Below are 136,954 nucleotides of genomic sequence, written 5' to 3'. Positions count from 1 at the left end.
TGTGACTGTTAGGGAGCCAGGTGGCGGGGATTTACGAGAGGTTGAGAAGGAGGTCCCACAGACACTGGTCCTGTCCAACAACGACCCCAATATTAATTGGACAGAAGAGATAGGTAAAGGGGATAAGGGAATGGAGTTCCTACAATGTCTACAGGACTCCTTTCTAACACAATATGTAAAAAGCCTAACAAGGGACGATTCATTATTGGATCTCATAATGGGGAATGAACCAGAGCAGGTAAGAGAAATAAAAGTAAGGGAACATATAGGCAATAGTGACCATAATATAATACGCTTTAAGATGATAAATAGAGAAGGACATAAGTATGACAAAAAACAGGTGAATAGATTGGAGAAAAGCTGATTTTGAGGGGCTGAGAATAGAACTTGGGAAGATAAAATGGGCAACAATATTGGCAAACAACGATGTAGAACGACAATGGGAAACATTTAAAATGGTGTTCAACAGAGTGCAGGAAAAATATATTCCGCTAAAAGGAAGGAACAAACTAAACACGAATGAGAGTCCATGGATGAATAAAGACATAAGGGAACAATTAAGCATAAGGAAAGAGGCATCCATTAAGTACATAGACAGCAGAGGAGTGCATGATAAGAGAGAATACAAAGGGATTAGGAGAGAAATCAAAAATCAATTAGGAAGGCAGAGAGGAACTATGAAATTAAATTATCAAGGAACATAAAATGAAACAGTAAAATATTTTACAGGCACATCAATAAAAAAGAAAGGTTGGAATGGGAATAGGGCCATTAAGGGATAGACAGGACAATACCACAGGTAACGCTAGGGAGATGGCAGAAATATGAAATCATTATTTCGCTTAAGTATTTACCAGGGAGATAGAACAGGTGGACGTGACATTGGATGATGAGATGAGTAATGAGATAAGTGCATTTTAAATTTTAAAAAGGGGATTTTTAAATTAACTAATCAAACTCAAAGAGGATAAAACCAGATGGTCCAGATGGATTGCATCCACGCATTTTAAAAGAACCTAGGGAAGAGATAGCAGAGGCAGTACTACACATATTTAATAATTTGTTAGAAAAAGGTGTAGTGCCAGAGGACTGGCGGACAGCTAACGTAATACTGATATTTAAGAAGGGTGATAGAACATATCCAGGGAATTATAGACCAGTCAGCATAACATCGGTGGTAGGTAAAATAATGGAATCCCTACTAAAGGAGAAAATAGAAGAACATCTAGAAATGAAAAGTATAATAATGAATAGTCAGCATGGATTGCAAAAGGGAAAATCTTGCTTGACCAACCTTATTGAATTTTTTGAGGAGGTAACAGAGAGAGTAGACAATGGTAATGCAGTAGATATAATTTATCTAGATTTTCAAAAAGCCTTCGATAAGATACCCCATAATAGAATAATGAATAAGGTCAGAGAATGTGGAGTCGGGGACAAGTAGCAGAATGGATTGTTAGCTGGCTTCAAGACAGAAAGCAGAGAGTGGGAGTTAAGGGTAGCTATTCACAGTGGCAGAAGGTGGGTAGTGGTGTTCCACAAGGATCAGTGCTGGGACCACTGCTGTTCACAATTTACATTAATGATTTAGGCTTTGGAATCAAAAACACAAATTTCTAAATTTGTGGATGATACCAAATTGGGGGGGATAGTCAATGCCGAGGAGGATTGCAACAAATTACAGGAGGACATTAATAAACTTGCAAAATGGGCAATTAATTGGCAAATGAAGTTCAACACAGATAAATGTGAGGTATTACATTTTGGTAGGAAGAATAGGAAGGTCACTTATTACTTGGAGGGTGCGAGTCTAGGTGGGGTAGAAGAACAAAGGGATCTTGGAGTACAAATACACAGATCACTAAAAGTTGCGCCACAGGTTAGCAAGGCCATAAAAAAGCAAACCAAGCACTAGGGTTTATTTCTAGAGGGATAGAATTGAAAAGTAGGGAGGTTATGCTAAACCTGTATCGAACCTTGGTTAGACCACACTTAGAGTACCATATTATAAAAAGGATATAGAGGCACTGGAGAGGGTGCAGAGAAGATTTACAAGGATGATACCAGAAATGCGAGGTTATACATATCAGGAAAGGATGAACAGGCTGGGTCTCTTTTCTCTTGAAAAAAGGCTGAGGGGTGACCTAATAGAGGTCTTTAAAATTATGAAAGGTTTTGATAGAGTGGATACAGAGAGAATGTTTCCACTTGTAGGGAAGAGCTTAACTAGAGGCCATCAATATAAGATAGTCACCAAGAAATCCAATAGGGGATTCAGAAGAAACTTCTTTACCCAGAGAGTGGTGAGAATGTGGAACTTGCTACCACAGGGAGTGGTTGAAGCGAATAGTATCGATGTGTTTAAGGGGAGGCTGGACAAGCACATGTGGGAGAAGGGAATAGAGGGTTACGCTGATAGAGTTAGATGAGGAAAGACGGGAGGAGGCTTGAGTGGAGCATAAACGTCGGCATGGACTGGTTGGGCCAAATGGCCTGTTTCTGTGCCGTATATCCTATGTAATCCTGTGAACCAACAACCTCTGACTCTGAGGAGAGAGTGCTACCCACTGAGTCATGGCTGAAACATCAGGATTTGGCTTCAGAAAGAGTTCTTGGAAACATGTATAGATCGCACAAAGTTAGGTGCATTCCTATTATAAGAAAAAAATGCATTTATTATTAAACATTTGCAGTTGCATTAAGTCAGACTCCTGGATGGCCTAACCACTATTTCATCTAGATACGCTGGGCACAGTTAACAGTATGTTTCTCACTTCTATAAATACAATGAAGCGATTTTCAATAGTTTGGGGTTTTGTGCATTAGTTCAAAATATGTGAGAAAAGGAATGGCAATAGGTGTTTAGAGGCATATCTACAGCAGATGCAAAGTATATATAATTTTTATACTAAATAACTGCTGCCATGTTCTTACATCAAAGATCTAAGTTAATTACAGTGATGTCTTACCCACAACCATGCCTGTTGTCTTCCCACAGCTCATGATTTTGCACTGCCGAACTTCTGCCAAATGTCAAAGAAAGTTCAAAATGGGTGAAGAATAGATGGAATGTAGGATAGCAGTGAATTAATGGCACTGCCAGGCCACTAGTCATTAATCAGGAGGACAGTCATGCAATTGTCCACATGGCAACAACCCAAACTTAGCTAAGCCACAGAGACGAGTGTGTCATCACCAGGACTGCTGAATTAGAGAATGGTGGTGGTGGGGGGGCGGGCGGTGAAGGCTAAAAAAATAGTAGAATGAAATACAACATCGACAATGACAAGTTCAGAACACTTGTGTGGCTAATTATCTTAAGTACTATGCAAAGTTACCCTCTTCCCACAATGGAAAACTTCTCAAGAAACAACGGAGAAAGGGAATCTCCTTTATCTCAATTGGTCAAATTAGTCTTCCTAAGGAAGACAGGTATCAGTATGGTTTCAGTTAGTTACAGATTAATATACAGATCGGGCACTTTTGGAATTCAGTCTTAGCTGTGCAGCAGAATATTTGACTACCACTGCTGAGTTTTTGCCATTATGTCAAACCGTAGCCATGAATTCTGATGGTGAATCTTTTGGATTAAAGGAATTGGCGAGCTATTGCTTTGGCCCTCTCCATCCCCCCAAAAAGAAAGCTACAGGCAGCAGACTTTGTCAGCAACCACTTCCCAGGAAGCGAGGGGAATTGTGCAGAGTCCTGCAGGGGCCACAGGAGCAGTGAAGAATAGATGAGAGAGCAAGAAACTGGGGGTAAGGAGAGAGGGAAGGAAAAATAAGCAGCAAGTTACAAAATGTTCCAAGTACATAACGAGTAAAAAAGGTAGTCAAAAAGGGATGGAACCACTTCAAAACAAAAGGGTCCACTTTGTACTTGAGAGTGAAGAAATAGCACAGATGCTTAATAAGTATTTTCTTTCAGTTTTTACAGAGGAAGGTGAAAGCATGGTTGTAGGAATACTTAAGAATGATGTGGATAAATATTTAAAAGGAAGTGGTAGTTAAAAAAATGTTTATGGGACTGAAAGTAAAAAGAAAAGATCCAGGCCTCAGATAGTATGCACCCTCGAAGGAGGAGATAAAGCTGACATTAACCATCATTTTTTAATGTTACACCCCATTTAATGAAGGGGAAGGGATAATACAGGACCAGGTAATCCTACCTTGGTTGTGGATAAACTTCTAAAGCCCATAATATGAATGAAAACAGTGAACATTTAGAGAGCGAATGCAACTACATGGTGAATCGGTAACAAAGGGGCATAAACTCCAGATTATCATTAAAGGAATGAAGGGGGAAAGTGAGAAAAATGTCCTTCTCGGTTATTAGAACATGGAATAGTTTACAAGTAGCTACTGAGACAGCGACTAGATCATTTAAAACAGAATTGGGTAAGTATTTGAAAAAAATGTATAAAAAGGATACGGATAAAAGGGCAGGAAAATTGAATTAAAAGTAGAAAGCCCCAGCTCAAAAGCTAACACCAGCACAGAAGTTATGGGCTGAATGGCCGCCTTCTGTGCTGTAATTTCTACGATTCTATATCAACTGTACCTAAAGAGTTGCAATCCCATTATATAAACCTATAGTTTGCAAAGACATCGGACACTAGAATTACAATCAGTAGCAACAACCCCAAATAATTTACAGTGGAAAGGATCCCAGACCTATAAGCGCCTCCTCCATCTGCACTCTATCAGGGGGAGTAGTGGAAACCTGGTCAATAGAACATGGGAGGCAAATTGCTCAAGTTTGTCAATACGACTGCAGTGCCCTTTATGATGAATTTAACAGCACAGAAACAGGCCACTCGGTTCAAAATGTCTATGCCGGTGTTTATGCTCCACACGAGCCTCCTCCCACCTTACTTCATCTAACCCTATCAACATGTTCTTCTATTCCTTTCTCCCTCGTGTACTTGTTTAGCCACCCCTTAAATGCACCTATGTTACTCACCTCAACTACTCTGTGTGGTAGTGGGTTCCACATTCTCACCACTCTGAGTAAAGAAGTTTCTCCTGAATTCCTTATTGGATTTTTAGTTCACCAAGGAAAAGTAGCTTACTGGCTTCTAATGCCATTACCCCTCTGGAACAGAACAATAAGTTACAGGACAAGAATATACAAGCAGACATCAGCAGTATATATATTTTTTAATGTATACAGTCACACCAGAAGATTTGGACATCTCCATTTACCACTCCACAGCTTAAATCAGGATTTTATATCAAATCTAGGTCAGACTGAAAAGACTTAAGAAACTATCCCAAAACCAAGTCTTCTTATCTCCCCCCTCCCACAATCTGCCTGGATACGCAGAGTTAATAATACATACTGTGAGACAAGTGACTTATGCAGAAAATAACCTCAAAGTCAGAATTTCACCGTACTAGATACAATGGACTAGATATACTGGGCAAAATGTTTTCAGTGAACTGCTTAAAACAGGACATTTTTATAAAAGAAATGAATACTTGGTAGTTTGTATAAAACTGTCAATATACCACTCACTAAGTGAGATTATGATATATCTTAGTAATTTCCCTGATAAACCCACTGATACTACGCAATTTCTATATTATGCATGGATATCAAGGGGAGTAAAACACAAATATATAAATATTCAGCGTAACTACATTCACGTTTTGCCACTAAAAATACAAACACCTTTAAGTGTCAAAAAAAATCACAAAATAATTTATTCACAAAAACTGATCACAGTTCATGTAATACTGTATCGTTAAAAAGCAACATAAAAAGCACCCATCTTTAAAACTGGTTATGAATGAAAACTTGCCATTTACTTAATGGCAGTATGGTGGCATAGTGGTTAGCACTGTTGCCTCACAGTGCCAGGGACCCGGGTTCGAATCCGGCCTCGGGCGACTGTCTGTGTGGAGTTTGCACATTCTCCGTGTTTGCGTGGGTTTTCTCCGGGTGCTCCGGTTTCCTCCCACAGTCCAAAGATGTGCGGGTTAGGTTGATTGGCTATGATAAATTGACCCTTAGTGTTAGGGGGATTAAATACGTGGGGTTACGGGGATAGGGTGGGATATGTGTTGGTGTAGGGGATCAGGTGGGATATGTGTCGGTACAGGCTCGATGGGCCGAAATGGCCTCTATCTGCACTGTGGGGTTTCTGTGAAAATCTGTGAAAGTAATATAAAAATGAACTGTACTGCAAACATATTGTCCACGTACAGAGGGATCACAGACAAAATATACAAGACCCAAAATGCTACATTTACATATAATACATATATGTTGTGCTCTTGTACACTTGCTACATTATGCAAAGCTCTTGGTTACATTTCCTATTTGGCAGATCTATTTTGTTTGTTCTCACACTGTAGTTTCAGCAAAATGTAAACTTAATAAAAGTTTAACAGTTTTAAAGACATCTAATTTTCAAAAATGTGTTGTGAAAGGAAAGGCAATTTTGAAAACCAAAGCTTCATTGCCGTGTCCTCAGCCCACCTCGGTCTCTTGGCAGCCTTGAGCAGCACACTAGCACGGTGGTAAAGCACAAATGTAATGGCTGTACATTTTAATCACATTCAAGTCTCAACGACGTTATTTTTCGCTCTTCCGCATCCTCAAAGCTGTCAAACGCTGACAATTCATCTGTCAAAAATTTTTTGACTGATGAAGCGTCATACGCTGACGTCATCTGTCACCGGCTTTCCCTTGATTGGCCGGAAAGCCCGCAGGGCGGGCTTAACAAGGTCAATCAAGGGAAAATAGCGTGGGTTGGTCAGACGTCGCTGGGGATGGGACTAAAACCCGAAAACCAGCAGTCCCACCCCCAACACACCTTCATTGACAAAATCCAGCCCATTGTACTTGGGATGTGGCAACTGGAATGTAATGAGCCAACGGTAAAACAAAAAATACTCAATCTGGAGACTATGCAGCTCTGAGCAAACATTATCCCGATAGGGTGAGTGTGCATGAAGATTTGTTTGACTGCTTTGTCACTATCGGCTTATACTCTACTTGAAATGTGGTTCCAATCTTTCTTGTATGGTACCATGATAATGACAGTGTGGCAATATTGCACTCAAAGGGTCAGATCCCTCCATCTCTCCACTTTATAAAGGAAAATGGAAAAGGAAAGTTTCATAAACATCGTTCGGCATTAAATCCTATAGGCAGATATCTGAAATATCTACAAGATGCTATCCAGAGAGTTTAGCAGGTGATTGAAAGATTTTCCCTGCATTTCAGCAAAACGGGTAGTCCAAGTCAGGTTAAGAAAAGGCTATATAACCAGAGAAGGATCACATTAATTTGAGCTTCAGTCTCAATTTTCTAATAGAGATATTTGTTGCCTCAACTGAGCTTCAGCATTCAGTATATTAAGAATGGCAGTGTTGGTGTTTTTAAACTTAGTACAAAGTTTTTCAGACTGTAGGCGGGGCAGGGGGTCACGTGCCTGCTATTTCTCCTTCTCTTCCCAAATGGGAAAGAGCTTGACATTACCCTTTACACCATGGATAATGTTGGAAACTTACTCAGCGAAATTGTAGAGTGTTACCGAGCTCTAGCAACAAGACAAGATGCAGTTTGCAAGTATTCTTAGCTATAGGACTGCATATATTTACTGTCTGTCCCTCGGCAGAGAATATCGTTCACCAGTAACATGCCAGTCACAACTTGCTTTTTTCCTTTTCAAAGATAGCATCTAACTTTCAATTGGATAACATGGATATACTGGCAAGTTTCAAACTCTCCCAGCATTTTTGTGGGTTTTTTTAAAAAAAGAGAATTTTTCTCATTTTTGTTACGCACAAAACATTACAGAATTTCACAGAATCGGTTCCAGACTGGGCTTAGTTTTTCCTGCTCAGACGGACTGCCATTGGGCCATCTTCCCTAACCAAAATTTGTTCAATGTTCCTTGAATCGGAGAGTTCTGTGGTGACAGTTGCAACATGCCCATCAGTGTTAACTTCGTCTATCACCACCCTACTCAGTGCCTGTTTTTCAAATGATGGAGGTTCTTCTTGAAACACATTGTGACTCTCAGCTTGTTCTTCTGCTCCTACTTCAGGCACTGGAATACCATTACATTGATGAAAATCGAAGCCTGTTGAAAAAAGGGCACAGTCTTCTATTGGTGCTCCATATTGGATCTGTGAACGACTATGTCCATCTTCAGTGACTGTGTGAATTTCTATTACTGTTCCTCCTGTTTCCGCTGCCTCACGATTCCGAGCAGCCAAGCTCTGAATAACCAAAGATCTATTCAAAGACCCCGAGACTGAATCAACATGTTGCACCCCTTCATCCAATGCAAACGCCACATGCTGCTCGAGTATATGAGCACTGACTATATGTCGTCCAGCTATAGTTAAGCCATTCCAAATGTTTTAAAGATCTGTAGGCCTGCAGAACAGTGGTTAGTCCTTGAAAGTCTTCTTTTGTACCTTTTATTCCATTTTGAATGTTCTTTGTTTGTGGAACAGAAGACTCCATTTCTCTCAAGCCCTCAGAATCCTGTTGTACTACACAAAAAAGAAAGACATGCATATATATAGCGTCTTTCACGACCACTAGACGCCTCAAAGTGCTTTACAGCCAATTAAGTACTTTTGGCTTGTAGTCACTGTTCTAATGTAGAAATCTCATTCATGAACTCCATCTCATTAGACAGGCCTTCAACCACCTGAACAAGCTGTTGAATTCCAGAGGTATGAGGTATAATTGTGCTATTGGAAGGTAGCAAATGTAACCCCACTATTTAAGAAAGGAGGAAGAGAGAAAACAGGGAACTACAGACCAATACTAAGATGGGAGGGAAAGTAGTGAGTGAGGAGGACATAAAAAACCTGCAAGGGGACATAGACAGGCTAAGTAAATGGGCAGAGATTTGGCAGATGGAATACAATACTGGAAAGTGTGAGGTTATGCACTTTGGCAGGAAAAATCGTAGAGCAAGTTATTATCTTAATGGCAAGAAACTGGAAAGTGCTGAAGTACAAAGGGATCTGGGGGTCCTGGTGCACGAAACTCAAAAGGTTAGTATGCAGGTGCAGCAAGTGATTAAGAAGGCCAATGGAATGTTGGCTTTCATTGCTAGGGGGATAGAATATAAAAATAGGGAGGTATTGCTTCAGTTGTACAAGGTATTGGTGAGACCGCACCTGGAATACTGTGTACAGTTTTGGTGTCCATACTTAAGAAAGGACATACTTACTCTCAAGTCAGTACAAAGAAGGTTCACTCGGTTAATCCCGGGGATGAGGGGATGGACATATGAGGAGAGGTTGAGTAGATTGGGACTCTACTCATTGGAGTTCAGAAGAATGAGAGGCAAGCTTATTGAAACATATAAGATTGTGAAGGGGTTGGATCGGGTGGATGCGGGGAGGATGTTCCCGATGATGGGTGAAACTAGAACTAGGGGGCATAGTCTTAGAATAAGGGGCTGCTCTTTCAAAACTGAGATGAGGAGGAACTACTTCACTCAGAGGGTGGTAGGTCCATGGAATATGCTGCCCCAAAAAGCTGTAGAAGCTACATCATTACATAAATTTAAAACAGAAATAGACAGTTTCCTAGAAGTAAAGGGAATTAAGGGTTACGGGGAGCAGGCAGGAATTTGGACATGAGTCTAGGTTCGGATCGGTCATGGCCCTGTGGGTAGCGGAGCGGGCCCAGGGACCATGTAGCCTGATCCTGCTCCTATTTCGTGTGTCTAATTCTGTTAGATTCAGGAGATGGTTCTGTGATAGTTGATTGGCGGTTAGGATCAGATCAGCCATGATCTTATTGAATGGCGGAGCAGGCTCGAGGGGCCGATTGGCCTACTCCTGCTCCTATTTCTTATGTTCTTATGTTCTTACATCAGTAGTAGGGAAAATGTTAGAATCTATTATTAAGGACGTGGTAACATGGCACTTAGAAAATAATAATAGGATAGGGCAGAGTGAAAAGGAAATCATGTTTGATGAATCTGTTAGCGTTTTTTGAGGTTGTAACTAGCAGAATAGATTAGGTGGAACCAGTGGATGTGGTGTATTTGGATTTTCAGAAGGCATTTGATAAGGTGCCACACAAGAGGTTATTAAACAAAATTAGGGCTCATTGGATTGGGGGTAATATACTAGCATGGATTGAGGATTGGTTAACAGACAGAAAACAGAGAGTAGGAACAAACAGGTCATTTTCAGGTTGGCAGGCTGTAACTAGTGGGATACCGCAAGGATCAGTGCTTGGGCCTCAGCTATTCACAATCTATCAATGATTTGGATGAGGGGACCAAATGTAATACATCCAAGTTTGCTGATAATACAAAGCTGGGTGGGAATATAAGTTGTGAGGAGGATGCAAAGAGGCTTCATGGGGATATAGACAGGCTAAGTGAGTGGGCAAGAACATGGCAAATTAAATATAATGTGGAGAAATGTGAAGTTATCCACTTTGGTAGGAAAAATAGAAAAGCAGAGTATTTTTTAAATGGTGAGAGATTGGGAAATGTTGGTGTTCAGAGGGACCTGGGTGTCCTTGTACACAAATCACTGAAAGTAAACATGCAGGTACAGCAAGCAATTAGGAAAGCAAATGTTATGTTGGCCTTTATTACAAGAGGATTTGAGTATAAGCGTAAAGACGTCTTACTGCAATTATATAGGGCCCTGGTGAGACTACACCTGGAGTATTGTGAACAGTTTTGATCTCCTTACCTGAGGAAGGATATACTTGCTATAGAGGGAGTGCAACAAAGGTTCACCAGACTGATTCCTGGGATGGGGGGATTGTACTGCAAGGAGAGATTGAGTAGACTAGGTCTATATTCTCTAGAGTTTAGAAGAATGAGAGGTGATCTCATTAAAACATACAACATTTTTACAGGGCTTGACAGGGTAGATGCAGGATGTTTCCCCTGGCTGGGGAGTCTAGAACCAGGGGTCACAGTCTCAGAATAAGAGGTCGGCTATTTAGGACTGAGATGAGGAGAAATTTCTTCACTCAGAGGGTGGTGAATCTTTGGAATTCTCTACCCCAGAGGGCTGTGGAGGCTCAGTCGTTGAGTATATTCAAGACAGAAATCGATAGATTTTTGGATATTAAGTGAATCAAGGGATATGGGGATAATGCAGGAGAGTGGAGTTGAGGTCGAAGATCAGCCATGATCTTATTGAATGGCGGAGCAGGCTCGAGGGGCCGAATGGCCTACTCCTGCTCCTACTTCTTATATTCTTATGTTATGTTCTTATTCCCTTCTCTGTTCTGCTCTATAATCTGTCATTTCTTAGAAGTTCTGGAATTCCAATAATCTGGCATAATTCGTTTAGGCGCTGCTCTATGGCTTCTCACCATGTGTTTCCGGAGCTGGCCAGTGTCAATAAAACATTCCTGACAGCTGGGGCTTTTCTCCTGTCTGAGTTCTCATGTGCCGTGTCAGGGTGCGCTGGTCAGCGACCTTGACTCCACAACACTCACAAGTAAAAGGTTTTTCTCCTTATGCAAAATAATAAACACATTATTAGTATTTGTTCTTCCCTATCTGACCTCCCATTCTCCTCCTCAAATTGTCCCTTGTAATCAATAGATTAGGTTTGCATGTTAATACAGCGGAGGAATTTTCAACTTCTGATTTCAACCCAAACAAAATCTATTGTACTTAAAAGCATGTGCAGAGAACAAGACCATAACTTTCAATTTGGTTAGATTCCATTGCTTGTGTTTGATCATATGTCTGTTCAAATCTCTTCGGTCCCTGAATTTCTTTCCTCACTGCTCACAGACATATTCTGTGTTGAGTGGAGTTTGCCCCCTTTTCCCATGCTTGGCTCTCCTTATATGCTGCCTCCACAATACAGGCTCAAATAATTATTTACCGCAAATATTACACCTTTGAAAGCAAAAATTGAACTATTGAGTTAGGATGTGATTATTTACAGCCAAGTCCAGATGAACAGATCCTTGATTCAGGCACAGATTTTAAATGCACCAAACCGCTTCAATCCCGAGTCCACCAATATGGGATTGGTGCTGTGAAGAGAAGCTTCTTATGCTGCTCTGTGACAAAATCAGCATAATAGCAATCGTGCCAACTACTCGGTCTCTCAGTATCAAGGCTATCCAGGGGAGACTGGCAGACTGGCCCTGGAGTCTGTCAATCACACCTGGAGACCGTACTGCTGTAAGTGACTGGGTTTGATTTTATAATCAAAAATCGAAAGGAGAAACAAGGTGCACAAAGGACTGGGAGAGACAGATAGCAGCAGAGTAAGAAATAGCACGGTATTAGGTGGGGTCAGACTAAGAAAGAATACAAGAAGTTCTAAGACAGGTTTACATTGCATGTGTGTGAATGCATGGAGTGTGGTACATAAGAACATAATAACATAAGAAATAGGAGCAGGAGTAGGCCAATCGGCCCCTCGAGCCTGCTCCACCATTCAATAAGATCATGGCTGATCTGATCCTAACCTCAAATCTACTGTCACTCTACATCCCTCCCGAACCCATGTGATCTCCCGGGAGAGGCGAAAAATCAGATAAAAAACCCAATGGCCAATTTGGGAGAAAGAAATCTGGGAAATTCCTCTCCGACCCATCTAGGCGATCGAAACTCGTCCAGGAGACAACTGTCCCTATATTTTCTACAGTACTTACCTTCTGTAAAAGGTGATCTCCACCCCAGCCAGGAACAGGAATAGAACCATCTCCTGAAATCTAACACATAATTAGAACACAAGAAGTAGGAGCAGAACCAGGCTACACGGCCCCTGGGCCCGCTCCATTACCCACAGGGCCATGACCGTTCCGAACCTAGATTCATGTCCAATTTCCTGCCCACTCCCGTAACCCCTAATTCCCTTTACTGCTAAGAAACTGTCTATTTCTGTTTTAAATTTATTTAATGATGTAGCTGCCACAGCTTTCTGGGGCAGCAAATTCCACAGACCTACTATCCTCTGAGTGAAGAAGTTTCTCCTCATCTCAGTTTTGAAAGAGCAGCCCCTTATTCTAAGATTATGCCCCCTAGTTCTAGTTTCACCCATCATTGGGAACATCCTCACCACATCCACCCAATCAAGCCCCTTCACAATCTTATATGTTTCAATAAGATCGCCTCTCATTCTTCTGAACTCCAATGAGTAGAGTCCCAATCTACTCAACCTCTCCTCATATGTCCACCCCCTCATCCCCGGGATTAACCGAGTGAACCTTCTTTGTACTGACTCGAGAGCAAGTATGTCTTTTCTTAAGTATGGACACCAAAACTGTATGCAGTATTCCAGGTGCGGTCTCACCAATACCTTGTACAACTGCAACAATACCTCCCTGTTTTTATATTCTATCGCCCTAGCAATAAAAGCCAACATTCCATTGGCCTTCTTGATCACTTGCTGCACCTGCATACTAACTTTTTGAGTTTCGTGCACCAGGACCCCCAGATCCCTTTGTACTTCAGTACTTTCCAGTTTCTTGCCATTAAAATAAGGTTGGTGAGCTGCAGGCGCAAATAGACACATGGGAATATGATGTCATGGCGATAACGGAGACCTGGCTCAAAAAAGGGCAGGATTGGGTACTAAATATTCCTGGATATAAGGTGTTCAGGAAAGATAGGGAAGGAAAGAAAGGAGGAGGGGTGGCAGTATAAGGAGAATATTACAATGCTGGAGAGAGAGGACGTCCTGGAGGGGGTCAAGGACAGAATCTATTTAGTTAGAGTTGAGAAACAATAGAGGTGCCATTACACTACTCGGTGTATTCTACAGGCCACCTACTAGTGGGAAAGATAGAGGAACAAATTTGCAGGCAAATTACAGAGAGGTGCAAGAACTATAGAGTAGTGATAATGGGGGACTTCAACTATCCTAATATAGACTGGGATAGTAATAGTGTAAAGGGCAGAGAGGGGGAAGAATTTCTGAAGTGTGTTCAGGAGAACTTTCTTGATCAGTATGTTTCCGGTCCAATGAGGAAGGAGGCATTGCTAGATCTGGTTCTGGGGAATAAGGTGGGTTAAGTAGAGCAAGTGCCAGTAGGGAAACATTTAAGAAACAGTGATCACAGTATCATAAGGTTTAGACTAGCTGTGGAAAAGGACAGGGAGCAATCTAGAGTAAAAATACTTAATTGGAGGAAGGCCAATTTCAGTGGGTTGAGAATGGATCTGGCCCGGGTAAACTGGAATCAAAGATTGGCAGGCAAAACTGTAATCGAACAATGGGCTGCCTTTAAAGGGGAGATGGTTTGGGTACAGTCGAGGTACATTCCCACAAGGGGGAAAAGTAGGGCAACCAAAACCAGAGCTTCCTGGGTGATGAAAGAGATAGAAAGATGAAGCAGAAAAAGTGGGCATATGACAGATGTCAGGTTGAGAATACAAGTGAGAACCAGGCTGAATATAGAAAGTTCAGAGGGGAAGTGAAAAAGGAAATAAGAGGGGCAAAGAGAGAGTATGAGAATAGACTGGCAGCTAACATAAAAGGGAATCCAAAAGTCTTCTATAAGCATATAAATAGTAAATGAGTAGTAACCAGAGGCGTGGGCCAATTAGGGACCAAACTGGAAACCTACGCATGGAGGCAGAGGGTATGGCTGAGGTATTAAATGAGTACTTTGCATCTGTCTTTACCAAGGAGATGCTGCCAAAATCATAGTGAAAGAGGAGGTAGTTGAGATACTGGATGGGATAAAAATTGCTAAGGAGGAAGTACTAGAAAGGCTGGTTGTACTTAAAGTAGATAAGTCACCAGGACCAGATGGGATGCATCCTAGGATGCTGAGGGAAGTAAAGATGGAAATTGCAGAGATACTGGCCATAATCTTCCAATCCTCCTTGGATACGGGGCTGGTGCCAGAGGACTGGATAATTGCAAATGTCACACCCTTGTTCAAAAATGGATGCAAGGATAAACCCAGCAACTACAGGCCCGTCAGTTTAACCTCGGTAGTGGGGAAGCTTTTAGAAACGATAATCCAGGACAAAATTAACAGTCACTTGGACAAGTATGGATTAATTAAGGAAAGACAGCACGGATTTGTTAAAGGCAAATCGTATTTAACTAACTTGATTGAGTTTTTTGATGAGGGCAATGCAGTTGATGTGGTATACTTCGATTTCCAAAAGGCATTTGATAAAATGCCACATAATAGGCTTACCAGCAAAGTTGAAGCCCATGGAATAAAAGGGACAGTGGCAGCATGGATACGAAATTGGCTAAGTGACAGGAAACAGAGTAGTGGTGAACGGTTGTTTTTTGGACTGGGGGAAGGTACACAGTGGTGTTCCCCAGGGGTTGGTACTAGGACCACTGCTTTTCTTGATATATATTAATGACTTAGACTTGGGTGTACAGGGCAGAATTTCAAATTTTGCAGATGACATAAAACTTGGAAGGATGGTGAACAGTGAGGAGGATAGCGATAGACTTCAAGACATAGACAGGCTGGTGGAATGGGCGGACACGTGGCAGATGAAATTTAATGCAGAAAAGTGCGAAGTGATACATTTTGGTAGGAATAATGAGGAGAAGTAATATAAACTAAAGGCTACAATTCTAAAGGGGGTGCATGAACAGAGACCTGGGGGTGTATGTGCACAAATCGCAAGGTGGCAGGGCAGGTTGAGAAAGCAGTTAAAAAAGCATAGGGGATCCTGGGCTTCATAACAAATCCATGCTGTCTTTCCTTAATTAATCCATACTTGTCCAAGTGACTGTTAATTTTGTCCTGGATTATGGTTTCTAAAAGCTTCCCCACTACCGAGGTTAAACTGATTGGCCTGTAGTTGCTGGGTTTATCCTTACATCCTTTTTTGAACAAAGGTGTTACATTTGCAGTTTTCTGGTCCTCTGGCACCAGCCCCGTATCCAAGGAGGATTGGAAGATTATGGCCAGTACCTAGATAGAGTACAAAAGCAAGGAAGTTATGATGAACCTTTATAAAACACTGGATCAGTCTCAACTGGAGTAGTGTGTCCAATTCTGGGCACCACACTTTCAGAAGGATCTGAAGGCCTTAGAGAGGGCTCAGAAAAGATTTACAAGAATGGTTCCAGGGATGAGGGACTTCAGTTACATGGTAGACTGGAGAAGCTGGGGTTGTTCTCCTTAGAGCAGAGAAGATTGAGAGGAGATTTGATAGAGGTGTTCAAAATCATGAGGCGTCTAGACAGAGTAGATAGAGAGAAACTGTTCCCATTGGCGAAAGGGTCGAGGACACAGATTTAAGGTGATTGGCAGAAGAAGCAAAGGCGACATAAGGAAAAGCATTTTTATGCAGCGGGTGGTTAGGATCTGTAATGCAATGCCTGAAAGGGTGGTGGAGGTAGATTCAATTGTGGCTTTCAAATGGAATTGGATAAGTACCTAAAAGAAAAACATTTGCAGGGAAATGGGCGGCGGAGTGTGACTAACTGAAGTGTTCTTGCAGAGAGCCGGCACGGGCTCGATGGGCCGAATGGCCACCTTCTGTGCTGTATCCATTCTATGATTCTACACACATGAGTTCTGTTTAAAACTGCAACAAACAGATTTTGTAAATAGTTTTTATTTGCTTTGCTGTTTGCTATTAAATACACTGGCCATAAGTCCCGCCCCGCCTCCAACACATTGGCATATTATTAGTGTTGTATCGTACATGTATTGACTCCTATCCCAGCCCACCTGTATTGACTCCTCCCCCCCAGCCCACCTGTATTGACTCCTCTCCCTCCCAGCCCACCTGTATTGACTCCTCCCTCCCCCCAGCCCACCTGTACTGACTCCTCTCCCCCAGCCCACCTGTACTGACTCCTCTCCCCCCCAGCCCCTGTATTGACTCCTCTCTCCCCCAGCCCACCTGGATTGACTCCTCTCTCCCCCAGCCCACCTGTACTGACTCCTCTCTCCCGCAGCCCACCTGTATTGACTCCTCTCTCCCCCAGCCCCTGTATTGACTCCTCTCTCCCCCAGCCCTCCTGTATTGACTCCTCTCTCCCCCAGCCCACCTGTAATGACTCCTCTCCCCCAGCCCACCTGTATTGACTCCTCTCTCCCCCCAGCCCTCCTGTATTGACTCCTCTCTTCCCCCGAGCCCTCCTGCATTGACTCCTCTCTCCCCCCCAGCCCTCCTGTATTGACTCCTCTCCCCTAGCCCACCTGTATTGACTCCTCTCTCCCCCCCAGCCCTCCTGTATTGACTCCTCTCTCCCCCCAGCCCTCCTGTATTGACTCCTCTCTTCCCCCGAGCCCTCCTGTATTGATTCCTCTCTCCCCCCCAGCCCTCCTGTATTGACTCTCTCCCCCCCAGCCCTCCTGTATTGACTCTCTCCCCCCAGCCCTCCTGTATTGACTCCTCTCTCCCTCCCAGCCCTCCTGTATTGACTCCTCTCCCCCCAGCTCTCCTGTATTGACTCCTCTTCCCCCCCAGCCCTCCTATATTGACTCCTCTCTCCCCCCCAGCCCTCCTGTATTGACTCCTCTCTCCCCCCCAGCCCTCCTGTATTGACTCCTCTCCCCCCCAGCCCACCTGTATTGACTCCTCTCGCCCCACAGCCCACCTGTATTGACTCCTCTCCCCCAGCCCACCTGTATTGACTCCTCTCTCCCCCCCAGCCCTCCTCTATTGACTCCTCTCCCCCCCAGCCCACCTGTATTGACTCCTCTCCCCCCCCAGCCCACCTGTATTGACTCCTCTCCCCCCCAGCCCACCTGTATTGACTCCTCCCCCCCAGCCCACCTGTATTGACTCCTCCCCCCAGCCCACCTGTATTGACTCCTCTCCCCCCCCAGCCCACCTGTATTGACTCCTCTCTCCCCCCCAGCCCTCCTGTATTGACTCCTCTCTCCCCCCAGCCCTCCTGTATTGACTCCTCTCTTCCCCCGAGCCCTCCTGTATTGACTCCTCTCTCCCCCCCAGCCCTCCTGTATTGACTCTCTCCCCCCCAGCCCTCCTGTATTGACTCTCTCCCCCAGCCCTCCTGTATTGACTCCTCTCTCCCTCCCAGCCCTCCTGTATTGACTCCTCTCCCCCCAGCTCTCCTGTATTGACTCCTCTTCCCCCCCAGCCCTCCTGTATTGACTCCTCTCTCCCCCCCAGCCCTCCTGTATTGACTCCTCTCCCCCCCAGCCCACCTGTATTGACTCCTCTCGCCCCACAGCCCACCTGTATTGACTCCTCTCCCCCTAGCCCACCTGTATTGACTCCTCCTCCCCCAGCCCACCTGTATTGACTCCTCTCTCCCCCCTAGCCCTCCTCTATTGACTCCTCTCCCCCCCAGCCCACCTGTATTGACTCCTCTCCCCCCCAGCCCACCTGTATTGACTCCTCTCCCCCCCAGCCCACCTGTATTGACTCCTCCCCCCCAGCCCACCTGTATTGACTCCTCCCCCCCAGCCCACCTGTATTGACTCCTCTCCCCCCCCAGCCCACCTGTATTGACTCCTCCCCCCCAGCCCACCTGTATTGACTCCTCCCCCCCAGCCCACCTGTATTGACTCCTCTCCCCCAGCCCACCTGTATTGACTCCTCCCCCCAGCCCACCTGTATTGACTCCTCCCCCCCAGCCCAACTGTATTGACTCCTCCCCCCCAGCCCACCTGTATTGACTCCTCCCCCCCAGCCCACCTGTATTGACTCCTCTCCCCCTCAGCCCACCTGTATTGACTCCTCCCCCCAGCCCACCTGTATTGACTCCTCCCCCAGCCCACCTGTATTGACTCCTCCCCCCAGCCCACCTGTATTGACTCCTCCCCCCAGCCCACCTGTATTGACTCCTCCCCAGCCCACCTGTATTGACTCCTCCCCCCCAGCCCACCTGTATTGACTCCTCCCCCCAGCCCACCTGTATTGACTCCTCCCCCCAGCCCACCTGTATTGACTCCTCCCCCCAGCCCACCTGTATTGACTCCTCTCTCCCCCCAGCCCTCCTGTATTGACTCCTCTCTTCCCCCGAGCCCTCCTGTATTGACTCCTCTCTCCCCCCCAGCCCTCCTGTATTGACTCCTCTCCCCTAGCCCACCTGTATTGACTCCTCTCTCCCCCCCGCCCTCCTGTATTGACTCCTCTCTCCCCCCAGCCCTCCTGTATTGACTCCTCTCTTCCCCCGAGCCCTCCTGTATTGACTCCTCTCTCCCCCCCAGCCCTCCTGTATTGACTCTCTCCCCCCCAGCCCTCCTGTATTGACTCTCTCCCCCCAGCCCTCCTGTATTGACTCCTCTCTCCCTCCCAGCCCTCCTGTATTGACTCCTCTCCCCAAAGCTCTCCTGTATTGACTCCTCTTCCCCCCCAGCCCTCCTGCATTGACTCCTCTCTTCCCCCCAGCCCTCCTGTATTGACTCCTCTCCCCCCCAGCCCACCTGTATTGACTCCTCTCACCCCACAGCCCACCTGTATTGACTCCTCTCCCCCTAGCCCACCTGTATTGACTCCTCCTCCCCCAGCCCACCTGTATTGACTCCTCTCTCCCCCCCAGCCCTCCTCTATTGACTCCTCTCCCCCCCAGCCCACCTGTATTGACTCCTCTCCCCCCCCAGCCCACCTGTATTGACTCCTCTCCCCCCCAGCCCACCTGTATTGACTCCTCCCCCCCAGCCCACCTGTATTGACTCCTCCCCCCAGCCCACCTGTATTGACTCCTCTCCCCCCCAGCCCACCTGTATTGACTCCTCTCCCCCCCAGCCCACCTGTATTGACTCCTCTCTCCCCCCCAGCCCACCTGTATTGACTCCTCTCTCCCCCCCCAGCCCACCTGTATGACTCCTCTCCCCCCCAGCCCACCTGTATTGACTCCTCCCCCCCAGCCACCTGTATTGACTCCTCTCCCCCAGCCCACCTGTATTGACTCCTCCCCCCCAGCCCACCTGTATTGACTCCTCCCCCCCAGCCCAACTGTATTGACTCCTCCCCCCAGCCCACCTGTATTGACTCCTCTCCCCCCCAGCCCACCTGTATTGACTCCTCTCTCCCCCCTAGCCCTCCTCTATTGACTCCTCTCCCCCCAGCCCACCTGTATTGACTCCTCTCCCCCCCCAGCCCACCTGTATTGACTCCTCTCCCCCCCAGCCCACCTGTATTGACTCCTCCCCCCAGCCCACCTGTATTGACTCCTCCCCCCCAGCCCACCTGTATTGACTCCTCTGCCCCCCCAGCCCACCTGTATTGACTCCTCTCCCCCCCAGCCCACCTGTATTGACTCCTCCCCCCCAGCCCACCTGTATTGACTCCTCCCCCCCAGCCCACCTGTATTGACTCCTCTCCCCCAGCCCACCTGTATTGACTCCTCCCCCCAGCCCACCTGTATTGACTCCTCCCCCCAGCCCAACTGTATTGACTCCTCCCCCCCAGCCCACCTGTATTGACTCCTCCCCCCCAGCCCACCTGTATTGACTCCTCTCCCCCCCAGCCCACCTGTATTGACTCCTCCCCCCAGCCCACCTGTAGACTCCTCCCCCCAGCCCACCTGTATTGACTCCTCCCCCCAGCCCACCTGTATTGACTCCTCCCCCAGCCCACCTGTATTGACTCCTCCCCCCCAGCCCACCTGTATTGACTCCTCCCCCCAGCCCACCTGTATTGACTCTCCCCCCAGCCCACCTGTATTGACTCCTCCCCCAGCCCACCTGTATTGACTCCTCCCCCCCAGCCCACCTGTATTGACTCCTCCCCCCAGCCCACCTGTATTGACTCCTCCCCCCCAGCCCACCTGTATTGACTCCTCCCCCCAGCCCACCTGTATTGACTCCTCCCCCCAGCCCACCTGTATTGACTCCTCCCCCCAGCCCACCTGTATTGACTCCTCCCCCCAGCCCACCTGTATTGACTCCTCTCTCCCCCCAGCCCTCCTGTATTGACTCCTCTCTTCCCCCGAGCCCTCCTGTATTGACTCCTCTCTCCCCCCCAGCCCTCCTGTATTGACTCCTCTCCCCTAGCCCACCTGTATTGACTCCTCTCTCCCCCCCGCCCTCCTGTATTGACTCCTCTCTCCCCCCAGCCCTCCTGTATTGACTCCTCTCTTCCCCCGAGCCCTCCTGTATTGACTCCTCTCTCCCCCCCAGCCCTCCTGTATTGACTCTCTCCCCCCCAGCCCTCCTGTATTGACTCTCTCCCCCCAGCCCTCCTGTATTGACTCCTCTCTCCCCCCCAGCCCACCTGTATGACTCCTCTCCCCCCCACCCCACCTGTATTGACTCCTCCCCCCCAGCCACCTGTATTGACTCCTCTCCCCCAGCCCACCTGTATTGACTCCTCCCCCCCAGCCCACCTGTATTGACTCCTCCCCCCCAGCCCAACTGTATTGACTCCTCCCCCCCAGCTCACCTGTATTGACTCCTCCCCCCAGCCCACCTGTATTGACTCCTCTCCCCCCCAGCCCACCTGTATTGACTCCTCTCCCCCCCCAGCCCTCCTCTATTGACTCCTCTCCCCCCCAGCCCACCTGTATTGACTCCTCCCCCCCAGCCCACCTGTATTGACTCCTCCCCCCCAGCCCTCCTCTATTGACTCCTCTCCCCCCCAGCCCACCTGTATTGACTCCTCTCCCCCCCCAGCCCACCTGTATTGACTCCTCCCCCCCAGCCCACCTGTATTGACTCCTCCCCCCCCAGCCCACCTGTATTGACTCCTCTCCCCCCCAGCCCACCTGTATTGACTCCTCTCTCCCCCCCAGCCCACCTGTATTGACTCCTCTCTCCCCCCCCAGCCCACCTGTATGACTCCTCTCCCCCCCAGCCCACCTGTATTGACTCCTCTCCCCCCCAGCCCACCTGTATTGACTCCTCTCCCCCCCCAGCCCTCCTCTATTGACTCCTCTCCCCCCCAGCCCACCTGTATTGACTCCTCTCCCCCCCAGCCCACCTGTATTGACTCCTCTCCCCCCAGCCCACCTGTATTGACTCCTCCCCCCCAGCCCACCTGTATTGACTCCTCCCCCCCAGCCCACCTGTATTGACTCCTCTCCCCCCCAGCCCACCTGTATTGACTCCTCTCTCCCCCCCAGCCCACCTGTATTGACTCCTCTCTCCCCCCCCAGCCCACCTGTATGACTCCTCTCCCCCCAGCCCACCTGTATTGACTCCTCCCCCCCAGCCACCTGTATTGACTCCTCCCCCCCAGCCCACCTGTATTGACTCCTCCCCCCCAGCCCACCTGTATTGACTCCTCCCCCCCAGCCCAACTGTATTGACTCCTCCCCCCAGCCCACCTGTATTGACTCCTCCCCCCAGCCCACCTGTATTGACTCCTCTCCCCCCAGCCCACCTGTATTGACTCCTCCCCCAGCCCACCTGTATTGACTCCTCCCCCCAGCCCACCTGTATTGACTCCTCCCCCCCAGCCCACCTGTATTGACTCCTCCCCCCCAGCCCAACTGTATTGACTCCTCCCCCCCAGCCCACCTGTATTGACTCCTCCCCCCAGCCCACCTGTATTGACTCCTCTCCCCCCCAGCCCACCTGTATTGACTCCTCCCCCAGCCCACCTGTATTGACTCCTCCCCCCCAGCCCACCTGTATTGACTCCTCCCCCCCAGCCCACCTGTATTGACTCCTCCGCCCAGCCCACCTGTATTGACTCCTCCCCCCAGCCCACCTGTATTGACTCCTCCCCCAGCCCACCTGTATTGACTCCTCCCCCCAGCCCACCTGTATTGACTCCTCCCCCAGCCCACCTGTATTGACTCCTCCCCCAGCCCACCTGTATTGACTCCTCCCCCAGCCCACCTGTATTGACTCCTCCCCCCAGCCCTCCTGTATTGACTCCTCCACCCAGCCCTCCTGTATTGACTCCTCCCCCCAGCCCACCTGTATTGACTCCTCCCCCCAGCCCACCTGTATTGACTCCTCCCCCCAGCCCACCTGTATTGACTCCTCCCCCAGCCCACCTGTATTGACTCCTCCCCCCAGCCCTCCTGTATTGACTCCTCTCTCCCCCCCAGCCCTCCTGTATTGACTCCTCTCCCCTAGCCCACCTGTATTGACTCCTCTCTCCCCCCCGCCCTCCTGTATTGACTCCTCTCTCCCCCCAGCCCTCCTGTATTGACTCCTCTCTTCCCCCGAGCCCTCCTGTATTGACTCCTCTCTCCCCCCCAGCCCTCCTGTATTGACTCTCTCCCCCCCAGCCCTCCTGTATTGACTCTCTCCCCCCAGCCCTCCTGTATTGACTCCTCTCTCCCTCCCAGCCCTCCTGTATTGACTCCTCTCCCCAAAGCTCTCCTGTATTGACTCCTCTTCCCCCCCAGCCCTCCTATATTGACTCCTCTCTCCCCCCCAGCCCTCCTGCATTGACTCCTCTCTTCCCCCCAGCCCTCCTGTATTGACTCCTCTCCCCCCCAGCCCACCTGTATTGACTCCTCTCACCCCACAGCCCACCTGTATTGACTCCTCTCCCCCTAGCCCACCTGTATTGACTCCTCCTCCCCCAGCCCACCTGTATTGACTCCTCTCCCCCCCCAGCCCACCTGTATTGACTCCTCTCCCCCCCCAGCCCACCTGTATTGACTCCTCTCCCCCCCAGCCCACCTGTATTGACTCCTCCCCCCCAGCCCACCTGTATTGACTCCTCCCCCCCAGCCCACCTGTATTGACTCCTCTCCCCCCCAGCCCACCTGTATTGACTCCTCTCTCCCCCCCAGCCCACCTGTATTGACTCCTCTCTCCCCCCCCAGCCCACCTGTATGACTCCTCTCCCCCCCAGCCCACCTGTATTGACTCCTCCCCCCCAGCCACCTGTATTGACTCCTCTCCCCCAGCCCACCTGTATTGACTCCTCCCCCCAGCCCACCTGTATTGACTCCTCCCCCCCAGCCCAACTGTATTGACTCCTCCCCCCAGCCCACCTGTATTGACTCCTCTCCCCCCCAGCCCACCTGTATTGACTCCTCTCTCCCCCCTAGCCCTCCTCTATTGACTCCTCTCCCCCCCAGCCCACCTGTATTGACTCCTCTCCCCCCCCAGCCCACCTGTATTGACTCCTCTCCCCCCCAGCCCACCTGTATTGACTCCTCCCCCCAGCCCACCTGTATTGACTCCTCCCCCCCAGCCCACCTGTATTGACTCCTCTGCCCCCCCAGCCCACCTGTATTGACTCCTCTCCCCCCCAGCCCACCTGTATTGACTCCTCCCCCCCAGCCCACCTGTATTGACTCCTCCCCCCCAGCCCACCTGTATTGACTCCTCTCCCCCAGCCCACCTGTATTGACTCCTCCCCCCAGCCCACCTGTATTGACTCCTCCCCCCAGCCCAACTGTATTGACTCCTCCCCCCCAGCCCACCTGTATTGACTCCTCCCCCCCAGCCCACCTGTATTGACTCCTCTCCCCCCCAGCCCACCTGTATTGACTCCTCCCCCCAGCCCACCTGTAGACTCCTCCCCCCAGCCCACCTGTATTGACTCCTCCCCCCAGCCCACCTGTATTGACTCCTCCCCCAGCCCACCTGTATTGACTCCTCCCCCCCAGCCCACCTGTATTGACTCCTCCCCCCAGCCCACCTGTATTGACTCTCCCCCCAGCCCACCTGTATTGACTCCTCCCCCAGCCCACCTGTATTGACTCCTCCCCCCCAGCCCACCTGTATTGACTCCTCCCCCCAGCCCACCTGTATTGACTCCTCCCCCCCAGCCCACCTGTATTGACTCCTCCCCCCAGCCCACCTGTATTGACTCCTCCCCCCAGCCCACCTGTATTGACTCCTCCCCCCAGCCCACCTGTATTGACTCCTCCCCCCAGCCCACCTGTATTGACTCCTCTCTCCCCCCAGCCCTCCTGTATTGACTCCTCTCTTCCCCCGAGCCCTCCTGTATTGACTCCTCTCTCCCCCCCAGCCCTCCTGTATTGACTCCTCTCCCCTAGCCCACCTGTATTGACTCCTCTCTCCCCCCCGCCCTCCTGTATTGACTCCTCTCTCCCCCCAGCCCTCCTGTATTGACTCCTCTCTTCCCCCGAGCCCTCCTGTATTGACTCCTCTCTCCCCCCCAGCCCTCCTGTATTGACTCTCTCCCCCCCAGCCCTCCTGTATTGACTCTCTCCCCCCAGCCCTCCTGTATTGACTCCTCTCTCCCCCCCAGCCCACCTGTATGACTCCTCTCCCCCCCAGCCCACCTGTATTGACTCCTCCCCCCCAGCCACCTGTATTGACTCCTCTCCCCCAGCCCACCTGTATTGACTCCTCCCCCCCAGCCCACCTGTATTGACTCCTCCCCCCCAGCCCAACTGTATTGACTCCTCCCCCCCAGCCCACCTGTATTGACTCCTCCCCCCAGCCCACCTGTATTGACTCCTCTCCCCCCCAGCCCACCTGTATTGACTCCTCTCCCCCCCCAGCCCTCCTCTATTGACTCCTCTCCCCCCCAGCCCACCTGTATTGACTCCTCCCCCCCAGCCCACCTGTATTGACTCCTCCCCCCCAGCCCTCCTCTATTGACTCCTCTCCCCCCCAGCCCACCTGTATTGACTCCTCTCCCCCCCCAGCCCACCTGTATTGACTCCTCCCCCCCAGCCCACCTGTATTGACTCCTCCCCCCCCAGCCCACCTGTATTGACTCCTCTCCCCCCCAGCCCACCTGTATTGACTCCTCTCTCCCCCCCAGCCCACCTGTATTGACTCCTCTCTCCCCCCCCAGCCCACCTGTATGACTCCTCTCCCCCCCAGCCCACCTGTATTGACTCCTCTCCCCCCCAGCCCACCTGTATTGACTCCTCTCCCCCCCCAGCCCTCCTCTATTGACTCCTCTCCCCCCCAGCCCACCTGTATTGACTCCTCTCCCCCCCAGCCCACCTGTATTGACTCCTCTCCCCCCAGCCCACCTGTATTGACTCCTCCCCCCCAGCCCACCTGTATTGACTCCTCCCCCCCAGCCCACCTGTATTGACTCCTCTCCCCCCCAGCCCACCTGTATTGACTCCTCTCTCCCCCCCAGCCCACCTGTATTGACTCCTCTCTCCCCCCCCAGCCCACCTGTATGACTCCTCTCCCCCCAGCCCACCTGTATTGACTCCTCCCCCCGAGCCACCTGTATTGACTCCTCCCCCCCAGCCCACCTGTATTGACTCCTCCCCCCCAGCCCACCTGTATTGACTCCTCCCCCCCAGCCCAACTGTATTGACTCCTCCCCCCAGCCCACCTGTATTGACTCCTCCCCCCAGCCCACCTGTATTGACTCCTCTCCCCCCCAGCCCACCTGTATTGACTCCTCCCCCAGCCCACCTGTATTGACTCCTCCCCCCAGCCCACCTGTATTGACTCCTCCCCCCCAGCCCACCTGTATTGACTCCTCCCCCCCAGCCCAACTGTATTGACTCCTCCCCCCCAGCCCACCTGTATTGACTCCTCCCCCCAGCCCACCTGTATTGACTCCTCTCCCCCCCAGCCCACCTGTATTGACTCCTCCCCCAGCCCACCTGTATTGACTCCTCCCCCCCAGCCCACCTGTATTGACTCCTCCCCCCCAGCCCACCTGTATTGACTCCTCCGCCCAGCCCACCTGTATTGACTCCTCCCCCCAGCCCACCTGTATTGACTCCTCCCCCCCAGCCCACCTGTATTGACTCTCCCCCCCAGCCCACCTGTATTGACTCCTCCCCCCAGCCCACCTGTATTGACTCCTCCCCCAGCCCACCTGTATTGACTCCTCCCCCAGCCCACCTGTATTGACTCCTCCCCCAGCCCACCTGTATTGACTCCTCCCCCCAGCCCACCTGTATTGACTCCTCCCCCAGCCCACCTGTATTGACTCCTCCACCCAGCCCTCCTGTATTGACTCCTCCACCCAGCCCTCCTGTATTGACTCCTCCCCCCAGCCCACCTGTATTGACTCCTCCCCCCAGCCCACCTGTATTGACTCCTCCCCCAGCCCACCTGTATTGACTCCTCCACCCAGCCCTCCTGTATTGACTCCTCCACCCAGCCCTCCTGTATTGACTCCTCCCCCCAGCCCACCTGTATTGACTCCTCCCCCCAGCCCACCTGTATTGACTCCTCCCCCCAGCCCACCTGTATTGACTCCTCCCCCAGCCCACCTGTATTGACTCCTCCCCCCAGCCCTCCTGTATTGACTCCTCCCCCAGCCCACCTGTATTGACTCCTCCCCCAGCCCACCTGTATTGACTCCTCCACCCAGCCCTCCTGTATTGACTCCTCCCCCCAGCCCACCTGTATTGACTCCTCCCCCCAGCCCACCTGTATTGACTCCTCCCCCCAGCCCACCTGTATTGACTCCTCCCCCCAGCCCACCTGTATTGACTCCTCCCCCCCCAGCCCACCTGTATTGACTCCTCTCCTCCCCCCCCCCAGAGCCCTCTCCACCAGTAGCCGCTGCTGACATTGGAGCCGGTGATCTCCCTGGAGTGGCGGCTGTTGTGGCAGCGCCGGAAGATGTCCCGACGCCTGCGCGGCCGTTGCCCCGAGTAACGGCGTTACCCTGAAATCGGGACGCCACACAAAAAGTTCCGGACTGGCCGGCGTCCCGTCCCGTTTGGTTTCGCTGGCGGGTTAATGCCCGGGTCTGTGACACCCACCGCCCTTCCAGTTCTCACTGCGCCTGCGCCACGAACTCTTCTCATTGTTCAGGGAACTAAAAAAGTGATTTGACCTGTGGTGCAGTGTCACACTCTTAAATGTGTTTTGTGGGTTCAAGTCCCACTCCAGGGACCTGAGCACATAAATCCAGGCTGACACTCCAGTGCAGTGCTGAGGCAGTGCCGCACTATCAGAGGTGCCGTCTTTCGGACAAGACATTAAAGCGAGGCCCCGTCTGCCCTCTCAGGTGGATGTAAAACATCCCATGGCACTATTTTGAAGAAGAGCAGGGATGTTATCCTGGTCAATATTTATCCCTCAAATCAACATCTAAAACAGATTATTTGGCCATTATCATATTGCTGTTTGTGGGAGGTTGCTGTGCGCAAATTGGCTGCCGCGTTTCCTACATTACAGTGACTACACTTCAAGAAAAAACACTTCATTGGCTGTAAAGCGCTTTGGGACGTTCAGTGGTTGCAAAAGCCGCTATATAAATGCAAGTTTCTTTTTTTCCTTAACTATGCTCATTTATTGGTCCCAGTAATTGGACTTCCCTCGACAACTTTAAAAAAAAGTCCAATTTTTTCACTAAAGTTGCAATATTAACCATCTAATTTTAGGATTAAATCCAACTCAATCCAGCAATTACCCCCATAAAGTGAATTCCAAGTTAAGGGTTCAACCCAATTAAAGCTGGAAATGTTAATATCAGTATACTACAGTATAGTTGCAAAGCACACAGCTGCTTTCCCTGTTTGGCACTGTATCCGTGTATATAAGTCACAGCACAGCTGACTCTCAAGATATGAACCAGAGTTCACAGAATAGGTTAGAGACATTTATTTTAGAAAGTAACATTTTTTTTAAGAGTCCAGTGCATTTTGACACATACCAACTTACTGCAAATAAAGATGTACCTTGTTTCACATCCCTCCATGGCCTCGCCCCTCCCTATCTCTGTAATCTCCTTCAGCCCCACAACCACCACCACCGAGATATCTGCGCTCCTCTAATTCTGCCCTCTTGAGCATCCCTGATTATAATAGCTCAACCATTGGTGGCCGTGCCTTCTGTTGCCTAGGCCCTAAGCTCTGGAATTCCCTGCCTAAACCTCTCCGTCTCTCTACCTCTTTCCTCCTTCAAGACGCTCCTTAAAACCTACCAATTTGACCACGCCCTGCCCTAATTTCTCCTTATGTGGCTCGGTGTCAAATTTTTCTAACTTTTAATACTCCTGTGAAGTGTCTCGGGATGTTTTACTACATTAAAGGCGCTGTATAAATACAAGTTGTTGTGTGAATTATTTAGAGTCATACAGACATCACATCAATCATTTAAGAACATAGCAAGAGTTATTGTGCATAGAATTTAGATTAGCCATAAGACATGATTTACAAATGATCAACCAGTTACTCCAAAACAACTAGGAGAGGAAGCATGTTTTTTATTGAAGCACTCAAATTAGAAAACTCTATTGTAGTGCAAAAATGGACATATACCAAATGTACTGAAGTATCAGATAAAACCTTCCTATTGAGCATGAAGGAATATGTGGGCAGTTAGTGCCAGTGGTCCAAGTTTCATTTTGCTTTTTTTGGCCTATCAACCTTTATTTTGCTTTTTTCTGGTCCAGTAGAAGGTTCTGTCAGGAAATAAGCATCCAAGATAATTCTCTTATATGGCTGCAGTACTGGAGACTGACCATTCAATGGTGCTGTAACAGACTTCAACCCTGAATTACACAGTAATTCCAGTTGTCGCGTCAGATTCCAGCCATGTTGTAACGCTGTGCAGACACAAAGCAACCAAAATGAAAGAAATTTCAGCAAAAAATTAATGTCAAAAAGAAAACACAGAACTGCGAGGTTTAAACAGAAAATAAATGGAAACTGAAGGAGAGATCACAAAAGATGAAAATATGTCAATTAGAGATTTAAAAGTGATATACACACATATACACATGGGTCAATTGCAGTTCTTTGCTGAATTAGCTGATTGTAGCCAAAGTGCTGGTGGAGCATTATAATTTGGCTACAATCTCCCTGGACTGGAGAGGCAAAGGGGAATTAAACAAAAAAAAAACAGGATTTTCATCTGTTGTCACTACGCAGTGACCTTGCTGAAAAGAAGCAGGTGGGGTTACAGAGTGAGGACTGAATTGGACTCAGTAATCTGCTATCATATCCTTACAAAAGAATGGCCACTTTGACAAGGTATGAAGGATCACTGTTTCCGCTGAACCACGCCACTGCACCTTCAGAAGAGGGAGAAATAGATAGTCGGGGAAATAAATATCTGCATCTGCTATTCAGGTAGCCACAAGATAAAGAACCACAATTTTTCTGGATCAAGTAATCTCTCAGAAGTCAAAATTGACAACTTTTACTGTACACTGATCCTGGGCACTAACCCAGAAAATATATTTCATCTATGTATCAGTGCTGCACTGGTCCTATTGATCTCCATCTGTCAAACTCTACTGAGAGGTGGAATAGAAAGTGAAATAGTTCACTGTTCCTGTATCGAATCAAGAGTTAAAGAAATGTGATTCATTTCTATTGGGTCTTTTGGAGTGCCTTTACTGAAGAGTTAGTCTAAAATCCATTTTTCTATCTGGTTTGTCAGAATGTCTTTTGGTGGAGTTTGTAGTTTTTAACCTTAAAGGGAAAGGGTCGTCTAAGGGAAGAGTACATTATGTTCCAAGTAGTTTGAACAAAAACAACCCTCTAAGATTTACTTTCCCCTTTAACTGTTCCTATCAGTTCTTTATTCGTTACTGCAATTTGGAAGACCCTGTACAAAAAGTGAAAAAAAAGCTTCTCTGCTGTAAATGTTGGCAGAACGTTTTCACACATAAATTGGTGAAAATGCTCACAGGCCTTTACAAATAAACTGACATTCTTCGAACGACTTTCTTCACGAGTTATTGGCTGCAGAGTCCAGCCATCCTTTCACTGGCTTCCCAGAGTTTTCTGGCCACCGCATCATCTCGTGCATGAGGCAGGACCTGCTGCACCTTGCAGTCGGCAAAGTACCTGCCACTGAACTTCTCAATACCTTCTTGCACGGCACAGTAGATGGATGTCTGAGCCCCATCAGCTGGGGTGCGAAAGAAAAGGGTAGCGATAGGGACAAAAAACACTTTCTGCCAGCATTTCAAATTACGAAACGCGTCAGTGTTCACAATACCTGCAAAAGGGAAAGAAAAAAAAATGATTTTGAACACAGATTTTGTGATAAAAAATATTTAACTTGTCAATCAATGAATGTGTAGGAAAACCAGATTCTTTTAATTGTTAACCATTTTACAAGTTTTAAATTCCACCCAATTATACTATCTATATATTATTAGAAGTCTTGTGTCGGGCACGCGCTTCCTGGCCACAAATCTTACTTCCCTTGGTCACGATTGGCCTGAGGACGGTTACTGGCAAGACCAAAACCATTGTCTTTGGTCCCCGCCACAAACTCTGTTCCCTGACCACCGTCTCCCTGGTAACTGTCTGAAGCTGAGCCAGACTGTTCGCAACCTCGGTGTTGTGTTTGGCTCAGAGATGAGCTTCCAACCACAGACCCGCTCCATCACCAAGACTGCCTACTTCCACCTCCGTAACATCGCCCAACACCGACCCTGCCTCAGCTCATCCATGCCTTTGTTACCTCTGGACTTGATTATTCCAATGCTCTCTTGGCCGGCCTCCCATCTTCCACCCTACGCAAACTTGCCCTCATCTAAAACTCTGCTGCCCGTATCTTAACTCGCACCAAGTCCTGTTGACCCATCAACCTTTGCTTGCTGACCTGCCCTGGCTCCCAGTCCGACAATGCCTAAATTTTAAAATCCTCATCCTGGTTTTCAAATCCCTCCATGGCCTCATCCCTCCCTATCTATGCAACCTCCTCCAGTCCTACAACCCTCGGAGATCTCTGCGCTCCTCTAATTCTGGCATCTTGCGCATCCCCAATTTTATTACTCCACCATTGGTGGCCGTGCTTTCAGCTGCCTTGGCCCCAAGCTCTGGAATTCCCTCCCTAAACCTCTCCGCCTCTCGACCCCTCTCTCTTCCTTTAAGATGCTCCTTAAAACCTACTTCTTTGACCACGCTTTTGGTCATCTGTCTTGATATGTCCTTCTGTGGCTTGGTGTCAAAATTTTTATTGCTAACTCTCTTATTAAGTGCCTTGGGACATTCTGCTACATTAAAGGGAAGTTGTTCTTGTTATGATCTGATTTGCATTACCTGAAAGGGTGGTGGAATCAGATTCCAGAGGAACTTTCAAAAGGCATTCGGACATGTATCTGAAGAGAACTAATTTGCAGGGCTATGAGGAGAAAGCGGAGTGTGGGACAGCTCTTTCAAAGGCCCATCACAGGCACGATGGGCCGAATGGCCACCTTCTGTGCAGTAATATTCTATGATTCTACCCTGTGCTAGAGAAAGGGAACAATAGCTATTGAATGGTCCTTGTTGGAAAGAGCATGTGTGTCAAGGGACAACAGGAGCAGGCTCAGTTGTGCTACCCTAGATGATAAAGTAGCCCACTGTCACTATTGAGGCTCCCATGTGAAGAATGACCATTTGCGTGGAGGCACCAGAGGTCTGCTACTTGTGTATGTCTCATCAAAGGAGAAGAAATCAGGGGGGAAAATCAGGAGCCAATAAGTGGTAACCAGGGATGTAAGCAAGTTTTAAAAAATCTCATTACATATGTCTTATCCTCAAACTTAGGTCTCCCACCTCCACAAGAACGTTCCAACGCATAAGCAGACTCAGACTGATAGAAAAAGACCCAAGCCCGGTTAATTAATTTATCTTTTTGTTTTCATTAACCTGCCACATGCTATCTCCATCTGAGCGAATGGCTGCTCTCACGGCCACTCTGCAGCCAGTTGTTAGGAGGTGTCCATGAGTGGTGCAAGGTGATTGGGGAACAAGCTCAATGTCTATTCTCAACTACAAGAAATTATCCATATATGGTAAAGAGCTGCAGCGACCTGCACTTGTTTACACAGACACACCATTTTGAAAACAAAATGGTGGCCTTTTAAAGTTGACCAATGTGCTGCTCTTTTACGGGTTTTTAAATTGTTTAAACCGAAAAAAAAGCATTTCAGCCCCACCCAATGAAAACCATATCTATTGTATTTCTAGATTCACACTGAAGAAAACAGGGGTTGTAGTATGTAAAATATATCTGTGAAATAATTCGCTGCTCACCTGGATGAACAGAATAGCAGCTAACGTTAGTTCCCTCCAAACAATTGGCAAGTTCTCTGGCAAAAAGTACGTTGCATAGTTTGCTGCAGCTGTAGTTCCTAATCAAACGGATTGAGCCTTCACCAGGAGGGTTCAGGTTACTGAAATCTACTTTGCCAATACGGTAAGCTGCAGAAGTGACAACAACAACGCGGCTCGGGGCACACTGCTTCAGCCGATCCAAGAGGAGCAGAGTGAGAAGAAAGTGGCCCAAGTGGTTTACTTCCCAAGCCGTGTTGAATCCATCAGCCGTCCTGCTATCTTCTGCAGTACCTGCAGAATAAAGAAATCTTGTTACTTCTCAACCCGCTTTAGCGTCGATGCCGGCGGTGTCAGCCTTTGGATGAGACGTTAAACTGAGGCCGTGCTGGCCTGTTTAGCTGAATGCTAAAGATCTCATGGAATTAGTCAAAGACGAGCAGAGACTTCTCGGACTTTCCTTGCCAACATTCTTCCTGTAAACAATACTGCCAAAAACAGATCAATTGTTTATTCAACTCGCTGCTCTTTGTGCAAAATGGCAGCTATGTTTGCTCACACGACAGTCACTATACTTCAGAGGAATCCCTTGCATGTGAAGCACTCAGACATTTCTGAGAGACTTGACATACAAATGCAAGTTTTCGTTAATCCGAATAAATACACAGACTTTACTTTTATTTCTTTAAAAATTCAACGTTGGATTGCAATTGCTATGTGCATGAAATACTGCAATTCTAAATATTCAGCAGCAGTGTTCCCTGATGGCTCGGTGAGGAAATGTATCGTGTGGTGTGGAATGAGCCGTGCCGATCTGGAGAGTCCCAGAGGTGTGATCCTTAGCCTGTGGTGAGTTAGCTGATCGCAGCGGAAAAAAGTGGAGATGCTACAATTAGCCTGAGTATCTCTGGGATACTGAAAGGGGAAAAATATGAATCAGACAGAGTTCCTGATGGAAAGAGCGCGCGTGTGGCTGTCAGGCGAAGACATGGTTGCCATGGTTGAATATCCTGTCATCATTCACTCTCCACGGTCACATAGAAGAATAGCTACTTAAGTGAGGTAGCAGAGAGCTGTTATTACCCACAGAACTGTACCCCAGCAAGAATCAGCAATTTCAGGAGGAGAGGGTAGAAAATTAGGAAATAAAACAAAAGAATGTATGCGCAAAAGAAAAGGTCAAGATTAAGAGGCCATTCAGCCCATCAAGCTCATACTCCAGTACGATCGCAAAATACTGCAGATGCTGGAAATCCGAAATAACAACAGAAAACGCTGGAAAAACTTAGCAGGCCCGGGCAACATCCGTGGAGAGAGAAACAGAGTTAACGTTTCAGGTCGAAGACCCTTCTTCAGAACTGAGAAAGGTTCTGAAGAAGGGTTTCGACCTGAAACGTTGACTTTGTTTCTCTCTCCACGGATGTTGCCTGGCCTGCTGAGATTTTCCAGCGTTTTCTGTTTTTTTATTTCATACTCCAGTATTTCAATTCAACCAGCCAAATCAATCATTCACCTGCATCTTAAACTTCCCCAGTGTCTTTGATTCCTCGACCTTTCCCAATAGAGCATTCCAGACATTTGTCACCCGTTGCAATAATGAAATATTTTCTAAGCTGTTTTCACTGATTTAAATTTATGTCCCTCTGTTCGCCTGGCCTGACTGACAAAAGTAGTATTCAGCTTATCTATGCCAGTTAATACTTTATATATATCCCAATGAAGCTGCCCCTTAAACGTCTCTCTGAGCCGTAGGGGTTACACTCTCTTTCTTCATAGCTCATCCCCTTTACACTTGTGGAATCGCTCTTCTTGCTCTTTGCTGCACCCTTTCTATTACATGTATGTCTATTTTGAAGTGTGGCAGCAGGATTGCATAGTATTTCAAATGAGGTCTGAGCAGTGCATTGATAAAGCCTCAGCATAACCTCTGTAGATTTATACTCCACTCTTCTATGTATAATTTCATTCTATTTGTTTCTCCACATTGTCTTGGCATTGAAAGGGAGGAGCCTATTATCATTTCAATCCCTTTGCAAAGTTTCCCAGTAATAATCCTATTCCCTTCACTGTATACCGATGTTGCCCATTCTTACTTCCACTGTGCAATATTTCATGTGAATTTGTCAATATTAAATTTAATTTACCATTCTTCCACCAATGTGAATAACAGATCTGAATCCTTTTGCCAAACCTAAACTGTATCTTCCGCCCCTACTGCACTCTTACTATCATCTGTAAATTTAACAAGCTTGACATGAATCTTGCCATTCATGTAGAAATGACTTATGAAATATACTGGGTGGCCTGCTGGTGGCGCTGTCCAGGGAGAGTATAAATACTCGGGCACGGGCCCATCTTGCTCAGGGACAATTTGTAAACAGGAACTAGTGAAGGACACAACTAGACTTCCATGTTGTAAAACAGTCGATTAAAGCCTTGTTTAATACTCTGACCAAGTGCCTAGTAGTTTTCTTACGTCAAAGCTTATGGTTGGTTTCTGCATTCAGATCATTTAATTAGATAGGAAATAACAAAGGTGAAAGCACTGAGCCCTCCCACCAAGATACCAATCAGCAACCCCCCAACCGCGTCCCCCACCCCCCATGACAAGTACTATCTGCTGCAGATTTTTTTTTTGTTAAATCCAGTTTATTATCCAATCCCACGTTCTACTATGGATTCTGATTTTTGTTTCATTCGTAGTCTTTCATGTGCGTCTTTGATCTACATCATTTCATGGGATATTCCTTTCTATTAAGCAATTTTTTTTGAGGTGGGGATATTGCATCCAAATTTTACCTTTGCAAATATGCCAGTCATAGATTGCTTATTATTGTTGCTGGGAAAGAGAGAATTGGGTTTCTCTACCTATCCTGGGAACCCACACATGAAAGTTGTACGATTCATCACCATTAGAATGCAGTAGATGCATTATGGAGAGTTTCACTTTTATATTCTGGCACAGCGGTTACTTATTTCTGACCTAACCAACAAGTCCCCTCTCTTAACCATGTTTGTAAATGTTTGTAATCTGCTTCTAGTTGTGTACAATCCCTGTGGGTGAACCATGGCATGTTACTTTCAGAGTGTGGTAAACCACTGTTTGTATTCCTGTTTGTCCTGTTTGTATTCCACTGTGTACATGCCTGGACATGCCTCGGCTGACTCCTCCCACAGGTCCTAGTATAAAGGTGACTGCTCCCCAGCCCTTGGTATCCTGGACCGGTCGACCACTCGAGGCAGACCTCCATTCTGTTGTTAATAAAAGCCTTTAGTTACTCTTCTAACTCTCAGTCTTTTATGAGTAATTGATAGCGCATCACAGAGAAAGTGGTAAATGAAAAGCTCTGCTATGCTATGTTTTTATCTGCTGCAATGACCAACATACCAGACAATCATCAAGCTTGAACTCGTGATGCTGTTTGTTATCAATGAGATGAACTTTTGTATGGAAGCAGAAGTCACGAATGTACGTTAACCCTCCGAGTGCTAAATGGAGGTTAAAAATGTGATGCTTTGCCTGTGCTCTATTGTCTGCATGTTTGAGACAGAAAATAGTTGTAATATTGAAACTAAACAAGTGTACATTTATTGAAGTGTTACACCTTCAAATATATATTAATCAATCTGTCATGGCATTGGGAGTGAAGACCAAGCTTACTCTTCAGGTAAAAGTGAGGGGGATTATTTAAACCAGGCACACAGACATCATTTAGTGCCTATTTTAAAGTCATACATTCTGTCCTTAAGTTTATATTGCCATTATTGCTGGGAAAGAGAGAATTGGGTTTCTCTACATACCCCGAGAACCCACACATGAAAGTTGCATTTATAGTATAAATTGCGTAAGTAATTTGCCCCACGATAATTGCACCCTGATGTCAGTGGTGACACTGCAGTGCCCCCACTGGGGAGAGGTTCTAATTACACCATGAGAAGTTTACATAGACAGTTTCCATTATAATTGTGGACACAGGAATTTATAATGGGGGGGAAAAAAAAAAAGACGAAGTGCGTGCAGATGTAAGATTTTCAATATACTAATGGACTTAAGTAAAATACTGGGTTCATGAAATCATATTTAGTCTCTTGCTGTAGAAAAAGTTTAGTGAGGAAATCTCACACACAAAAAAGAACAATCTGTTTCAAAGGAGTATGGTTAATTTTAAAATCTCCAGGGACTCCCAGCCATGAAAAAATCAGCTCACACTCCACATTTTGATATAAACCTTAATTTTTTAGAAAAAGAACTATTCCGATGTTTGCAAGTAATGTTATGTCAGCAAATAAAAATGTCAATACATTTAAAGATTTTAAAAACTTCTGCTTGTTATCTCTTACCCCCTCCCCCAATTATCTAAAACAATTTTACCAAATTATTTATTCAGTGCCATCCATTCCCGTCAGGATCCATGTTGTTCAAAACTGGCCTATAATTGGCTGAAATCCAATTGAGTCAAGACATGAAATATTGACACTGATTTTTGACCTTTTTTTGCCAGTCGAATTGATAAGGTATCTCATCAATAGTTCTGTTACAGCTATTGTGCTCTGATGAAATAATTTGGTGGCACTCTAAGGGTTAAAAAAAATACATGCACCTGCTGCCCTTGTCCTTCTAGGTGGTAGAGGCCACGGGTTTGGGAGGTGCTGTCAAAGAAACCTTGGCGAGTTGCTGCAGTTTATCTTGTACATCTTGCAGTATGTACCATCTAGAAGATGCACTGCAGCAACTCACCAAGGTTTCTTCAACAGCCCTTCCCAAACCCGCGACCTCTACAGCCTAGAAGGACAAGGGCAGCAGGCGCGTGAGCACACCACCACCTCCAAGTTCCCCTCCAAGTCACACATAATCCTGACTTGGAAATATATCGCCGTTCCTTCATTGTCACTGGGTCAAAATCCTGGAAGTCCCTCCCTAACAGCACTGCAGTGGTTCCAGAAGACGGCTCACCACCACCTTCTCAAGGGCAATTAGGGATGGGCAATAAATGCTGGCATTGCCAGCGACGCCCATACCCCGTGAATGAATTTAAAAAAAAGGTTAACCGGAGGCCCTGTCTGGCTGTTCCAGTGGTTCATTGGACATAAATGATTTCAGAGTTTTCCCGTAATCCTGAATATCATTTCTCCCTCAACCAACACCACTAAAAACAGATTATCTGCCCATTCACTCATTCGTGGGCTGTTTATCGGACTTTGGCTGCTACATTTGCCCACATTTCAGTGATTACATTTCAAAAATGTATCTAATGGTTCTAAACTCCTGTTTGTTACCGTGATAATGTGAAAGGGGCATACAAATAGTAGTTCTTTCATTTGATACCTTTATTTTAAACTTAAAAAAAATTAGGTCAGAGATTGATACTTACAGTTTCCTTAAACCATTAATATTTAAAAAAATGCTACCTTAAAAATCAGCCAGTGCAAATAAATGCTCAAAAACATTGTGATGGATTTATCCCGTTACAAGTTAGAAGAAATTCTGTATTTTATATCTTTCTATTTAATTTGTAGCTATCTTTCATAGAATTACACAGAATGTACAGCACAGAAACAGGCCATTCAACCCAACTGGTCCATGCTGGTGTTTATGCCACCTTACTTCATCTCACCCTATCAACATATCTTTCTATTCCTTTCTCTCTCATGTGTTTATCTTGCTTCTGCTTAAATGCACCTATGTTATTCACCTCAACTACTCCCTGTGGTAGCGAGTTTTACATTCTAACCACTCTCTGGGTAAAGAAGTTTCTCCTGAATTCCCTAATGGATTTATTCGTGACTATCTTATATTTATGACCCCTAGTTCTAGTCTACCCCACTAGTGGAAACATTTTCTCTACGTCTACCCTATCAAACCCCTTCATAATTTTAAAAACCTCCATCAGGTCACCCCTCAGTCTTCTCTTTTCTAGAGAAAAGAGCCCCAGCCTGTTCAAACTTTCCTGATAGTTATAACCTCTTAGTTCTGGTAATAATTTCTCTTTGCAAATTGGCTGCCGTGTTTCCTACATTACAACAGTGACTACACTTGGAAAAAGTACTTCTTTGGTGTAAAACGCTTTCGGACGTCCGGTGGTCGTGAAAGGCGCTATATAAATGCAAGTTCTTCCGTCTTTCTTTGAAATTATGCATCGAGAGTACACACTTCTCACCCTTTCTCTATGAGGCTTGAAAAGGCTCTGTGCTCGTGTGCTGTCCCCACATGATCTGTGATTCTTCAGAGGTTGGCATGCCTGTTTCAGGAGCGTTTACATCGAATTAACAGCACAGAAACAGGTCATTCGGCCCAACTGGTCTATGTCGCCGATTATGCTCCACCCGAACCTCCTCCCACCCTACTTCACCTGACCCTATCTACATGTCCTTCCATCTCATTCTCCCTCATGTACTTGTCTTGTGAACACACACATAGAGCAGATATCGAGCCCCGTACCCCCCCACCACACACTGAATGCGACTGTATCTCTCACTTCAGGTGAGGCTCGGCTCCTTTCCGCAAATTACAGATTCCTGTTTGTGTCTGTCGCTGAGCAACAGACACAATTATAGAATCTGTTGCATGGAAATAAATTCACAATCTGGTCAGAGCCCGGCCAACACACACCAACTGAGAGACTCAGGAAATAACACACGCCTCAAACAAAGCTCCCCCTCAGTAACCGGGCCAACCGCGGGCCGGGCCAACTGCAGGAAATCAGCTCCCTGTCGTGTTGTAATAATTTTAAATGGCTCTCCTTACTGCTTTGTGGAAGAGATTATTACTGTCTTCATATTTCTTTAAGTGGTGAGATAGTTGAGCGAACACTCATGTTGTCTGGTTTGGGACTCCAGTAATCTTTGAACACTAGCTAATAAAAGTGTATCTTTTGAAAGAATATAAGAACATCATAAGATGTAGGAGCAGGAGTAGGCCATTCAGCCCCTCGAGCCTGCTCCGCCATTCAATAAGATGATGGCTGATCTGATCTTGGCCTCAACTCCACTTCCCTGCCCGCTCCCCATAACCCTTGACCCCCTTATCGTTCAAAAATCTGTCTATCTCCACCTTGAATATACTCAACGACTGAGCCTCCACAGCTCTCTGGGGTAGAGAATTCCAAAGATTCACCTCCCTCTGAGAGAAGAAATTCCTCCTCATTTCCATTTGGCAGCACAGAGAATCCAATGCAAACCCTGATAAGTGAATTTAATGTCTGCGTACCAGTGAGTGTTAACTGGTTTACTAATATGGGCTGTCCCCAAGGTTAAACATTGGTTGTGAGAGAATGTTGAATTTCTTGCCTGCGTTATTGATGAGCACATGCAGCTGGGGCTCTGATTTCAGGAAAGTCTCTGCAAAAGCCCTCACTGATTTAAGACTCGCAAGATCAAGTTGCATAAAGATCACTTTGCTGTTGCCGCTCTTCTGTGGATGACAAATATACGTCTGCATTAAAGCATCCTGAAAATCACGAGTATACAGTACTTACTAAAAAAAAATCTTCCTCAAACCCTCTGGGTGTGACTTGCAGCTTTCGAGACTCTGCACTTTGTATCCGAGAGATATTTAGAAGTTGCTGTTTCACATTCCCGGTACGGGCTTAAAACCTGGTTATGAAGCAAGCTGAATACTTTTAAGCAAAACTTATTCTCCGTATAACTTGCCCCTCCGCCATCATTTTTGGTGTCTTTTCATGCTCCTCTCCTGACAGTGCTGACTTGTGTTGGATTACTGTTCCACGGGCGCAGCAGCACTCGCCACCCCGTATCTAGCCCAGGAGGCCATTCTTCACATGCAGGAGTCAATGAGTGTCAGCAGGCTATTTGACTGAAGAAGACAACATAGCCAATTGTAATCCTGTCGTTTGCAGTTATCAAAATACTACAATCATTAATGAAGCTGAAACACTGTCTGATTTTTCTTCTCCCTAGTCCAGGGCTGAGACCACAGCTAACTCGAGGCAATTTCGTTTTGGTATATTCACAGTTCTTTCCCTACCTCTGCTGAACTTGCTAACTCATTGTTTGGATATCGGGGCAGGGGATGGTGGGAAACAACTCTCTAGTACCTCGTCCAAGTAGCCACTCGTCGCTTAGGAGCATGGACAATGAGAATCAGCAGATTATTCAACCATGTGAGCTGTCAGAGCCACCTCCAACCCTGCTCTCACTAGAAGTGTACAAAGCACTTTTTCCACCAGCAGTCACTGGAAGCAAACAGACATAGAAACACTGGCTGATTTTCCCCTCCCTAGACTCGGGCATCAGGCCAATTGTATTGCCACCCTACTTGAGACCAGCTAATTGTCTCCTCTGGTATGCATGGTCTGGTCAGTATGAGTTAGATACAGATTACCTTTATCAACTGAGTCACTGAAGGAGCCACAATGAGCATCTTTTTACTACTTTGTTTTCTCCCAGGGTCCACTATTGGCCACAAATAAATCCCTTTCTCAAAAGCTCTTCCTTCCTAGCAGATCATTAAACAGCATCCCTCAATCAAAAGGTAACCATTAACGGTGAGTGGAGGAAGGGGCACATCACATCTTTCGATACGGTGCTAATATATGGACACGTTGCTTGGTGCTCTCGGCTACAGTAAGTGTCACCTTGGCTCAGTTGGTAGTAATCTCCACTCCAGTCAGGTTTTGGGTTCCACCCTAACTCCAGGCCAGTATAAGAGGCTGAGGGATGATGGGTGTGTTTTTTGAGGGAGTGAAAGCAGCAGTTTTACAAAGGAGGGGCATTAGTGCCTGAGCAAAGGGCAACATTGATGATGTCAGCAAGCACTGCGGCAAGGAGCGGCGATTGAGTCTTCGAATTGGGTGGGGAAGTGATCAAGACGTAGGAGAGGTTGAGAGAGCTGGAGGTATCAGAGAAGATGAGCCTGGTGAGGGCTCTGGGAGAAATTGCAGTGGTATGGGGTTAGGATTGGGATGGGAGAGAGGCTAGGAATGGACAGGGGTGGCAGAGGAAGAGATGGCAGCTGAGGCAACTATGTGAATGGTCTTGAACTTTAAGGCTACGTAATTCATTACATTAAGTGCTTTGAGGTTGTTTCTATGTAAATGCAAGTTTCGTATTTTCTTTCTACTGGACTTAAGCCAGGGATCCAGACCCTTAAATTCTACCCTAGCTCACCTGCATGTCTCGAGCACACTTGGAGTGTTGCTAGAAATCGAACATTCTGATTTTTAAAAAATTCATTCACGGGTTGTGGGTGGCGCTGGCAAGGCCAGCAATTATTGCCAATCCCTAATGTTGAGAGTCTAGTGAAGTAGGGGTGTCCAATCTATGGCCCATGAGCCATCTACACATGCCCTTTCCATCTAGCCCACAAAACCCCAGTGAAACAGTTTTGATTTGGGCTTGTATTTCTTAATCTGCCGGGATCACCGCAGATTAAGACAGTTCAGAAGGCTCAGTTCTCAGGACTGTTGCCTGATTGGTGAAGAACTCCATCCACAATTTAGCTTGAGGGAGGTTTTTAACGTTATTTTAAATTAAAAGAAAATTAACTTTGAGTTTGGCAGTCACGGTTGGTGGGTCACTGTAATTATTTATATGTGGCCCTCACAACTCCCTGGTACACAACTAAACGGCCCACAAAGACAAACATTTGGACACCAACAGAGGAATATAAATCATGGTTAATGTATAAAACTGCTGGCAAATATTAATCAAGGTTTTCTATTTTAAAGAAAAACAGATAGAATTTTAGAATGTGATCCCCAAAACACCAGTAAAAATTCTAGAATCCCATATAATAGCAACAGAATTTGACTTTAATTCAAACACAGTAAACCAGCAGCCAACAGAGGGAGGCAATCAGATGGTTAAGGCGGTCTGGGAGCTGAGTTGGCAGCACTCTCACCTCTGAATCAGAAGGTTGTGGAACGGAACTTGAACACAAAACACTAGGCTGACACTCCAGCGCAGTGCTGAGGGAGTGCTGCACTGTCGGAGGTGCCGTCTTTCTGATGAGACGTTAAACCGAGGCCCCGTGTGACCTCTCAGGTGGACGTAAAAGATCCCGCGGCACAATTTTGAATAACGGGAGCTCTCTCCAGTATCCTAGCCAACATTTATCCCTCACCCAACACCTAAAAAAGACGCATTGCTGTTTGTGGGACCTTGCTGTGCGCAAATTGGCTGCTGTGTTTCCTACATTACAAGTGACTACACCTCAAAAGTACTTCATTGGCTTTAAAGTGCCTTGGGACATCCTGAGGTTGTGAAAGCTACGATATAAATGCAAGTATTTCTTTACTTAGAAGAACCGGAAGGCAAAATATTAAGAACTATCCCCGAGAATCCAGGGTTTAGCTAATAAAAAATCCACTGAAACCAGTCTCAAATCAAAACCCCCCCACTAAAATATAAAAAATAAATCCATTGAAAACCGTCTCAATTCAAAAGCCCCGCTGCAATGTAAAGGACTAAAGGTTGCACTGGAGCTCTTGCACAGGCAGTTCTTGCTTTAGTAAGTGTTGACGGTACAACGATCACCTTCCTGATGTCGAAGACCGCCGCTTCGGCGCGCTGCTTGCTCCTGCAAGCCAGGATCACCCGGGCTCCCCGCCGGGCCATGTCCAGCGCCGTCTCCTTCCCGAGCCCCGTGTTTGCACCTGACACACACACCATGCAATGCAATTACAATTTGGACTTAATGCAACATTACAACCGGATCGGAAGGGTTAAACTGCAAAAAGTAAACAAACAACGCTCCCCATTAGGGGATTGTGAACCACTTACAGTCGCATGGCGACTAGATTTATATTGAGAGTTTGCACTAAATTTAAGCAACTAAAAGTTTCAGTTGTGAAAAGTGTAAGGGTTGCATTCCACAGGCCGGGAAGCCTGGCATTCATGCACTCAATGGCTATTCACAGTTGTGCGTCATTCAGAGCCACAAGATAGATGTACCTGTGACGATCACCGTCTTCCCTCTCAGCGAAGTGTCACTCCTGCATTGCGCGCCTTTCAGGAAGTTGTAATAAATTAACACGTACAAGGCGACCAGTATTACAGAAGCTGCTATCCAGGCCACCATGGCTGCTGCAGTGATACACACTGGTTACACGCCCCGTTATCTTCGGAGTAAAGACTGCCCCTTAAATACTCCCCGCAGCCCGATCCCCTGGATTTAAGTTGGTGTGTGAATGAAACTATGAATGGCTGTCCCCTTCAAGTTGCTGTCAGAGACTGAGCTTCCTTGACATTTTTTTAATAGTCAATAAAGATCAACAACAATAATTATAATAGTTCCCATAATTTATTTTGGCACAAAGCCTTTCCACTATCTACAAGGCACAAGTAAGGAGTGGGATGGAATACTCTCCACTTACCTGGATGAGTGCAGCTCCAACAACACTCAAGAAGCTCGACACCATCCAGGACAAAGCAGCCTGCTTGATTGGCACCCCATCCACCAACTTATATAATATGCTTTTTACTTTTAACCCATTTCAGCTTTGTTTTGGGAAAGCTGGCACGTTAAAGGAGGCGGAAAGGCCGAATTCATAAGGTAAGTGCATTGGCAGCACTACCTGCAAGCCAGGAAGGGCAGGAGTGTTTCTGTAATGTATATACCTTTAAGGGGGGGGGGGGGGAAACTATGTTTTACAGCTCATGTATACTGCAGTACCAGCAGTGACCACACCTGTATATAGCACTGAGTAGTAATCTGTACAGATCAGTTGCAGTGTGAGCCACGTTGAGTAAACACCTGTTGTACCGTTCTCCGCAGTCTGTGTCTTATTATACACGGACGCAACAGTTCCCCCCCGGCCCAAGAAGCTTACCAGCTTCACAATCCCCGACTCCCCCCCCCGCCACCTCACCCTACCCACAATCTCTCCCCCTGACCATGATCTCTTCCCCTTGTAATCTCTGCCCCCCACCACGAGCTCGCCTGGCCTGCGGCCTTGTGCCACAGGCTTTCCCGCCCGACAGGCAGCCAGCATATCAATCAGGCTGGCTGTCGGGCGGGAAACCTGCAAAAGCAAATTAAAAGACATCCTGCAGTTAACATCTGTATAGTGTCCGGGTTACCCAGTCCCAAACGCCTCCTCTCCCCCACACCGAACACGTCTCCCTGTTACTATCGGGGTCATAATCTCAGAATCAGCAGCACATGACCAATATAATGTACAGTATGTGAATTGCAAGAAAGTGGCTGCCAAGATTCTCTTGGATAAAGTGCGATTGTCTATAATCAAATATCACTTTGGCAGTTAACTGGGACTGATAGCCTGTGGGTTAGGGTTACAGTAAAATGCAGGTTGCTTGGCTAATAGCTTCTGCAACAGTGATCGCCTTGTACATTTTATTATAATGTTCTGAAAAGAGTTAAATGCAAGAGTAACACTTCGAGAGAGGGAAGATGCTGATAGTCAGAGGTGCATCTCCTTGTGGCTCTGAATAACACAACCGTTGGATAGCTGCTATGAATGCCGAGCTTCTAGGCCTAAAAAAACATAGACATTGCACTTTTAATGTTTTAGTTGTTAATTTGTGAAATTCCAATGCACATCTCAGTTGTGCAGTTGGAAACAGTTCACATTTTCAGAGGGGGGGGGGGGGGGGGGGGGAAAGTAAAATTCCAATCATGCCAAAAGCCAAATAGCCATTAGATCAGACCCTCATTTCAATGTCAAAATGTTACCAGTTCAACAAAAATATTTAAACTACTGAAGACACCAAAGCAGCAGTATATAAATGTTGCTCAGGCTAATGCTTACTGATAAGTTATTACCAACCCTATTACAACCGTCAAACACAAGGATTGCAATTATCAGTAAGAAAATTAACTAAAAATGAATAAATAAATGTGACAAACTGTCCATCTCACCAGTATTTTGGATTTGTAAGATCTCAGGGGAAGTAAAAGCAACCAAAAGAAACCACCTCATTGTTACACTCCAAATCTGTTGTACCTATTGTTCAGTGGGGTGTAGCACAGGCTGTCGGGTCTTTTTTGACCTCCAGCACCAAAGCCCATCTGATTGTTAATTTTGCATTCATCAGGGAGGCAATATTTGGCATTCCTATTCTGATCTACAGATTCCCTAATCCATCTGAAGCAGCAGATGGGGAAGCAAGGACAAGATCGCATCTAAGCTCACATATACCACTTTGGGGGATGGTTCGTGGTGACTAATGCCCATGGAACTGAACATGGATCAGCACCACCAGAAAGGAGGGAAAAAACGTTTAAAAGTGTTTAATGACTTAATTACATCATACTTATTACTAGTAACCATCAACCAAAACCTTAAGGTATTTGTGGCTTTTGCAAGTAGTTATGTACATTTGAGGTTTATACCATACAATAATCTCCACCTCGGTGCTTAGTGATGACATTGACTCATCATCTTTTACTTTTTGAAGTGGTGGCTTAATTTTCTTAAGTCTTCAGGATTCTGCTCAGTCACAGGCTAAGAATAACAGTAACAGATAAAAGCAACACCATTCCTGGTCTGGAAGCACCTCCTTAGCTTGGGAGTGTAATAAGACACCTTCTATCTTAGCTCAATTTGTTTCAGACAACTGAGGCAATAAGCATTTTTTTTTAGTCTGGTGTCCAAGAAGTCTGGGGGTCTGCAAGTTCATAACTATTCATATTTGTTGACTTACATTACTTTTATTGTATATGATTAAAAAAACATATTCTACCTGCCGGCACGGTTGTCCTTCAAATAGCTATTGTTTGGAATTTAGGACAGAGGGTGCCCAATGTTTTCAGGGGATCTGCCACACAGAAATGTTTCAAAACCACTGCTCCAGTCTACAGCTTAAATTGAACTTCATCTCTAAAGATCATTAAAGGGTTGAATGGTCATCACATTCTCCCACCCCCCCACAACCACCGAAATATTCAAGGATGGGCATCTTAATGTTAAACCCATTCACTGTCCATTCCTTTTCATACAATTCTGTTGAAAACAGCATGGGATTCTTCCTTTTTCCGAAGAACTGGGAAATACTCCACCTTCCTCTCCATCAGACTTTTATTTGAGATTGGGTGGGTATCTCAGAGTAGTCGAGAATGAGGCAAGTGAACAAATTGGGCCCATTCTACTGTTCATGCTGAAAGTGGACAAGTCACTCACTGATCCTGCCAATGAACAGAAGGCTAGCAAGTCAAATTGACCTAAATATTCACTTATCTTGTAGCCTGAGGTATATCAGCAGCACTTTTGGCCATCTTTCCCAACTGTTCTCGATCCTATTGCTTCTGAGGAACAAGTTGATAGTCAATTATCAATTCTATTATTTCAAACTAGTGAGCTTGAGCTCTTCAGCTGTTTGTTGGTAAGTTGTAGCCTATCGCTTCAAGCCTGCTGTTGCTGCCTATTGACAGGAGGGCAGGACTTTGTGCAGTCAACATTTTCTATGATTCCTGCCTTAGAACCAGTCCAATTGGCTGGTGTGGTATTGTCAATCTGCATTGAGAATCGGACTTCATTCCGCATTTCTAACTCTGGGATAGTTTTTCCCAATGTGGTTCCAACACAACCTAAATTCTCATCTGGAAAGAGGAGCAGTGGAGTAAGTGAGTACTTTATCGCCAAAAGCACGTCAGGCATCACTACTAAGGCTCTAATTTTAGGATCTCTTCCAACCTTATAAATAGCTTTTTGACTGCCATGAAAGCTGAATTACTGTAATGCGCAATCACAATGGACTGACAGACAGAGACCAGCAGTCATTATATTTAATGACAAGATCTTCCTGTTTATTAAAAAAAAACCTTTTTGTCTGAAATGACTGGAAATTAGAAATAATTTTCAAACTCAGATTTAGAAAGTTAATGTGGTACAAACAAGGGATATCAAACTGTAACAACATTGACCAGGAAGAAAAACTGAAGACAGTACAAGGCTATGTGTACTGTATATGGAATTGCACATTTTAGATCACGTGATCAGTTTATAATGTGTGGTTTTAAAGCAATAGGAATCCTGAAAAAATTGTCCATCTCATTTTATATCATTACCTACCAATGTGGAAGAGAATGGGTGAAGAATGATGATCGCACTCGGTGTTAAAATATTCAACTGCAACAAGGAGTTTTTCTTTAAAAAATCTGATGTATTTACAGTCATAATAGACAGGCAGAGACAGGAACTTGGAGTCAATTTTTTATATACAGAATACATGAAAGTGTCTGTTGTAAAATCTGAAACAATACATTAACTATTTACATTTGAACTACTGTGTGAAAAAGGACCTTAACAAGCTTACGACAAACTTTTACACTACAATACAACACAACGGCAGCTGGTGCCATACCACAAGTTTTTAGCATGTTACACATTTAAAAACCACTGACACCATTAAAGGTGCAATAACACAGACTCTACTTTAACACTTCTCCTTTCTCAGTCAAATAAAATACCATTGATATTGGAAAGGTTTTTTTTTTCCTCTTTAATCAGTACACAGCAGCTACTTGTAGTGCAAAAGTAGCAGAAAACATCTGGGTCATAGGATTCCAGATACATTAAATAAAACAATGATCAGAGTAGATAAACATATCCTTTTATGAAAACTTTGCACATATTTATAAAAACTATTGTCACTGGCACAAAATATAACAAGTCTTTGATTATTTGTACATGTTTAGGGATGCAGTCTGAATGTATCCTCGGCTTTTCCAGTTCGTTCTGCAAAGGGCTTTATACCATGACCTTCAGATAGGACCTTGCTTCTTTTTCCTCATTCAGTCAACATTTACAACTATGACAAGTTACATATTTAAAAGAGAAGTCATTATACAAATTCTATGTGCAACTGCCCACAAAATCTGAGCAAAAAAAAGAAAAAATGCTGAAGATACTTCATTCCATGCAATATAAAGACAGCTTCTTCGGTTCATGGCTCCCCGTTTAGTCCTATGTACATTTCAGAAACCTCATGGAACAGAGTTGGATCGTAACACTGGCACCTGATGAAGTTTCATCAAATGCTTCTGTTCTAAGTCAGCATCGTGTACTAGGGTTTCCTCCTCTTTCGGCTGCTTCATTGCAAACTCTGTGATGCTGAACACAAACTGCAGGCAACCAAGCTTGATGTAACTCCCATGATGCAGCAATGCTGTCCCTTCCCAGCCGGCTCCACTGCCACCTATTAGACTAGAGCTGCTGGCCTTGCAGTTACAGGTTTTACCATGCAGTCCCTGGCCTTGGGAACTCATGACCGTCTCTTCCTGTTCCTCCTCTTCCTTTCTGCTCTTACAATGTTCTGCAAACAAAATATCAAAAATATTTACCCTACAGGTCACAGTACAGGAAACTTCCGATTAACCGGCCCCTAAATAACCGGAAATCTCGGTTAACTGGCAAAATTCAGGAGTAGGTTCAGGTAACTTTTATTACTTTTTTTTACTCCATTTGTTGCTGTGCAAGGGTGTAGCTGCAGCTGTTGCTAAGCTACAGAGACGCTTGCAACTTGTGCCGATTGTTCTGAAGCCGAGGGTTTGTTGCTTTATACGGCGCTCTGAGCTCCGTATCTCTTACTATAATGTTCGGTTATCCGGAATTGTTGATGAACCGGCACCACGTCGGTCCCGTCTGTGCCGGATAACAGAAAGTTTCCTGTAAATGGAATGTTGCCCAGTGTTTCCAAACTGTGTTAGAATATTTAACCGTCTACAAGAAAATTCCACTTAAAATCAGCTTTAATTTATTAGAAAATGATTATGGCACAAGATACCCAAGTGGGTTCCATTTTATGAACTTGAATTGTCCACTGAAAATGTTTGCACGTCGCCAAGTGCTGTGGTCAATTGGATGTTGGCAACTTTAATAGTGGACAATCCCGTTGTTTATGCTCTGCTACTAAAGTTTACTGGGGAAGAACAACACAGTGGTAGATGCCAATCACTCTTTAGGAGGGTTCCTGTGTCTTTGTTGTTGTTTCCTTCAACATGAGCTCCCAATAAACAAGAATGGGCTACTCTCCATCCTAACAGTTTGAACTCAGAGTCTTACTTCTGTTAGTAAGGCTGTTTACCAAAATAATTAAGCTTCTGTTGCCCAGATCACAGTAGTTTTATTGTACTGTATACTTGCTTTTCTTAATCATTTTCACTGTTTAAAATGCTTAATTATATTGCAAAATGGCTTAGAGGATTAATGGCTGGATGGTATCTTTGTATACTATTACAGTACTAAGTGGTAACAGTTACTGTTCATCCATTCAGTTTAAATTAACTTTGGAAATTGTAAAAAGTGCTTACTTATTACGCTTTGAACTTTGGCAACAATACTGCTTGGTGGAGTGGGAGAAGTTTTCTCAGAGAAGTCACACGAATAGAGAACGTTGTCAACAGTTGTCCCATGTTCACTGTAGTTTAGCAATTCATAGTGTTTTGTGTTCTAAAAACAAAGAGAAGATAATTTACTAAAAATTTAAGACCGACAACATGCACAGCAAAAGCTTTTTACACTACATGGCTCAGTTTATTGGCAATGAAAGCATTCCACAGTTCAGGAGTTACGTATCCAAAGTCTCAGGTTTAATGTGGACAAATCCAAAAAAGGCAAGCATAAGCTGTTTATCTGGCTCAGCTCAGGAAAAGCAAATGGAAAGATAGCAGGTAAACTTGTGCAAACAAGATGTGGTAAACCACGTTCACTATCGTATCACTGTTAGTAGTTAGCACTGTTCACCACTGTTCGTTATAACTGTATCACTGACCACTATTGTATCACGGTACGAGGTCGCCTCTTGCCACACTGCTATACCTGGGATGACCACTGCCGACTCCGCCTTGGCTCCACCCACCAGGCCAGGTATAAAGGTGAGCGACTGACTGGTATTCCTCCTGCTTGGATCGGATCACCCACGAGAGTGGGCTCTGTTATTTAGTCAATAAAAACCTTTAGTCACCTTCGTAACTCTTCGCCTTTTATTGGAGGAATTGATAGGTATATCAATTTTATTGACTAAATTTAATGATGTCCGACAACGAGTCACAACCGGCGGAGGAGCCACCAGCGCAGCTCCCAGGAGCACAGCCACACCAGCCAGCTTGGCTGCGAGCCCTCAGACCGCCGTACCTGGACCTGAACCCACGAGCAGCAAACTCAGCCGCAGACTTTAAACACTGGCTGGTCTGCTTCGAATCATACCTGAGAGAATCCAGCGTCCCTCAGGCATCCAAACTAAGTGTCCTGCAGGCGCAACTGAGCCCGAGAGTATACACTCTCATCGAGGACATGACTACCTACGAGACCGCCATCAACCTGCTGAAACAGAAGTACCGGACCCCGGTAAACTACATGTACGCTAGGCACCTCCTAAGATCACGGCCGCAACAGCCAGGAGAATCAGTAGCCGAATTCTCACAGGCGCTATATGCACTCGCCAGGAACTGTGACTTTAAATCGGTGTCGGCAGCCGAAAATACTGAAGATAATATCCGCGACGCATTCCTGAAAGGCCTACGGTCCGAGTACTCACGGCAAAGACTGCTGGAAGCTAAAGACCTCAGCATGGAAAAAGCTGAAGCCCTCGCTATCTCCCTGGAAGTGGCCCACCAAGATCAGGAAGCATTCACCAGGTACTGCTCGCGACCCTGGGACTCGGGCCCGACCCCTACCACAGCACCCTTCCCAGCACCGCCCCCGGGACCTACCTCTGCGTCGGCATCCCGGACCCGACCGGCCCCGCCACCCCCGGCACCGGCCCCGACATCGGGCATCCGCGATCGGGCCGCCGGCTGTTTTTTTTGTGGCCAGGAGAAGCACCCGAGGTCGCGCTGCCCAGCCAAGAACTCCATATGCAGAACCTGCCTGAAGAAAGGCCACTTCTCCAAGGCCTGCAGGAGCGGATCCTCAGAGGCCAGCAGTGCCGCATGCGAACTATGGGGGCGGCCATCTTCGTTTAGGGCAACTGAGGCCAGCATCCCCACACATGAGTCATGGGGGCGGCCATCTTTGTTTAGGGCAACTGAGGCCAGCATCCCCACACATGAGTCATGGGGGCGGCCATCTTTGATTAAGGCAACCGACCCCAATAGTGCCTCATGTGAGCTACGGGGGCAGCCATCTTCTCCGTCATTTTGCCCTACCTCGTGGGAGACGCCATTTTACTCACCACGCCCGACCGCCTCGCCCGCAGATGACAACGACTCGCTCAGCTACACACTAGCTTCCGTCACCCTGGACCAAGCCCGCCCGCACCATCTGTCCAAGTCAATGATGGACATCAAAGTGAACGGCCACGCCACGACCTGCCTGTTCGACAGCGGAAGCACGGAGAGCTTCATCCACCCAGACACGGTGAGCCACTACTCCCTCTCTGTCCTACCAACGCGCAGCCGAATCTCGATGGCATCGAGGTCCCATGCCACGGACATCAGCGGCTACTGTGTCGTGACCCTGTCGGTTAAGGGCACGGAGTATAAAAACTTTAAACTCCTCGTCCTCCCCCATCTCTGCGCTGCCGTCCTACTAGGGCTGGACTTCCAATCCCACCTCCAAAGCGTAACCCTAGCATACGGTGGACCCCTCCCCCCACTCACAGTCAACAACCAGCAAACGTTAAACCGCCCACCGCGTAACACCTGCAGCCTCTCCACCCTCAAGGTCCCGCCACCCTCTCTGTTTGCTAACCTTACCCCTGACTGCAAACCCGTCGCTACCAAGAGCAGGCGGTATAGCGCCGGGGACAGAGCCTTCATTAGCTCTGAGGTGCGGCGCCTCCTGAAAGAGGGCATTATCGAGGGGAGCAGCAGCCCCTGGCGTGCCCAGGTCGTAGTCGTAAAGACCGGCGATAAAAACCGCCTGGTCATCGACTACAGCCAGACCATAAACAGATATACCCAGCTGGACGCATACCCCCTCCCCCGCATATCTGACATGGTCAATCAGATTGCACAGTATAAAGTATTCTCGACCATCGACCTGAAGTCGGCCTACCACCAACTCCCTATCCACCCTGAGGACCGCCAGTATACCGCCTTCGAGGCGAATGGGCGCCTATACCACTTCCTTAGGGTCCCCTTCGGTGTCACTAATGGGGTCTCGGTCTTCCAAAGGGAGATGGACCAGATGGTTGACCAGAACGAACTGCAGGCTACATTCCCCTACCTAGATAACGTCACTATCTGCGGCCGCGACCGGCAGGAACATGACGCGAATCTGGAGAAATTCCTCCGTACGGCCCAACGGCTGAACCTCACCTACAATAAGGAGAAATGCGTGTTTAACACCACGCGCCTTGCCATCCTCGGCTGCGTAGTGGAGAACGGAATCATCGGCCCCGACCCAGAAAGAATGCGCCCCCTCATGGAGCTACCCCTCCCCCACTGCCCTAAAGCACTTAGGAGAACCCTGGGGCTTTTCGCCTACTATGCCCAATGGGTACCCAATTACGCGGACAAAGCCAGACCCCTCCTGAAAGCCACTTCCTTCCCCCTCACGGAGGAGGCGTGCACGGCCTTCTCCCTCATTAAGGGAGACATAGCCAAGGCCACGATGCACGCAGTGGACGAGTCCATCCCCTTCCAGGTGGAGAGCGACGCATCCGACTTCGCCTTAGCCGCCACCCTAAACCAGGAGGGGAGGCCAGTGGCCTTCTTCTCAAGGACCCTACAGGGCCCCGAGATCCGACATTCGTCGGTCGAGAAAGAGGCCCAGGCGATCGTGGAGGCAGTACGGCGCTGGAGGCACTACCTGGCAGGCAAACGATTTACCCTCCTCACCGACCAGCGTTCGGTGGCTTTCATGTTTAATAACAAGCTGAAGGGCAAAATCAAGAATGACAAGATTTTGAGATGGAGAATCGAGCTCTCCACCTACGATTATGAGATCTTGTACCGGCCAGGCAAGCTGAACGAATCCCCTGATGCCCTTTCACGAATGACATGCGCCAGCGCGCATATCGATAGGCTTCAGACCCTCCACGACCAGCTCTGCCACCCCGGAGTCACCAGACTCTACCATTTCATTAAGGCCCGCAACCTGACCTACTCCATCGAGGAGGTCAGGACCATGACCAGGAACTGCCAGACCTGTGCGGAGTGCAAACCGCACTTCTATAGGCCGGACCGAGCAAGCCTGATCAAGGCCACCCGCCCCTTCGAGCGCCTGAGCATCGACTTTAAGGGGCCCCTCCCGTCCTCTGACCGTAATGTGTACTTCCTCAACATCGTTGATGAGTACTCCCGTTTCCCCTTTGCCTTCCCCTGCCCCGACATGACCAGTAGCACGGTCATTAAGTGCCTGAATGCCCTCTTCGCCTTGTTCGGGTTCCCGAACTATATACACAGCGACCGGGGCTCCTCCTTCATGAGCGAGGAACTCCGGCAATTCCTCCTAGAGAGAGGTATTGCAGCAAGCAGGACCACCAGCTACAACCCCAGAGGTAACGGTCAGGTGGAAAGAGAGAACGCGACGGTATGGAAGGCCGTCCTCTTAGCCTTAAAGTCTAAGGGCCTCCCAACCTCCCGCTGGCAAGAAGTCCTCCCGACAGCGCTGCACTCCATCCGGTCATTACTTTGCACGGCCACTAACACCACCCCCCATGAACGAATGTTCGTTTTCCCCAGGAAGTCGACTACGGGAACCACTCTACCAACCTGGCTGACCGCCCCAGGGCCGGTCTGGCTGCGGAAACACGTGAGGGCCCATAAAACGGACCCCCTGGTCGAGAGGGTGAACCTCCTGCACGCCAACCCCCAGTACGCCTACGTGGCGTACCCAGACGGGCGGGAGGACACTGTCTCCCTACGAGACCTCGCACCCTCAGCCGATCCGGAAACACCGCCACCACCCCCCCCAACCCCAGCCCAGGTAGACGGCATGCCGGAACCCCACGAGCCCTCGCCGACCACGCAAACACCAGCATCAACACCGGATAAGGCACCAGCACCGGATAAGGCAACACCACCGCTGCGGCGATCGGAGAGGCTTACGAAGCCTCCGGACAGACTGACCTACCAGAATTGGTAGTACACTTCACCCTGCCGGACTTAATTCTAAACAAGGGGTGAATGTGGTAAACCACGTTCACTATCGTATCACTGTTAGTAGTTAGCACTGTTCACCACTGTTCGTTATAACTGTATCACTGACCACTATTGTATCACGGTACGAGGTCGCCTCTTGCCACACTGCTATACCTGGGATGACCACTGCCGACTCCGCCTTGGCTCCACCCACCAGGCCAGGTATAAAGGTGAGCGACTGACTGGTATTCCTCCTGCTTGGATCGGATCACCCACGAGAGTGGGCTCTGTTATTTAGTCAATAAAAACCTTTAGTCACCTTCGTAACTCTTCGCCTTTTATTGGAGGAATTGATAGGTATATCACAAGAACTGCTTTACTTATCTACATCCCAGATGTAATGCACTATAAATGGTATATTATGAGCTTTAATTTCCTCCGCTCGAACAAAACGAGTAATTCTACACTGCTGGCTACAAGGTGAACGACACTTTCAAGTCAGACATCAGTCCTGATTGTTATTACTCTTTCATTTGCAACTTTATTTAACAGTTAAAGTGCGACACCAGGAAAAAGACTCATCAACACTGACAGTAAATTTTTACATTTTATCCCCACTGAATGCTTAATTCAAATTTGTTCTCCATGAAGTGTTCCTGTTCATATCCAGTCTTTCCGCTTACTTTTATTTTTTTTAAACGAAGTATTCTCATTGCACTTACACACATAGGCTGCCATGCAAACAGCTAGTCACTGGGAAGCAAGTTAAAGTAGCTTTAGCAGAAAATATTCTGACGAAATTCAAGACAAAGATCACTGGCAGACACAGGGCAACTATAGTGATATTAGAACATCACCCGAATCCCTGGATTCCACTAACCTTGTGTCTTTTGTCTATTTAAAAGAAAAAAAAGTCAAGCTACTACAGGAATGGGATCTTATAAGCTGCGCATTTACAGTAGCGAACTACATCAGTTCATCAGCTCATATTTACCTTACTTGAACTTTGGTGGAACATTGTAAATTGGATATTTACTGAGCGTAATAACCATACATCTCTACTCAAACAAAATGATAACCAGCAATTAAGTAAGTAGAGGGTCTGGAGATTTAATGTGTCATCAATACTGCATTTTTGCATCGCAGACCAGTCTTCATTGGACGTCCCCCATGACCCCTCCCCCACCAAAAAACAGAAAACAATTTTGGAGCTTGGGTCAACCTCAGAAATGGCCAACACGTGTTCCCCAAGACTGACACTCTCATTTACACACTAGGATATGATAAAAATTTCAGCATAGGAGGCCATTTTGTCCCTCATACCTGTGCCAGTGCTAGCTCCCCACTGGAGTAATCTACTCTAATCTCGTTTCCCTCCCCTTTCCCTGTAACTTAATATTTTTCTTCAACTATTTATAATATCTTAATTGATTTGGCTTCAATAGCCATTTGGGTGAAATACACGCCATATTCTAATAACCCTTTGCCCAAAACTTATGGGCCCGGAAGACGGCAAACTGGCAGCGTTCGCCGGCATGCCGCCTTTGAAACTGACCACAACTTCAGGATTTCCGCCTGCGCCAAATCCCGAAGTTGCAGTCTGTCATTCACTGCTCCACCACAGGCTGCACTGTGCCCCACCCACCACAACGCCGGCAATCAGTGTCATTTCTCAAATCAGGGAAACCAAAGAAAACTTTGGCTCTTCCGCAGTAATACCGCCGTTAAAATCCTCACTAAAAGTTAGACCCAGAGAGATTAGGTGTAACTGGGGTTTCAACAGCGTCTTGACTGCTAAACAAAGGTTATGGCCCTGAAAAACGAATTTTAATTTTGTGCAGTGTCAAATTTAACCATTTTTATCAAAATTTAAATTTAAGAAACTTAAAGAAAAAAATCTTAATTAAAAAAAATTCTCATCTTTATTCCAGGTTTGCCTTTTCCCATGTGAGAGCTCCAATCTTTGTTTTGCTCTCTAACATTTTTAAAAAATTAGAATTTTAAGAACTTACGTCCTTGTTCGCTGTCTGCGAGAATTCTGCATTTAGATTGGCTGCTTAGATAGCTTGTTGCCATCACAGCAGCTCGCACAAGGGGATCCCCATTTGATTTGAACTACGCATCAGAAAACCTGAACTTTGACACAGAGATCGCGAGATCTTTGTGCGAAGCTTACTTCGGGGCCAGCGGCAAATGCCTTTGTTTTACCGCTGACCACAAATTCTGGGCCATAATTTCTCCCTTTATGATTCGAAGACAAATTCTAACTTTATGCCCCTTGTTACTGATTTACGGATCTTTCACTAATTACACTCTCAAAATACTGAACTCTACTTGCTCAAATCTATCATAACTATATGCTCTTATTACAGGTATGGTTAATGAGCTATCAATTACCACCTGGTCTGCTGCACAGTGCAAGAGACCACAGCAAATACTTGGAGTTAATTACATGTCCCTTAAACAGAAACATCACCTCTATCAATAACAATTTACAAAAATCAAAAGATACAAACAAGTTCTTCACCTCCAAAAACTCATATGTATATATTATATATACACACTATAAACTATTTAGTTTTTTGAAAGTCAAAAAATCTCCTTTCTTCCATTAATTATATGGAGTCCATTCTGGTGAGTGTAGAATAAAAGTAACTTTATAAAACGGATATGATTGCAATCTACAATGAGCACTTTTATTTTCTTCTGTGCTATGAAATACACAAGACAGACAATAATTTGTTGCACTCCCCAAGTGTCTTTGTGATTCTTCCCATGACAGTTACACTCCAGTATCTTAAAGGATAATTATGGGTTTCCCTTTGTCCCATTTGGTTGCAAATTTCTTGCTCAGTGTGACAGGTTGTGCAATTTCATTCTATTGGTGAGTCTCTATCACTAATATATTCCTTGACAGTATTTTACCACTGAGCACTTAGCCAATTCTTTTGGCCTGGTATTACTTACATTTTGCTGCCAGTTAATCCTGTTTTCCCCTAAGACATCGATTACCAAATATATCCGGCTCTTTTCAACCGCCTTGGAAGTAGCCAAATTGCAGATCCTAATCAGTTAGGGTTTAGCACATCAGTATTATACTTAAGTTAATTATGCTCTCCAAAGTTTCCTGTACGTGCAACTTTGAAACCGCATTTTCTACATTAAATTTTGTAACCCATTATACTTCAAATGTTATCCTGTTGCATCAAGGTGAATTGTTATTCTGAAGCAAATAGCTGGCTTAGATTTAGATTGCTAAAACAGCAGCACCGAGTGTAGAGGTTGAGCAATTAGCTGTACCTTCATGAGTATACAGCACCAGTCATCGAGATAGCTGGAGTGCATTCCTCAGCCAGCAAAGGTTCTTCTAAATACAGTTCTTTTAATTTGCAACCAGAACCTCTGATTTTTCCTCGATAATATAAAGAACTGTAGATGTAAGGCAGCCGTTAGGTATATATAAGGGAATCAAGGGAACTGGGATAGTGCGGGAAAGTGGAGTTGAGGCAGAAGATCAGCCATGATCTCATTGAATGGCAGAGCAGGCTCGAGGGGCCGAATGGCCTACTCCTGCTCCTATTTTTTGTGTTTATAACTAAACTGTGGAAACCCAATTATATTAAATAGCATTAGCATGAAATCAGGTAGCATATATAGAGCTTGCTGCCAACTCAGCAAGCACTACAATCACACAACGTTTTCAAGCAATTTGCAATGTTGTCCCATTTGTATCCCCATCCTGTATACTCATGAAGGTACATCCCCGATGTAAACTGCACATTTACCAATTTTTCCCCCCCCCCACCCCCCCCAATCAGAGAGAGGATAGCATTCAGACTCATGAACCTTACCTCATCATAGAATATGCAGGCATGTTTGCCTGAAACATAATTACAATGTCCATAATTTGTAAGGCACACATCCATGTCAGCACCTGAAAAAAAAACCAAGAAAATAAATCTGAGTTACAATAGTCAGTGTGCAATTTACTGTATGCCCTCAAATTACTTGGAACATTAAGGAATACCAGTACCATGAACAAAGCTGCAGATTCAGTGACCAATGTGGTTACTTTAAAAAAAAATAAACACACCATGGAACCATTTGCACCCAATCTATCCATGTTAAAAAGTTTGCATCTCAATGTATTGTATGATTAGAGTGCCTCCAACATTACTAATTTGTCCCTTCCAATGTGTAGTCATCACAGTCAATGCGAACACAGTGCGTTTTTTTTTTTTGCAACTGTCCATACTTCTCACTAGTTTTACCCTATTTTCCTACTTTTTGATTAGTTTCTGCACTTCTATCTTTTTTTCCCTCCCACATGGCCAGCTCCCGATTGGCTCAGCCTGTCTGCTCTTCCCGACACAAATCTCACAACCAATACGACTCCACATCAAGGTCTCTCGGCCTCGCTCCGCAGCCCAAGCTAAACCTTTCCTCCCATCCTAGCGTGACTGAACACCGAAGTTCGGAATCACTTCCCCCTCAGCTCTACCAGGGCTGCAAAATTAAATAAAAGGGGGAACATTTAAACAGCAAATTAGAAGCAGCGAATTTACAAGTTACAGAATGAGCAGTAACGGAAAAATTGAAGTTCAGAACAAAAAACGGTAGTTCAAGAAGCTTAACAACAAGAAAGAGTGGAGAATGTATGTAATATGTCCAAAGACTGGCAGATCAATTAGTTATTAAAAGCATATCCCACTTATATTGGATATGCTTAATTTGGGTAAATTAGGTAAACCAGATGAACTGCATCTGCTCAAACCAAAGTGTTGCAAAGGTAAAGCACATTTCATTGATTTTTCTGACACGATTATCAGTTTCTCCAGGCACTTTCTTACTTAATTTGACTGTAGTTCACCTGAGCCAAATGGTATCAAGTTAAGGTGTGCCTCCGAACACTGCAGACATTTTCTGAGACTCATTAGTTTGGTCTTTACAGTTGGGAGTAACCTACTATTCACAGACTTTGTTTTGAACATCCAATAAAACAGCATGATTTTGGGTTTGGTAGACTATTGCCTTAAAACATATTTATTTGTCAAACGTTTGTCTCTTCATATTAAACCAGATAAACTTTTTTTTTTGGTGGGGGTGGGAATAGCAACAGTAAGTTTCCTCTCCACATTTTGAGTGCACTTATTAACCAACGGACTTCAGATAATGTTACAAAGGGCACCTGGTAAAATGGAGAAGTCAGGTCAACATCCCGACTTGGAAATATATCGCCGTTCCTTCATCGTCGCTGGGTCAAAATCCTGGAACTCCCTAACGGCACTGTGGGAGTACCTTCACCACACAGATTGCAGCGATTCAAGGGGGCGGCTCACCACCACCTTCTCAAGGGTAATTAGGGATGGGCAATACACACTGGCCTTGCCAGTGACGCCCACATCTCGTGAATGAATTAAAGAAAAAAAGCACAGATCAGTCTGTACTGCAATTATCAGCCACTAGCAAGGCATGCCACTTTCCGGTAACTATTTCAGGCAATTCATTTCTTACCTGTTCCTATGTAAAGTGTTCTGTAGCACATACTAACAGCTTGGCCTTTACCCGTAAGGGGATAAAACACCGCTCGTGCCTGAACCTCTTTCGCTGGGACTAGAAAGAAAAAAAGAAAAGGAAATTATTCATAGAGAAAATGCAGTTTTGGCCTTTGTGCTGGATCATGAAACACTTGCCAAATTCAAAGATATTCATTTGAAAACTCTCAATTTTATTATAATTAGTAACTGACGATACTTAGCAAGCACAGCAAATGTAGGTAAATTTGCATCTGCTCCGTGGGTGATGCTGGCAAGGTTACATTTATTGCTTACTCCTGTTTTCACTGATGGGTATTGTACCAATCAATCAGTGACTGGCCAGGCCACTTCAGGAGGGCACCAAGAGTCAACCATGTACAGGAAACTTTGGTTTATCCGGAGGTTGTATGTCCGGAAACCTCGATCTACCGGCAGAAATCAGGAGCCATTTGGTTAGGTTTTTTTTCTTCTCGTGGCTTTGTTTTCAACAGTCGGGCTCTGGAAAGTCTCTCTGAAGCTGTTGCTAAGCTACAGAGACGCTTCCAAGGTACGGGGCCGACTGTTTACAAGCTGTTGCTAAGCAACAGTGTTTGTTGTCAGATACGGAGATGAAAACCTCCGTATGCTTCAACATTAACTTTGTATGTCCGGCAGTTTTGATAGATCAGCAACAGCTCGGTCCCATCGGTGCCGGATATAACAAAGTTTCCTGTAGTCTTAACTAGAGTCACATGTAGGCCAGACCAGGTTGGAAGGAGAGTGTTCCCATTTGGGTTTCTATTGCAAGTCAGCAGCTTGGTCATTTTTCCCTGCAGCCAGCCCATAAATGACCAGATTCATTGACAATCAAGTTCACAACTTCCCAGGGTGGGATTTGAATTCAACCTCTGGGTTACTAATCCCATACCTGAATAATATCTATTGGAATATTTTACAGAGGAGAACAGAATGCACCTGAAAGACGAGCGTCATTTCAGGATTCTCCAGAGATTTGAGGTGGTGTTGGGTGGAGGAAGAAGAAAAAATGTGGCACCAAATTACTCATGAGCTACTCAGGAAAGCATATTGAAACTGGTGTGTAATTTACTAAACATTGACACAATTCTATCCCATCTCTTAGGGGTGGAGTGGGGGAGAAATAAGGGAACACTTAATCTAATTGAATGCTGTATAGTACTGAATGACAACAACTACTACTACAAGAACAACGTGCAGTTATATAGCACTTTAACGTAGAAAAACTTCCAAGGCGCTTCACAGAAGTTTAATTTTTATAAAAGAATGCCGTGCCAAGGAAGGAAATATTAGGAGGAATGAACAAAACCATGGTCAAAGAGGTGGGTGTAAAGGAGGCTCTTAAAAGGTGGCGATGCAGGGGTATTTAAGGAGGTAATTCGAGAGCGTGGAGTGTAGGCAGCTGAAAACATGGTCACCAATGATGGGGCGGACAGAGCGCAGGGATGCACACGTGAGGTAGAGAGAGTGGGGTAGGGTCAGAGGGCTGGAGAAGATTAGAAATAGGGAGCGGTGGGACCATGAAGGGATTTAAACACATGGATGAGAATTTTAAGTTTGAGGTGTCGGGGACTGTGAGCCATTGTAGCTCAGTGAGGACAGGGGAGATTGGTGAGTGGGAATTGGTGCTGGATAGGATACGAGCAGCAGAGTTTTGGATGAGCAGGAGTTTACAGAGGGTGGAGGGATAGCATGCTGGCCAGAAGAGCATTGTTGAGTCCGAAGGTGACAAAGGCATGGCTAAGAGTTTTAGCAACAGCTGGGCTGAAGGAGTAGCAGAAGTGGGAGATGTTACAGAGGTGGCAAAATAAATGCATACCTTCAGTCTGCGTTGTAGCAGTAGTCGTCTGGGTTTTTGAGGTGCTGAGCACAGATGGTAAAGAGGATGCTTTGGGAGGAAACAGTTGCTGAATTCTCTGCCAAGCCAGTACCTGGATCAACTTTTCATCAAGCTTACTCAATTCAATCTCTACAAAAGGAAAAGAAATAAACCAATCTGAAGTTTCTCTAACAGCTCTCCAACACATGATAGATATCTCTCTCTCTCTCGATCTGTATATAAAATTTAGGCTAAAGGTGCTGCCATTGCGAAGGACCAAACTAAGTTATTGAGGTAATCTAAATTGTAAGCACACATCGTTAATTGTGAATGTTTTTGATGGAGATTGCAGTTCTCCCCTCCCCTCCCAACCTGCAGTGCAATGACAGATGAGTGTGCTCCCATGTCATTTTAATTGATAATTACCAACCCTGAATACAAAAAAGAATAGAATGGGTCACTTACTAAACAACGTTCTCTCTTTCATTCCCCCACCCACCAAATTAACCATTCGTAAGCTGCAACATGAAATTTGGTTTTGGTACCGTATTTGGCGTACTATTTTATTTTAAAACGTGAACATGGAGGACAGGCAACTCTACATAAGCATTGGCAGATATTTCCCATAGAATTCCTCAGTTTAAAATGCGAGTTTAGTTTCTTTGTGGAGCTAATTAATGACTCAGACTCTTGGTACAGGTACAACTAAATTCATCTATCGTTTGAATTAAAACAGAAAAACAAAACAAGCCAGTTGAGTACAAGACCACACTGAGGTTAGTAGAACAATGTCGTGACTTCCCATAGGCAGAACTTGAAAACAAGCAGAATGTGCCTGCAGATATTTTTGTAATCACTAATGACATATTCTTAAATATTAGAAACCTTATTAAAATAACGGCAGCCTAGCAGCTGCACGAAAATCAAACGATCAAAAATACAAAATCCAAGTTTAAATATAAATTTTAACAGCCAACGTTACTCAGGTATCTCCTAGATGAGTTTAATTAAGTGGCAACAGATCACCCAGGCATACAGCAACTAGTGTCTGGAATCAGACTCGAGGTTAGCAGGGGCACTAACAGAACTGGAAGGGCACCTGAACCCTAAATTCAGTTTAAAGAAATTAAAAGCCAGTCACTATTTATCATGATTTACAGTAAATTAACTGTATAAGTCTCCACCTTCTCCCTCGATAGAGCAGGCATCGGAGAGTCAAGGAGCTGATCTCTTACCTTCCATCTGCTTCCAACATTCAAACATACCTTGTTATGCCTCCATTGCTATCAATCAATGTGGGCGGGGGGGCAGCAGGGAAGTAAATTTATACCAGGCTGATGTTTCAGACCATAGTACTGGAAACTTTCGATTAACCGGCCCCTAAATAACCGGAACGCTCTATCCACCGGCAAAATTCAGGAGTTGGTTCAGGTAACTTTTATTACTTTTTTACTCCATTTGTTGCTGTGCAAGGGTGTAGCTGAAGCTGTTGCTAAGCTAGAGACGCTTGCAACTTGTGCCGATTGTTTTGAAGCTGTAAGCAACAGGGTTTGCTGCTTTATACGGAGCTCTGAGCTCCGTATCTTTTACTATAGCGTTCGGTTATCCGGAATTGTTGATGAACCGGCACCACGTCGGTCCCGTCCGTGCTGGATACCAGAACGTTTCCTGTAGTGTTTTATACTAAAAATAATTTCTCTGTAGTTCAGTGGTGGCAGAGGGGACTCGCATAGGTACTTTGAAACCCGAAAATGATCCGCGCACAACGTACCAAGTTGTGTGTGTCTGGTGGCACCTTAAGGAGATTACTCTATACGGTACGTCACCAAAGTGTGCCCATTACACCAGCTGCTCCCTTAAATGAAGGCTTCCAAGGAGAAACCTGGTCAGTCAAAATTAAAAAGAAAATGTGCACTGTACATTTCTGCAACAAGTTTTGGGCCTATTGGTAGGAATGATGTGTAATGCATTTGTAACCCAAAGCTCAAATCTTTCCATCTACTAAATGGTAAGTCAACTGGAGAAAATAAGCTCACAGAGGAATTTTCAAACATTTACCTCCACTTCCTTCCATAGCTGCCTGCAGAGAGTTGGCAAGGTCAAACATAACTGAAGTGTTTGATGGAGAAGTTAAGGGAATTGGTTTGTTTCCCACGGACACACCGGTGGACACCACAGTTGGACTCACTTTACCTTTCATGAAAAAAAGTACATATTAGTTACAACCAGTTTTGGAACAGAAGCCGTTCAAGTTCAGTGCCTATCTTCAACACAACATAACCCGTCAAGAAACTGGCCCCGCACGCCATGATTCTGCAGGTGAGATTCAAGGATGAGAAAAGGCCATTTAGCCCATCGAAGGTCAGTCATCCGGTATTCTAACTTTCCAACCTAATGTTATTTTGAACACTCCAGTGTCTGACTCTATCTTACTTGTGCAGGTGAAAGACATCATGTAACACTATGAGAGTGCAATGTCCTTGAATTACAGACAACATTCAAATAGACCACAAAGAAACATTTTATTTGACTTTTTTTTTTTAAATCACAAGTTCTGTTAGTGCTAAAGAACTCAAACAATGATAATGACAACTGCTAGGATTGCCAAACTATTTATTTGGGAAAACTCATGTGTTTGTTCTACAATCTTCTCCATGCCAAGTTTAACAACTCCCAAATATAATGCTAGTGTGCTGAGAAAATGTGCTTGAATCTGGATTCCAAAAACTACTTGCACAAAGATTTAACCAACCTATAAAGCTAGTCTATTCAACCGTTTTCTTTATAATCTGAAAACTTGAATCAAGTTTGAAGTAGCCTGACTTCTTATCGTTCTAAAGTGCAATTCCCATATTTATTAATAGGATTTTTAGCTACAGGAAACTGTGCGCTATCCGGCACCGACGGGACCGAGCTGTTACTGTTCCCTCAAAACTGCCGGACACACCAGCGCTGATGTTGAAACATAGAGATTTTCAGCTCCGTGTGAATCAACAAACCCTGTTGCTTAGCAACAGCTTCTAAACAGTCGGCAAGCGTCTCTGTAGCGTCTCTAGCCGAAGCTGTTGCTTAGCTACAGACCTTGCAGAGCTTGACTGTTGAGAAAAAAGCAACGAAAAGAAAAAAACCTAACGAAACGGCTCCTGATTTTTGCCGGTGGCTCGAGCTTGCCGGACATTTAGCCTCCGGATAACACAAAGTTTCCTGTACATTGTGCTCACAATCTAGTCTCACGGTAAACCTACATTGGGAGTCGAGAAGCATCTTTTCCTGCAACCAAATCTAAAATTTGAAACATCAAGCACATCAATTAAACTGGAAAACCACAATACTACCACATATTCTGCCAGGAGTGTGTTTTTCTGGGGTCGGACAACTCCAGATTAGCTCCCACACCTGTCTGAGAAGAGGTTGGAGCTGCTTCGAGATGCAAGCAGCCTGTCACTGTAACTGATGACAGGAGTGTCTGGGGAGGGTCCCGTGCACTGGAAAATTAATATTGTCAGGTAGATATATTCATGCATGTGTTGCTCAATCATAGACGGGATGGGTATCATGAACAGTAATTGCCCTAGATTTTTCAAAGGTTTAGCTTGACTCAAGTCTCCCGTATCAAGGGATACGGGGAGAAGGCAGGGACAGGGTACTGAGTTTGGACGATCAGCCATGATCTCATCGAATGGCGGAGCAGGCTCGAGGGGCCGAATGGCCTACTCCTGCTCCTATCTTCTATGTTTCTATATTTCTTGATAGACAACACTACCCAAATGTCATGAAATTAATTGAACTACATGTTTTTAAAATAACTTTTTTGTGCGATTGAAACTTAGACAAGTTTTTGTTCACAAAATATAAGATTTTGCTGGTTAACAAAAAACAAGACACCCACCTGTAGCTGCTGATGAAATCAGGTTTCTTGGAGGCCCCAACACTGTTGAAACACTATCTACCGCTGCTCTTGGTGGAGTAATAGCCCTGCATATAGCAGAGGATGTCGTAACAACCTTTGCCATAAACGTGGTCGGTCGCCCAGCAATCTGCATTGAGGCGGTGCTCTTAAGCTGTGAGCTGCTGGTGATCTCAGAACTGGCACACAAAGTAGATAAAGAAGCGGGCACACTCGTCACACTGACAGGAATTCGCTGCAAGCATGAAACAGGTCCTCCTGCATTCTCCGATTTAACAAGCGCTCCCACAAAATGATTTTGGAGGTTGCTGGCTGCCGGTGGCGTAGCTGGTCTCAGCTGAGAATGCAGCCATGCTTGTCCAGATATCTGGCTTGGCACCTGTGTCAATGGTCCCTTTGGTCTCTGTGAATCTGCCAGCTGCCTGGACGGTTCTGATGAAATGGTGCATGGGAAAGGCCCATTTACTTTTACCTCTGCTGACAAAGGTCCATTAGAAGTTCCACTACTTGATGTCTTGCACAAGGTCTCTGGATATAAACTACGGGCATTTTCTTCCTGTGCAATGGCAGCGCCGGGCTGCTGAGATACAGAGGAACCTGAAGAATTCTGGCTATTGGTCCCTGAGGTGCATGTAACATTGCATGATGTCGGAGAAGGGGAGGACGATGGTTTCTTTCCAGCTGTCTGATGCGCGCTGCTTAAAGAGCTGTCTGCTGAACACTGGGCTGTGACGCACGGCTTAATATCAGCCTTTTCAGTGTGTTCAGTGTCCCAAAATAATGGCATCTGCTTAGCAGATAAATGTTTGAATATGCTGCATTGAAGTGCAACAACACTACGAAGCCACTAGAGGAAAAGAAAAAACACTTGTTAAAAGGAAGGGATTTTATGTTCAAGAAAAACCACAGTACTTGGTACTTCACAGGTAGGCAATGAGTGTTGCACAGCAGACATCATTTTCTATTCTATTGTAACTCCTTTTATTTATATAGGGTATAATTTCAGTTGCGTGTAGCAGTTAGTTGAAAACTCTTCAGGGTTTCATAGAAGAAAACCTGGCGGTATATTCATAACATACTGAACTGATTTAATTTGTAAATCACCAACAACTCGTATTTATATAGCGCCTTTAACGTAGTAAAACGTCCCAAGATGCTTCACAGGAATATTATAAGACAAAAAATTTGACACCGAGCCACATAAGGATAAATTAGGGCAGGTGACCAAAAGTTTGGTCAAAGAGGTAGGTTTTAAGGAGCGTCTTAAAGGAGGAAAGAGAGGTAGCGAGGCGGAGAGGTTTAGGCAGGGAATTCCAGAGCTTAGGGCCCAGGCAACAGAAGGCACGGCCACCAATGGTTGAGTGATTATAATCAGGGATGCTCAAGAGGGCAGAATTAGAGGAGCGCAGATATCTCAGGGGGCTGTGGGGCTGAAGGAGATTACAGAGATAGGGAGGGGCGAGGCCACGGAGGGATTTGAAAACAAGGATGAGAATTTTGAAATCGAGGCGCTGCTTAACCAGGAGCCAATGTAGGTCAGCGAGCACAGGGGTGATGGGTGAACGGGACTTGGTGCGAGTTAGGACACGGGCAGCCGAGTTTTGGATGACCTCAAGTTTACTTAGAGTGGAATGTGGGAGGCCAGCCAGGAGTGCGTTGGAATAGTCAAGTCTAGAGGTAACAAAGGCATGGATGAGGGTTTCAGCAGCGGATGAGGTGAGGTAAGGGCGGAGACGGGCGACGTTACGGAGGTGGAAATAGACGGTCTTGTTATGCTGCGGATATGTGGTCGGAAGCTCATTTCAGGGTCAAATATGACACTAAGGTTGCGAACAGTGTGGTTCAGCCTCAGACAGATGTTAGGGAGAGGGATGGAGTCAGTGGCTAGGGAACGGAGTTTGTGGCGGGGACCGAAAACAATGGCTTCAGTCTTCCCCAATATTTAATTGGAGAAAATTTTTGCTCATCCAGAACTGTATGTCGGACAAGTAGTCTGACAATTTAGACACAGTGGAGGGGTCGAGAGAATTGGTAATGAGGTAGAGCTGGGTGTCGTCAGCGTACATGTGGAAACTGACGCTGTGTTTTCGGATGATGTCACCAAGGGGCAAGATGTAGATGAGAAATAGGAGGGGCCAAGGATAGATCCTTGGGGGACACCAGAGGTAACGATGCGGGAGCAGGAAGAGAAGTCATTGCAGGTGATTCTCTGATTACGATTAGATAGATAAGAATGGAACCAGCAGTCCCACCCAGATGGACGACGGTGGAGAGGCGTTGGGAGAAGGATGGAGTGGTCAACCGTGTCAAAGGCTGCAGACAAGTCAAAAAGGACGAGGAGGGATAGTTTACCTTTGTCACAGTCACAAAGGATGTCATTTGTGAGTTTGATGAGAGCCGTTTCAGTACTGTGGCAAGGACGGAAACCTGATTGGAGGGATTCAAACATGGAATTACGGGAAAGATGGGCACAGATTTGGGAGGCAACAACACGTTCAAGGACTTGAGAGGAAAGGGAGGTTGGAGATGGGGCAATAGTTTGCAAGGATGGAGGGATCAAGGTTTGTTTTTTTGAGGAGAGAGAACAGTTAACAATATCAGCTAACATGGGAGCCAGAAAAAGAAGTGGGGTGGTCAGCAGTTTGGTGGGAATAGGGCCGAGGGAGCAGGAGGTGGGTCTCAGACAAGATGAGCGCAAGAGAGATCATGAGGGGAGATCGGAGAGAAACTGGTGCAGCAAAACTTTGCAAGGCGCTTAAACAAGAGCATTATCAATAAAAATTTATCAATAAAAATCAATGTTCCAGCAAAGCTTTTCAGGATGGAGAATCTCGTTAATTTCAGCATTAATTGGAAACAAAAACTTTTTTTGAATAGGTTTCCTAACATCTTTCACTCTCGGTCTGGTCTCCTTCACCGCATTAATTACCTCCTGTTGTTCTTCTTCAGTAGCAAAGTGCTCATAGTTGGAAAGGTGCTTTTGTGACTCAGTAGGAGTCTCGTTACATATCAGCTCTCCATCACGGATTCCTGCCGGTGGAAGGAGAGGAGGTGGATACTGGTACTGGGCCTTAATTGCTTCAGGAACCTTAAAGAAAAGGTAAATGAAACCGAAATCAGTCACCCATAGAATTGAGTTTAAAGGGCAACCAAACTGAGCTGTAAAACATACAGACTTAAAAGTCATTTGCTGCAATACATCTTTTGTTTTAGTCTAGCCACGAACAGCTGTTGATATTGGAAGCTATATGCAAGCCACTCAGGTATTTCTAAAATAGTTATTGCAATTTTTCAGTCCTGGTAAGAAAAAGATAGAGCCTAAGTCAGGAGGTTCCCGATTCAAGCGCTTCCTACCGTAAACACCAAGTTTACTACAGGTAGACTACCCTTTATCCGGACTTCCGAAAACCGAAACCCTCTAAAAACTGAAGGTTTTTTCGTTCAGCGTAAGTCGTGCGTACGAACGAAAAAACCTTCGGTTTTTAGAGGGTTCCGGTTTCGGAAGTTCGGATAAAGGGTAAGTCGTGCGCACGACCCCCCGCCCCCCCGCGGACCCCGCCGGCCCCGACAACCGCGTCCCCCCCGCGGACCCCGCCGGCCCCGACAACCGCGTCCCCCCCCGCGGACCCCGCCGGCTACGACAACCGCCGACCCCGCCAGCCCCGACAACCGCCGTCCCCCCCCACGGACCCCGCCGGCCCCGACAACCGCCGACCCCGCCAGCCCCGACAACCGCCGACCCCCCCGCGGACCCCGCCGGCCCCGACAACCGCCGACCCCCCCGGCCCCGAGAACCGCCGATCCCCCCCGCGGACCCCGCCGGCCCCGACCCCGCCAGCCCCGAGAACCGCCGACCCCCCCGGCCCCGACCCCCGCCGACTTACGCTGAGCGTCAGCGTAAGTCGTGCGCACGACCCCCCGCCGACCCCTGCCGACCCACCTTCCGAAATCCGAAATTCTCCTTTATCCGAAACTCGGCTGGTCCCGAGGTTTTCGGATAAAGGATAGTCTACCTGTATAATCTGCCCGTCCTCCCAAAGATATTTACATTTATGCAGCCGTACGGAAAACAATGGAAGGTACACTGAACACTCCTGGATAGCTTAGAAATATCATATCCCCCAATCTTTACCTAAAAATACCATATAGATCTCTTCTCTACGAGTGGGAAGGGGAGAAGGCAGTTTCTGATACCACCTTACTCACCCAAACACACAATTTTGGTCTCATTGGTAATTTTTCAGTCCAGCCAAGGTTACAGTTTGGGTCTGGTGAACCTACCCAGAGACAATTTTCACTTCAGTGTATCTGCAGATTAACAACCTCCCGTCAAAATCATGATACTTGATATGTTTTCATTGATTCGGGATGATTGAGGAATCTTCAGAGGGAACTGAATCTCACTCATTCTTCGTTATATAATTACTTTTGTTCTGCATTTAAAGTGGCAGCGATTCAATTATTTCCCACACATATTTTACCAATATTTGGCATAAAGACAAACTAGTGAAAGATTTAAGACTATTACAAATACTCAAATTTCATAAGAAACTTTAACAGCTCCATATAAAACAGAAGTTGATATATTTATAAATTCCAATGAAGTCAAATCGAGTCGTTAGGAGTTAAAATTATACAAATGATGAATTAGGAAGTCAGAGATGTGCCACTTTTCAGAGAAACTTCCTCAGCCATTTTTCATTCCTCTGGTAAAAGCACTCACTTGGTTAGGCAACCTGACTTGGGATATCTACCCATGCTAAGAATCATTGCTAGACATATCACAACCAACCCACGATTAATGTGTAAATTCTTCCTCGTGACTACCATTCTAATCTAATTAAACTATTTGTCATTTGTGGGGGGAGGAAGAGAAGGGAAGGGGACTTGCACAGGACTGTGGGTCCTTGATCACTTACCCATAATTCTTAGCAGGAAAAATGTCATGGCAACCCAGGTAGCCTAAATAAATGATCATAGAGTGCTTAGATCAGAGGAATAACAATTTAACATTCACAGTAACTGAATGGAGAAAATATTAACTGCAACAAAAGGAATTCCACTCAGGCATTTAGTTCCTCTGCAATTGTTAGGACCCTTAAAAGGGTAAAACCATACTAAAGAATCTAGTACTTGTTTATTGTCATCAGTAGTTTCTAGCTACATCAGGTGGCAAGCCATCTGCGCTATCTTACTTGAAATGAATTAAAAAGTGATTTTTGACAATGAATTGCTGAAACTATTTTATATAAAGACAAAAGTATTTGCTTAATTTTTTTTTATTTTAAAAAAGGTTCCTAACATTCAGCAGGCGTAGGCGTAGAATATTAATTGCGAAAAGTGAGACAGTATCTCAACACAAATAAAATTAAAGCTAAGGAGCGTAAACAATGAATGCTAAATCTGAATGAAAACCCAAGTTTCAAAAGCTGAGCACATGGTTGGTAGGCCACCAGTCAAGTTTCCAATCTTTACTTGGTTGGTTTTAGGTTCACTAAGGAAATTAGCCAGCTCACATTATATCTTACTTCTGGCCACTCAGGAAAGGATGAAGAGGCTGGGTCTCTATTCTTTTGCAAAGAGAAGGCTGAGGGGTGACCTAATATAGGTCTTTAAAATTATGAAAGGTTTTGATAGAGTGGATACAGAGAGAGTGTGTTTCCACGTGTGGGGAAGAGCAAAACTAGAGGCCATCAATATAAGATAGTCACCAAGAAAACAAGTAGGGAATTCAGAAGAAACTTCTTTACCCAGAGCGTGGTGAGAATGTGGAACTCGTTACCACAGGGAGTGGTTGAAGCGAATAGTATAGATGCATTTAAGGGGAGGCTGGACAAGCATCTGAGGGAGAAGGGAATAGAGGGTTATGCAGTTAGGTGAGGAGTGACAGGAGGAAGCTAGAGTGGAGCATAAACACCGGCATAGAATGGTTGGGCTGAATGGCCTGTAAACTCATGTAAGCTCATAGGGCAGCATGGGAACAGTATGAATGGAGGCCAACCAACAAAACATGTCCACCATCAAGAATACTGTGAAGATTGTGGTTCAAACTAGGAAGTCTACACAAGTTTTAATTTTTGTTTGTTTTAAATAAGTACTCTAATTTTAAAAATAAACAAAGCCATATAGAGAATGCTGTCAAACAGCACCATTAATCTATCGTGGCATACGTTATTTATATACCAAAAAGGAAATAAGATTTTAATACTCAGCTCCAAGATGGTTCAAGTTAGTAAAGTCTGTGTGTAACTGAGCCATACAGACTAGAAAGTCCAGGTTAAATTGCTGGGTAGTGCTGAGTAAGCAGAACTCAGCAGGGATGAGTTTACATGACTGCATGATTTTTTCCAGAAAGGAATATTAGATATTCAATTTTCAGAGCTCAATACGTACATGTACTATTCTGCAACCACTGCACTTCGAGTACATATATAGAAAAATGTTTTTCACATATTCTTCGAATGTTTCAGGGGCTTAATCACTGGCGTTTTCAGATGGCACCAACAGTGCTGAAATTTTGGAAACCCTCCCAAAAATGGATAGAAAAGCAATGGCTGACCTCATAACTTTATTCTCTACATGAAACTCGAGGCAATCCAACCTATATGGGTATCAATACAGCATCCCAAGTAGATTTTTTAATATTCTTATGCCAAATTGCAAAATACACCATAAGCGATTCCTATCAGAATATTACTTACCTTCACATTTTTCCTCTTCACTGGCTTCATAAGTCTGCGATTGGGTGGATGCTTCCTGTGGATCTTATTTAGAAAGTCTATCTTGATTGCGTGCTGTGATATTCGATCTTGAAACTTGTCAAATATCCTGCACCTATTGCTCAACGTCATGTTCTTCTGATTAAGCTGAATGGAAATTAATTTTAAATAAGATTCTATAGATATTTTGATTCAAACAATTAACATTTTACATGTTACATGAATTGTATTTCTCATCTCTGATTAAAGCATGTACAATGGGTACAGAAAAAGAGAAAGCATGTTATCATGGCAACCTGAGATTGGAACAATATTTTCAGCAGTTAAGGAAATTAAAAACCACTCTTTCCAGACATGTTAGGAAGGACACGCCGTTGAAAATCAGATCTTCCCTCCTTCAACTTTACTTCATTAGCTCCCTACTCCTAAAATGCCAGGATGTCAAGATTGTGAACTGAAACTTTCTCTGGTGCATTTACAGTAAATGATTTAATTTATTTACAATACCCACTGGATGGTAAACCCCCTCAGGTTTCAGGTAGACACACACAATGTATTGCACCAACTGGGGATACATTTTTAATCCTTATTGTCACTGAATTGTTGATTTAATTCATAGTGCTATGGTGCTAAGTGGAGGTTGAGGTTGAACAAGTCAGAGTAAGAGTCATTCTGACTCATTCTCCCATACCTCTATGATCAGTTCAGTGCAGAGGCCCAAGACTAGGTGACGGGGAGAAAAATTAGCACCTGCAAAAACATTGAACAAGAATCCTTTGGGTTTTAAAACCAAGTTTTAAGTTGGTTCCATGAAGAATTTTTGAAATGTACATGTAGTACTATCATGGATGCTGATCCTAACAATACATAAGTCAGGACAAGCTACTTTCACTACTGACTTTTTCTGCATTGGCATATAGATCAGCATCAGGCTAGTTCAAAGCACTAATTTGCAGGTTTCTCTGTGAAATTATTGCCGATTTTCATGTAACTCGACAGGGTATCTCTATGTAATGCCTCTACAATTGCGGGGCTTGGGGTGGGAAGCTGGTGGTAAGGCGAAGAAGAGATGAAGATTGAAAGTGAGGATAAATTTCTACAAGGTACGACATTTAAGCTTTTGAAAAAATATACTGAAAGTGCTCCCTATGCACCATCTTAAAAAATGTTACTAGGTGTTAATACCCGTCTCCCCAAACATTCCCCAAAATAACTTGGGCACGCCACCCTAGGAAACATTAGCAAACTTGTGCAATGCCTACGCAAATCATTCAGCAATTTAAAAATATATTGTACAAATGGTAATCATCACATTCAGTTCAACATTGTAAAATATTTTAAAAAGGCAATTTTGGTGCAGATATTTGGCAGGAGTGCAAGATTGCTTACCACCACGTGTTCGATGTGATTGGGGCACATCCATCTCCTTGTTGGCATTGCAGTAAGAGGTGGGTCCAGGCAGTCCATGTGAAACAATAATGGGCAGTAATCACACTGGACAAGGGGCGCCACTCTACAACTCCTAGAAAGTAAATATCACATTACTATAGTCATCATCATTAGTAAGCAGAAACAAATAACAGGCAGCAGAAACAGATTTTCCCTCACCAATGCCATGTCCTTTAAATTTAGTTGGCAACTTCCACGTATTCTTTCTATAAATAAAATTGTGTAAGACAAAAAGTAGGAGATGAAGAAAATGCTTGGGGCAAATTTTCCTCCACTTGCAGTGAGGCATAGAGGGTCGCCCGGGCGCAGCGCACAGAGGAAAATTGGATGGAGAGGACAGCACACTTATAACAGAGCCTGCTCAATTTTGTGCCCATTAATCTGTTAACTGAAACTTTGGTGCATTTACGGTAAATGATTTAATTTATATACAATACCCACTGGATGTTAAGCCCCCTCAGGTTTCAGGTAGACACACACAACGCATTGCACCCCCAATTGGGGATACATTTTTAATCCTTACCGTCACTGAATTGTTGATTTAATCCAGTGCTATGGTGCTAAGTGGAGGTTGAACAAATCAGAGCCCATAATGGGCAGAAAATCAAGCAGGTTGTGTTACTGGCATACGATCTTCCCTGCCCGATTTTCTTTTTTTTTTTTTTTTTTATAAAATGTGCTTTACCCAGATGATCTTCTATAACCAAGAGGAGGAACATCTGACTCCATATGTCAATTAAAATGAAACAATCATCTAGATACCATGGATAGACTTATTAATACAAAGATCATAGATTGCTGTCCTTTCATGACCAAAACCTTACCCATAAGCAAATGAATAAAGTGAATTCCTATGCGGTAAGTGGTGTGGCACTTGTGGAGTTCTGGTACAGAACATTAAAAAAAGGTGGATCTGAAGCTATCCCGCTTTCCAATACAGAGCACCTCTCTTCGAAGTCTACTAACAGGATATGAACCCATGTTCAGGATACATATCACCAAATTCTCTGTACTTGTCAAGTACTGAATAATTAACAGTACTCAACTCTTCTGCTCCAGTATCTGATCTCTGGGGAATCTCCCCAAAGAGCACTTTCGCTTTTTCCCTCCATGCATTATTTAGATACATGGAGAAAGCCCCATAAAGCTAATGACAAAATGCCTCTGAAATTTGATAGCTCTTTTAGACAGACAGTATAGATCACAAGGTAGGGTTGGATGAAGACGACTCTTTGGTGCATTTGATTTCATTTTTCCAGGATATTGATTCTGTCTTCTGGTTATAGTATCCAGCTGTTTCGTTATCGGTCCAAGTCTCGAATGTTCTTCCAGGCATCACATAGTAGCTGTTGATCATGCTTCTCTATGAAAAAATATTTTCTGTCCGCTGTCCTAAACTTGCCCTTTATAACCCTGAAGTTGTCCCCTCTTGGCCTGCTGCTTTGATGCACCAATCTGGGTTTACTTTGTCTATATTCTTGTATACCTCCAAGGTACTCTGTGATGTCTTTTGTTGAGGTTGAACAGTCTCTGAAGCCGAACTCCAGTTGTTGCCACCGTTCTACATAAGACCATCTACACTCAAACATCTGTATATCTGAATCCCACTGATCTTAGGAAATCTACTAATCTATCTAGTCAAGGCAGTTGGGGTCACTGGGAGAGTTAACAGTAGAGATATCAGCAGCCTTTATTTTATTATTGCAAACCAATGAAATGGTATGGATTCAGTCTTTCAATAAGCCAAGATCTTGTCCCTGGAGTTAATCCAATGTATCTGAACTTGGTGAGCACTTTCTTTACCTTAAGAGTTGGAAGGAACATATTTTATATTGGTGCTACTGCTCAACAAACATCAAGCGGTCTGTATTATGTATGCCACTTAACGTCTGCATCCAATACCATTTAACTTTTCAAGATTTTGTATTATGGGAACTACGTCCCTTCTATGCTGGTACAGGCTGACCACAGTAAACACACTCCAAATAAAAAACTGAGGTAGTGTTTAGGATGATGAATTCAAATGTCTCAGCAGACTGGACCAAATGCTGAGCCAAGGGAGCCCTTTTAAAGGCCAATGCTTACCTTTTTCCTTCTCCAAGTTGAGAGATTTGAAGATGATGGCCCTGCCATTACTAGTGTTCCAACAGGCAAGGGTCGAGCACCAAGATCAATTCCTCCAAAACCGCTGATGAGCAAGCAACAAATTGGTCTTTTAAACAAATGCTGAATTAAGAGCAGCGCAGGTCACTTCACTTCAATGGGGGCACAGCATAAAGGTTTGGTTCAGAGGAAATACTTCGGAGGCAGGTTAGTATCTTGTTCCTCAAGAAATTGCTTGATAATTACATTAAACAGCAGTCAGCAGAACAGTCAGAGCTGCAGCATCAGGAATATGGATCACTGAAGCTGCACTGCTAAAAAGCACAAATGTCTCATTAAGCCACAGTCTAAACAACACGTTAGATGAACTGGGCACGATTCTTCAAGATGCTGACTGCTTGTGTATTGATCCGATGCAGTCTGCAGAGATACATCAAATCTAAAAGGTAAATTGTTTCCGTTTTTTGGGCAACTTCTGCATGTTCTCAGTTGTGGGATGGCAAATGGAAATTGAAAGATTTGTGGTCCAATTTATGTTTCTTGCATTTGGTAGCTTCAGTTACTATCAGATTCAGTCTATTTGAGACACTGGACCATTGTTATCAAGATCTAAAAAGCATCAACAGATTTTGCTAGTAGTCCAAAGGCATTAAAGTCACCGTGTCTACTGCCAATTGCATGAAAGAAAGACTTGCATTTATATAGCGCCTTTCACGACCACCGGACGTCTCAAAGCGCTTTACAGCCAATAAAGTACTTTTGAAATGGAGTCACTGCTGTAATGTAAAAAAAGGTGGCAGCCAATTTGCACACAGCAAGCTCCCACAAACAGCAATGTGACAATGACCAAATAATCTGTTTTAGCGATGATAGCAGAGTGATAAATATTGGCCAGGATACCGGGAGAACTCCCCTGCTCTTCTACGAAATAGTGCCATGGGATCTTTTACATCCACCCGCGAGAGCATACTTTGAAATTACTGTTATGCAAGCAAATATGAAAACTATTTTGCACACAAGATCCCACAAACTGCAATAAGGTGAATGACAAATGAATCAACTTTTTGGCAGTGCTGGTTAAGGGAGAAATATTGTCCAGAGCAGCAGGAGAACTCCCCATTCTTCTTCAAATAATCCGATGAGAACTTGAACATCCATCTGAGCCAATCTAACAGGCAGATAGGGTCTCCACTTAATGTTTTACATTTTATTTGGGAAGAGACACCCAGATAAGAAAAAGGGAACTAAATATTCAAGCAAACAGCAGTCAGAGGTGCTATTTGACATACAGTGCTCCTCCAAGTACTGTACTGAAATATAAACCTAGATTATGTGTCCACGTCCTGCAGTAGTGGCTCAAATCTACAACTTTCTGATCCAGAGGCAAGAGTGCCACCAACTCAGCTAAGCTTACTCATCCCATGTGGATACCATCGAAGCATCCGGGAAGGCGCCGAACACCTCGAGTCTCTTCACCGGGAGCAAGCGGAAGCCAAGCGCAGGCAGCACAAGGAGCGCATGTCAACCCAAGCACCCCACCCACCCGCCCCTTCAACCACCGTCTGTCCCACCTGTGGCAGAGACTGTAGGTCCCGCATTGGACTCATCAGTCACCTGCAAACTCATTTTTAATGTGGAAGCAAGTCATCCTCGGTTCCGAGGGACTGCCTGAGAGAGAGAAAATACCATCGAAAGGAAAAATGGGGAAATGCAAATGTTAGTGACACTTGTGTCTAAGCAAAAACTGGATTTGTTTCATTTCAGAGCTTTCTATCGTAGCAGTTTAATGCATTTACCGAGAGAACATTGACATTTGTTAAATGAGCAAAACTTCAATAAAAATGGTGCACAACACTATATATCTGGAGACCTGGGTTAGCAAGCCAATCTCTCCGGAGGACGAGATGCTGGACCAAATGGAAAAGTAGGAAACAAAACACCTTAGAAGTAACACCACAAGCACTTTCTAGTGGTTTAATTCAGAGGGGGGTGGGAAAAAAAGAGATGGACAATTCACTGGGAAGAGGCGAAAATAATTTTAAAAACTATACAAAGTTAATAAAGCTTTGAGAGGATGACCTGCTGTTCTGCGTGAAACTGGCAAAGCCACCTGTTTTCTGAATGCAGAAAAAGAACTAAAGCATACTGATTCTGACCAAAATTGCTCCCTGTAAGATTTAAAAATATACAAATGAAGCTACTTCAGAAGTCAAATTAAAATCTCAGGAACATTACATTCTCAAGGTAACAACTCAGAGAAATTAATAGTGCAAAGCACTTTATTATTAGTAAGAGGAATAAGGTATTCAAAATAAAAGACAAACTGAGCAAATACTCAAAAATCCTGCGCTGAAATTTATTGCGGATATGAAAAATTATTTAAAAGCATCACCAGAAGTTTCACATTTCCTTATCTGTAATGTACAAAAGAGCCTAAATGCAAAGTTTTGCAATAGTATTTTCTTGAAGCTCAAATGTTAGTGTGCGCACTTCCAATTTTTACTCATACTATTTTCTCACATTGCCCCTTTACTACTGTGATCTCAGCTCGGACAGCTGGAAGAGCACTAAAACTACCCTCGGTATCCCCCAAGCTAGTGAGGACCAAAAAAAGTTAGGATCCAAAAGTTCCCACATTATTTTTAATTGCATGTTTTGTACAATGCTAAGTGTTTGAGCACTTCGGCTTTATGCCAATTTAGCAGAGATATGTGGGAGGGCGAGTCAACAGTCAAGCAGAGTACTAATGCGAGTTTATATCTTTTAATTTTAAAAAAATACGGTGTCTGTGGAAGATCCTTAAGTTCAGCAAGGACCAGTCTTGCATAATTCAAATAAATATGTCTGCATGCATGAAAGTGTTATGCGACCTGACCTGTGTAATATTAGAAAGCCAAAAGGGCATGTCAAATTTGCTGCAAGATAATCAAAATATCTTAAAACTGAGATGACACTTTCCTCTTTCACCACAGAATAGTTACCAAGAACGATAGGATATGCAGACTGATGCCGACAAGGAACTCATGATAGGAAGGACTGGATTTGCCTAGTTTTTGAAATATTATACTTTGCTTGAGCAAACTAGTTTCTTCCTTCAGATTTGGAGCATGGCAAATGCATACATTAACCCAGCCGAGATGACAACTATCAAGTTTACCTTAAATCTCTGTGAATTTCAACTAATGTGGTGTTATCATTAAAAATTAAAACTAATTGATTAAAATGAAAAACACTTATTTAATACATCAGAGAAGTACTTACAACATCCAATATGCTCTGTCCAGGAGGAGAGAGATCTATAGGGTCTTTTAATCCACTTGTTAGTGATTATAATGCGTCATATCTATCATAATATACTGGGACATGTGCAATTTGTTTTCAAATTCAATGCCTCAAAAGGAATTATTATTCAGGTTTGTGCCTGGGTCAAAGGTTAGCAACTGCACTACTTAATCATCTCTTACAGATTAAAGAAAAATATAAAAAATTGATATATTTTACACTTACATGCAGTAGATGCGCAGCCTAACCCGCCAAGTGCACACATCAGGAAATTTGCATTTGCACAGCCCAAATTTCCCATGATACATTCCCGGCAGGTGAGGCTCCATGCCGGGAGTGTTCACACAGAAAATCTGCTCCCTTTCGACTCCTAAAGGTATAAACTTATGTTGGGGTATGGTTCACGATCAGAGGGCCTACAGCACCTTCCAAAGTGGCCACTGTTTTAATGTGACCATAGGCAGCGAGCGTAGAAGGGTTATTTGGCTGTGATGTCATACACGAGCCCAACCTTCGGCTTACCACATATACGCACTTTCCAGAAACAACTTATTGGATTACAATCAGGAATGGAAACCGGGGCTGATTTTTCCAGTCTCTTGCCTAAAAAGCTCTCATGCCAACTGTATATATATTTCTGAGACTACAGGAGTTAATACAAATTGGGAATTAAAACTGGGAACTTCCCATTTGCGCTTTACTTCACCTGGTCTTGCATTCACTGAAACTTGAGGAGCCTGTCCGTTTCTGGTAATGCAGTGACAAAAATATTCCTACATCATTGGAACTTCTGCACTTGGCAAGATCTACTCAAGGACTCTGATCAAAGTCATTTGGTAAAGCACGATCATACTACAAATTGCTACGTGGCGAGATTATGCCCAAGAAGTCCCAATCGCAGATCTGCTCTGAGAAACAAAAAAAACCCTATTTTCCTAACTGTTACTGCCCCAATATCCCTCATTCTGTCTTGTAAATCCAAACATCACCTACAGCAGGCAATAGTAGCACATCAGCATCAAAACCCTCCACTACAAAATCTCAGAGGTACCATATATTAAACAAAATAACAGTTGCTCTGACATGAGTCACAAGTACAGTCTGCTCCAGTTAAAAGCTGCTTAATTCGAATTATCTATTAACTTGAATTGAAATAAAGCAGAAGTTGCTCTTTGCTGTTTTATTTGAATTACTGGTTAATTCAACATTTTTTTTTTTTTTTTTAAATAAAGCAGTAGACTATTGTATCATAATTGGAGTGTGAATGATCTAGCCAAACAGTTGCTGTGATTTATTGGCACACTTTCACTAGTTTACTGCCTTGCAATATTCCAATCAACAGACAGCAAATTATAAAGTGCTACAATTCTTTTTACAAAACCCTTCAAAATCTCAAATTGCTGTGTTTTTAAAATTCAGATGTTTTACTTCCAAAAGATGAAACTTTTCCTAAACTCTTCACAGGCCTATTATATTTACAGAAAAACAGGGAACATGTTTTGAATTTCTGGCTGATGAAATGGTTAGGCTGGACTTTCATTTACAGTACTGTATGTGCTCATTTCTTCCACACTACACAGACCTTTCAGCTTTTGTCCAGAATTAAACTATAGTCGTATCACTGCTTGGGAGGGGCATGTGGATCACATTGGCTGCTGTTAAGTGTCAATGAAAAAACATCTTCCAGGCTCCATGGAGGACCCCTTCAACTCCAGATTTCTTGGGAAACAATTATAAATAACATATAATACATTAAAGTGTTGGTGCCTGGCAGTCAAAGTCATTTCTAATAGTTATTCTAGGCAGTCCTGAATGTACTAGTCAAGTTTATATACAGTGAATCTTTATCACAACAATACTATTCTCCATGTTCTCAAAGATGATTCTTACAAGACACCATGGTTATCCAAAGTAATTTTGCTCTTCAATTAAAAAAAGCCAAAACGCAGTTTAAACAAACATTATTTATTAATAATCTAAAGAAAGGCGTTGAAACATTACAGTGCTAAAGCACATTTACTAAAAAGACCATACTGCATACTATATAAAGGGTACGGACAAGGGATAGAATAGAAAACGTGTTGATCCAATTTAAAAGGAGCTAAAAGAAAGTGTACGTACTGCTATAGAGCTCAAAATAAAAGGACTTAAAATTGCCCAATATAAGATGTAGAAAGGTTGCTCGATCATGAAAACTGTGGTCTATTAAAGTAATGGCATTTTGTAGCTACAAAGACAATTTATTTAAGTCTATAAGTCTACAAGGTTCTCAAATTAAAAAAAACCAAATGCTTGATGAAGGAGCAACACATCAAAAATATCATAACTTGACTTTTCTCTTTACAGAAGCCAAGTGACCTGCTGTGCATTTCCCATTTTTATTTATTTTATAAAGATGTGCTAACAGCAGGTAAAGGGTTCTTGCATGTTAACAGTACACTATACGATGTAAATTACAGGTGCATTAACATCTGAAAAGGAGTAAAACAGATTAACGCTTCAGGCTGCGACAGAAGATCCCAACCGCAAACGTCATTCTGTCTTTTCCTTTTCAGATGCGATTTGGTTTGCTGTGCATTTTCAGACAGTTTCTTCTAATTTCATATTTCCAACATACAGTTCTATTTTTGCCTGTTCTCACAAGGTAAATGTTCTGACAGAGTGGGCTAGATTGTACCCTGTAACAATAACTTGCAATTATATTGCTTTTAATGTAGAAAAACACCCAAACGGCACTTCACAGATCAGTGAGGAAAATGGACACCAAGCCAAAGGAGGAACGATTAGTAGGGTCGATCAAAAGCTTTGACAAAGAGGTAGATTTTAAGAGGAGAGGCTTAGGAAAGGAATTCCAGAGAGTGGGACCTAGGCAGCTGAAGGAACAATGGTGGGACGAAGACGAATTGATGCATTCGTGGCTGGAGTCAGAGGAATGGGTATTCAGGGGGCAGGGTTGTAAGATTGGAGGTGGTTACAGAGATAGTGATTTAAACACAATAATAAGAATTTTAAACTTGGTGCACTTGGGTCAGTGAAGCTGTGGTCACTAGTCAAAGGGTTCCAGATGCATTTTATTGATTTTCAGAAGGAAAATCACACCATCCTAAATTTTTTTTAAAAGTTACTTGAGCACCAGGTAGCACGACTTACAACCCTATATAAAACTTGTGATGTACATACTGGCTATTAACAGCACAATGCAGTTTGTTGAAAAAAACCCAGCTTTTGAGTTACTCAAGTGACAGGCCAGTGTTTAAAGAGAATCTGCAGACGAACAGAACAAGGGGTCAAAGAGAATTAAATATAGGAATTAAGTTATGGATCAGATTTTGTGACAATGGATTAGGGATTCTGAGTTTAGACAGTCAAAGTTCACTAGTACATATTCATAGATGGAGCTCTGTTAAAGACAGTTTAACTTTTAAGTATGTCATTTAACTTGACTTTAATCAAGTCAAGTGACATACTTAAAAGCTTGTGAAATTCAGGCAAAGAAATTTAAATTTTTTTTTTTTTTTTTTTTTTTTTAAAACAGAAACTCTGATTGATCGGAACTCTTGAGAATTCCAGCTTCGCTGGTCCAGTGCACTGTGACAGCGAAATAATTCTGGACAACCAAGGTAGCTTTTCCTGTAATATTATATCTCTATTAAAGATGTATTAACCATATGCTAAAAGCAATTAAAAAACTAAACTTTTAAAAAAACTTTTGTTTGCCCAATCTTTCCTTTTTCCCATTCTTCCTTTTTGGAAAAAAATATGCACCCTATTCAAATTTTTTATTCCCAATAGAAAGTTTGCACTTATTTTTGATACATTTCCAGAGCCTCTAAATTCATTTGAGAGGTGGATCTCTTCAAAAGAACTGACCAGACTGGTTGAAGCCAGCCCAAAGGCTAGTTTTTCAGCTAATTGAGGATATTGCCTGTAAAAATCAAATGGTCATGCCACAGATGTGGCGAGATCAATTTTTGGCCTTTTGGAGTGTCACAGTTTAAACCAGAACAGATCAGGGAGTTATCTCGTGGACAGGGCTGGAAGTGTAATCAGACCCAGATTAAATCATTCTTTAATTGTGCTCCAATGGTTACATTATTGCGATGATTGCTTAGCATTTATTGAACTGTATTTCCTAGCATACCCATTTTCAAAATGGGAACCTGGTATTCGAAGCAAAGGAGGCACATATCAAGTTTTTTTTTTGTAAATGGGAGGAAGCTTTTAGAAGGTACTGAGGCACGATGACAATGTCCACTGAAAGAAAATTACAATTCCTTCATTTAAATCGTTAGTCAAAATACAGCATTTAAGTTTACCATTTCAAAAACAGTCACAGTAAAAAGTCTTCATTTTGTTCAATGCAATACAAGTTACTTATTTATCCACATTTGGAACATCCAGTAGATTTTTTTTTAATAATATGTAAAATTAGCACCTAGCAGTCATTGAAATACAGTAGTTTAGTGGCTCAATGGTGCAGCATGTTGGTTTACCTTGAGCACAAAGTGGGGACTGCAGTTTCACACCTGCAATTCTGAAGACAGATACTGTGTGGAGGCCAGGCATCCCATGCCAGAGATTTAAAAAAATATATAAAGCATTCAGTTGAATCACCTCTGGCTGCTCATATGTATCTTCGAGCAGACATAAAGCAAAGCAGAATAAGTTGCCTTTCCATCCTTCCAGGTCAGTGTGTGTGTGTGTGTGTGTGTGGTGGGCAGGGCGGGGGGGGGGGCGCTGGGGGCAAGAAATGGAACAAAAGAAAAAAAACTGCATCTGCTCAACATCGTATAAGACCACAGTCAACCATTTACAGTTTGCCAGCTGCATACAGTTTCCTGAGCATTACTGAGTATACACAGATTCTTCAACAGGTGGGCTGTCGTCATGCAGATGCACAACTAAATAAGTTACAGTTCACAAAGGATCTTGGCAAATTTGCACACAACTTTAAAATTATCCAGCACATTACTGACATCAAGGTTGAAGAAGTCAGGTTTGAGTGCTCAAAACTGCAGAAAGATTTTTTGCAGCCCACTTTGCTCACACGTTCATTTTTGTATCTAGGGATTCAGCTGTTTATACGCAAGAAGAAAAATGTAGAAATTAAATCCCCACCTGTTACAAGTGAAGCAAACTTTGACAGGCAATGGGACTAGGCCATTGTGGTCTAGTTCATGCTGTGCCCTCTTCACATTCTTCCCTGTTGTTTCCTCTTTTCTTCTCCTTTTACTGGTACCTGCATAATACAGTTTGTGTCATTATCTGCAGCAAAGATTGGTTTTGATTTACGTGCCTACTTCTACTCCCATGGTTAGATTTCCTTCAACTTTTTTTTGCTCCAACACCACAAACTCTGCAAGACAGCAAGCAGATGGAAGTAGGGATTCCGTCAATTCTATAGCCAGTGCTAGAAGGATGAAAGGTAGCAGGAATCTTCCATCCATGGCTTGCTACAGGTCAGTGACACAGGATGCCAGACACAAATTAGTGGTCCAGCAAGGCGTATTTGCAATCAAATTGGAATAGCTGTCTTTGCGGTGACCTGAACCGGAAACCACAGAAATGCACGCCAAGTGCTCCCCAATTCCTAATTGGACACTTTCCGCTCCATTACACAGCAGGCAGTGCAAGTTTAACCTGCAGGCTCAATCTAGATATTTTTCCAGAGTGGTTGGGGGTCTGGTGGTGGTGGGTGGGGGGGGGGGGCAAGAAAGGAAAAGAAACAAAAGTTGATTTAAAAAAATTCCAAAATGAAAAAAAAAATATTTAACTGTACATTTAATGGGAATGTTAATGGTCCAGTAACAAATTGGTGTGAAAAACAATTGCAAATTTATACCGTACCCTTCAATTTGATCACCCACTGCCAGCAGCCTCTTACAACCAATTGAGAGTTAGGTCTAAGCTTCCCTGCATGGGCGGCAACCAAAGAGTGCTTTGGCAAGGCAGGGCTATTATTTCCCAGGCCCTCAAATAAGCACTTTGTCCATTAATAAGTAACCTAGCACAGAGCTAATGGAAACCTGCCCATTGATGATAGTACAGTTTAAACCTCAGTTAAGTCTGTGATTTCAACCAATGCCTCTGATGAAGAGATCAGTACTCCACCAGTATAATTGATAGGCCACTGTGCAGACTGTGTTTGTGGTTCTTTGGGAGCAGTAACCAGAAATGACTGTGATGAGGCCAGCTATTTTCATTCCCTCCAATACACTAATACTCTAGTCCTCAAGACATTAGCAATGCTTTTAAAATTCTCATTTAACATTTATAAAGAAGCTTTTCCTCAGTTTTAAGATGTAAATGCACAAAATGAGTTCATATTTAACCATGGCCATTTTATTGTATACATTTCTGATTTGTTCTAACTGTATATATCTACACCCTTTCACGTCTGAAAGTGAGTAAGATGGATTAAAGGAATATTGAGTGCCCCACCGATTGCCCAGTGCCTAAATGTGCTATGGAATTGGCTCGTACAGACTAGGGTGGTCCCTAGTTCAATTCCTGGTCTGAGCAGAATTAAAATATTTCAACCTGGAGTAGAGGGAGGACCATAATTTGTCTTCACATCTCTGGGCCAGGGGCAGGAATCATGATTTCTTCTCCTAATCGTTATCTAGTGAAAGTGCACATGTGCAGATGGGATTAAGCTTAGTTGCAACAGCCCCCTCAGATGCACAGCCCACTAAAACTTACTGTCCAGACTCATGGACAAAGAATGGACACCTGAGCAAGGTGCGAGCGCCCTGTTGGCAACCATGGAACTGTAACCCTCAAAAGCTGCTATGTTTAGGAAGTGAAAGGTAAAGCAGGAAAATCAAAGATTGAACTAGAGGAGGAAAAGAAATGGACCTAGAGTTGTGGCACATGGGGATGGGGCTTGTTAATATGCTGTTTTACTTTTGGTAACCATCCAATAAATCATCAGTGTTACAAATCTGTATGGTATATTACAAAGATGTTACAAAAATACTAGTTTTCCAGTTTTCAAAAGAAGCAGAAAAACCAAAGCCAGTATTTGTTGAAAATATATGAAAGCAATGTTTATGGATGCTCAAACAAAGGAGGTTTTTCATGCCTCTTTTCAAACCCTTGGTAGGTTTTGATGTGAAATGTTATTTTTAATAAAAGAGTTTTGCTTTTGACTGCAGATCTATTTGCTTTTATATTTTGTTAGATAAGTAAGCTTTTGAGAAATGAATGTCTATAAAATGTCACGTTACTATGTGCCTTTCCTTACATCAAAGCAAAAGCCTGTCACATGGTTATGTGCAGACTATTTTTATACAAAGAATAAAAGTTCAGAAAATACTGAGGTTGCAAAGTTATTGGAAGGACCAATTAAAGACATATGGATCTCAGCATAACCTTTTGTGAAAGACGGATAAGAGAAAGTCACTACGGTTGGTAAAGTGTACAAGTTAGCCTTTTTAAAAATGTAATCTTTTTCTTGCCAATTTTCTCCCCCTTCCTCCAAGGCACTGACTCCTTGCTGGATCATTATTCTACAGGTGCCCTCCGGTACCTCACCTAAGTGGCCATTGTGCGAGTCTTGACAGGTGTTGGCGGACTATGGATCTCGTGGGTAGGTAGGAGGCTCACATCCCCTCAATGGATACCTTATATGTATATACACTTTCAGCTACTGATTAGCAATCAGGAACAGGAACCCTGGTAACTTCCCCACCTGAAGTGAAGTCTAGCCCCACCAGGACCGAGATAAACCAATTAAACAGACTATTAGGAAAGCCTCGTTATCTTTTTAAAAATGTTATGTAACTGAGGTGACAATAGGACAGTTTCACATTGGAGCCATGCCACATTTTATACATGAAACCAAAACATTACTAAATATAGAAACAATCACTGAATGGAAAGACACTTAAGGGTTCAAATACACAATTCCCTGAAAGTGCAGGTAGATAAAACCATAGAGTAGAAGAATAACGATGTAATGATGAATTATTCAAAACACTGGTGAGGGTGTAGTTGGAAACGTATGCCATTTTGGGCATCTCATTATACAATGAGCATTAAAGCCATATAGAGCATAAACAGATTCAACAGGATGATGCCAAGAATGGGAAGCTATAGTTATAAGGAATGACTTAAGATACTGGGACTATTTCCACTGCAGAAGAGAATGCCAAGAGGAGATTTAATAGAGGGTATAAAATTATGAAGAGTTTTAATTGAGTATATTGGACAAGACTATCTCCTGACTGAAAGTCAGCGATGACGGATTAACTATTTAAAATGACTGAAAATGGAGGAGAGGGGTTAGGAGGAGAAGTGTCTTTACAAAGATGGTTGTTGGAGCATGGAATGTGTTGCCATGGAGTGGCAGAGATCGGAATGTGTTGCCATGGAGTGGCAGAGATCGCTATGTTTTACGGGAAACTTGGGTAAATATTTGAAGCAGAGGAAGGTAGAAGGCTATGGGGAGAAAGCGGGCAGTGGGATTAGTCTTGGATTACTCTAGCAAACAGCCAGCGCAGATACGATGGGCTGAATAACCTCTTCCATGCTGTAAATTTCTATGGCTCGGATACATTAAACTGAATTGCTTCATGGGGAGATAGTATGTATTTTGATGTAGTAATCTGTTGAAATCAGGCAGAATACATTCTAAAAGCAATATATGTTGACTAAGGCATTAAAAATCTTACGGTTCATTTATCTTGTAAATTGACAAAGGGGGTAACTGAATTATAAATTATTTTTCTAATCTCTAGTCCATCTTTATCCTCAATGGCTGTCAGCAACTACTGCTACGCCCCAAGAACAAAGGCTGAAGTATTTCAACATGGGATTATGTGGTTATTTCCTCCCACAGGTATTAGAGAAATACAGTTGTTTTGCTTCAAATAAAATGAGTTGATCATTTTGTTTGTACCGCAGCAGGCCTCTACCAGTGTTGTCTTCTAACCAATCATTGGCAGAAGGGCAAACAGACCCGAAGACAATTATTTTCTTGGTGAGGGGAAACACATCTCGCCAAATATAGCTATGATATAGAAGATCCCCATTCGATCTTCACATTACAGTACATAACCACTTGGTATTGTTGCACATGCAATATAACAGGATGGAAAAACCACATGAAACAATGCTGAAACGATCTGGGCATTTTAAAAAATACAATCAGATTATCTGGGCACTCCTATACGCCATTCTTTTGTTCAAGAAAATGCAGGTTTAATGGAAGTGCTCGACAGTAGCAGCAGTGAGAAAGCGATTGATCATAGGGGGGAAATTCAGCCAATACTTTTTCCATGCATTTCCCAGCAACCGACATTAGCCTAAAAATGTGTTGCTTTACACCCTCTCAAGTCGACTAATCCATAGATCTGTAATTCCCCAAAAAATTGTCCGAGATAAATTAGACTATGCTGCAATTTGCTATTGTAACTTGGTTTGTTTTAAATCAGTCTACAACTTTGGTATAAAACAGGATTCTCCTGCTTGCTAATTGTTTTACAACACCAAAAAATACTTATTTGGGGGTGGGGGGGAAAGGGAAGAGGAGTTCTAAACCAGCTCAACCATAAAACGACTATAGATTAGAAGCATTGACCCCATTCCACGCTAGGGCTAGTGTTCGGATTGCTACTAAAATAAAATCCGAAGGCACAAGTCTGGGTTCCATTAATCTAGTTGGTACATATTATCCCTTTATTTAAAAAAAATGTAGGATATTGACCCATTTAAGTACATACACACCATGAGGTCAGTAATTCTATCAAACATTCTTTCCATGCTTACTGCTCTCCACTGCCCAGCCTGTCAGCTACAACGCAAATTCAAATAGTGCAACTGAACTGAAAGATGATTCAACCAGGTAGTCAGAACATAACTAACACCCCAAAGATGCGCTAAAGCTTTATATTCATGGCCTTGCACATTTCCACTGAAATCTGAACATCTTGCAAAAGATCTGTGTGCACAGTGCATTCTGATGGGACTGGTACACCCAGAAGTTAACATTGCTACACTAATGCCAGCTTCACTAGCTGTTTATTATATTACAGTACATTTCATGTTTATTTGCTGTAGAAGCTTCAAAAACAGTACTATACTAAAACTGTCCTCTTGGCCTTTGGTCTGACCTTGCAGTGACACCAAACTGTATGAAATTCTGTAATATTCTTACACTACATACAGCTGAAGACTATCCCACCAATTCGGGATCAGCCATTTTGCAATTTATTCCCTCTGATAAAGGAAGACTCAATTCCCACTGATGTACAGCTGCACAATGCTGAAGTTGATCGGTGCGGACGCTGTACAGATGAGTAACCAATAACTAAAAACTATAAAAATAATAAACACGGCCAGTCTTGTGTGAAGTTTCTCAGTCTATGATTGAAAGAGGCATCAACGGCGAAAACAGTCATCTCAAATCAAGGGATTCCTTACACCCACTAAAAATTACACCATATGAGAAACAGCAACACAGCAGCTGCTGAACCTAATCTAGTGCTCATTTCTTTAGTGTGAATGCATCCAATGTGGATGAAGTTCCCTTTTGAATATTCAGTGTGAATACAGGAGCCAGGAATTACATGTTCATCGAGGCTCATTAGCATGCCATTTAACAGAGGGCTTGGTTATTTTAGAATGTATACTAATTTTAGTTTAGAACTTCTACTCTAACACACTAGTGGGTATACCAGTTTTATACTGCAGCGTGTTAATGATTTAAAGGGAAGGCTGGATAAATGCAAACCTGATGCAAATATAACATCTTGGCAAACCAATTGCATCATTGCCATGATCCAATTGTCCAAAATAAAATCCATATACATATAAGATATGGTTAAACAATGCTTGTACTGATGCAGTTATTCACACACCTGGAAACCTCAATGTGGCAATTGTATTCAAATATTTATCTGGAATGATCTAATGACCATTATAATTTGTACAATATATACAACCTGCAATTTTTAATTATGCGTGCACTGTATTTGTTAACAGATTGCAAGAGTGATATTGGAACGCACAAGAAGGCGGCATGATGATTCTCACTAAGAAAATAAGCAACTCATTATGTGCAGTTGCACGGGCTCCCTCACCTGGAAGTGCTGTGGTACAGGTCAGTTCATTTGGAAGTTGGAATTGAGTTGGATTTCGCTCCATAGCTGCTGCGATAAGTATTTCAAATGGATTCCTTATTTGCAATTGTGAGCAGTCCATCTCCATGGCAGCATTTTCATCGTCCACATCAATCAGGTCATCGTCCACCTCATTCTGCTCAGAAGTGGGTGTGTCAGTGCTTGCATTCGATGTCGGCGTGCCGGGCCGGCTAACACGCCTCTCCAAATTTTTTGCTTGTGCAAATGATCTACAGTTACTGTCCACCCTGGAATCCAATGCTTTACTGTGGGTTCTGTAAGGGAATTCAATTTCCACAGTAGGGGATGCTGTCCTTTTAACTGTTTGCTTGTCCATAACTCCATTTACTTGACCTAGTCTTTCTTTTTTCTCTTCTTTCTACAAAAAGGGAGAACATTTTAATTATTCGCCAAGAGTTTTAAGAAATACAAAGTACGAGAGGGGTAACAAATATGTGACTGAGGCAGTTAAGAAAAAGAAAAACCGAGAAAGCTAAAATGCTTCAAAATTGACATTTTTAACTGAATTGAGCCAAAGATCAAGTGACTTCATAATTCTGCAAACAGCAGAAACGGATTCGCTCCGATTCCCACTCACGCGTAGTTTAGGCACCACGCAGATTTTGAAGAATTTACCGCCATTTTACAATTAAGGACAAATTGCTAAAAAAATAAATTCCAAATAGTCCAATTTTAAACAATAGATTACCTAATAGTCTTTGAAATACAACCCAGTCTCAGCAATTTTTAATGAGGCGGCATGGGAGTAGTGGGGGACAGGATGGGGATCTGCGCGCATTTATAGGCACTAAACTTCAGCATCCAATCACGGCGGAAATGGCGCACGGATCTCTTGGTGTAAGCATCACGAGTGGCCTCCGTGTCCCCGAGTTAGGGAGCATTCTAGGGTGACAGAAAAGCTGATCGTCTTCCAGTGATCACTGGCAGAAAGTGCATGTGTGCGCACATCATTTGACAACTGAATAGGGTTTAACCATGATACCTCATGTAATGAAAAAACAGCCTGCTGAACCTCACTGCCTAGAATCACATATGAGAATGGCTACTTGGCATGAATTAACAGAGGGCTACAAGTTCCAATGAAACTGCCTTTGGGAGAGAAGGCGATAAAGGGCAAGAGAAAGTTACTATTCCCTCCCCCATCAGTAAAGCACTATGCATTTTTTTAATTTTTTATAAAACAGACCTACTTACTTTTCTGCGAACTGTGCACCTATGACACATCCAGTCCCCAGGTGGAAGCATCTCTTCACTGAGCGGAGGGTTACTGTAATGAAGAAAGCAGGTCAGCTAGTTGCATTCAGAACTTAATACAGTTTAACGGTCAAACAGATGCACAGTATAACCGAAATTCAAACTTATTATGGCATTCCTTGTAGATAATGGAAAACAACATTGAAATTCTGATACATCAGTTAGAATATTGTTAATGAGGCAGTGCTAGAACTGGAAACTCAGTAAATTACATCCATCTCAATAGACCCAACAGGAGCTGCGTCCTAAAAAGCAGGACATTGCCTGCTTATTCTTCCATCCTGGAGATGTTAGCTTAGGCCAACTGACAGCACTTGCAAATCTGAATCACAAGGTCATGGGTTTAAATTCTACTCCACAACTTGAGTGCATAAAACTATTCTGACACTCCAGTGCAATACTGATGGGATGGTGTACTGTCCTTCAGACTAGGCCCTGCATGATGTTGTGGTATTCACTGTAATTGGGATGCTTCTGCGACATGATAAAATGCTGTATAAATTCAAGTCATTTTCAGGATGAAGTATTCCAACAATACAACCCCGCCACATCGCGACACTGCTAAAAATTGAATAAACTCACTCAATAAGCACAGATGATGTTGAAACTGTGCTAATTTTTTCTCCACTCTCCATTATTTGGGAGTTGCGTCAGTAAACATCAGCAGGCAATTCAGCTGCATGAGCATCACAATCTTAGTGGACATCCACACACTGGTACTTCCAGTAGGGGTCACTGACTGCAATTAGGCACAGGAATGATGGTCCATTTCTCCCTTTCCAACTCAAAAATAATGAAGCTAATTGCTGCACCCCCCATCACCGAGATCAGTGATGAATCTTGGAACTTTTCTGGTCTGTATGGTTCAGCTACTCACTGGATAAACTCAGTCACATCAGCTAACATTTTAACAAGAATTCCAATCCCTCTGAGACAGCCGTTACCAAGTGCTGAAATATGTGGAATTTTGCTTGCAACTGCGTTGTTCTTTTGGAGGTATATGTAGATATATAGATAAATGTAGTGTCATGCATGTTGGTAGGGCCAATCAGACCGCATTTGGAGTACATCGTCCAGTTTTGGTTCCCTTACATGGTGGGTGATATAGTGGCCTTGGAAAATGTCCAGAGGAGAGCTACAAGAACGATACCTAGCTTAATGAACCTCAGCTACTCAGATAGGCTCAAAGACCTTGGTCTATTTAGTTTGGAACAGCGCAGACTTGGAGGTGACTGGAGAGGTCTATAAATAAATTAAAGGGCTGGATAGTGTCTCTATTGATGGGCAATTCTAGTTTAACAGATTGGCCAGGACCAAGAGACACGATTTTAAACTATGCAAGAGCAGAAATAGACTGGATATTAGGCGGTTCTCCTTTTCACAGAGAGTAGTGAGCCTCTGGAATACACTGACTGCCGGCTGGTGCGGTGGGTGCTGACTCTGCCTTCAAGAGGGAGCTGGACCGGTTCTTGACTGGGGCAGAGATCTCATCATATAGAAGGCAAGTGTCTTTATAGATAACGCTTGGTCCATGTGACTGCCAGGACTAGTTTCGATCGCCTGAGGGGCTGAGAGAGGAATTTTCCAAGTATTTTTTCCTTTATTGTCCCTGGGGTTTTTTCTGCCTCTCAGATGATTACATGGCTTCAGGGATAGGTGGGAGGGAAGAAGTGTTTAGTCATGATGGTGTGGGGCAGGCTTGATCAACCTGCTGGTCTTTCCCTGTCTGTCAATTCCTTATGTTGATATATATAGTATCGCAACTTCTTTTTGCAACAAAACCAAGATTAAAATTTTTCTGCTTCGATTTCAAACATTCATTACCTGGGGTTTACGGAGATTACAAATGTTGTATTAAGGCAAATATCTTTATGGTTGCAGATTGCAATGAGCATCTTTTTAACCTATGGGTAACTATATAAAAAACAGGGCAGATGGAGCTTAATTTACTCCACTAAACACACACAGCACCTTTAAGAAAAAAAATCCTGCATGTGGCCCCTACAGTTTTTATTAAACTGTGAAACTGAGCAACAGCTATCTGATGGCAGATAAGTTTCATTTAAGCAACCTGTTTAACTGTTAAATATTCATCTTTCTTGCATGCAAATGTACAACTTCCACTTATAGGCAAATTATTTAGATCCAAGTTATTCAACAGTCTGCCTAATTCAATGCAGTGAATCATGTGACTCTTGATAAGCTAGACAAACAATCTATATAGATAACAAAAAAATGGTATTTGAACAGCTGAAGCATTATCCATTCTCAGTTCATTGCTCATCACACAATTAACCACACAGGAAATGTATTACAGATTTTAGGCTCGTCAGCCATCCCTTCTTATATGAAAAGATCAGACTATGCAATAAAAAGCTAAACTGATGAGAGCTGAATAATCTCACCCTAGCCATGGTGTGTACAAGACCCTGTTCTGGATCCGCACCTCATATCTTTTATAGTAGTGGTGACTGGTGATGGTAGCAGAAAAAAAATCAGGTAGCAAATACAGTGAGGCAGATGCCACAAAAAATGATAAGCTCCAAGTGATTCAAATCAGACAATCCAAGTCAGACAGAGAATGAAGAGGAGCCAGAAAAAGCTTTGTATATGAAGGCTGAACTACAAAGGATAGAACCATACCAAAAGCACATTACTTTGTCCAACTTCCACAAACAAATTCATCTCAGATGTGGCGATGATGTGGCTAAACTCAAAGTATATGCACCCTTTCATTGCTTGGTAGTTTCTAACCAGCTAAAATCAATACTAATGACATCCCAGGATCTATTCACTGCCAGGTAATGAGTTTGCCTTTGGTTTTGTTCTGATGAGGAACATTTTTGGTGCTGTCCATACAGAAAGGCAAGGCTGAGCAAACATTAGGAAAACAATAGTTTATTTTTTTTTAAAAGGGAATCAAGTAGTGGCAAACAACCTGCAAGCACCTTCACAATTAAACACAAAATGTGCCAAAGCTTTTAGAAGTCAGTGCGGGAACATGATGCCAGGATGTGCTGCTGCCGCCGCCAACATCAACCAATGGCAACATAAAGTGGGACAATGAAAGGACTTTCATTGAAGTAGCAACAACCCTCAGCACATGCTGCTGAAGGACTGAACACCAAAAACACTGGCAGTAAATCGCAACACCATTTAAATCAAAGAGAGAAAACAAGTACAAGACCTGCTTTAATTATATTTATACAAGTTAAGCTAGAGAAGTATGCCATACTAATAAATGAGATAATTGAAGAACCAACCCACAAAAATACCTTTCCATAACCCAAAGGCGGCAAAAACCTCCCATTACACAGTGAGACCTTAAGCTCCCCACCCCCATACACAAAGAAATAGATTCCCCATATACAAAAAAGCAAAAGCAACACCCTCCTCAAACAAAATATGAAGAATCCTATTTAGATTGAAAAGTTGGAAGCTTCCCAGGCCTGGGGAACTTGTAAAGGCTGATTCTAAATTCAGGTAAAATGGATGCTTCCTGGTTTGTCAAAATCCAATCAGGAAGCAGCCTTTTCCATTCTTCCAGCTTTTTAAAGTTCCAGGCACGAAGTCAAAATCGGCTGTGTGCACAAGCATGCAAAGAATGAACTGGCAGGGACTTTGTGGGCTGGAGCAAAGGAGCTTGCCGGCTGTATTTTGCTGCCCCTTCAACCCGCATGAGACACCCGCTTTAGATCACATGAAGCACTTGAAGTCCTTGAGCTGGTTCCTCAATCTTCATAGATACACAATTCTCAGCCGACAATTCACAAAACCCAGAACCATATAAATGATAAGATTATTTTCCATTAGTCAGCTAGCCAGTGTCAAAAGACAGTGAAGCGCACAGCATAAATCTATCCCTCCACTTCCATTAGAGTAAATAAAATGGAAATATTTAGTCATATACACCATCAGCAAGTTTGTTTTTAAATCTGAGAAGCCTGAAAGGAATCATTTGACAAGTTTCCTTGTCCATACAGATTCATCTTTTTATTTCCCTTTAATGGAGATAGAGCCATCTTATTACATATAAAAATCAGATGAATTTACACATGTTCAGTAAATTTAATAATCAGATTTCTAAAATAATAAGTGTGACATATTACTTGCTACACTCCACCTGGAAAGTGCAGACTGTTGTATCCGTGTGTTAATGGAGACATGGAATGCAGGAGTTGGTTTAACAGGTGTTTACTGAACAAAGTCTGGAGGTGAACTAAAAGATACAAGACGCGATACAGGCTTATATAGCCCGAGTGGCCACTACCGGCATTACAGTACACAGGGGCTCTTAAAGGCACATACACCACACAGACAATATACGCAAAGTTATCTGTTAAAGAGCCAAGGGCAGCAAAGTACAACATCACACGCACACACCTCACTGCGATCTAGCTACTTTCTTTTTACATATTATGGGCAGCAGCACAAATCTGGAGGCTCACTGTTGCAAAAACTCCTCCTCCTGCTGGTTAATACACTAAAACGCACAGTAAACACCATTTTAGTTTGCAAATTAGAACACGTTTTCTCGCCTCAATTTTGAATGCCATCTTACAGTTGGATCACATAAAATCCTGTTGTGGTGAAATACGGGCAAATAAACCAAATCTTTCTAAGCCACCTTCAACTCCTACAATGCAGCTTTATTTTCCTCTGAAATCAAGTATTAAACTGTTCACAAGTTCTGAAATAAATACTTTAGGTAAGTCGTTATAATGGCACAATCAATTACTTATACATACAACAGATCCTCACATTTTTCTTTAAAAAAAATCCAAAGTAGCATCCCAATAACTCACTGAAAGAGGGGGAAGCACAAAAGAGTAGGGAAAACTAAAAATCAGGTCAGCCAGAATCTATTCAGTGACCCCCTTTTAGAACATGCTCATAGATGTGTGTTTGGTGAGACAGGTAAGAGTTGTCTTTGTTCCTTCCCACAATCAAACAATCCATCTATACTCACAGACAACTTGGGAGAGTAAAGAAGGTAGGGGCAGGGAAGAAATGAAGTCTTAAAAACGGATTGACCATAACGTGGCTGGTGTTTCCCACAGGGTCTGGCATCTGAAGTTTGGGTGCAAACAACATTCCACTGCTAATTCACGGCTTTTCAAATCAGTCAGTCGTGGGTAGGGTGGTGAGCAAATACAAGCTGAAGTTCTGTAACAAACTCTACATTTCTGTGGTGAGCCTTTGAAATGCAGCAAAGTTATCAAACCCAGTTAGTCAAAATGCAGCCCTCAAATCTAAGTTTTACAGGCACTACCTCCCTATTTCAAAAGATCCACGTAAGTCCATCAATTCAGTTTTCCATGTGCCACTTAGCATACTGATTTGCACAGGCAAGCTTACACCTGAACAAATTATTGTATTACAAAATTTGAATTATCCAATAATTTAAATTAAGCAACATAAATAAAACAGCAAAGTGGGACTATAACACCAAAGAAATTTCAGATAATTTAAATGAAACAACATTGAAATTCCGGGAGTGGACTGTGCTGTGCTGCAACCTTTGATTTGCCACATGTAATTGATGTGGATGTAGACACACAAAAAAAAAACAGTAACTTGCATTTATATAGCACCTTTAACACAGAAAAACATCCAAACACTTCAGAGAAGTGGAAGGAAAAATCCCGATGGCAATCCAAAGATTAAATAGATGGGTATAAAGGAGGGTCTTAAAATCAAGGCTAGATTGATAAAAGTGTCAATAAGGGTTTCAACAATAGTGGGGCGAGTTGGGCTGGTGCTGTGAACACAATTACAATGCGCAGACTCCACCAAAAGTGAATCACTGACCTTTACTGAAGTATAATCCGAACATTCGGTACCAAGGATAACAGAATACTCTTCTGTTTAAGCAGTCATTTGCAGATTGCCATGTTCAAACAAACAAGCTTTCCTTTAGTGGTGGACATATTAGATCATTCGTCAGTGTGTGCTTTAATAGTACAGTATTGTAATAATGGTAATGTGCATTACTACAGTCTTGTTGGGGCAAGTTTTGAGTGAGTCAAAGCACATCAATTTTCTCAAAACAAAAATGGAGAAAAAACATTGTAAAATTGAACATTAAACTTTCAGGTCTTGAATGCATGAAGAGAGAGGATGCAGCTGTCTTTGGACCTCCTTTTCTTCACTTGCCCTACCTCAAGACACGATGAAACTAAAACACAGGCTGGAGCGGTGGTTTCAACAGTGCCCAATTCGAGAATGTTGGAGCACCACTCAAAGCAAAGGTAAATATGACCACACTGGAACAAAGTCAGCTCTCCCAGATTGCCCCACCACCAGGCAGCACTCATGCACACAGCAAATGAGACTTTGGCTTAGGTTTTCCAATCACAACACTGGCACAATTGGAAAACCTAACCTTTGCATCCACCATATATAAATAAATTCAAATGGACAGCATGTTTCACTTCACATTATAACATCATGCCAATAATTCCTTCCATGCTCATTTCTACAAAAAGCTATTTGGTTAAAAGCACAGGCCTTACCAAAGCTTTGTTAATCCAGGATAACCTAGGCATATATCTATCCTTTTTTTGCCCTGAAACATTAGGTATGTATTCCTTCTCATCCCCTAATCAGTATTCCAGAAATCACATTCATGTGCTAATAGCCTCAAAACAGACATCAATTTGTAACAGTAAATATTCAAAGCTCAAGTGGGCCATCTGACTGTCCAAGTCACTTCAGGTCTTTAAGACCAGGGCCTCCAGGATTTACACTCTAATTCTGCCCTTCCATAGACAGCTCACAACCACGGGTTGATTCTGCCCTTACTTTTGCATCTGCACAAGGACGTTGTAGAAATTAAATTTCTTCAGCCTGTCCCCAAAAAACAAAATGCAGGGTGCAAACCAGCTTTGAAGAGAATGGCCGCATTTTCTATTTGAGCCTACCGACTCTAAAAACTGGCCTTCGATTAAAACTCAAAGAGTGACAGGTAGAGGAAAGAGGCGCTCGGATCAGATGAAATCTGCCAATTCCTACATCTTTAGAAGAAATACACAGTAACAGAAGACACCTGTTTTTTTGAGTCATTACCCAAACTTTCCTGGCCTTATCCCCAAAAAAGCAGGCATATTGAACCATCTACACTCTTGGTTAAGCTAATAGAATGCCTCTGGTTAATAACAAAAAGGTATCCAACTACAGGAAACTCTCTAATAACCTGCACAATGCTCACTCCGAAAACTACAGTATACAGTCGTTTATAAGTTTTGTTTTACTGTTAAGTAATTAAAGAGTTATGGATTACCCTCAACTGGCATTACTGCACTTAATCAAGCATCTTCCACCATCCATTTAACACAAAAGTCTGTAGGTGAGTACCCAATTAGACTGCACATTTCTTGATTTTTTTATTTTTGTTTGTTAAAAATAGCCTCGGTAGATATGCCTCTCTGTTATCCGGAATTTTTAAAAAATCAACCAGCACCATCCCGGTCCCGTCAGTGCCGGATACCAAAGAGCTTCCTGTAATTTGTAGGAGTATAAAATTAATTGCACCTGCCTCAGGACAATTTGGAAAAATGCTCAAAAGACAAATCAGTACCTAGTTATTTAAAACTATAAAAAGAAAAATGAAACAAAAGACCCAAAATACTGATCTAAGGAACAAAATTATAAAAGGGTACAAATTCCAACATTCTAAATGAATGTTCTTGTTGGGAGAGGTCGAAATTTACCTGGGTATGTGTTTCTTTTTAAAACAAGTAGCCACATAATTAGTAGTCCGGCATTTTAAAAAACCTGCTGGACACATATACAAGGGAACAAAGCTTTAAATTACATACCATACTTTCAGAATGTTAATGGTCTCGGGAAGAGAGACAATGAGGATCTAGCTGTCCTTTTGGTGGGTCACACAAAGGATGCTGAACGCATCAAGCATGTGCATTGTAAACTGACAGTCTCTTCAACCTCTCAAGTATATTCCCTTGTTTCTTTGAAGGTGATGTAGTGGCACCAATTTCTTTCCATCATATTCCATGTCAAAGTCAGTTGCAACAGCCATTAGACTGACACTTAAATAGCATCAGCCACCAATGTGTTCAATCCAGAAGTATTTTATCATCTATCTGACTGTTTGCCAAACCTCATACTTCTGTGTTGTCAGCAAATCGAGATTGTGCTCCCTACCCCAAATATATGTATCTACCAAAAACAAAAATGGAACCAGCACTAGCAGGAAATCCAATTAACATAGCCAGAGTCATAATCCCAGTCACCGAGAAGCAAGGAAGATATTCAAGGGCTGAAGGAAATGCAGAAAAAGGCAAAGGCAGGAATTATGAAGGCAGACTGTCGAAACTTGGCCTTTTCAGCCTGTAAAGAAGAAACCCAAGAGGTGATCTTAGAGGTACAAGAGATAGTTAAGGAAGTGGAAAAGGTAAACACTACTTTAAATTAAATTGCAAGAGTACAACAAGTGGACACCAGTTCAAATGAGTAAACTCCAAATTTAGGGCGGATATCAGGAAGCGGTTCTTCATACAGAAGAGTGATCAACACTTGGAATGGACTCCAGACAGAGTCGTAGAGGTGAGGACCCTGGAATCATTTAAGAAACAATTTGATGCAGCAATTGGGTTGGGGATGTAGGGTCTTTCTGGGCCGATGAATTAAGATGGGTCAAATGTCCTTCCTCAATTGTAATGATCTCGTAATCTTTGACGGTGTAGTAAAGAGGAAGATGCATTGTGATGTCATAATATTAATCATCGCCACATTTTTCTCTGGTTATACCCTTTATGCCAAAAAGGAAAGCTGGCACTCAATGCTATCCTGCAGGATTTCCTGGGCCTTTTTAAGCTTGCTGGTCATTTGGTGTCAGAATTTTTTTTTTTAATTTCCAAAATGAAGATGCAAAATGCAACACCCTACAAACAAATTTTGAATAAGAAACACAAGACGAACTTGCAGCTATGCAGTTATGTGCCAAGCTAGCAGGATTAGGCCACTGCATTTGATACGGTCTTGGACACAATAGTGAAAATCATTTATTCCTCAAGGTTTTTTTTAAAATTTGCTTATGGGATGTGGGCGTCGCTGGCAAGGCCAGCATTTATTGCCCATCCCTAGTTGCCCTTGAGAAGGTGGTGGTGAGCCGCCGCCTTGAACCACTGCAGTCCGTGTGGTGAAGGTACTCCCACAGTGCTGTTAGGTAGGGAGTTCCAGGATTTTGACCCAGTGATGATGAAGGATCAGCGATATACTCCTAAGTCAGGATGGTGTGTGACTTGGGAGGGGAACTTAGAGGTGGTGGCGTTCCCATGCGCCTGCTACCCTTGTCCTTCTAGGTGGAAGAGGTCGCAGGTTTGGGAGGTGTTGCCGAAGACGCCTTGGCGAGTTGCTGCAGTGCATCTTGTAGATGGTACACACTGTAGCCACGGTGGAGGGAGTGAATGTTTAAGGTGGTGGATGGGGTGCCAATCAAACGGGCTGCTTTGTCCTGGATGGTGTTGAGCTTCTTGAGTGTTGTTGGAGCTGCACTCATCCAGGCAAGTGGAGAGTATTCCATCACATTCCTTACTTGTGCCTTATAGATGGTGGAAAGGCTTTGGGGAGTCTGGAGGTGAGACACTCGCTGCAGAATATCCAGCCTCTGCCCTGCTCTTGTTGCCACTGTATTTATGTGGCTGGTCCAGTTAAGTTTCTGGTCAATGGTGACCCCCCAGGATGCTGATGGTGGGGGATTCGGCAATGGTAATGCCGTTGAATGTCAAGGGGAGGTGGTTAGACTCTTGCTTGTTGGAGATAGTCATTGCCTGGCACTTCTGTGGCGCAAATGTTACCCGCCACTTATCAGCCCAAGCCTGAACGTCGTCCAGACCTTATGATGGAGGGCAGGTCATTTGATGAAGCAGCTGAAGATGGTTGGGCCTAGGACACTGCCCTGAGGAACTTCTGCAGCGTTATCCTGGGACTGTGATGATTGACTTTCAATCACCACAACCATCTTCCTTTGTGCTAGGTATAGCTCCAGCCAGTGGAGCGTTTGCCCCCCAATTCCCATTGACTTCAGTTTTACTAGGGCTCCTTGATGCCACACTCTACCAAATGCTGCCTTGATGTCAAGGGCAGTCACTCTCGCCTTACCTCTGGAATTCAGCTCCTTTATCCATGTTTGGACCAAGGCTGTGATGAGGTCGGGAGCAGAGTGGTCTTGGCGGAACCCAAACTGGGCATCAGCGAGCAGGTTATTGGCGAGTAAATGCCGCTTGTAGCACTGTTGATGACACCTTCCATCACTTTGCTGATGATTGAGAGTAGACTCTCATATGGTACAAACATATGGCGAGATTTGGACATGCCTTAGCTTCAAGCTATATGCATTCCATTGTATACTGAAAACAGAGCAAGTTTGCATACAAAAATGCTACCATGGGTTGAAGACAGTCCATGATTTTTCATGCAATGGCCAGTCCTGGCGATACCTGCAAATCTATCCCACCTCCTGCCAATCACTAACAGCAAGTGCCAGTGCCTTTCAGTTTGCAGAACATACAAGAATTAATGAAGTACTGTATAACATCGATGCACAAAAAAGATATAAAATGATTAAATGTAAGCATTCTGGTTTTAGGGTTAAGCCAGGTAATTATTCCCCAGATAAAAAACAAACACGCCACTGGCATATTGTAGCTCTGGTATGATGTCCCAAATGGGGAAAGCAATTATGTACAAGAAACAAACATTTCAAATCTCCACACCAATGGCAGTTCTGGCACCCTCAGCAGCCTGCATTGCAGAGAGATGGCGGAGTGAACTTGCACTGGGCAGGAAGCATCGAAGATACAGTTAATCAAGTACATCAACTCCTTTTGGCATGACACTCCAAAGACAGCTGTAAGAGTTTACTTCATTTGTTCCTTAAAAAACAAAACCCCAAATTGTGCGATTATAAACACTTATTTTTTCCTGAATAAGAATGAATTCAATTTCAATTTTATTGGTCACATAACTAAATACAAGAAGTGTAATCTAGTCAGTGAAATGTTTTTTTCTTGACGAGCCGAGAGCACCAAGCAGCAAGAACACTGAGCTGCCTGGTACGCACGGAGCTCGCAAGGACGGCAGCCATCTTCATCGGCACCATCACAAAAAAACACAGACCGACATATACACGCATACATACTTTAAATATAAATAAAGCAGACATAAAATGGCTTGCATATAGATGAATGTCCTAGGCTTTTAGGGGGGGAAAAAAATGAAACCCAAAAATCAGAAAACGGTAGTCAATGCCATAATCGTTGTTTCAAAATATGGTAACTTTGCATATGCAGCTCTTATGTAGTGACACAAGGGATTTGCAAATTTAAACTAAACGGATAAAACCCAAGCAGCATTGTGAAAACTCTTCATCATTCACAAGCTTTGGAACTGATTGTCAAAATCCTGCAGAGCAACACTGACACTAGTTAATTGGGAAGAAACCTCAGTCTATGCTGCAGGCTGAAGGATTAGAAGGCACTGCAGATTCAATTCCATTCCTAGATTAGCATAACATGCTGTGCCTTCCACAATGCCAATCTGGGTGTTGGAACGTTTGCTTCTATGTGGACGCAGCAAGAATGCCTGTGCATTATTGCTATGGCCGTATCAGTATCTTCCCTAGCCCATAAAACGTTCTCTGTTAATTTGCCAGTGGTGAGAATTTGATTCTTCGCTCTTACCATAAAAGGCAAAAAATTCATTAGACACTTGTAGGGGTCAGCCTTGACTCAATGGTAGCATTAACGCCCCTGATTCAGTTGTGGGTTCAAGGCCCATTTCAGAGACTTGAGCAAATAATTTAGGCCAACACTTCAGTGCAGTGCTGCACTGTCGGAGGTGTTGTCTTTTGGATGAGATAGTAAACCGAAGTCTCGCCCGCTCTCCCACTTAAAAGATTCAATGGCACGATTCAGATAGGAGCAGGGGAGCTCTCCTGTGATCTGGTCAAACTTAATGACTCAACAAACATCACTAAAATAGCTCATCTCTTCAATTATCTTGTTGCTGCTTGTGATACCATGCCATGCACAATCTGGCTGCTGCATTTCCCTACATTACAACAGTGACTACACTTCAAAAGTACTTCATTGCCTGGGAAAGGCAGTGAGCAAGTACTTTTTGGTTAAAAATAGTATCCCATCACCAAAAGAGGTTTTATTCTTAAAATAAAACTCAATTTCCTCATCTGACAAATATAGGTTTTTCCAGAGGTTTTTCCAGAGTTGCAAGCATGCTTTTCTGGGTCAGGAAGCGGCAGACTGGGCCAAAGTAATAGCTCCCATTGCTTTCAAGGGTCTTCAGGACTCTCCACAATGATATATCACTGCTAGCCTGCTTCAGCTTAAAGACCCAACCTAGCAGATCTCCATGCCAGGTGAGAAAATTGCTGGTTAGCTGTATTATGTTATAGAAATAGAAGAGCATTTTGAACAAAGAAATGCGTGCTCTAGATTTTCCTTCTCCTTCAATAATGCGCTTCAGTTTTGAAAAGCTAGGGAGCTTCAACAGACTTGAGAAAGAAGAGCGGTAACATAAACAAGGGTTCCTCGAGTGCACATGATATCTACACTGAACATTTCTTAAATCTTGCCTGTACTGGCCTTGTATTCGTGAGAAATTTGTGCAAATTCCTCCACCCCAAATTTGAAACTTCAGGGTTCATAAATGTTAAACTCGTGTCTTAATATTTTTTTAAAAATACATATAAACAAAATTTTTAGGTACTCATGCAATCTTGCCGTGGGATATCAGAACATGCAAAGTTTTCCACAAGGCTATACTGGTACGGCTATACAATGTATGCACGCACAGAATTTTTATTTCTTCCACAATTAGTAGGCAGTATGGAAGAAGCTAACGAGCACTTTGAAACTAGTAAGCATGCAGAGGAACTCAGCAAGAACTTGGGTGTTCAGCAGTGAATCTTGATTGTGACACCAACTGTAATTTGGGGGATTTAGAATGACATACTGTTCCATGTAGCGAAGCAAGACAGTTCATTTACTCGAAAGTGTCGCGGCAGGAATTAAACGACTATGATTAGAGATCTGCTTCTACAGGTCAGAGAGATCCTGACTGCTTTCTCAGTCACCCTTCCAGCACTTAGTGGGGGAAGGGGGAAGTACTGATTATTTTTCATCCATGACCATAGCAGTGCATTCAGCTGGGCAATACTACTTTTGTGGGGAGGAGGCAAACAAAAGGAGACACGAATGAAGAATGGATTTATTCTCAATTTTTAATAAACAAAATCCCAAACTTAGTGCTTGGCAGTACAGCCTTTCCAAATGTCAGCCTACCATTTCCAAAATAGGACTTGTGACAGTTTAAACAAACTGCACCTTCCAAATTCCATTAAGATTCAAGTTTACAGAATCCCAACCTTTGTGAACTTATACAAAGCCAATATAACTTATCCTTATTTTTAAACTTCATTTTTTTTAAACCACCGTAGCCCCCTTTGCATAAAGTATATGGGAGAGCAATTTAATTTCTACTCTCTACTTGATTTTTTCCTTTGGGGGGTGGGGGGGCATTGGTCAGAGGCAGAAAGCTCACCCTGACAATTTTCACTCTTCCCTACATACAACTTGCTTTAGTCAACATAACATAACGGACAACACAGCAAACAGCTCGAATGCAAGTAAATCAACTCTGAAATTTATTCCCTAATTAGGTCTTCATGTACCAATCACTTACACTAAAATAAATAATTTTCGCTTCCAACAGTGAATAATTAAACAGAAAAAAGTCTAAGCTTTGAGGTAGATTACATTTGTAACTTTTGGAGCTTCACAAGAGGAAAATACTAAATCATGACAGAGCACAATTTATAGAGAACAGGTTAAATAAAAAGTATACCATAAGTTTGGATCTTTAGGTCTAATTTATGAAATGCAAAAGCTTAGTACAAGAACAAAATGATATTACATGGAAATGGAATAGTATGACTATATGGATGAACTTGAGGGCCTCCAAAAATAACTGGTATACAAGCAAAGCAGTAAGTTTTATAACAACTTTTCACTGCCATAAGGTATACTTATCTATAAAAGATAGTCAAGCAGCCAAGGGTTACGATGTACAACCCATTAGTTGGCCGACATGATAAATCACAATCGAGAGAAGTAGTTCACATGTTCGATAATATAAAGTTAAATGTTTTAATGTAGCTTGTATTTGAAATGTTTATATTGATTCCAGTGAGGTCAGGTTGCTGCAAGCAGAATGAACATCAGCTCTGTTACTTGTGCAGGCACAAGCAAGGAAGTTCAAAAAGGGGAGAGGATGCTAAAATATCAGTGATAATACAAAAATAAAAGCACCATAAAAGATGTACCAGTATATTTTGTTGAAAAAGGTTTATTTAGGCTCAACTGTTCTACGTCAAAAAGCCAGCAGTTAGTCAAGTGTAATGTATTTTGACAACTGCGTTGTAGTCTGGGTAAAGTGATCTCCAAGCACCACTCTCCCATTTATAAGAACATAAGAATTAGGAGCTGGAGTCGGCCATACGGCCCCTTGAGCCTGCTCCGCCATACAATAAATCAAAATCAAATCAAATCAACTTTTACTGTCATTGTTAGTGCACAAGTGCAGTACAACGAAATGTAGGCTTGCGGCTCCCGAGAGTGTACATTTAGATTAAGACATTTAAACATTCAACATACATTTGGCTTGTAATACATTAACATAAACATAACCCTAATAAAGTGCATTGGCAGATGTGCAGGATTTAGAGTTTATTTGTGGAGTTCAGTAGGATGACAGCCCTGGGAAAGAAGCTGTTCCTAAATCTGGTCGTTCGGGTGCGAATGCATCTGTAGCGTCTCCCAGATGGCAGGAGGGCGAACAGACTGTGGCTGGGGCGGGTAGGGTCTTTGATGATGGACCGTGACCTCCGTAAACAGCGTTTCTGGTATATGTGCTCTATGGTCGGTAGCCGGGTGCCGGTAATGCGTTGGGCCGGTAATGCGATCATGGCTGAACGTCTCCCTCATCTCCACTTTCCCGCACTCTCCCCATATCCCTCGATTCCCTTAGTGCCCCAAACACACTATCGATCTCCGTCCTGAATATACTCAACGGCTGAGCCGCCACAGCCCTCTGGGATAGAGAATTCCAGATTCACAACCTTCAGTGAAGAAATTTCTCCTCCTCTCAGTCCTAAATAACCGTCCCCTTATCCTGAGACTAGGTCCCCTAGTTCTAGACTTACCAGCAAAGAGAAACAACCTCTCAGCATCTACCCAGTCAAGCCCTCTAAGAATTTTATACCTTTCAATGAGATCACCTCTCACCCCCCAGTGAATATCGGCCTATTCTACTCATCGGACAGCCCTCTCATCCCAAGAATCACTCTGGTGAACCTCTGTTGCACCCCCTCGAAGGCAAGCACATCCTTCCTTAGGCAAGGAGCCCAAAATTGTACACAGTACCCCAGGTGTGGCGCTACATTTATAAACGGGAGAATTCCATGTCATGGGCATTGTTGCCGTACAGGTACATGGGGTAGCAATTTAGTAGAGATGTGGGGTTACTTTTTAAAAACAAAATAAAGCTGTTGGTACCCTCACAGCATTTCCACTGGGACACTGCACGTCACATCATCTAATAGAAGGGGGCTTTAGGAACTAATTTGGGGATAATCTTGAATTCACGTGAGAATCAGCTCCCACGTTTACTTTACAGGAACAGGAGACTGTAGACAGGAAATTTGTAGACCCATAATACAGCCGGCTCCCCAAACCTTGAGTGTAAAACCACATTTAGATAAGGGCCATCAAGTCGCCAAAAGATATTGAAATAGGCAACGCATGATGACTGGTCAGATGCCAACTAAGAATTGTAGTGTAACCTTCTCCAGCCCTACAACCTTCAGGAGAGCTCTGCGCTCCTCCAATCCTGGCCTCTTGCGCATTCCAATCTTCATCGCTCCACCAGTGGTGGCCGTGCCTTCAGCTGTCTAGGTCCCAAGCGCTGGGGTTTCCTCCCTAAACCTCCTCACCTCTTTTTTAAGACACTCCTTAAAACCTACCACTTTGACCAAGCTTTTGGTCATCTGTCCTAATATCTCATGTGGCTCGGTGTCAAATTTTGTTTATAACGCTGCTGTGAAGCGCCTTGGGATGTTTTACTACATAAAGATGCTATATAAATGTAAGCTGTTGTTGCTGACAGGTAAATGAAGCAATACAGTTTAGCCCAACTTGAATTGGCTGTTCTTTAAATTTCATAAATAAGCAATCCTGGAATAGTCCACATTTATTTCTGAACACAACTAGAATATGATTTTTAATATACACGCTTGGAATCCATAGCAGATTCATTAAGGAATTCCATCACATCTTTCTCATTTGACCTCGATTCATAAAGTAAGTTACAGTTATCAAGATTGCACTGCACGTTACCTTAGCTTCCTTTTCAGAAGTCAGAGTACATTGCAAACACAAGCAAGAGAGAAAGTAGTTTATAAAGAACGAGCTTTTTCAGCATTCTATTTTCTGGTTCCAAGAAAACAAACACAAATGTATGCATCATAGGCAAAACCTGCAGCACTTGCTGAAGGCTTTTGACAAGTTCAGTTGCTTTTTTTTTTAAATTGAAGAGTTGTAGCAAGCAATTATGGTGTTGGGAGGGAAAAAGAGCCTTAGTTCAAAGTGGCAACCTTGGGTGAGAGGCTGCGAAGCAGAGTTTTCTTGAGAAGGGCAAGTGGGAGCATCTGCTCGGAGGGCAGGTGATGGGAAACACCCAAATGTCTTTATGGACAGAACTTGAGTTGATTCACCTGATTTTATTGATCAGTAAAATCAGAAACCACCAGCATGGCTCCATTTGAGCTGCTCGGTAATTTATGTTCCCTGAATCCCAGTGAAACAGAATGAGCTATGACAGCTTAAAAGCAGCTGAGCATACATTAGAATCAACCCTCAATTTGAAGTTTAGCCAACCCATTAAATACAAGCTGTGATAACACATTTTCACATTACATTAGTCAAATTAGAACACTAAAGCAAGTTTTGTTGTGAAATATCTAGTTCCTACATTTGCCCATGATTGTAATCTTGGAGGGATACTTTCTCACTACACTTACAGCTCCTATAATCAAATCGTGTTTTGAGCCTCAAATCAGCAGGTATTTTGAGAGCTGCTGAAATATACAGCATTCAGCAGTTAACACAAATGTTTAATATAAATTAAAACTACACAAGTGAACCAACTTCAATTTTTCTAACCACCTGCTGAAAGGCATTATATCATCCAAATTATTTAACTGTTTTAAACATTGTCGGCTATTGGAACTGGTTACAGGTACACTATCCCTTATCCGAAAGCCTTGGGACCAGCTGAGTTTCGGTTTTCGGATTTCAGAAGGTATTATTATAAGACTGGGAAATTTGTATTTAATATAAATTTTAAAAGTTCAGGCTACCTCTTGCGACTGTTCCGTGTCTCATTCCCCTTCCTGCTTCTCTGGAAAGCCGGATATCGGCTGACTCCTACTAAGCTGGCCCACAAATCAGGTCGGGTTGGGGGGGGGGGGGGGGGGTGGGGTGGGGGGGGTGGAGGGAGGAGAGAAAAGAATATCGGACGGGCCGCTGTATTGTTGGGTTCACTCTCCCGGTACCTCCTTCTCACTGCCCGGCTCGGCCTGCAATCTCCTACCCAGGAGGGAACTGTGACCCTCTGCCCTGCTCAGCGTAAGTCATGTGCTACTCTGGTCATGTCGTGCGCACGACTTACGCTGAACGAAAAAAACTTTCGGATTTTTAGAGGTTTTCGGAAGTTCGGATAAAGGATAGTCTACCTGTACCTCAATGCTGTTAATCATATTTTCAACAACATTAAAATGTGCATTGTACCTTCTAGCAGAATCTAAAAAATGGTTTGGTTCTACATGTACAAAGCAGTAAACTTAACTGAAATAGAAATCAATAAATAAAAAATGAAGCGGCTTTAACAGATCTGGATGGAAACCCATGTCATATTGTTACACAGTTCATTGTAGGCAATCGAGAATGGCATTAGCAGAGATTTACCAGAAGGTTGTCGTGTAGGCAAACGGCAAACCAGAGTCTGGTTTTAGACCACTAAGCCATTTTATCCAGACTGCACAGAACTGCGAGAAGTTAAGACAGGCTTACATTAGGTTTCTGTCACATTTGGGGAAATTTATTTTGTTTGTTTCTTTTCAGATTCTCTCACACCAACTTCACATAACATCACAAGAAATCCCAATATTGCCTTCGGTGTTGTCCAGTCATATATCTTTCATGTATGCAAAAGGCTTCAGAAACTCACTAAAGTCAACTAGTACCCAGAGACCGCAACTGCATTATTTGACACAGCAAAAAACCGTGACCAAAAATCATACAAGGAAGTAATTTGTGGACAGGAAGTGAACACCCTATATCGATATGGTGTCAAAAATGAAAGTTTTCTAGAAGGCCATGCCCGACAGCCTCCTCAAAAAACCTCTAGTTATGCTTTTCCCCTCTTCTACATCTTGCATGATACACTGGCCAAGAGGATGGACAAACAATATGTTCTCCAAGTTCCACTGCTTTCAAGTAGGCTACTAGATGCTGGAAGACTTTCTCTGCTGTGAAGATCCTAGTCTCTAATCAATGCTGGCAACATTATCACTTGGCAAGATTGATCACAAACCTAGAACACTGAAGCACCATGCAGTCTTTTCTAGAACAGGCAAATTAACTTGGGTAAATAGTTACAGGACAGTAACACAGATATACCTATCAACCTTGATTTGTTTGATACAGGTTATGCAGACAGTGTAATCTAAAAACATTTCTACATTTGATCTTTATTGTTCACAATTGCAATGTAGCAACATGCTCTATATGATGCTCACACAATGATGCTAAAACCATCAAATCACAGAACACATCCATTCATCATGAAGGACTGTGGGGTGACAAAATGAGTATTTGGTCACAGACACGTTCACCCAGTACCAGGTTCTGCAAAAACCCGGCACACAACGTTACTGCTTTAATATAGGTTTAAGACTGACAGTATGAGAACACAACTATTAATTTATTGCTGCTTTTACTCAGTACAGTACTAAATGTAAATGAAAACAACCAGGAGGCTATTGACATTAAGCAAGAGATGCACTCAATTTTCTACCTTGTAACAGAGCTTAATGTGGTTCATCACAAAAATCAATCAATTCAGGAACTAAAATAACAGTTTAAAACACAAACTGATCACCAGCAGCAAACTTTTCCAAGTCACTAACTTTTTTAAACTGTAGCTCATACGAACATTGAATCATTAGATGCAAAACACTGATGTGAGTTTTAGATGACTTTTGGGTAACAGTCCAGTGTAACGATGAACACGTGAAATTCTTTTATTATGTCCACTTGAACTGTGAAAAATGCACGGCAAAAATTTATGGAGCGCTGTGGAGGATGAGAGGCTGGCCAGGAAAACAGTGGAATAGTCAAGTCTGGAGGTGGCATTGGTGAGGATTTTGACAGCAGATGGGCTGAGGCAGCAGCGGAGATGAGTGACGTTACGGAAGTTGAAGTAGGTGGTCTTTGTGATGGAGAAAACATGGGGTCCGAAGAACAGTTAATCATCGAGGTGAAAAAAATAGGAAACTTAACTGTTTACGGCAATGACCTTTTTTTCTTTTTTGCCTGATTTGCACTCAGTCTAGATTGGTTTTGTTGGACTATACTGCCAGAAAGAATCACGACCAAATGTGTTTTACATTAACATCGCAAAATAAATTTTTATCATAATGTGTTCAAAGACTACCAGGTAATGAAAATTGTAAGAAAAGCTTAATAATCTAAAAATCATCATGGCGATTATAAACTTTAAAAACCTTTAAAGAAAAGTAAATGTCATAATTATTTCATTATGTGGTTATCTGGCTTCTAGAACTTAGCTCCCAAAGTTTTCAAGTTATGCTGCATCCGAAGCCTTGGGGCACTTTACATAGGATTACATGGTGACCACGAAACTACCAGATTGTGGTAAAAACCCAGCTGGTTCACTAATGTCCTTTAGGGAAGGAAACCTGCCGTCCTTACCCGTTCCGGCCTATGTGTGACTCCAGACCCACAGCAATGTGGTTGACTCTTAACAGCCCTCTGAAATGGCCTAGCAAGCCAATCAGTTGTATTCAAGGCAGCTCACCACCACCTTCAAGGGCAATTAGGGACGGGCAATAAATACTGGCCTTGCCGGAGCCGTCCACATCCTGTGACTGAATAAAATAAAATAGGATATACAGCACAGAAAGAGGCCATTCGGCACAACCAGTCCATGCTCCACTCGAGCCTCCTCCTGTCTTTCCTCATCTAACTATCAGCGTAACCCTCTATTCCCTTCTCCCTCATTTGCTTATCTAACCATCCCTTAAATGCATCGATACTATTCGCTTCAACCACTCCCTGTGGTAGCGAGTTCCACATTCTCACCACTCTCTGGGTAAAGAAGTTTCTTCTGAATTCCCTATTGGATTTCTTGGTGACTATCTTATATTGATGGCCTCTAGTTATGCTCTTCCCCACAAGTGGAAACACTCTCTCTGTATCCACTCTATCAAAACCTTTCATAATTTTAAAGACCTCTATTAGGTCACCCCTCAGCCTTCTCTTTTCAAGAGAAAAAGAGACCCAGCCTCTTCATCTTTTCCTGATACCTGTACTCTCACATTTCTGTATCATCCTTGTAAATCTCTGCACCCTCTCCAGTGCCTCTATATCCTTTTCATAATATGGTGACCAGAATTATACACAGTACTCCAAATGTGGTCTAACCAAGGTTCAATACAAGTTTAGCATAACTTTGCTACTTTTCAATTCTATCCATCTAGAAATAAACCCTAGTGCTTGTTTTTTTTTTTTTATGGCCTTGTTAACCTGTCACTACTTTTAGTGACTTGTGTATTTGTACTTTACTCCAACAGAAACCTGGTTATGCCATCAACATGCAAAATACTTGTTTTTCAACAAACTTTTTAATAAGCACAAAATATGTATTTTGTAATCAACTTTTCCCCTCCTACTAAGGGCACTGACTCTCAATGGAACACAGGACCACCAGTGACCAGCACCAAGTAAGCCTTTATTGTGCGCACCTACACCAAGAGTGTTCAACCCATTATCCTAGGCCAGACGTAGCCCCCAATCCCTGGCAACCCAGCCCTCAAAGCCCAGGTAACGGAGTCCTATTTGTGCTTATGTTTTTATTTTGTGTGTCTGTAGGTTGGGAAAGGGCTGTTTTCAGCATTGTTCCATCAGTTATGGATAAATTTTAAATCAGATCAGCAAGTTCCGTCAGTATCAACAATTTGAGATGTATGCAAGTTAATGGGAACATGGATTTAAACTTTATATATGTCCTCCAACACTCCACAGTACAGATCCATAAGGCCAACAAAAAAATTTAAAGATTCATGGCCTAAATAATAGCTGCTTTTATGCCGGATTTAATGTGGTGCTAGCGCCACCAGTGGGTTGACAGGTGGCCTTGGGGCAGTTTTTCTTTTTCTGCATTGCAAGTCACAAAGTTAGCTAACAAACCGCAAGACATTACTTAGGTTCATGCAGCAGTCCAGTGACGCCATAATCATGAATTTTGGCTAAATTTTTAAAAAGTACCACTTACCAAATAGTGTAGAGTATTCAAATAAACAGAGAGTCAGATTAGCCCTGTTCATCACCCAATTGCTCCCAACAGTCTTGTTTGTTTTAGCTCCAACATTAAAAACAAAAATAGCCATTCTAATCAAGGAACCAAAAACTAACAACTGCATTTTCCTAAAAATGACATTAAACTATGCTGATAATTAAGGTAGATACTCTGATGTAGTGCTCATTTTCTTAAACTCAGATTCTTTTGCATGGCATTATCAAAGAATCAATCTCAAACTCCAACTAAACTTACCAAACTATCTAATTTTAAAAAACAGAGACACAGCGTATATTCAAATAAACTTTCAACAATATAATGCTCTATTTTGTTCAATGAAAACAGAACTATTCTGCACGGTTTTCCTCTGTTGCATTCTATAGCTTTATTGCACTCTAATTTATTTGACAAATGCGTGGATGAGAACACAAACTTTTAATCAAAAGCATACACACATTTTTTCCCTACGGTCTTCAAAAATAATCTAGTGAAACTTCAAGTTACATGATCCAATATACCTTCAGCTATTAAATATTTCAGCAAAATAATACCTTTTAAAAAGCCTCACAAATGTGGTATTGCTTTCAATTGTTGGAAAACCGCTATTAACAGTCCACAAAACATTATTTTCTGCACAGATTTTTTTTTTTTAAATCCTCAAAGAAAGGCCCGAAATGGTTCAGTTTAGAATATCGAAACCTGTCCCGTTCACAACTGAAAAGATGCAAAGTGGCAAAACATAAAGTAACTTCACAATAAAATTAAACGTCACCATCTTAGTCATGGTCACAATGACCTCTGTTATAGTCACCACCTTTGTGGCATTGCCTGAAGTGAACACAATCGGTGAACTTGACCAAAGGATAAATGTTAACTGTGTCATCAAACAAACACGTAGACTTCTGTATTTATGTAAGCGATATCCTTAATAAGTAGGGTCTTTCAATCCCTTTTAGTTTTATAATGTCAAAGATGTTTCTGGGTTTTGCTTTATCATTTTAATACACCTGTTCTACAGTGCAGAACTAGCTACAATGCATCAATAGCATATTATGATGCAACAGGTTATAATGGGGGTTCATTATAGGTTAATCTTCGAGTACTTAAAAGGGTTTTGGCTTTCAAATTACATAATTAACCCTTTATAAAAAATCAACCCCAAATTAACCTTTTATAAAATAACTGAATATGTTGGAAATACAGAGCAAGTCAGTCAGCATCTGAAGAGAAAAAGTAGCTTTCAGGCAGGTTCCTTTGTATGATGGAAGGGTCAGAGCCAAAATGTTAACCATTTTCTGTTGCTAGTTGACCTGCAGTTCTTTTTGTTCAGGAGGTAATTCTGCCAAGTGTGAATCTCGGTACAGGGCCTTGCTAGTGGTGACTGTGGGTCAGAAACATAGGGCTATAAATGGGCCCAACTCCACTACCACAGTCACCACGATAGAGGCTCTATGCTGGGAGCCCCACAAAATTATCTCCCCTTCACCTTCCAGCTTTTCTTTTCATCACAACTTTTGTAAACACTCTGCACAACAGATTATATTAGTTTCCAAAGACAAAGGTTTAAAATGGAAGCTACAGAATCCAAGGGTAAGACGACTTAACCATCTGGTTATCTAATTAATTTTGATGCAGAAACACTATTGCAGTCCTCAATGCAATCGGAATGCAGTCTTGAAAAAAATCACTGCTCCCGCTGCATTACTAATGTTCACTGGAAAGTTTGTTAAATTAATAGGTGCTATTACTAAACAAAATCGACAAATCTCTCAGTTGCACAAACTATCTTTCCCAGATATTTTAACTAGCACCCTCTCCTCAAAAGAACTTCTCAACTAAAATTACCACTCAAATGTCAAAAGATCACTATCCCTGCTAGTGCAATAATTTAATGTGCTCGACACCACTCAAACACCAACTGCGAAAATTAAAGAACAGATCAACCGCTGCGACTACTACAAGCAAAACACTAATTTTATTAAAGTTGAGGGGAGTTACAGTACTCTAGGATTGCCAAAATTAATCTCCAGCTTCCAACAAACTGCAACAGGAGCCATGAAAGACAGCAAAAAGAGATGTATCGGCCAAGACTATAGAATGCCAAATTTTCCAAACATGCGCTCAAAGTTTACTCTGTGCTCTCACGAGTGCGTATCTCGTGCCATTAAAAAAAGTTCACTCTCATTAAACAGGTAGAATTTAAGAACTCTAATCTATGTAGTCCCACATCTTGCAAAGTATGTAATTAAAAAAAGTGTACAGTATAGGCCAACATTTCTGGAATGACTTTTGACGATACTTTGAGTCACCTATAGACTTATTAATCCGACAGAGAAATATCTGAAGTCTTGCGTGGTCATGTAAAAGTTATAGAAGCCAATCTTAAACCCAAACATACAAATATTGTGTGTCTCCTTCAAAATTTGGCACAGCAATCATAACTTCCTGTTTGAACCTGCAACCTTTGAAGTTGCATAGGGAGGGTTTGTAAACGGTAGAACCCATTCAAGAAAGTTTGCTATAGTAAGATTCCTGCCAATCCAAAATTATGGCTCCTATACTGTGCAGAAAGATATTTTTTATACATACACACATCTTTAAAGATAAGAGAAATACACCTTGTATGATCTCAATTCTATCCTAATGTGCTACTTTTAACTTCATTTTTCTTTTAGTACAAATGTAAGGATAACCCGTTTATAATTTTTTAACTTTTCATTTGTTTAAAGAAAATCAAGGACAAGAGTGGCCATTTGGTCCAATGAAGCTCAGCAATCAATTAAAAGGACACAACCAATGCCGGAACAACCTACATACTGAACAGTCAATGACCTGAAACGTTAACTCGGTTTCTCGCTCCATAGATGCTGCCTGACCTGAGTATTTCCAGCATTTTCTGTATTTATTACAGATATCCAGCATCCGCAGTAATTTGCTTTTATACAAGGTGGCTTGGCTTTAAAATACAGGTACAGCATCACACAAAGCCGATGAGACTGACACCCGATAGAAGCAAAACAATAAATGGCATCTGATACAAACCAATTTTGTGGGCTTAATCAGTTGCATCCATTTTAAACAAAAATAAACAATGCCTTTTAAAAAAGGTGATGCAGCGATAGGGAACATGATCCGATAAAAGTGAATTCTAGAACTAGGAAGATTCCCCCAATGAGCACATTAACATTAAGTGAAGGCAGCATAATATTGCCTATACTGAACAATTACTAACACTGAAATAACAACAGAAAACGCTGGAAATACTCAGCAGGCCAGGCAGCATCCGTGGAGAGAGAAACAAGCGTTAACGTTTCAGGTCTGGGACCCTTCAGCAGAACTTGTACTGTTGGAGCACCATCACCACAAAAACTAGCAGCAGTTCACGGCGGCCCACCCCCACCTTCTCAGGACAGCTTGTGATGGGCAATAAACGTGGCCTTGCCAGGTTTGCCTACGATCAGAGAACAATGTTTTCACCTCCAAGTGCTCCAATCCATTCAACTGCATTTCAATCTTATAGCACAGAAATCCATAATTAAATGGACGCAACTACTACTGAACTACTGTATTTGATTTTTTTTTATGTCGTATTTACTGCATCTGCCAGTTAGCACACTTTATTACAGTATATACCAGTTGACAGGGTTCCATAAAGAGCATTTTATCTGGAGTCTTAAAAAAAGGTAAAACTGAAATTTATACAGCAGCATATCCCCTGCAGCAAGAAGCTTCATGCAACTTCCTGCACTCAAACAATTGCGAGTTTCATGCCAAATTAGACTGAAAACTTCAAAAATAATTGTCATACAAGTTTATGCAAAAGCTAATATCTTGTGAAACAACCACAGAATAGGTTAGGAATTTACCACTGATTAAAAGCGCCCAATAGTAAAGCTTCCACTGACTCATTAAAATGGCCACAGGCTTTTGGTTTAGAACCAAACATATAACCCGTACAGAAGAGATACTGCTTCCAATATCTGGCTCATTCAACTTACTTACAAGAATAAAAATTCTTGAATTTTAATCCTGCGCCAACATTTGCAATTGATGAAATGTCACTATTCTGCACGACCCTGATTTGCTAATACTGTCCAAAGTTTACTCGCCCTGGTTAATAACCTGATCCATTCAGCATGGAGAGGAAGGGGGGAAAGCCAAAATCGTAAAGTCCATAATGATCACTGTTGAGAGGGCAAGTGGATTTGTAAAATTGAGATTTAGTCCAATCATTACTTCACCAAAACGAGAAGGTTTAGTCGAGTCTTAGTCAGGGGTCATATGGAGATTGTGTCACTTGGGGGGGGGGGGGGGGGGGGGGGGGGGAGAGGGGGGGACTGCTCTACTTGCAAACGAGCCATAAAAATCACAAGCATAGATAAAACCCTCTAAAATTTAACTGTATATATCATTAATACCAAAACATAAGTATACCGTTTCTGGCCCTCAGTAAATATTGCTACAATGAGCACAGGAAAAAAAAGAAATATGATCCCAAATCAAATCTATTTACTTAGTCCAATTAAGTGTCTACAATGTCAAAATGAATGTTGCTCAACTCGCAAATTTCCTGATTTCTGAAATACTATAAATTTATACAAAATCTCACACACTTGAGGACATAACTTATATGGTTATGAATAATCTTGCATGCTTTTTATGTTGAAATACAACACAAGAATTCCAAAATTCAACATAGTCAAATGCTTCAAGTGTACTCCCATATGAACCATAGATTGAGAAATTAGATAAAACTAGACAATAGTAGAACTGGGTGACAAGAACTGAACTAATTTATGTAAGTAGGATAAAGCCATGAACTAATGCCTTTTCTACAGGAGAGGCTCTAGTAACCTACCAAACCAGTTTATCAAACAAGATGGGGGGAGGTTTAATGGATTATTCAGACACCAAACTGATCTAACTGAAAAAAGATATATCCTTATACCTGACCTTAAAGCTTCACAAACCAGTGTGCCTAGCAAATGTATTAGTTGTTCTGCCTGCTGTAAATATCTTGCACAAAAGTCACTAGATTTTAATAAATCAATGTTAGATCTTTACACTGACCATCCAAGTACCACACAAATACTTAAAGTAAATAAAAAGTTTTAAAAATCTCACTCAGTACCAAAAAAGATTAAAGATGTGCTTACATTACTAGGCAGAATGGAATGCCTTTCATGAAATGCCATGGTAATATGCTCCACATAACCCAAAAGGATAACATGAGTACTTTCAGGAGGAAAGATTTTTATTTAAATAGAAATCTTGTAAAAGCTATCTCAATAAACGAAAAAGCGCGTCCCCGTGCTTCCTCAGAACTCAAGACACTTCTTCCCAAAATCACCAAGAACGCTGCCAACTTAGCCCAAATCTGATACTAACTCCACGAACCGAGAAGTCAACTAAAATGGCGCTGCGAATCGAAAATATAATTTAAACGGAGGTCGCCATGTTGCGTATTTGCAAACACACACAAAGTGGAGGAAAGGAAGACATCCGCCTCGGTGCACAGAAACGGTGCTCAGGGACCAGGCCTGTGAGCACAACAGGAAGCGATCTCAGAGTACAAACAAGGCCGTGTAGAAGAAAAACACAGACACGAGTGTTTAGTCAATAACATCCCCCCCTCCCACAAACACAACCCACCCTCAGGTGCCCCTGTTTGCAAAGTCAAGAGAGAGGGAGGTGTGGGGGAAAGAGATGGCTCGGTAGCAACCAAGGCCCGAGCCGAGTGACAACAGGGCCTCTCTTGAATAACGGGGCTACACGTTTACAGTTTCCATCACCTATCTAAAGTTCATACTGGGAGGCTTTGGGCCTCGTTCAGACCCCAGTTAGCGAGAGGAAGGGGAGGAGGAGGAGGGAACAGGTCAGGACGGGAGCTCCTGCTGTACAAAAAGCAGCCGCTACAATACGTGCACCCAGGGAGTCTAAGCACATTTCAACATGAACCCCGCCAATATCTAGGCTGCAGGCAAACGTCTGGGGAAACACCAACACAGGAAGAGAAGGGGAGAGGGAGGGTGGGTGAGAAGAGGGTGGAAGGGAAGGAACGTCTGGGGAAACACCAACACAGGAAGAGAAGGGAAGAGGGTGGGTGAGGAGAGGGGTGAGGAGAGGGAAGAGGGTGGAAGGGAAGAGGGTGAAAGGGAAGGGAAGAGGGTGAAAGGGAAGGGAAGAGGGTGAAAGGGAAGGGAAGAGGGTGGAAGGGAAGAGGGTGGAAGGGAAGGGAAGAGGGTGGAAGGGAAGAGGGTGGAAGGGAAAGACAGGCCATTGCACCGGGTTTCGTTGCATGCGATTTGAAAGAATCCCCACCCCCCGACCGAGACGCTGCTCTCTGGGAGGGCCGAGGCTCGGCTGCAGAGTGGACTGACCAGCACTGAAGGTGGAAGGCGGCCGGGCAGTGATCGCAGCAGAGCAGGTCTCCTCCCTCCTTGCAGCTGTCGCAGGTGTCGTGGTTGGTGGCCCGGCCGCTCCGCCGCGGCTCCTTCTCCAGCTTCTTGGCCCTCTTGTCGCTCTCCTCGCTCTTCGGAGGGGCCAGCAAGGCTTGGATTTTCTGCAGCAGCAAAAAAAAAAGGGGAAAAAAAGATTCATTTTAAATAAAAGAAAAATCAGCAAGAAAGCGGCTCAGGCAAGATTATATTTGGAAATGTTTCTTATCCCCCCCCCCCCCCCCAGTGGGAAGATGTGGATATTTCTACAATGTGTAACAAAAGGACGTATTTTTTTAAAAAGATCGAGGCCATTTGTACTGAGGAGGGTTTTTTTTCCTTGCACTTCTCTCCAAGCTGGGCTGCGGATTTGTTTTTGGGGGCGCGATCGCAAGGCCAGCAGCAAATCTCACCTCCATCAGCCCTCCCGAGGTGTCCAAGTCGTAGACAATCGTCTTGGTCTCCATTTTATCCCACATTCAGCACCGCCGCTTCTTGTCGGGGGGAAGAGGCAGCGGCAGCCCGTGTGATGGAGGAAGCCCCCCGAGCCGTCACCAACACCAGCACAATCCGTCAGGGAGCAGGCCACCCGAAAATAAAAAATCCGCGTCTGGCTCTCGGGCCAACCGAAGAAAGAAAGACACAAAAAAAAATTGTATATATATATAAAAAATAATAAATCCACAATAATCCCAGCCGTTCGCATTCAACGGGGTTCTCCGGCGGCGGCAGCAGTAAAGCCAGGCCTGGGCCGCGGCCTAGCCGACATGAAGCCTTCCCTGGGCGACCATAATATTGGCGTCGATCCACTCGGTTTCCATCGGTGCCAAATGAAAGGCCCAGAGCCGCGACCATTCAGCAGGTAATCCCGCGGCTGCACGGAGGCTCGGGAGGCGCAGGCCGCGAACGGCAGTCGGATTAATCCCCGGGTGTTGGAGCTGCCTGAAGCCCGCCAGCGCGTACACAAACACTCGGGAGCCCAGGCTTCTCGCTTCACATTTTTTTCCCTCTGCCTCCAACTTGGCGCAAACTTTCCACACACATCACACGCACTGCGCAAGCGCCGCCACAGGGGAGGAGGGGGAGAAAGAGACCAACTGCGCACGCGCGAGAGCATTCTTGTCCAATTGCGCATGCGCAACCAAAGAAACCCGCCCCCCCAACACGGTTTGGTGTTCGTGCGCATGCTCCGGATTGGCTTTTTTTTTGCTTGGCATCTGCCGCTGCGCGCATGACGCCAGGTCCCAACGGCGCGTGCGCCGACTGGCTGGGCCTGTGCGGCCGTGACGTCAGGTCACAACGGCGCATGCGCCGACTGGCTGGGCTTGCGCGGCCGTGACGTCAGGACCAAATCTCATTCCCGCCCCCTCCCCACGTGATCACCGTCCGGAGGCACGTCCCGTCATCGCCTCGACACTGCCGCCTTTGGTTGGAGAGAGAGAGGGGGTGGGTGGAGAACAGCCTCTCACTCCGCATGCGCACTGTGCCGCGAGAGAGAAAAAAAACACCCACTTACTGCGCATGCTTCATGCCGCAGGCGTAGCAAGGCAATGACGTAATTGCTTCGAGCAGTGAGCAGGATGCTGGGAGTTGTAGTAAAAGTTACAAGAAGGGGTGTGCCAGGAATCTGCAGCAGTGTTCCAACCAATGCAAACTGGAGCTGTTGCACAATTGTTGAACATGGTTGTGCCAAAAATTGCTGTTTGCATTTATTGGTCCTATTCATAACAATGGTTTTGTCGATATGCAACATGATTTCTTGTGCTGTTTCTGTGTGGACTCGCGTAGGCAAACACAAGGTTTCAGAGATCTGCCGATTACTTTGTGGAATTGACTTTTTGACTTTAACTTAGAGGTTTGCCATTAAGTTCTTTGATGTGGAACATGGGCATAGTCAGTTTAAAAGTATTAGATATCCTCGTTACATGCTAAATAATCAGTCCAACAAATACTGGGTTCTATAGTGGAAAGTGGCAGAAGTTATTTGAGGTTTTTTTCTGTTTCATGCTATTCTCCACTGAATTAGTCAAGCAGCAAGTGCGCAGTTTTGAAATTACACCACATCATGAGCCCTGCACTTCCAGCCACTGTTAATGAAAGCTAACCCTGTTCACAAGGACAACTTGCATTTATATAGCACCTTATACATAGGAAAACGTTTCAAGGTGCTTCACAGGAGTGTAATCAGGCAGAAAATTGACACCAAGCCAAAGAAGGAGATATTAGGAGGGGTGACAAAAAGCTTGACCAAAGAGGTATGTATTAAGGTGGGTCTTAAAAGAGGAGAGAGAGGTGGAGAGGTTTAGGGATTGAATTCCAGAGCTTTGGGCCGAGACAGCTGAATGCATGGCAGCCAATGTTGATGGTGAAGGAAGTGGGGAATGCGTAAGAGGCCAAAGTTGGAGGAACGCAGAGTTGGAGGAGGGTTGTAGGGCTGGAGGAGGTTAACAAGATAGGGAGGGGTGAGTCCATGAAGGGATTTGAGCATGAGGATGAGAAATTTTAAATTTGAGGCGTTGGTAGACCGGGCGCCAATGTAGGACAGGGATCACAGGGGTGATGGGTGAGTGGGACTTGATGCCTGTTAGTATACAGTCGGCAGGGCTTTGAATCAGCTCAAGCTTATGAAGGGAGGAAGATGGGAGGCTGGCCAGGAGAGCATTGGAATAGTCTACTCTGGAGGTAACAAAAGCAAAAATTAGAGTTTCAGCAGCAGATGGGCTGTCTCGGGGGCAGAGACAGGCAATATTATAGTGGGAGAAGGCGGTCTTTATTTTGGGAAAGGGTATGGGGTCGGAAGCTCTGTTCAGGGTCATATAGGCTGTCAGCGTACATGTGGAACCTCACGTCATGTCTTTGGATGATGTTGCCGAGTGGCAGCATGTCAATGAAACATAGGAGGGTGCTAGGGACAGATCCTTGGGGAACTACAGAGGTAATGGTGCGGTGATGGGAAGAGAAGCCATTGCAGGATATTTTCTGGCTATGACTGGACAGGTAAGAGTGGAACCAGGTGAGGGTAGTCACACTCTTGTCTGTGACTGGGACAATGGGAATAGAGAGGCAACACGGTGGCATAGTGGTTAGCACTGTTGCCTCACAGCGCCAGGGACCCGGGTTCGAATCCGGCCTCGGGCGACTGTCTGTGTGGAGTTTGCACATTCTCCCCGTGTTTGCGTGGGTTTCCTCCGGGTGCTCCGGTTTCCTCCCAGTCTAAAGATGTGCGGGTTAGGTTGATTGGCTATGATAAATTGACCCTTAGTGTTAGGGGGATTAAATACGTGGGGTTACGGGGACAGGGTGGGATATGTGTTGGTGTAGGGGTTACAAGGATCGGGTGGGATATGTGTCGGTGCAGGCTCGATGGGCCGAAATGGCCTCTATCTGCACTGTGGGGTTTCTGTGATTTCTGTGATGCGCGATGGCAAGATCGAGGAGGTGGGAGTGAATATGGGTAGGAAAGCTATATGCAGGAAGAGGTTAAAGGAGGGCAGTGAATTCAGAGGAAAGGGGGCAAGGTGAGTTCAGATGAAGATTGAAATCAGAGGATGAAGAGTTGTTTAGTGCAGAGGCTGAAGGAGGAAAGCAGTGAGTATATCACAATGAGAAACTCAAGGTGAGGCTTGGATGGGTGGTAGAGAATGAGAATGTTAAAGGAGAGACGAGAGGGGTGGAAACAAGTTGAGGTGCTGCTCAAAGGTACCAGAGGAGTAGGGAAGAGCCCAAAGTGAGATTTAGCGATAAGGGTCATACTGCCACCTCATCAGAGATTCGTCATGACCCGTTTCCAGTCTCAATCACATTGGTAGAGGAAAGAGCTTAGTGAAAGCAGAACACTTCCTCACAAGGAGAAAAGGAAAAAGTCCAGCCCTTCTCCCTACCCCCAGCTACTTTCATATATCTAAAGAGTAGAATTGGTCAACTTGCCCAAAAGGTAACTGACGTAAGAAAACTACTAGGCACTTGGTCTAAGCGTTAAACAAAGCTTTAATCAACTGTTTTACAACATGGAGGTCTAGTTGTGTCCTTCACTAGTTCCTGTTAAGAATGTCCTGCGCAAGCTGGGCCCGTGCCTGAGTATTTATACTCTCCCTGGACAGCGCCACCCGCAGGCCGCTCAGTATTATTTCATAAGCCTTTCTTTCATGAATGACTGATTCATGTCAGTAACTATAGGGATAACTATTCAACAATTGGTATTTTTATAAAATCAAAAATAGCATTCAATGAAATAGAAAAGTCCAGCTTATTGACCATAGAATCTGATGTCCAGGACCTTTAGTTCTTTCATGATAATTCCAATCCTGACGCCACAAAATGCAGCAGAACTGTCGGGGAATCAAGGGATATGGGGATCAGATGGGAAAGTGAAGTTGAGGTCGAGGATCAGCCATGATTTTATTGAAAGGCGGAGCAGGCTCGAGGGGCCATATGGCCTACTCCTGCTCCTAATTCTTATGTAGATTTTGTCAGGAGGACAGACCATTTTATCTGTTTTCTGTGAACTGTTTGGAAGCAACAGCAGATGAAGTTCTGATGAAGGGTCCCAGACCTGAAACGTTAACTCTGTTTCTCTCTCCACGGATGCTGCCTGGCCTGCTGAGTATTTCCAGCATTTTCTGTTGTTATTATAGCAGATGAAGTACATCTTTTTCTAAACAATATGCTTCCCAAATGTCGTAAAGTCAATTAAAAGAACACAGCAACCCAGAATTAAAAACTCAGTATTTATTTTTTAAAAATTGCAGGCTGTTAATGACTTTAGGGGGTAGAACTCCAGCCCTGTCAAACAGCAGGGAATAAGGTCATGGCCTAATTCAAGGCCTTACAGATATCCACCTGAACACTTGTCATTGGTGATAATTTTGTTCCCAGCTAATCTCAATAATGTTAGAAATAATAATTTGCTACTACTGAGTCTCGTACTTGTACCTGACTGATTGGTTGACATGTCAGAAAAAAAATTAGCTGTGTACTAGAATGTTTGACCCCCTCTCCCGATCACCCCCTATCCTGGTTGCCCCTTCTCCCAGTTGGCCCCTCTCCAGGTCGCCTGATCTCCTGCTCGCCCCCTCTCCCGATCGACCCTTATCCCGGTCGACCCTTATCCCGTTGCACCCCTTTCAGGATTTACCTGAGCGCTTTGCTGTGGCCTGACCTTTGAGGCCGCTTCTCCGGTGAGCTGCCTGGGGACTCCCATTAGGTATCTGGAGCTTGCAGGTTCAATGATAACTAGGCCCGAGGCCCAATATCAGCTGCGCCTTGAGCCTATCCATTCAGGAGCAGGGATCATTCCCTCCGTCCCCGTTTTTAGGCGTGAACAAATTTCTAGGCCCTTTTCTCCAACGTCTTTGCCAGCCTCTTGACCCTCCACCTTCCAACTTAGAGGCCTAGAAATTCGGTATAGCCGCGTTTGTGGCGCTAGTCCTGGCGATGTGCAAAGTTTAGCGCCAGGCGCAATTTAGCGCCACCTAGCGCGATATTGGGTTGCAGCGCCCCTAAAGGTGATTGCGGCACTAAATCAGGCGCTGCACGCTACTCTTAAGGCGCTAACCCGGCAGCGCAACCCAATTTCGCGGCGGCGGGGCGCAGCGAGGGTGCTGTCAATAATCACTTTCCCTGAGACACACTGGCACCGGCCAGCTCTTAAAGGGGCAGGTCAATTGGCATCACCAGACACACTCACTGCCTTGTAGGCCTTCAAAGCGGTGGGAGCCTACCTGTGGCGCACCAGCCTAGCAAGACATGGAAAGGGTGAGGCAGAGGGCGGAACGCCTCACTGATGGGGCATTGGATGCTTTGGTTGGCGCAGTGGAATCAAGGCCAAGGAAGATGGTCGGAATGTGATTTATGTTTTGGACAGTCTCCCGGGTGTGAGAGGCAGTTATGTGTCAGTGTATTAGTTTTGCTTTCTGTTGCCATATCTTTCTCATGTTTGAAGGAACCACATTTTGTGTAATGAAACACTTTCTTCATTTACAATGGCCATGCCTTCTATTTACATGCATCTTGCCCTTCACAGGCTTGGGGGTATCAGACCGGTTCCATTCCTGTTCTTGGAATGGCAGCAAGCATTCCGTGAGAGGGGCCTAGAAGCTACTTCTGATCAGCCTCTGACGCGCAGCCTGAGAAGAGCCGCTCGCGTAGAAGTTCAGGCCAGCAGCCACCTTCTCAGCCACCGACAGAGATGTCCTGCACCTTATCTGAGGCTGCAGATCTGGTTGAAGCAGCTGGCACAGCTCAGTCACCACCTCCTTTCTAAATCGCAGCCTTCTGACACACTGCTCCTCTGGCATGTTCATGTAGGAAAACTGCTGCCGGAAAACCCTGCCAGCGTAAGGTCTGCTGTGGCGACGTCTGTTGGCCCTCCTCCGTCTGGCCATGCCCGCCCTCCTCCCAACGTCTCAGTGCCCTTTCCAGATGATTCAGCAGCAGGATGTTCCCCTCCAATGCAGCCCCCATAATAAGTGCCCACAGGAAGATTCCCCGTTGTCAAGGCTCACCAACAGCAAGGTGATGGTCAGAAGGCTGAAGATCGTCTGCCTGCGCTGGCTCAGTGGTCAAATGGCTCTCAGTGTGCAGCTCAGCAACTCGTTGTAGATCTCGAGGAAGTTGTGCTCCAAAAATGGCATGCTGCTTTTAAACCACACCAGTCCCCTTTAAATAACGCTCCTCCAGCCCGAGAGCGAGTTGGTACGGTCCAGGTAAGCTGTCACTATTAGCGCCAGGCGCTACGGAGGGGGGCGCCACTGAATTTCCGGTCCGGGGTGCCCAAAAGGCGTTGCACACTCAAATGATGTCATAATCAGCCTGCGCCCATGGGGCGAGGCGCTAGGCGCCTTGCGCCCGCCCGGAAATTGGCTAGCGCCCCACTTCTCGGCCTCTCTAGGCGTTAATCGGTGGCGCTAACAACAGAATTTCTCCCCCAGACTTTAACTTGTCCAAAACTCAGTATATTGTCCTACACTAATTCCAATTGCCCCTTTCCTTCATGACCTACATCAGTTCCCTGTTCCCCAACACATTTAAGCTAATATTCTTGTCTTTGTCACCCGGTCAGCCTTCTCTTGGTTCACCCTCCCGATCTCCCTAGCTTTCCCAGTTGCCCCCTTCACGATCGCACCCCCTTCCCCTTTAACAACCTGCTCACTTGAGATAAAGGCCAACATCCCAGTAGCCTTTTCGATTATATTTTTGTCTCTGTGCCCCAGCTTTTAGTGATTTGTGTACACGGGCATCTAAATCCCTTTGCTGCTCCACAGCTCCTAGTCTCTCTCCAATATTCTGATTTGACTTTCCCAGATCCAGAGTGGATGACCTTGTGGCGGATCGCCACCTAAACGGGTGCAATCCACTTTTCCGTCCGTGGACAATAAATCGGGCACCTTGCCTTTAAGAAGCATGCTGCCTTTAAGGCATGACAAAAGTGCGGGCGTCGCCCTCATTCTGGTTTCGGGTTTAGCAGAGAGAAGAGCTGGGGCAGCCATCTCTCAAGAGAATGTAATAAAAAGCCATGTGTTTCTCAGATCGGTTCGGCCTCCATTCGTGTTCCGCGGCAGCCTCAACATTGGTGACCCCGACGCTCAGAACGTATTCAGAGCACTGCAATGGCGGACACGAACGCAGTTTCCGTGAAACTGCCGGAGTTTTGGGAAAACCAGCCCGAAGCCTGGTCCCTCCAAGCTGAGTCCCGATTCCGGCTGCGACACATCACCACAGATGGAACGAAGTATGACTACCTCGTCGCATCACTCGGTAGCTCCACAGTCACGAAGGTCTGGATAGCGCTGCAGAACTCACCAGAGGAGGGCAAGTATGCACATCTTAAGGCCGCGCTCCTTAAAAAATTTACGGCCTCGACATACCAGCGAAACTGCCGCCTCCTCGATCTTCCAGGCCTCGGTGACGCCTCACCGTCAGACCTCCTCTCCCACATGCTCTCACTCACCGACGAGAGCCCACTTCCGCACGCTGTTCATCTGCCAGCTACCTCCCAGCATCCGCCCAGCGATCGTGGCGTCCGGCCTCACAGACCTAGAAGCCCTGGCCGACGAGGCCGACAAGCTGCTGTCCGCTCACTCCAGCCGCGACGTCGCTCCGGACCTAGCAGCCACAGCCTGGGCGCGCCCCTCACCGGCCACCACGCGGCCACAAGGCCCAGCCACGGGGCCCACGGGGCCTTTGCGCCCCACAAACCCGGGCTACTGTTACTACCACGCACGGTTCGGCGTCAGGGCACAACGGTGCACACCTCCCTGCTCCTTCAAGTCCGCCCCCGTACCAGCCCCCGCGATGGCCGTGGGCCACGCGGGCTCCCTGCTGTACGTCACGGATGACAAAACCGGCTGCCGGTTCCTGTGCGACACTGGAGCTCAGCACAGCATCATCCCGGCCTCCGCCCTCGACATCCAAAAGGGCGAACGAGGACAGGCGCTGGCTGCCGCTAACGGCTCGGACATCCGGACGTACGGCACCCGCACAGTCACCCTCGACCTCGCTGGTCGCCGCTACCGATGGGAGTTCATCATTGCCAAGGTACTCTCCCCTCTCATCGGCGCAGATTTCCTGTGCGCCCACGGCCTACTGGTAGACATCCCTCGACACCGCCTCGTGGACATGAACACCATGTCCCCCATCCTGGGCGCCATGGCCCCCCGTCAACCCGCTGACATGGCGTCACAGTGCCACGCCCGGGCCACGGATGACTACTCGGCACTCCTGGCCGAATTCCCGGCCCTCACCAACCCGACCTTCTCCGCGGAGGTCGCCAAACACGGGGTGGAACACTTCATCCCCACCACAGGCCCCCCAGTGTACGCCCACGCCCGCAGGCTGGACCCGGCCAAACTGGAGATCGCGCGGACCGAGTTTGCCACTATGGAACAGCTCAGCATCATCTGCCGCTCCAACAGTCCCTGGGCCTCCCCATTCCACATCGCCCCCAAACCAGGCGGGGGTTGGCGCTCCTGCGGGGATTACCGCCGCCTCAACGACGCCACCACCCCTGATCGGTACCCCGTGCCGCACATTCAGGACTTCTCGGCTAGACTGGCCGGCCGCTCAGTCTTTTCCAAAGTCGACCTGGTGCGCGGCTACCACCAAGTCCCCGTCCACCCCGCGGACGTCCCCAAGACGGCTGTAATCACCCCCTTCGGACTTTTCGAGTTCCTGCGGATGCCCTTCGGCCTCAAAAACGCGGCCCAGGCATTCCAACGGCTCATGGACTCGGTCCTTCGGGACCTGAAGTTCCTGTTCGTCTACCTGGACGACATCCTGGTAGCCAGTTCCTCCAAGCAGGAACACCTCGAACACCTTCGCATCCTGTTCGGGCACCTCAGCGACCACGGGCTCATCCTCAGCCCAGCCAAGTGCCAGTTCGGCCTGGACAAGATCGACTTCCTCGGCCACCACATCACCCATGCTGGGGCCATTCCCCTGCCCACCAAGGTGTAGGCCGTCCAGCAATTTCCCCGCCCCACCACCATCAAAGGACTCCAGGTGTTCCTCGGGATGGTGAATTTCTACAACCGCTTCATCCCCAAAGCGGCGTCCCTCATGAGGCCCCTGTATGAAGCCCTCCGGGGCAGGAGCGGCAAGATGGCGGTCGAATGGACGGCAGACGTATCAGCCGCCTTCAACTCCACCAAGACCGCGCTCGCCGACGCCACCCTGCTCGCGCACCCACGGCCCAATGCCAGAGTAGTGCTCACCACGGACGCCTCCGACCACGCGGTCGGCGCCGTGTACGAGCAGTGGGTCGACGGCGCATGGCAACCACTTGCCTTCTTCAGCCGCCAACTACGCCCCCCGGAGGTCAAGTACAGCACCTTCGACCGCGAGCTCCTCGCGCTGTACCTGGCGGTCCACCATTTTCGGTTTTTGCTGGAGGGCCACCCCTTCACTGCGTTTGTCGACCACAAACCCCTGACATTCGCAATGGCAAAGACAACCGACCCCTGGTCTGCCAGGCAGCAGCGCCAGCTCGCGGCAGTGTCCGAGTTCACCACAGACATCCAACACGTCTCCGGCCGAGACAACGTGGTAGCCGACTGCCTCTCCCGCCCCGCCATCCACGCCGCACACCTGGCAGTCGACTACGCTCAACTCGCAGCAGACCAGCTCACGGACCCTGATCTGCTCTCCGCACCTACCAACCTCCCAGGGCTACGCCTGGCCGACGTCGCCTGCGGCCCGACCGCAGTCACGGTCAAGTGCGACATATCCCTATCTCAACCTCGGCCTGTCGTCCCAGCGTCCTGGCGCCGCCGGGTATTCGAGATTCTCCACAACCTCTCCCACCCCGGCGCCCGCGCATCCATCAAATTGGTAGCCAACCGCTTTGTCTGGCGCGGCCTTCGCAAGGATGTGCGTACTTGGGCCAACTCCTGCCTAGCCTGCCAACGAGCCAAGGTGCAGCAACACACGAAAGCACCTCTCGAGGAGTTCACTGTCCCTTCACGTAGATTCGACCACATCCACGTGGACATCGTCGGGCCCCTGCCGCCGCCGCAAGGCCACACGCACTTGCTGACGATCGTCGACCGCACCACGCGCTGGCCCGAGGCAATTCCACTGACCTCTACCACCACCGCCGACATCGCCAGAGCCTTCGTCAGCACCTGGGTCACACGGTTCGGCGTCCCCTCCGACATGACGTCGGACAGAGGTCCGCAATTTACCTCTGAACTCTGGACCGCCATTGCACGCAATCTCGGGGTGACCATTCACCGCACCACAGCATACCACCCCCAAGCCAACGGACTGTGTGAGTGGTTCCACAGATCCTTGAAGGCATCTCTTCGAGCCAGCCTCCAGGACGGCGCCTGGACCGACCGACTCCCGTGGGTCCTCCTCGGCCTGCGCTCCGTGGTTCAAGAAGACCTCCACGCATCGGCAGCAGAGCTCATGTACGGCCAGCCGCTGCGCGTACCCGGCGAGTTCCTGCCCACCGCCACGACACCCTGGTCAGCCGACCAGCAACGCCACGACTTCGCCTCACCGGCGCTACAGTTCGCCCCGGTGCCCATTGCCTGGCACGACAAATCCACCTCACACGTCCCGCTAAGCCTGCACCAGGCACGGTTCATTTTCGTCCGGCACGACGCCCACCGCGGACCCCTTCAACCCCCGTACGACGGGCCCTACAAAGTGCTACAGGCAGGGGAGAAATTTTTCGCCCTACAAGTGGGCGACAGGACTGAAAAAGTGTCGGTTGACCGACTCAAGCCAGCACACTCGGAGCCCGGTGAGCAGGTCCCAGTAGCTCGTCCACCGCCACGCGGCCGACCTGCCCTCAAGCCAGTACACCCAGCTGCTCCACGCCCGGCCATTCCACGTCCACCGGCGTCCTACAAGAGCCGCTCCGGCCGGCCCATCAGACCGCCGCACCGTCTCATCCACACCTCCTAAGCGGATTCTGGGGGGAGCTGTGTGGCGGATCGCCACCTAAACGGGCGCAATCCACTTTTCCGTCCGTGGACAATAAATCGGGCACCTTGCCTTTAAGAAGCATGCTGCCTTTAAGGCATGACAAAGGAGCGGGCGTCGCCCTCAGTGTGTACACAAAAGCGCGGGCGTCACCCTCATTCTGGTTTCGGGTTTAGCAGAGAGAAGAGCTGGGGCAGCCATCTCTCAAGAGAATGTAATAAAAAGCCATGTGTTTCTCAGATCGGCTTGGCCTCCATTCGTGTTCCGCGGCAGCCTCAACATCCTCACATTTTCCCACATAGGTTCCCTTGTACCACTGGTATATTGTCCTCTTTCTTCATCATGAAAACAGGTACAATGGCTGGAATTTTAAGTGACGTCACAGAGAGGATCCCCACCAGGACATCAGCCTGATTGACAGGCGAGCTTCCAGCCGGGCGGGGAACACTGGAGAGGAGCCCCGACCCTGGGGGTGGAGTCCGATCCAGCGGGGTTTGATCCCGGGAGGGAATCTGATCGGCAGGGCGGGGGGGGTAGGGTTTAGTATCGGGACGGGGCTGATGGTGGGTGAGCTTGGGGAGCTGGGAGGAAGCACTCCTGCTCCTCCTGGGCCACAAGGATTGCTTCCCGAGGCTGTCATGACCTCATGCAGCTGCTGGGTTTCCCTAGGCTCGGGAAGCCCGCCCGTCCACACTTAAACCTGCAAAGCTGATTAAATCCGAGGCTTCCAGCCTCATTATAATATTTAGAGTGCCAATCGGCCTCCGGGAGCGGGTTGGGTGCCCGCCCCCTGTCCCGCCTTCGTTAAAACCAGAAATGGGCGAGTTGGAGGCAGGTTGGAGTTGGGATTCAGGTTTTTAAAACTTTAACCTCCCACCCGACCTTAACCCACCCATTTTTGGGGGTTAAAATTCCCCCCAAAGTGCTCGTTTAACAAGTCTGTCATATCCTTATTGTTCGTTATCATCTCTCCTGTATCTGCTTTCAATGGGCCCACCTTTACCAGTCTCTTTCTCTTTACAAATCTTTGCTGTTATAATTGTTTCGACTGTAAGAAAGAGAGAGAAGGGTGCTAGTTAATTGATGGATCAATACATTCCCAGTGTCATTAATTTGAATTTGGTAAAGTCTAGGTTTATTACTTTAGTAGGAGCCAGTTACTTATTTATAAAAAAAATTAACTTGGCACATTGGTGCTTCAAAGCATTGAGCCACAGAACAGTTGGGCATGGGTTCACGCCTGTTATTTCCAATCCCGTGCCTGCCGCGAGGGTCAGGTACTAAATGAATGCTTTACACTTCCTAACAGGAAGAAGAGTTGAATTGAATCGGCAGGTGAATAATTAATCTGGGTATTTCTATACAAAGCAAGAAAATAGTTGGCACGCAGCCTGTACATTCCTGCACTCTTACCAATTTACGACAGTGCCATTTTCAAACAAATAAATTTGACAGGATTCTTAATAAGTCTTTCGGTTGTGACACCATTCTGGCGTGATTCCCTGCTCCCAATATTAAGACAGTTTTCTTTTTAAACAATATACAGTAACTGAAAGATATCCTGTTAGTTTAAAAAATGTTCAAACTGTACGAGGTTTAATTACAAAGCCATAATTGCATGTGTACAGTGGCTGGGAGATGAGGAGCAGTGAATTTGACATACATCTCAGCTTCAATTAGCCAGCTTATCCTTGGCTCTCGGGTATGGGCTTGTGTTGCACATGAGGGAGAACAAGCAGACACAGTTGAATAAGTAGCCCGGTTGTGGTAAAAATAGAACTACTCTGCTGTTCTATTTTTTAAAATTAGCATTCTTTATTTAGTGGAATAGAATAGAATAGAATATTCACAATCCTAATAGCTGTAATGAGAAATTAAAGCATACTGCTCTTTAAAGAGATGTTTTGTATTGTGCTTGTTTTTATTTACAGGCTCTCTTCTTAGTTGGACTTATGATGCGCAAAACACCCCTGATTGTTTAAAATATTAGTTGTAAGCAAATAGAATCACCCGCAGCCTGAAGCCACTACTGGGAGTGGACAGCAGCTGATCTGAGGTTATTTATATGCAACCATGATATCACTGTATTGGACTGCGAACTGACAATTTTCTTGATTGCAAGCAAGGAAACAGGTGACATTCAAGCATTAAGTGCATATCAATAAACACTGATCCTAAAAAAAGCAATAGGCCTTTTTAAGGTTGTGATTATTATCATCAATGAAACAAAAGCTTAGCGTACTGGGAGCCCCAATAAGGTAATGACTGTGCTGATGGAGTTGGCTTTCTCAAGATACATTGTGGTATTCATTCAGCTCTTTATGAAGCGAATCAGTGAGACTGGCAGGAGAACAGATTCATTTGTAAGTGGGAAAGGTGTACAGCAAAGTTGCATAGTGCCACCTGGTCTTTTCAATCTGTATTCAGACACTGCCCTCAATAGCACAATCTATGGGCTAGAAATTTGCCTTGGGTGCTGCTAGTTCTAAATGGGCGGTATCGGATTGGCCGCCTGATATACTCCACACCCAATATTCAGTTCCATTGTCTTCAATAGAACGGAATATCAAACGGGGCTTATAAGAGACGGCCGATGCAATATTACCCGTTTAGTGCTCCCACCCAAGGCATAGAATCATAGAATGGTTACAGCACGGAAGGAGGCCATTCGGCCCGTCGAGCCCGTGCCGGCTCTCTGCAAGAGCACTTCAGCTAGTCCCACTCCCCCGCCCTTTCCCCGTAGCCCTGCAAATTTTTTTCCTTCAGGTACTTATCCAACTCCCTTTTGAAAGCCACGATTGAATCTGCCTCCACCACCCTTTCAGGCAGCGCATTCCAGATCCTAACCTCTCGCTGAGTAAAATGTTTTTTTCTTATGTCGCCTTTGGATATTCTGCCAATCACCTTAAATCTGTGTCCTCTGGTTCACGACCCTTCCGCCAATGGGAACAGTTTCTCTCTATCTACTCTGTCCAGACCCCTCATGGATTTCTACCTCTACATATCTTAATTTGAAGTTGATGAATTCAAATTATTTGTCAATTCAAATTGAAAACTTGCAAAAAGATCTCCAGTGCTGTTTTAATAAAATTGATTGATTTATACCACTGGATACAATTTTTTCCCAACAAAAAATAATTTTGAATTAACAGAAGTAGAATATGTGCTGCGACTACTGGGTAAAGCTAAGCAGAAAGTCGGTTAGTAGTCTCAGGTGCTAGACAGTGCTATCTTGCTAATAATACTGACAACCTCTAAGTTGAAAGTAGTAAGTATATAGGGGTAGAAATTCGTCTCGGGTGGTGGCGCTAAGCGGGGGGTATCGGATCGGATGCCCGTTACACCCAGCGCCTGATATGCAGTTCCATTGTCTTCAATAGAACGGAATATCAAACGGGGCTTATAAGAGACGGCTGATGCAATATTGCCCGTTTAGTGCTCCCGCCCAAGGCATAGAATCATAGAATGGTTACAGCACGGAAGAAGGCCATTCGGCTCATGACAGGGTAGATGCAGGGAGGATGTTTCCCCTCGTGGGGGAGTCTAGAACTAGGGGGCATAGTTTCAGGGTAAGGGGTCGCCCATTTAAAACGGAGATGAGGAGGAATTTCTTCTCTCTGAGGGTCATGAATCTTTGGAATTCTCTACCCCAGAGAGCTGTGGAGGTTGAGTCAGTGAATATATTCAAGGCGGAGATAGACAGATATTTGAGCTACAGGGGAGTCAAAGGTTATGGGGAGCGGGCGGGAAAGTGGAGTTGAGGCCAAGATCAGATCAACCATGATCTTATTGAATGGCGGGGCAGGCTCGAGGGGCCGAATGGCCTACTCCTGCTCCTATTTCTTATGTTCTTATATTGTATTTAAATCCAATCGTTAAAAGAACGGAACCCATTCTATTTAACATCTAAAGTACTATAGTCTATTAGCAAATTACTTAATTTATCTTGGAACAAACTGCATGGAAAATGGTAAGAATGGTAAAGAGATTAAAATGTCCTTTTTATGGCATAAATTAAAAAGTTATATTTGACCCAAGTTGGAGGGACAAGTTCTATAGATGATAATAACAGTAGGAATTGTTATAGAATTGTGATTGTCAAGAGTGGTCAATAAAGGTAGCAAGACAGTCAAAACAGTTGCCTTCTGATGATAGTGAAAGGACGTGTACGTCTCAGATACAGCTCACCGGGGAAGTGAGGCGGTACAGGCAGAGTTAACTGATCAGAACTACAAGATTTTGCAGTGTGCCAAAAGAGGAAGTGATAAGGCAGTGAGTAACACAATTAATGCAGGATTGTTTGGTAGAAAAAGCATGAAGACCAAGAAAGACATGTCTCAGCAACAAGGTGGGGTAATATTGAAGAACTTATGAGGTAAACTAGTAGGTGCAAAGTTGTCCTGCCCCAGACCATACTGTACAAACCATTTTCAAGAAGTGAACCAGGACTCTTGACAAAGAAATCACCCAACCCCCCTGGATCGTGGAGAGCATTAAAAGAACAAAATTGCATTCCTAGAACATCTTTTATGCCCTCAGGATGTTCCAAAGCTCTTCACAGCCAACTGTTTATTTTGAAGTGTAGTCATTACAGTTATGTAGGCCAACATGGCAGCCACTTTGCACACAGCAAAGTGCTACAAACAGCAATGAGGTAAATGGCCAGTTAATCTGTTTTGATGATGTTGGTAGAGGGATAAATATTGGCCAAGACACCAGGAGAACTCCCTTGCTCTTCTTCAAACAATACCATGAGATTTTTTATGTCACCCTGTAAGGGGGGAACTATCTTTTACAGCTCATGTATACTGCAGTACCGGCAGTGACCACACCTGTATATAGCACTGAGTAGTAATCTGTACAGGTCAGCTCCAGTGTGAGCCACGTTGAGTAAACACCTGTTGTACCGTTCTCCTGCAGTCTGTGTCTTATTATACACGGACACAACATTGGCGACAAGGCAAGTTCGAACCTACCTGCAACTCTGCATCACCTCCCGGGGATTCGTTCCTGGAGATCAGTGGATTGGAGGTCAAGGCCAGAGACTCGGGCGTCGACCACGGGCAACCGCCCAGTCATCCAGCAGAGACTCGAGAATTGCGGGGGAGGCTGTCGAGAGCCAGGCTTGGCTTTCCAGCCGAGGAGGTCCAGCGAAACAGGCTGGCAACAGGTAGTGCGCAGACCCTTCCCGGACAGCGGCGGGCTAGAGCCCGACCGAGCGGCACAGCAAAGGGCCGAGCAGCGTCGACGGGGGAGAGAGAGAGAGGGCAGAGCGCACAGGGCGCAGCCGGTGTTCAGGGGCCGAGCAGCGTCGAAGAGAGGGAGAGAGAGACGCGCAGAAACCCGCGAGGCGCCGCCATTGCCACGAGGACCGCCAAGAGCGGCGTTGGCAGCAGCGCAGGAGAAGCACGCGAAACCTACAGGGCGCCGCCATTGCCACGAGAACCGCCGGGAGCGGCGTTGGCAGCAGCGGGGGAGGAAGGAAAGCGCGGGAGATGCCATTTTAAG

General features: G+C 44.7%; 2 protein-coding genes and 1 long non-coding RNA gene across 3 annotated transcripts; 1 reads left to right on the top strand and 2 right to left on the bottom strand.

Annotated features, from left to right (window-relative positions):
• Nucleotides 1-28,230: 28,230 nt before the first annotated feature.
• On the bottom strand, nucleotides 28,231-43,809 carry LOC147102498 (dehydrogenase/reductase SDR family member 13-like). The gene is made up of 5 exons (XM_085965013.1): nucleotides 43,620-43,809; nucleotides 43,203-43,321; nucleotides 39,996-40,119; nucleotides 32,691-33,002; nucleotides 28,231-30,660 (listed from the first exon to the last, which is right to left on the bottom strand). The coding sequence occupies exons 1-5, from the start codon at nucleotides 43,744-43,746 to the stop codon at nucleotides 30,395-30,397; spliced, it is 948 nt and encodes a 315-aa protein (XP_085821139.1). The 5' UTR covers nucleotides 43,747-43,809; the 3' UTR covers nucleotides 28,231-30,394.
• A 3,959-nt stretch (nucleotides 43,810-47,768) lies between these two features.
• phf12b (PHD finger protein 12b) lies at nucleotides 47,769-121,072 on the bottom strand. Its single transcript, XM_085965012.1, has 15 exons — nucleotides 120,433-121,072; nucleotides 119,963-120,144; nucleotides 91,824-91,896; nucleotides 90,570-90,987; nucleotides 84,604-84,724; nucleotides 74,041-74,173; nucleotides 72,634-72,798; nucleotides 68,862-69,020; nucleotides 65,915-66,779; nucleotides 64,084-64,218; nucleotides 62,026-62,175; nucleotides 60,169-60,267; nucleotides 58,506-58,588; nucleotides 49,939-50,077; nucleotides 47,769-48,941 (listed from the first exon to the last, which is right to left on the bottom strand). The coding sequence occupies exons 1-15, from the start codon at nucleotides 120,496-120,498 to the stop codon at nucleotides 48,613-48,615; spliced, it is 3,117 nt and encodes a 1,038-aa protein (XP_085821138.1). The 5' UTR covers nucleotides 120,499-121,072; the 3' UTR covers nucleotides 47,769-48,612.
• On the top strand, nucleotides 93,288-117,137 carry LOC147102497 (uncharacterized). The gene is made up of 4 exons (XR_015073276.1): nucleotides 93,288-93,384; nucleotides 97,980-98,134; nucleotides 112,961-113,107; nucleotides 116,312-117,137. It is a non-coding gene; the product is annotated as an uncharacterized LOC147102497 (long non-coding RNA).
• Nucleotides 121,073-136,954: the final 15,882 nt, after the last annotated feature.

This window comes from Somniosus microcephalus, chromosome 22 (assembly GCF_052327205.1).
Source record: "Somniosus microcephalus isolate GS21.2 chromosome 22, FLI_Smic_1.0, whole genome shotgun sequence".
NCBI lineage: Eukaryota > Metazoa > Chordata > Chondrichthyes > Squaliformes > Somniosidae > Somniosus > Somniosus microcephalus.
The sequence above is the reverse complement of the archived record's forward strand: the minus strand, read 5'-3'. Positions and strand labels throughout refer to the sequence as shown.

Coding starts and splice junctions, on each gene's coding strand:
- LOC147102498 (XM_085965013.1), bottom strand. CDS start 43,746: ATGGTGGCCTGGATAGCAGCTTCTGTAATACTGGTCGCCTTGTACGTG. Junction 43,322..43,619: donor GAAGACGGTGATCGTCACAG/GTACATCTATCT, acceptor TGTGTGTGTCAG/GTGCAAACACGGGGCTCGGG. Junction 40,120..43,202: donor CGGTCTTCGACATCAGGAAG/GTGATCGTTGTA, acceptor TGTCATCCACAG/AAGAGCGGCAACAGCAAAGT.
- phf12b (XM_085965012.1), bottom strand. CDS start 120,498: ATGTGGGATAAAATGGAGACCAAGACGATTGTCTACGACTTGGACACC. Junction 74,174..84,603: donor GTTTGCTTCACTTGTAACAG/GTGGGGATTTAA, acceptor TTTACTTTCTAG/GAGTTGTAGAGTGGCGCCCC. Junction 62,176..64,083: donor AGCTATGGAAGGAAGTGGAG/GTAAATGTTTGA, acceptor TTCCTTTTGTAG/AGATTGAATTGAGTAAGCTT.